The sequence below is a fragment of the Schistocerca gregaria genome, chromosome 8, assembly GCF_023897955.1.
Source record: "Schistocerca gregaria isolate iqSchGreg1 chromosome 8, iqSchGreg1.2, whole genome shotgun sequence".
NCBI lineage: Eukaryota > Metazoa > Arthropoda > Insecta > Orthoptera > Acrididae > Schistocerca > Schistocerca gregaria.
Window position 1 is genome coordinate 227,346,138 of NC_064927.1, and position 144,179 is coordinate 227,490,316.

Genomic DNA, 144,179 nt, shown 5'->3' on the forward strand with positions numbered 1-144,179 from the left:
GTGCGAGTCCTCATTTCTCCCTATGTAGGTGGGTTTCTAGAGAAGACGTGAAGCATCCGCAGGCATCAAGTAATCCGTTTATTTGGTAATAGTAGGAGGGGATGGGGAGGTTCAAATGGCTCTGAGTACCATGGGACGTTAACAGCTGTGGTCATCAGTCCCCTAGAACTTAGAACTACTTAAACGTAACTAACCTAAGGACGTCACACACATCCATGCCCGGGGCAGGATTCGAACCTGCGACCGTAACAGTCGCGCGGTTCCGGACTGCGCGCGTAGAACCGCGAGACCACCGTGGCCGGCAGGATGGAAGGGGGGGGGGGGGGGGGGTGGCAGGAATTGTAGAGGGAACAGAAGGCTCGAATAAGCAGGATCAAAATCATGTAGGTTCCATTAATTATTCAAAGATCAAGGGGCTTGCTTAGAACTCACGATTCCAGTCTCAGGAATGAAGACTGCAACAATGCACAGCAGGCCTTACAGCCTATGATTCAATGCCTGACAGCTTCAGGGGAGCTGCCCCAGGCGATTTCGAAATGGGGCTACCTGCCGGCACCATGACGAGTCTGGAGTTCTCAATCCACCCAGGCGGCCACACCGCTCGAAAATTTGTAACGCATCAAGTAACTGTAGTACGGACCAAAACAGTATCCTCAAACTGTCCATCCACAACTGAAATTATGTACTATTTCTTATTGAGGACACAAGAGTTGCTTACATTTTCTCCTTATTTAAAATTGGTCGGTGAATAAATAAGTGTCTTTTTTCAGTGGGTTGGTATTACTTGATTATGAAGCCCTCACTTCTTGCGTTATGTTATGTTATGTTGTGTTATGTTAACCGCGGACCTAGAAACGACGAAGAGGCCCCGTCCCCGCCGCAGCCGCAGTGGTCCACAACCCCACGACAACTATCGCAGTTCGCTTCACCCCTCCGCCGCCCCCACACCGAAAGCAGGGTTATTGTGCAGTTCGGCCCCCGATGGACTCCCCCAGGAAACGTCTCACACCAGCCGATTGTAGCCCCTACGTTTGCGTGGTAGAGTAATGTTGGTGTACGTGTACGTGGAGAACTTGTTTGCGCAGCAGTCACCGACATAGTGTAGCTGAGGCGGAATAACGGGAACCAGGCCGAATTCGCCGAGGTAGATGGAAAACCGCCTTAAAACCATCCACAGACTGGCCTGCTCACTGGACCGGTGCTCCTTCCCGCCCGGAAAGCACTGCGTTGGACCGCACGGCCAACCGGGCGGGCTTTTTTCCGTTACTTTCGTTTTCCTTCAGTTTGCAGTTTTAATTGTTGGGAACAGGAGTTCGTAAGTTGTTAATAGGCTGCTTTAGCCATTTTCAAGACTAATGGGTATAGACTGTCAAGCAGAGAAACATAACCGCTTCAGAAACATTTTAATCTTCAATTTTTATCGAGGATGTACTGCTGGAGAAGTCACAATAAGAACGTGTTGTGAGTATGGGTGTCAGCATTTGACAAGAGGCCGTTACTGAAATGGTTTTCTCATTCCCGAGTAGGGACATTCGACTTGTGTGATGAACCACGTTCGGGAATACCTTCTCTTTTCCATAACAACCGCCGAGATCAGTGGTTCGCAATAGTCCTCACAAAAAAAAAGTGTCGCGGTGTTTTGTGGAAGCAAATTATGTCTGGTAAATCTGTGGCTGTCATTTCACGACAATGCACGCTCACGTATGACCAGTAGCACCTGAGATGATATTGCTCAGCTTGGTTGCGAACAACTATTGCACCCTGCAGACTCACTTGACTTATGCTCTTCTGAGGGTCATTTCTTCGGTCTCTTTTTGACAACATTTAAGGGGCAAAGTGTTTCACGATAAGGTTCCTCTTAAGCAACTAAGTAACAGGTTGCTTCAACTCAAAACCATGACAGATCTGCAGTGGTTATTGACAATGACGGTGATTACATCACTGATTAAATGCCTATATCGTACTGTAAGGTAATGCAGTGTATTTTATACGAATAAAGTAAAATAATGGCACTGCAAAAGCGGCACAAAGTTATGCACAGACCCAATACCTTTCAGCTCAAGCATAGGCGTTGAAATGTGAGACGACGCCCATTTGTGGAAAGCGTGAGCCCGGTCTGTGATCGGCAGCTTCGCGCCCAATCGCCGGGTTAGTGCCCTTCCGAGGTGATTTGTATGCAAAACGCGCTAATCCTGACGCCAGGTTGGAAGTAATGGAAGATCACGGGCAGGTGAGCGCCGGCAGCCGTTCGCTGTTTAGCCGGCAGTCGGCCGCTTTAATTAACTGGCCAGCCGGGCGGTGTCGCCGCGGCGCGCTGGTGTATTATTCAGCCCCTGCCTGATGAACGGCCGGTAGCTGCCGCCCCTCTGTTCGCTGTATACTGGCCAGCCCGAGCCTGGCTGCAGCCTCGCTGCGTGGCCACAGTAAACACCGCTCACGTCGCCTCAAACAATAGCCCGCCGGTCTCCCTTGCTCCATGTCCGCCACTCGCAGCATAGAAAAAGTCTTTCTCATAATTTTACTGGCTGAAAAAGAACCGCTCAGCTTGGCCTTTACTTTTCAATTTGTTTTCTGAGACATGCAGATCATTCGGGAACGTTAGAGTACATCGTAATATCGAACGTTCAAAGAAATAAGAATGGTAGTATTTGCTCGCGCAACAATAGTGGTGCACTGTCAGATGAAAGTACGTGTTCTCGGTTTCTTGCGTACACAGTTCTGCTGCACTACGGAGAACAGGTGTGACGACAAAATGGCACCGCAAATGGAAACGTTCTCGAGAGTCGCAGAGCGGGGTACAATACGATTCTTGTGAGAAAAAAAATCTAAAGTGCACATAGATTTGGCATGAATTCTGATGGACCAAATGCAGTGTCACGGCCACCGGACTCAAATGCTGCATACTATTTGATCAAGGCAGCACAGACAGAATGATATGATCAGAGAGGAAGACCATCGACCTCATTCGACACGATCTAGGACGTCGATGAAGTGATTCGTAGCAACCTCAGTGTTTCGCAGTGGACGTTGCCCACCAGATGCGTATCTTAATATACAGCGTTCATTCCATCTTCCTAAATCGTCTGCGACGTCGTAAGTTGTGCTCGCCCTAAATTCCGCGATCACTATCACCTCCACACAAAGGCCCGCGGTCTACGACGTCTCTGGACTTCTTTGATCATGACTCCGTGGGAGGGAATTATTCCTTGAGCCACATAGTGACGGGCGATCAGAAATGGGTCCATTATTTCACACCTACAACAAAATGAGAGTCTATGGAATGGAGACACACCTCGTTGCCTCCGCGGAAGACATGTAAAGTTGTAGCATCAGCAGTGCCGGTCATGGCCACCGTATTCCTCAACTATGAAGAATTTCTGTACACGAAATTTACGGTGAAGGGCGCAATCATTAATGACGGTTTGCACTGTGCTATACCGATAACGCTCCACAACGCCACAAAGAAGAAGACGTGAAAAAATTTAAGCAAAGGCGTTGTTCTCCTGCACTCAATGAAACATCCACACGGCCGCCCACAACACAAAATTTGCTTCAACCCTTTCGAAGGAAGTATCTGACATGCAATCCTGATCTTGCACCACGTCATTTCCATCTTTTCAGTAAGCTGAAAGAAGACGTTCGGGGGGAAGGAAAATGTCCAGTGATGAGTATTGTAATTGAATGGTTCCGTGACTAATGAGCAGATTTGTACTGCCGGGTAACAGACAGTTGTTTACACAAGCTTAGTGACCAAGCTGCAAAATAATGTTGTGCACCTTTGTGTGACTTGGCAGTGTAGTGCAGCATGCAACAAAAGTTCCGTGGCTTGGCATAACAATGTGAACATACTTCTTGAAATACCGTCGTATATATTGGACTAAAGGTTTTGACTGAGATTGGTTAGAGAAATATTTTATATATTTCCTCATACAATGATGTTTAAACTAGACAACGAGGTACATAAATATTTTATTTATTTCCTCATACAATGAACTTTATAACAGACAACGAGGTACAGAGGCTTTATGCTTAAAAAGAAAATATACCAAATGTTTCCTTTCCTTGTGGGAAACGGGTATTCGCAACAGCTGCCCTTTATTTAAAAAACTGAGATAAACCTTTAAAATTGAAAGTAGAAATCGTCGCCTACAATCTATATCTGTTGTTTACTCTTTGAAATTTTTATTTTTAATTCAGTCGCTCAACGGGTTCAACGTAGTCGCTATATAATATGAGAACGCAGTTAGATGAACATTTAAGGAACGAAGTAACGCTACTTTGTTTATATGTAAATTCTTTTCGCTGGTGAATTTTAAGAACTCCTTGAAAGAATGTGTGCTAACTGAATGTTACAGACAGTGCCTTCATAGCATTAGTATTTTGGATATTGGCTATAACTGTTCCACTGAGATGTATTCATAGAAATGACAGAACGCGCACCAGTTGCAAACTGGGAGAGACGGACAGGAATGGTAGTGGCGTCAAGAGGAGTACCCTCCGCCACAGACTGTAAGGTAGAAAGTGAAGTATTTATTTCGCTTCATTATTTTATTTCATTACCATTATAGAGTAACCCACCGCCTTGAAATGTAAAGTGGGTCGGATGCTTCCAAATATAACAGCAAAGACTTCTCATTATTACATTCTTATTGGTATACAGTTGTTAATGATTTTTAAACTTTATAAAGAACATAATATATAAAAATTTCGCTAAGATTACAGCGAGTTGAATGCTCAACAACTGTTAAAATACATCTACACTCCTGCAAATGGAAAAAGAACACATTGACACCGGTGTGTCAGACCCACCATACTTGCTCCGGACACTGCGAGAGGGCTGCACAAGCAATGCTCACACGCACGGCACAGCGGACACACCAGGAACCGCGGTGTTGGCCGTCGAATGGCGCTAGCTGCGCACCATTTGTGCACCGCCGCCGTCAGTGTCAGCCAGTTTGCCGTGGCATACGGAGCTCCATCGCAGTCTTTAACACTGGTAGCATGCCGCGACAGCGTGGACGTGAACCGTATGTGCAGTTGACGGACTTTGAGCGAGGGCGTATAGTGGGAATGCGGGAGGCCGGGTGGACATACCGCCGAATTGCTCAACACGTGGGGCGTGATGTCTCCACAGTACATCGATGTTGTCGCCAGTGGTTGGCGGAAGGTGCACGTGCCCGTCGACCTGGGACCGGACCGCAGCGACGCACGGATGCACGCCAAGACCGTAGGATCCTACGCAGTGCCGTAGGGGACCGCACCGCCACTTCCCAGCAAATTAGGGACACTGTTGCTCCTGGGGTATCGGCGAGGACCATTCGCAACCGTCTCCATCAAGCTGGGCTACGGTCCCGCACACCGTTAGGCCGTCTTCCGCTCACGCCCCAACATCGTGCAGCCCGCCTCCAGTGGTGTCGCGACAGGTGTGAATGGAGGGACGAATGGAGACGTGTCGTCTTCAGCGATGAGAGTCGCTTCTGCCTTGGTGCCAATGATGGTCGTATGCGTGTTTGGCGCCGTGCAGGTTAGCGCCACAATCAGGACTGCATACGACCGAGGCACACAGGGCCAACACCCGGCATCATGGTGTGGGAGCGATCTCCTACACTGGCCGTACACCTCTGGTGATCGTCGAGGGGACACTGAATAGTGCACGGTACATCCAAACCGTCATCGAACCCATCGTTCTACCATTCCTAGACCGACAAGGGAACTTGCTGTTCCAACAGGACAATGCACGTCCGCATGTATCCCGTGCCACCCAACGTGCTCTAGAAGGTGTAAGTCAACTACCCTGGCCAGCAAGATCTCCGGATCTGTCCCCCATTGAGCATGTTTGGGACTGGATGAAGCGTCGTCTCACGCGGTCTGCACATCCAGCACGAACGCTCGTCCAACTGAGGCGCCAGGTGGAAATAGCATGGCAAGCCGTTCCACAGGACTACATCCAGCATCTCTACGATCGTCTCCATGGGAGAATAGCAGCCTTCATTGCTGCGAAAGGTGGATATACACTGTACTAGTGCCGACATTGTGCATGCTCTGTTGCCTGTGTCTGTGTGCCTGTGGTTCTGTCAGTGTGATCATGTGATGTATCTGACCCCAGGAATGTGTCAATAAAGTGTCCCCTTCCTGGGACAATGAATTCATGGTGTTCTTATTTCAATTTCCAGGAGTGTATATAATTTTTTTCTGCCTAGTTGATAAGAATGTAATTTATACTACGCAAATGCCAAAGAAGAAAAGTGAAGTCTAGATATAGGGAACTGGGACACATCCTACTCTCACAGAATCGCTTCGCCTCTCTAGGATAAATCATCGATCGTACGGAAGTTTGCCGACAGTTGTACTTTTTACGAAATTTTGTACAGCCACAACAAGAAGAAGGTGTTCCTGCAGGTACAACTTGACTACTGCCTTTCTCAGTAGTTGGCTGAGGACCTATCTTTTGGGTACTGAGGTCACAATGATACGACTCCATCATCTATCGATTGTGAACTTTGTCTTTAATTTGAAGTGGACGGGGTTTGTAACAAATATGGTTTCTAGTAATCATTGTTTCATTCAGTAGTTTGAGGAATTCCCTACCTATATCATCTTCGTGAGTCACAGCACCCAAGTTTCATGTATGTTAAGGCCACTCCTGTTTAATGAACTAGATTATAAATTTATTCTTGTGCGCGACGTGAGCTTTAATTTCAGGCACTCCTGCTGGGAAGACTCTGTTTATCAATAAGGCCATCCCACACAGGTCATTTTGACTTCTATAGGGGTATGTCAATCCCACAGCCATAACCCTACCATAACATTACGGGACGCAGAAGTTTATCTAACAGCTGAAATTATATGTAAGGATTTTTAGAAGTCGCTAAGAGCTACCACTCTTAAATACTGCATGAATATAATCTAGGTAATTTTCTCTCCATAAGTTACATTGCCTTAAGTCACAAACACAGTTTCTAACTTTAATACTAGACGTAACGTAACACGCTAGGAGAGTATAGGGCGATTATAAGAAAATATTTAAGATACTAAATTCGGTCAAAAATGCTATGAAATAATGTAAACAAAAATTTTATTATCCCCGAAAAACATTACAAGGCATCTTGCAACTGGAATTTTGTGTTTTATTAATATAGGTTAACAATACTTATTTCCCTTTAACCGTTCCTCCTTTATTCATAACTGTCTGTAGTGCATTGCTGGCTGCAGCCGTACTTTCATAAAGGTAGTTCACGGCGGGGTGAAAGGTCCTGGACCTAATACACGCCAAAAATCAAGAAGGTAGTATCTCTGCTATATGCCCCATCTGCAAGAAAATTAATTATAATTTCCGGTCTCACTTATGAACGTGTAGGGCAATCGAATATGTCCCCACTTGCAAGTGGTTCTAAACTGATTAATTAAGAGAATGAGGAAATAGATAAAAGTTATACCACACAAATATTCACACAGAGGGTGAGCCAAAAGCCACGAAGGTGTTGTCAGTGGGAAAGAAATTCATTTACTCTTCTCTCCCTTCTTTTGTTCCAGGCTGTGACAGATGAAAGACAGGAGACTGATGATCGAAACTTCACCATGATCCTACGGGTTGAAACGGAAAGTGACCACGAAAAATCTGATCATTCCAGTTGCCTATGTTCATGCTATCTGATTACCTGGTCTCTGACCACTAATACCATGCAGCAGATTTTATCAAGTTGCGTATGTGAGAGGTCGTACGTCTATTTCACATTCTATTAATTATATTTCATTGACATTATCTTCTTGGTATTTCTTCGCTTCTTATCTCCCTGAGGACATCAGATTGATTGGTTGGTTATTTTGGGGTATGGGACCAAACAGTGAGGTCTTCGATCCCATCGGATTAAGGACGGATGGGGAAGTAAGTCAGCCGTGCCCTTTCAAAGGAATCATCCTGGCATTTCCCTGAAGCGATTTAGGGAAACCATGGAAAACCTAAATCAGGAAGGCCGGACGCGGGTTTGAGCCGTTGTCCTCCTGAATGCGAGTCCACGGTGCTAACCGCTGCGTCAACTCACTCGGTCAGACATCAGAAACTATCTCATAGATAAATGAAATGCCAAACAATCTCTAATGTAAATGTCTCCATTTGATATAACTAGAGTATTAAGGCTAGTCTTTCGTCATCTTACTTTTCTCATGAGTAATTCGTGTTCTACTTTTAAATTTCGTCCTCATATGTAATGGGAAGCCAGCTAAAAGTGTCAACTTACGTCTGTTCGGTGCTAAGCTCTAACTTCAATTCAGAGCCGAGTGCACTAGCTGCACACGTTTCACGAACATTCCCTGACACTACCTGTACTATAAAATAACTCATTTTGGAGGGATCTGTATGCAATGTACCGCTAAAACTGCTTGTCTTAATAATAAGCAAGTGTAGATACTACCAAGTGTCGCATGTGACCTTTGTACAAGAACGAAAGCGGTCTGAGTGTCTGTCCCAGAATCCGTTAAAAAACACGAATATGAAGGAGAAATACATTAACATACAACACGTGACCCTGTTTTCTATGGTTCTGTAACAGCGCAGTTTGAGGCGCCGCATGTTCGAATCCTCCCTCGGGCATTGGTGTGTATATTGTCCTTAGCATAAGTTAGTTTAAGTAGGGTGTAATTCTAGAGACCGGCGACCTCAGCTGTTTAGTCCCTTAGGAATTCACACACACACACGCACACACACACACACACACACACACACACACACACACACACACACACGGTTCTGTATCTCGACGTCTTTATCGACTGCACAGTGGATAATCAAATGTTTCTGTTGTAACTGCGACCAGGACGGTCGCGGGGTAGCAATGTCGGAAGCGCGGCGGGACCCTTGTAGAGGCCCGGAAACTACAACACAACGGAAGAGGACGGACACGACCAACGAAGGACAGAACGAATACAACAAGACCGAGCAACAGAGACACAAGGAAATCAACACATCCACTCGTATACGAACAAGGAAGTAGGCTGTCTAGCGCAAAGCGAGGTGTAAACCGACGTAAGCGAAATTAGAGTGACTGGCTGAACTTTTTTTTCTTTATTGAATTTCGATTCCCTCCGAAGGGGGCAGGCTGGCAGCAGCTTAGTATGCCGCTCTTCAGCCTACAGACTTCGTTTTAAAAAGATGAAGAGAATAAATAATAAACACAGGCGATAAAATCGAAGACTTAAATAGTAACATGGGGAAAAAATCGTAGAACTTGAAACATAGAACAAAGGGACGATGATGATAATAAAATACATACCAACCACACAGATAAAATAATAGACAGTCAATTAAAAAACACGGCGACAGTCTGGTTTCTGTTCGCAAAAGACATAAAATTACCACCCAGCGACAGCATGGTTTCTGTTCGCAACACTAGAAAGACAAACAACACTGAACATTCGCTGGAACACTGCACTAAAAAGTTGACTGTGATATACCACAGCCGAGAGCAAAAGGGGGGAAACTGGAGAGATGACGGCAAATTAAAAAGCGTGGAAGGGGAGGAAAAGCGAAGGCGGGGGTGAAAGGAGCTGATGGAGGATGAGGACCCATAAGAGGTGTGGGGGCTGCTGGCCAGACGCAACATGGAGTGGGGAAGGCAGAGGAGGTGAATACAAAAGGATTCAGGTGGGAGGGTGTAGAAGGGGCAGGGAGAGGTTTGGTGGGGAGAAAACATGATGGAAGGGGAGGGAGAGAGCCCAGGGAAAGGACAGAGGAAAGGAGGGGGAATGAGGATCTGAGTTGATAGGAGGGATAGATGGAGGGAGAGAGGGCATCATCCTGGAGGGGGAGTTGATGGAAGCCACCTTGGGAAAGGAGATGAAGGGTGTACAGATGGAGGGTAGGGGGGACACAACAATGAAGGTGCGGCAGGGGGTGGGGACAGGAGAGGAGAGGAGCAACCAGGGGTTGAGGGGGTTCAAGGCGGTGGGAGGTGTAGAGTATGCGGATATGTTTGAGGAATAGGAGCAGAAAGGGGGAAAGGAATGAGGTCATAGAGGATCTGCGTGGGGGACGGGAGGTTTATATGGAAGGCGAGGCGGAGGGCATGACACTCAAGGATCTGGCGGGAGATAGAATTTGGGGGGGGGGGGGGGGGCAGACATCCAGGCAGGACTGGCATAACAGAGGATGGGACGGATTAAGGACTTGTAGGTGACTGGCTGAGCGAGAGGCCGGCGGTTAAGTAAGCTATCGGGGGCGCCGCTATTGGCCGCTGTGACTACATGTTTCACTGTGGCGTCTTCACACTAAAAGCGGACCAGGAGGCGCGCGCCGCCACAGCTTACGGCCAAAGGGTTCAGAGACCTCTATGAGTCTTCGATGTCCAGGATGTCTGGTGCGGATTCAAATTCCGCGGCGCGCTTTTACTGGCAACGTGTCATTACTTGAGACGTGATTACAAGAATTCGTATCAAGGTTGGCGTGTTTGTGATGAATCTTCTGTGCGCCATTCCCTAGAAACAGCATGCAGTAAATTATAATACAAACAAACAAAACCGCAAGACACCCATATGGCGAACGTCGCATCAATGTGACGTCGGTCTGACGTCACTTCATACAGTGGCTGCTAGTGCGCTGGAAGAGTGAAGAAAGCCGTGCAGGCTGTAACTTTGCTCTCTTGGTGGTTGAATTAGGATGGGACAGATCGCTCCGTCTCCTCACGTGAGCCGAGCCCTCTGCCAGGCTGACTGATCCAAGGACCTCGGATGCCCCGGACCCTTCCCTTTGCTACCACCACTCCCTCCTCCGCGCAATCGATTGTGAAGTGGCGGCACCTCTGCCGGAAAGAAGTTGCTTGTGCTGCCTGTTTACGGAAGCGAGGCGAGGTGCGCAGCCGGAATTGCTGGCTGACAGCGGCGCACAGCACGGCGCAGGGTCTCATTTACAGCGGTAGCCACATTTCCAGGAAAGAAGAGCGCCAAAACTTGGACGCCGCGTTGGCGCTGCCAGCGCGGAAACAGCCAGCTCGCGAGAAGTTCTCCCTACCTTCCCGCGCACTGGCCTGTTCCCGGCGGGATGAGTTTTCCCTGGCGCAGCGGTTACCTCGATAACGAAATAGCGGCACTTGCCACCGCATTCCTGGCCTCCAGCGACGGGATTGCAAATCTCTACGGGCGCCGCCAGAATATGAAACCAGATGCGCGCCAGGTGGGGCAAAATATTACGCAGAAAAGTAATAAGGACAGACTCGAAATGAAAGTACACGTCGCGAACGAATATATGCCTGCACCATTCAGTACAAACTCGACAAAAGAGACGCAACTCCCCGCTGTTCATATCTTCTGAAGTCTACACAACAGGAAGACTAGAGAAACGAAACCGGCAACAGACGACTCCGCCGCCGCAGACGTCTATACAGAGTCGAGCGCTGATAGAACTGTCCCTTGAGATGTGATTCGCGCGATGACTATACAGGGTGGTCCATTGATAGTTACCGTGTAAATATCTCACGAAATAAGCATCAAACGAAAAAACTACAAAGAATGAAACTCGTCTAGCTTGATGGGGGAAACTAGATGGCGCTATGGTTGGCCCGCTTAATGTCGCTGCCATAGGACAAACGGATATCAACTGCGTTGTTTTAAATAGGAAGCTCCATTTTTATTACATATTCGTGTAGTACGTAAAGAATATGAATGTTTTAGATGGACCTTTTTTTCGGTTTGTGGTTGATGGAGCTGTAATAGTCACAAACGTATAAGTACGTGGTATCACGTAACATTCCGCCAGTGCGGACGGCATTTGCTTCGTGATACATTACCTTTGTTAAAATGGACCGTTTACAAATTGCGGAAAAGGGTGACAACGTGTTGATGTATGGCTATTCTGATCAAAGTGCCCAAGGGGCGTGTGCTACGTATGCTGCTCGGTATCCTGGACGACATCATCCAAGTGTCCGCACCGGTTGCCGGATAGTTACGTTATTTAAGGAAACAGGAAGTGTTCAGCCACGTGTGAAACGTCAACCACGACCTGCAACAAATGATGATGCCCAAGTAGGTGTCTTAGCTGCTGTCGCGGCTAATCCGCACACCAGTATCAGACAAACTGCGCGAGAATAGGGAATCTAAAAAACGTCGGTGTTTAGAATGCTACATCAACATCGATTGCACCCGTACCATATTTCCATGCACCAGGATTTGCATGGCGATGACTTTGAACGTCGTGTACAGTTCTGCCACTGGGCACAAGATAAATTACGAGACGATGACAGATGTTTTGCACGCGTTCTGTTTAGTGACGAAGCGTCATTCAGCAACAGCGGTAACGTAAAGCAGCATAATATGCACTATTGGACAACGGAAAATCCACGATGGCTGCGACATGTGTAACATCAGCGACCTTGGCTGGTTAATGTACGGTGCGGCATTATGGGAGGAAGTATAATTGGCCCCCATTTTATCGATGGCAATCTAAATGGTGCAATGTATGCTGATTTCCTAAGTAAGGTTCTACTGATGTTACTACAAGATGTTTCACTGCAGGACAGGATGTCTGGCATATAGCTCACGCGTGGTTGAAGATGTATTGAATAGCATATTTCATGACAGGTGGATTGGTCGTCGAAGCAACATACCATGGCCCGCACGTTCACCAGATCTGATGTCCCCGGATATCTTTCTGTGGGGAAAGTTGAACGATATTCGCTATCGTGATCCACCGACAACGCTTGACAAAATGCGTCAGCGCATTGTCAATGCATGTGCGAACATTACGGAAGGCGAACTACTCGCTGTTGAGAGGAATGTCGTTACACGTATTTCCAAATGCATTGAGTTTGACAGACATCATTTTGAGTAATTATCGTATTAATGTGGTATTTACAGGTAATCACGCTGTAGCAGCAAGCGTTCTCAGAAATGATAAGTTCATAAAGATACATGTATCACATTGTAACAACCGAAATAAAATGTTCAAACGTACCTACGTTCTGTATTTTAATTTGAAAAACGTACCTGTTACCAATTGTTCATTTAAAACGGTGAACCATATGTTTGTGCCTATCACAGCGCCATCTGTCACAAATCGAAAAAAGTGGACCAATTAAAACATTCATATTTTTTATGTACTACGCGAATATGTAAAAAAAAGTAGAGCTTCCTATTTAAAACAACGCAGTTGATATCCGTCTGACCTATGGCAGCGCCATCAAGCGCACCAACCATAGCGGCATCTGGTTTCCCCCTTCAAGCTAGACAAGTTTCGTTCTTTGTAGTTTTTTCGTTTGACGATTATTCCGTGAGATGTTTCGCTCGGTCACGATCAATGGACCACCCTGTATAAGTGATACATGATTCACTACCAGCTAACCAAGAGAACGTTCTACAGCTCTTTTTCGATGTTGACCGGCATCGTTGCAAAACAATTAGAAGTGTATCTTCATCATCAGGCTAACAAAGCCAACTAGCTGGACTACTCATCCTGAAGAGGAACGCAGCGAATATGGCCGAAAATTCGGTGCTACATTTCTTTCACAGCTTTATCAATACATCCCAGATTCCTACTGTTAAAATAATCTAACTCCGTTGTACAGCCATCGGCAAAACTTAAGGATTTAAGCTACTTTCGCGTGATATATAATTGCCAAGTAAAACACTTCCTTAAAACATGGACCATACACAGGAAAACTGCTACAGTACAGTGCAGTACAGAAGGTAAATGAAGTGAAACGAACAGAAAGACAGTAATTGCAATGAAATCACCACAATTTATGATGATCCCCTGGATGTTACAAGAGACCAGATATAGTACTGAATAGGGTGTGTGGTCACCACGGATTTGCCAGGTACAGACTGGGAGACTCAAACGTTTACAACAGGTGGCAGGGACAAAGAATAGAATGAAATTTTTCTCTAAGTGCATTATCTGAGAACTACCTTGAGCAGTTAAACAGAGAACCGGCTCGTGGCGATAACATATTAGACCTTATGGTGACAAACAGACCGGAACTACACTCCTGGAAATGGAAAAAAGAACACATTGACACCGGTGTGTCAGACCCACCATACTTGCTCCGGACACTGCGAGAGGGCTGTACAAGCAATGATCACACGCACGGCACAGCGGACACACCAGGAACCGCGGTGTTGGCCGTCGAATGGCGCTAGCTGCGCACCATTTGTGCACCGCCGCCGTCAGTGTCAGCCAGTTTGCCGTGGCATACGGAGCTCCATCGCAGTCTTTAACACTGGTAGCATGCCGCGACAGCGTGGACGTGAACCGTATGTGCAGTTGACGGACTTTGAGCGAGGGCGTATAGTGGGAATGCGGGAGGCCGGGTGGACATACCGCCGAATTGCTCAACACGTGGGGCGTGATGTCTCCACAGTACATCGATGTTGTCGCCAGTGGTTGGCGGAAGGTGCACGTGCCCGTCGACCTGGGACCGGACCGCAGCGACGCACGGATGCACGCCAAGACCGTAGGATCCTACGCAGTGCCGTAGGGGACCGCACCGCCACTTCCCAGCAAATTAGGGACACTGTTGCTCCTGGGGTATCGGCGAGGACCATTCGCAACCGTCTCCATGAAGCTGGGCTACGGTCCTGCACACCGTTAGGCCGTCTTCCGCTCACGCCCCAACATCGTGCAGCCCGCCTCCAGTGGTGTCGCGACAGGCGTGAATGGAGGGACGAATGGAGACGTGTCGTCTTCAGCGATGAGAGTCGCTTCTGCCTTGGTGCCAATGATGGTCGTATGCGTGTTTGGCGCCGTGCAGGTGAGCGCCACAATCAGGACTGCATACGACCGAGGCACACACGGCCAACACCCGGCATCATGGTGTGGGGAGCTATCTCCTACACTGGTCGTACACCTCTGGTGATCGTCGAGGGGACACTGAACAGTGCACGGTACATCCAAACCGTCATCGAACCCATCGTTCTACCATTCCTAGACCGACAAGGGAACTTGCTGTTCCAACAGGACAATGCACGTCCGCATGTATCCCGTGCCACCCAACGTGCCCTAGAAGGTGTAAGTCAACTACCCTGGCCAGCAAGATCTCCGGATCTGTCACCCATTGAGCATGTTTGGGACTGGATGAAGCGTCGTCTCACGCGGTCTGCACGTCCAGCACGAACGCTGGTCCAACTGAGGCGCCACGTGGAAATGGCATGGCAAGCCGTTCCACAGGACTACATCCAGCATCTCTACGATCGTCTCCATGGGAGAATAGCGGCCTGCATTGCTGCCAAAGGTGGATATACACTGTACTAGTGCCGACATTGTGCATGCTCTGTTGCCTGTGTCTATGTGACTGTGGTTCTGTCAGTGTGATCATATGATGTATCTGACCCCAGGAATGTGTCAATAAAGTTTCCGCTTCCTGAGACAATGAATTCACGGTGTTCATATTTCAATTTCCAGGAGTGTATTTGAAACAGTTAACGCGTAACTGGGAATCAGCGATCGAAAAACGTTTACAGCATCGGTGATTTCAGCCGTAAATAGAAATATCAAAAAAAGGTAGGAAGATATTTATTTTAGAAAAAGTGACAAAAAGCAGATTTCAGAGTACTTGACGGTTCAACACAAAAGTTTTATCTCAAGTACAGATAGTGTTGAGGATCAATAGACGAAGTTCAAAACCATCGTACAATTTGCATTAGATGTGTATGTGCGAAGCAAGATCGTAAGAGATGGAAAAGAGCCACTGTGGTACAACACCCGAGTTAGAAAACTGCTGCGGAAGAAAAGGGAACTTCACAGCAAACATAAACATAGCCAAAGCCTTGCAGACAAACAAAAATTACACGAAGCGAAATGTACTGTGAGGAGGGCTATGCGACAGGCGTTCAACGAATTCGAAACTTAAGTTCTATGTACTGACTTGGTAGAAAATCCTAAGAAATTTTGGTCTTATGTCAAAGCGGTAGGTGGCTCAAAACAAATGTCCAGACACTCTGTGACCAAAATGGTAATGAAACAGAGGATGACAGACTGAAGGCCGAAATACTAAATATATTTTTCCAAAGCTGTTTCACAGAGGAAGACTGCACTGTAAATCGCTCAAAAGAGGAAAGGCCGCTGGACCTCATGGGATAGAGTACGCGAAAGAACTTGCAGCAGTGTACCGTAGGTCTCTAGAAGAGCGTAGCGTTCCAAAAGATTGGGTAAGGGCACAGGTCATTCCAGTTTTGAAAAAGGGGCGCCGAAGAGATTTGCAGAACTATGGACCTTACCTCTAACGTCAATCAGTTGTAGTATTTTGGAACATGAATTATGTTCGAGTATAATGACTTTTCTGGAGACTAGAAATCTACTCTGTAGGAATCAGCATACGTTTAGAAAAAGACGATCGTGTTAACCCAGCTCGCGCTACTCGTCCAAGAGACTCAGATCGCCATAAACACGGGTTCCCAGGTAGATGTTGTGTTTCTTGGCTTCCGCAAGGCGTTTGATACAGTTCCCCACTGTCGTTAAATGAACAAAGAGCATATGGACTATCATACCAATTGTGTGATTGGATTGAAGAGTCCCTAGATAACAGAAGGCAGCATGTCATTCTCAATGGAGAGAAGTTTTCCGAAGTAAGATTGATTTCAGGTGTGCCGCAGGGGAGTGTCGTAGGACCGTAACTACTCGTAAAATATATATATATATATATATATATATATATATATATATATATATATATATATATATATATATATATATGACTTTGTGGATAACATCGGAAGTTCAATGAGGCTTTTTGCGGATGATGCTGTAATATATCGAGAGGTTGTAACAATGGAAAATTGTACTGAAATGCAGGAGGATCTGCAGCGAATTGATGCATGGTGCAGGGAATGGCAATTGAATCTCAATGTAGAAAATTGTAATGTGCTGCGCATACATAGAAAGAAAGTTCCTTTATCATTTAGCTACAATATCGTAGGTCAAAAACTGGGAGCAGTTTATTCCATAAATTATCTAGGAGTAGGCATTAGGAATGATTTGAAATGGAATGACCATATAAAATTAATCGTCGGTACAGCATATGCCAGACTGATATTCATTGGAAGGATCCTAAGGAAATACTGTCCGAAAAGTAGGTTACAGTACACTTGTTCGCCCACTGCTTGAATACTGGTCACCGGTGTGGGATCTGTACCAGATAGCATTGACAGAAGAGATAGAGAAGATCTAACCTAGAGCAGCGCTCTTCGTTACAGGATCATTTAGAAATCGCGAAAGCGTTACGGAGATGATAGATAAACTCCAGTCGAAAGCCTTGCAAGAGAAACGCTCAGTAGCTCGGTACGGGCTTTTGTTGAAGTTTCGAGAACAATCCATCACCGAAGAATCAAGCAGTATATTGCACCCTTCTACGTATATCTCGCGACGAGAGCATGAGGATAAAATCAGAGAGATTAGAGCACACACAGAGGCATACCGACAATCTTTCTTTCCACAAACAATACGAAATGGAATGGAAGGGAGAACCGATAGAGGTACTAAAGGTACCCTCCGCTACACACCGTCAGGTGGCTTGCGGAGTATGGATGTAGATGTAGATATAGAGCACATATCTTTTGCCGACATTGTTAGGAAGATTTTCTATTACGATAGTTAACAGCGCAAGTTGTCGGAAATATTTCTTCTTGCTTTCCATAGCCTGTAAAGGTATGTTCACGCTGTTCTATCCAACTCCAGGCACAAACATACACTGACATATCCAATAGCGTGTCAAACTGTCGACCTATACCTCGTAGGGCCGTTTAGGCAATTGCATTACCATGGGAGGCACGGCGGGTGCAGGGATTGCCTGCGCGACAGATAGAAAGCGAGAGCAAAACGAACGAAACAAATTGCATTAAACCTGTATTAGGGGCCGGCTAGAGGTGAAACTCTGAGAGGTGCAGCAACGTACAACACTCTCCCCGGCTGCGTTTTATAAGCTAAATATTTGCCGAGACAGTCGGACTTAAGTGAAGATACTCATATCTACATCTGCATCTACATGCTTACTTTGCAGTTCACAGTTAAATGCCTGGCAGCCGGTTCATGGGATCACCTTCAATTTATTTCTCTACCGTTCCACTCTCGAACAACGCGCGGGAAAAACTAGCACTTAAATCTTTCTGTGCGGACTCTGATTCCTCGTATTTTATCATGATGATGGCTTCTCCCTATGAAGTTGAGCGCTAACAGAACATTTTCGTAATCGGATGAAAAAGTTGGTTGGTTCAAATGGCTCTGAGCACTATGGGACTCAACTGCTGTGGTCATCAGTCCCCTAGAACTTAGAACTATTTAAACCTAACTAACCTAAGGACATCACACACATCTATGCCCGAGGCAGAATTCGAACCTGCGACCGTAGCAGTCGCACGGTTCCGGACTGCGCGCCTAGAACCGCGAGACCACCGCGGCCGGCAAAAAGTTGGTGATTGAAATTTCACGAGAAGATCCTGCCGCAACGAATAACGCCTTTGTTTTAATAATTGCCTCCCCAATTTATAAAACGGTCTTCCATTCTTTGAACGTATTTGCTGTTCTCCGTCAATTACATTTCATGCGGAACCCACCCCGCAGAGCTATACTCCATAAGAGCGAGGACAAGCGTTGTGTAAGCAGTTTATTTTGTAGACCTGTTGCCCTTTCCGAGGGTTCTGACAACAAATCGCTGTAACTACAGTCCCTAAGTATTTTGCTGAATTTACAGCGGCCGGCCGCGGACGCCATGCGGTTCTAGGCGCTCAGTCCGGAACCGCGCGACTGCTACGGTCGCAGGTTCGAATCCTGCCTCGGGCATGGATGTGTGTGATGTCCTTAGGTTAGTTAGGTTTAAGTAGTTCTAAGTTCTAGGGGACTGATGACCACAGATGTTAAGTCCCGTAGGGCTCAGAGCCATTTGAACCATATTTTTTTGAATTTACAGCATTTAGATTTGTGCGATTTGTCCTCTAATAAAAAATAAGAGGGTTTCTATTGGTAATCATGTGAATGCCTTAGCACTTTTAATTATATGGAGTGTATTGCCACGTTCCACATCGTACAGATGTCTTGTCTAAATCCCCTTGAAGTAGGTTTTGAACATCTGATGACTTTACAAGAGAGCAAATGAGAGCATCAACTGCAAACAATCGAAGAGGGCTGCTCAGATTGTCTCCTATGTAGAGAAGGAACAGCAAAAGGCTTATAACAATTTCTTGGAGAGCGCCAGGTATTACCCCTGTTTTGCTCGATGACTTCCCGTCAGTTACTACGAACTGCGATCTTTCTGACAGGAAATCTCTATTCCAGTTACACAACTGATGTGACGCTTCATAGACACGCAATTCGATTAGAAGACGGTTGTGAGGAATGGTGTCGAAAGCGTTCTGGAAATTTAAAAATATTGAATCAATCTGAAATCTCTGACGATAACATTCACTACTTTGTGAGAAAAAAGTGTTTGTTGCATATTTTCTGAATCCGTGTGGGCTATTTGTCAATAGTTCGTTTTTTTCGAGGTAATTAATGTTCCAAAATCCTACCGAATATCTACGTTAGTGATATGCGTCTGTAATTCAGCGGATATCCTTTCTTGCGTATTGGTGTGACTTGTGCAATTTTCCAGTGTTCAGGTGCCATACATTCGAGGAGTTTGCGGTTGTATATGATTGTTAAGCATGGAGTTACTTTATCAGTACATTCTGAAAGATACCGGACGTGTTCACAATCTGGTTCGAAGATCTTGCTTTTATTAAGTGATACAAGCTGCTTCGCTACACTGAGGATACCTACTTCTCAGTTACTCATGTTGGAAATTGTTCTATATTCCAATTCTGGAGTATTTATTCCGTCTTCTTTGGTGAAGTTGTTTCGGAAAACAGTGTTTAATAACCCTGCATTAGCTCTCTTCAATAAAGTCACCATCGCTCACGCAAAGGGAAGGTATTGACTGCATGTTGCCGCTGAGGTACTTTAGATGTGACCAGAATCTCTTTCGTTTCTCTTCCAGATTTCGAGACAGACTTCGTTGCGGAAGCTAGTAAAGGCTTTCCACATTGACGTTCCTTCTCAGTTTCGATCTTCTGTAAAACTTTGCCAATCTTGATGATTTTGTATTCTTTTAAACATGGCTTGTTTTTTGTCGTTTCTGCAACGGTTTTCTCACCCGTTTGGTGTGCCATCTATTATTAATCTGTGTGGTACATACCTCTCAATAGTCGATAATCTTATTTCCTTGAATTCAAACGATGGCTGGTCTACGCTTATATAGTCAGATTGCAAGAAGTGGAGACTGTCTCTTAAAGTTTTTATATGTTCTTTAATGAGGTGTACTTTGCTTTTGCTTTCGGCAGGTTTGGATGTTACGGTATTCATTCTCCCCACAACCACTTTGTAGCCACTAATGCAGCGCGGGATAAGCCGAGCGGTCAAGGGCGCCTCAGTCATTGACTGTGCGGCTGGTACCGGCGGAGGTTGGAGTCCTCCCTCGGGCATGGGTGTGTGTGTTTGTCCTTAGGATAATTTGGGTTAAGTAGTGTGTAAGCTTAGGGACTAACGACCTTAGCAGTTAAGCCCAATAAGATTTCACACACATTTGAACATTTTTGGGCGACTAACACCTCTATCTGTCACGAAGTTACTTATTTGTCCACGATTGTTGCTAAGAGGTAGGTTTTTGCAATCGTTACCCGAGAGGGGTTCTCAACTAATAGGTCGAAATAATTTTCTGAGAAAGCATTCAGTACAATTTCAGACGACGGTTCACACCTCCCGCCGGCTTTAATCATACTGGCCAGCAGTAAACGATATGACAGTGTCGCACGCACTGCGCACCTCCCTCTCATCGTGTTCCTCGCCCTGCTGTTAGCAGAAACAGCGAGGCTGGACGACAGCTCAGCAGTTTCTTACTCACCTTCTTTTAGTTCAGGAGAGACAGTTTCTTAGTCACATTCTTTTAGTTCAGATCAGGCAATTTCTTAGTCACCTTCTTTTAGTTGAGATCGGTGTGACTTTTCCATTTTAGGCCGGTGTTATGGGTGTCGACGGCCTCGTTGACAGAGAAACGAAAGTGCTGTGTCCCTTTAGTGCCTGACGGCCCATCGCCGCCGCGCTCGCTGGCCGCTTTTCACAGCAAGTGCCGCTCGTTGCGGCGCGCCTTACGGTAACTGCGGCAGATAGCGTCACCCCGCCAAAGAACGGTGCGCCCGCGCAGGCGCACAACGGCCGCTCTAAAAAGTACCCGCTGACGCGGCGCTCTGCTCTGCGACTGCGTCCCGCGCCGTTTACAACCGTAGGACCAGCCATGAAACCGGAAGACCACCGCACAGTGACTTACTCCCATACGATGGACAGTAAACGGCTCCTTTTGTCTGCTGGAATGTACATCACAGTGACCTTTTATTCTTTCATTTTTTTTAGTAGAGGGTACTGGGTGGAGGACGCAGCTATTATTCTCAAGAAGTGAACTCGTACTGCAGATCTACTGATGTGTGGGAAGCTCAGCAGGACCACATATTTAAGTCTGTTTCTTTACTTGCGGAGTATCTTCCCCTGCTTCCTTGCAAACAAAATGTTTTTCTACAGAACATTATTCACTTGTGTTGTTGTAGTGATGACGCCGTATGTTATATTCGATAGAGAGTCATCGACAGATATACCTGATGGTTATACACTGGTGCTTTGAAGGAACTGGTGTTGGCATGCGTTTTCAACTACAGCGATATGTAAATAGGCAGAATACGGCGTTGCGGTCAACAGCGCCCATAGAAGAAAACAAGTGTCATGTGCAGTTGTTAGATCGGTTACTGCACCTGCAATGGCAGGTTATCAATATTTAAGTGGGTTTGAACGTGGTGTAATAGTCTGCGCGCGAAGGGACACAGCATCACCGAGTAAGTGATGAAGTGGGCATTTTCCCGCACACCATTTCACGTGTGTACTGTGAATATCAGGAATCCGGTAAAACATCAAAACTTGCGGCCGAAAAAAGATCGTGCGAGAATGGGACCAACGACGATTGAAGAGAATCGTTCCTCGTGATAGACGCGCAACCCCCCCGCAAATCGCTGCAGATAGCAGTGCTGGGCCATCAACAAGTATCAGAGTGCGAACTATTCAGCGAAACATCATCGATATGGGATTTCGGAGGCCGAAGACCCACTCGTGTACCCTTGATGACTGCACGACCAAAACTGAGCAGTCTGCGGCTCTCGTAGGTGCCGTTGGTAGGTTGGCATCGTGTAATAGGGATAGTGGCGTCTTGTTTTCTTCATGTATTTATTGCCCCCACTACGTTTGCTAGCGTTGTCTGTCCGCGAGTGGTAGCGCCAGCGTTTACCGATATATGGTAACGTATTACTATCTTTGGAAGGATGTGAAGTGTTTTCCGGGTCGTGAGTGTCGGGAGTTCAGTTGGGACGGAGCAGCGGTGAGGTCCGGCAGCGCGAACACATGCCGGGACCGCTGGCGGCATGCAGGCACTGCCGGATCGAGGGTCTGCAGTTGCGAGGGCGACAGCCTCGTTGTCCAACATACCCAGGACGTTTAAGCTGAGTGAACATTAACCCAGTGGTGAAACCTCCTCTATTTTGAGGTCACGCCGTTTCTTCTAGCGTTGCTGCTCGCAGGGTCACTGGGACGAAGAGCAACGAGTGGAGTGTTTGGAGTAGGCAAAATTAATTAGCCGTCCTCAGCTTCTTATTATTAATCATTGAATTCCTTGTGTTTATTGGTGAAGTTCAACCAGCGGTATTTTTCTACCTACTGCCCGATAACGCCCCAGTTACCTGCGTTGGAGATTAGCATATTTTCGGGACAGTGTACCTTCCTCGCGTTGCCGCTGCTGTGCGGTAAGGTGTGTACTTAGACCTCCTTGTTTGTGGATCGGATATGTTGTTTCTGTTAGACTGCTTTGGTCGTAGTGGTTCCTTCTGCTTCTGGACGTTCTAAACACCGGATTTTGAAGACGCAGTGCTGTCCGCCGATTCCGCCTTGCCTGGGTTATTCCATCGTTGAGTTGGTTTCCAGGACGCTAAGTAGAGTTTGTAAGAGTGTTGGTCTGCGTTTAAACTGTCACTAGTTTGAGTTGCCATCCGGTCAAGTGCATGCAACACTTGGATGCGTGTCTCATCGGTTGCGAAGTTGAGCGAATTTTCCAGGCCGATCTTTGGTGTACTGTCTGAGGCCTACTTCTCTCTTGGTTTGATCAGATTGTGATGATTGCTTTTTTTATATTTTAATTTTCAGTTATTACTATTGAGGCCTTCAGCCGACAAATAATTTGAATTTCTGGTCAATAAGGCCTTCAACCGTAAGAGCAACTTGCGTAAGAATTTTTTATTTACACATTGTGTCTTCATAGTCAAATGTGATAATTGTTCCTTATTGTCAATCTCATTTGCAATTTGTTCCAAATAAAGTGTACGTGATTTTTAAAAAAAGAAAATATTGAGCAACCAACGGTAACTGAGTAAGGCCCCATCCAAACCGAATTCTGTCGTTCCCCATCCAAACCGAATCCTGTCGCTCCCTAAGTCGCATGTTTCAGAAAGCTTTACGCCCCGCCTGGACACTTCAACACCGACATTGGACTGTTTATGACTAGTAACATGTTACCTGGTCGGACGAGTCTCGTTTAAAATTGTGTCGGACGGATGGAGGTGTATGGGTATTTAGACAGCCTCATGAATCCATGGGGCTTTTCAAGCTGGTGGAGACTCTGTAATGGTGGGCGGCCTGTGCAGCTGGAGTAATATGCGATCCCCGATACGCCTAGATATGACTCTGAGAGATGAAACGTATTTAAGCATTCTGTCTGATCACGTGCATCCATTTATGTCTATTGCGCGTTCCGACAGATTTGGGCAATTCCAGCAGATCAATGCGACGCACCACATGTCCAGCATTACTACAGAGTGGCTCCACGAATCTGGCCACCAGACTCCCAAAACATGAACATTATTGAACATATCTGGCATTCCCCTCGTACTCTTAAGGATTTATGGACACTCCTGCAGGATTCATGGTGTCAGCTCCCTCCAGCATTATATCACACATTAACAGAGTCCACGCCACGTCAAGTTGCGGCAATTCCGCGTGCTTGCGGGATCCTGTGCGATATACCAGTTTCTTTTTCTCTTCAGTGAAGTTAAAATGACTTCTGAGTGCTGCATTCCGGGCTGTATGCAGCGCAAGAAGCTGAAACATAGAAGGTACGTTCATTAATCGGTGTGCTCACGGAGTGTGGTGAAAAAAATAATAGTTCCGTTTTCTGCCACCATGTGGAAACATGGCAGTGAAAGCGCCAGTATGCCGTTTGAAGTGACTTTTGATGAAAATGCGGTTAAGAAGGTTAAAGGTTTCTGGTATAATCGTACCTGCTGTTGAGAAAAAAGGCTGTTCACTGCTGGCAACGTTGTTTTACTAGAACGGCAGCAAATGTAACGTTGCATTGCATTAATAACTCCGAAAGAAACAGCTGCAAAGACGCTCTCCGTCAATAAGTGGCCTAAAGAAGATGATCAAGGAATATGAAGTAACAGTTGAATTATATGGTGCCGGAAGAAGTGAAAGGGAGCCCATTCCTATGGCAGCTGTTGACGAAGTTGCTGTATCTATAGCGGGACGTGCAACACATGCATCAAATTCTGCAACCAGTCGACCTTTGTCACGAGAATTGTCTCTCCCAGAGTCAACAGTTCAAAAGATATAGAGGCACATTTTACACATATATCCCTACAAGATTCAAACTGCGCACCAAATGAAGCCTCAGGACTATAATGTCATGACTTTGCCCTTCCGTTTTTTGGCATGCATGGAAATGGATGACATGTGGCGAAAGAATATTCATTGGATCTAGGATGCATTTTTTTCTCTACACGGTGTCGTGAATTCACAGAACTGCCGCCTATGGGATTTTACTGTGTAGGAAAATTTACTGCTCTTAGCTTGTGCGATTGTACGACATGGTCGCACGAGATCCTTCATTCTCAGTCATCTTTTCTTCGAGCAGATGATTCCTCATGGTCTTTTTAGATGTACAGTGACATATGCAAGTGGTAATGACCTCCTTGTGCAACAGCAAAAGATCACACCTGCGTCAACATCACTATTTTAGTGAAAGATATGACGACATCATACGTCAAATTCCAGGTGAAAAAATTTCTTCGAGAAACCTTTGGTAATGAGCACATCATCTTAGGGAATTTCAAAGTGTGTAGCCTTCCATATCCCCCAACGTAAATCCATATACTTCTGAATATGGGGATATCTTAAGAATCTTAGCTATTAGGGAAGTATCAGGATTCTTCCGGATCTGAAGGTTAGCATACGACGACATATCTTCTGATTACAATGGATATGCTGCGTACGGATTCAACATATTGCTGAGCCGGGAGACCAGATTGCACACATGTAAACTGTGATCATGTCATCACAGGCGGCCAGAACCACCGTTGTCATGTGCCTGATCTTTCCTCCCCTTTTCCAGCACCCATACCATATTCGGATTGCTTGAAGCGCCATATTTTCACCTGGTGGCAGAGAGTGGAACTATTATTTTTTCAGATACTCCTCGAGCACAAAGATTGGTGAACATACCGACGAAGTTTCACTATTCTGTGATGTATGCAGCATTCGGAACATCGTAACTTTAACTACCTGATGGATGTGACTATAGGTAGGCTCAAGGAAACTGTTTGGGACTCTTCCCAATTATTTTGTATCTTAATTACTTCTGAACGAATAGTAACCTCAGATTTATCTCGATTGAAGCTACTACCTATATTTTATATTAGTAAGCGAGTATCGCAGGCCAGAGGGCCCAAACACATTTGCAGTTTGCCTCTCTAACAGCCGAAGGGGCCACGAAAATGGATTTCCAATAAAGGATATAAATAGTGATCCAGTTTAAAAATTTAAATTTCTAGTCTATTCATTAAGAGGTACAGGCAAAATAATGTGTAGTAATGGGATGGTTATGACTAACGGTCAACAAAGCGGGTAAAGGACATGTCGCGCTGGACTATGCATGTTCAGTATGGACTAGGCAATAGAGCACATCGTTTACGAGTAGTGCACACTTCGTATTTTCATTCTGATTCCGAGGTCAATGTGCAATGAGAGACCTAAGAGAGTTCCAACGAGGGCAGATTGTGAGGGCCTGATTAGCTGGACAATAAATAACCAAGACAGCCAAATTACTGAACGTTTCAACAGCAACTATTTCAACAGTCATGACAGCCTACATGGGAAGATATCATCATGTAAACGTAATAGTGGGCGCGAATAAAAACTAAATGATAAAGACCGTCGTACGCTAACACAAATAGTGTCAAAACAACACATAATTACGGCAGCTAAACTGGCTGCAAAGCTCAATAGCCATCTTCGAGACCCCGTATCTATGGACGTTGTACTACCAGAACTCCATAAAGCGTTTGTTCATGGACGAGCTGCTATACCGAAACCATTAAGACGACAACCACCGCAAAGAAGCGTAAAACATGGAGTCTGGAGCATAAATCCTGGACGGCTGATCAGTGAAAAAACGAGTCAATGGTTTCGTTATTTCCAACAACGGGCTGGTTTTACTCCAAAAGAAGCCTGCAATAGTGATTGGTTGATTCCAACGGTTAAACATGGGGGTGGAAGTGTGATGGTGTTGGCAGCCACATCGGTATTCTGCAGGTCCCATCGTTACTCTCGAAGGCCGTATTAGTGCCAACGATTATATGAACATTTTAGGTGATTAGGTGCACCCCATGATTCAAATGTTGTTCCCCAGCATCGATGCCATATTTCAGGACGATAATGCACCGACTGACACAGCCAGGACAGTACAATTGCTGTATGAGGAGCACGCAAATGTACTGCAGCGCCTTCTGTTGCCAGCGCTGTCGCCGTACTTAGGCATTATCGATATAGGAGCGCAGAATCCGGAGTAGATTTCTGCCTCCCTCGTCACTACAGGAGTTAGAAGAGGTTCTGACTGAAGAATGGCATAACACACTAGAGACCATACAATCATTATATGCCAGTATTCCAAGAACACCCGCTGCTGTATTACGGGCGAATGTGGATCCAATCCGCTGTATCATCTTATGTGAAACGTTCAACACAGTAGCAAAACTACGAGGGGGTGTCAATGAGAACCTTTGAAATCTCTTACTTTATTAAACAAAAATTGTACAACAAGATATTATTTTTCGAATTAGCGTCCTTGTCATTCAACACACTTGCTCCAGCGCGTAAGAACTTTCCGGATTCCTCTGGAAAAATAAAAATTTCTTTTGGTTGTGTGCTCTGCCATTCGTGCACCACCTGCCACACCTTATCGGAACAAAATTTCCTTCCTTCCGTCGCTTGTTAGAGTGGCCCAAATACGTGGTAATTACGCGGAACGATGTCTTGTGAATATGGCGGACGTGGCAGACTACCAAAGTGCATATGACCGATGGTTGCAAGTGGTCATGGGTGGTATGAGCCATTGTCATCTTGAAAAATGACACCTTCAGATAGAAGGCCATGTCGCTGTGATTTTATTGGAAGTCGGAGCTGATTATTTTAACATACTGGAATATGATACACTGGTGATTGTGTTTCCCCCAGTCGTGTAGTATTCTAAGACAACGCCTTATTTAGCCCGAAAGAGAGTCATCAAAACTTCTCCTACGGATGGCTGCTTACGGAAGTTCTTGGAAATCAGTAATGAGGTAGGACGCCATTCCCTGCTTCCTCTTGTTTTTTTTTTTTTTGTTTTTTTTGTTTTTTTTAGTAGTGTACACAGGTTGCGATTCGCACGGAGAAGCCATTATCTTCTGCTTCAAGGAGCCACAAACTTCATTAGAAACGAGAAGGCGAGTTCTGGAGTGAAGTTGTGCTTTCTGCTCTTACTTTTTTACAAGCTTATCCCTGCAGACAACAGACACTACGTGAAAGGAAAATAACACTGTTTCATTTGCGAAACTTTGTTTCGCCAGGACGGAGTTTAAGCAGGAACCACAGAGTGAAGAACACGTTAAGATAGTTGGAGAGCCACCTCAAAAGCTGAGGTTTGCGGATAATGTGGCTGCTGGCTGCTGGCCAACAGCCATGCTATTTCACAAGAGATTCTATGGTGATCGACGCAGCACATAGACATAAACCGCCACCGGTGCAAGGACGTAGCAGTGAAACCTCAGGTTGTGAGAGTAAGCGGTTTCTTACGCCCTACAAGTCCAGTTAATGTGTCTGTGCCTGGACGACTAGGCCGTGAGTTCTATTTGTATTATCGATTGGTGAACAATAATAATAAAATATTAATTTTTCTTTGCATTATTATTAAAAGAAACTTTTACTACATTTTTGGTGCCCAAAATATGGCACTATTATCACTGCCTCGAATTCGTTACAGTACTGAACAGGAGTAACGGAGAATACTGAACATGAGAAATGCAGGGCAGCACAATTATTCACAGGTTCATCTGAACTAGATGACTGCGTCAAGGAAAGGGAGAAACTCAACTGGACACTGTTTCACTATGTAGCTAAATATATCATCAACCCCTACTTACGAAGTTTATCGTTCCTATACAACTTGAAGAGACCAAAAATATTATTCAGTCTTCATATATCACTCCCTTAGGGGCTATGAAGACAAGATACAGCAATTAGGGCGTCCAGAGAGGCATATAAATAGACATTCTCCCTTTGCTCCATGTGCAGTTCAAATTGGAAGAGACTCTAATATATAGTACAATCGGAAGTACTGATTGCCTCTCGGTTTTCAATGACACCTAGATTACAGATGTAGATGTAGATATAGAAGATCTGTTATAAAAGAGAACTGATTACTTCGTTGTGCGAGAGCAGATTTCAGTAAACGCGGAATTACAGAGATTCACAGTAGGACACGATAAACAACCGTGGGAACAATATGATATTTTCCTCAATGCGACATTACTGTGACATATCGCCATGCATTCAGTTACACTTATGGGCACTGGAAATATTTCTTGGATAAAAAGCTTCGCAACCTCCTAGAGGGTCATATTGGTCTTGGCTGGCTCTCTGTTCTAGACGGAAAGCGATCTGTGAATCTCCTTAGGTAAAGCTGACCTCCCTGTCCTGCTGAGCAACCTTCTCTGAAGATCTGTGGCCCGCTCTCCTGCCTTTGAGTGAACACAGCAGGCATATATCCACGTGTCGGACAGTGAACGCTGTGCCCCCTTTGTCAGCCGCTTCGGGTAATCTGAAAGTGGTATTTTTGCTTTCCTGTGTTATCTTAGAAGACTAAGACACAGCGGTGCTGCTTGGCTATCAGGGGAGCGTACATTCCAATTTTTCCAAACATTTTGCTTATCAAATGACATTGGGTCGTGTCATCTTCGTATGTAAATAGTGGTCCAAAAATTAGATTTCAAATCTGCGACAAACAGAGTATTAATTAATCAACAGTAACTTTCCTTTTAGGTTGTGATGGAGTCAGAGGACGTTGTAGGCTCTTGACACTTTATTATGCTAGTCAGATAGGGATTCAAAAGGCAAAAGTGCATAAAATCGGCTAGAGTTTATTTCACTAAAATAAATTTCCTTAAACGTTGCCTTCACATGTTACACGGATATAAACTAATAGCTAGTGGCTGAAACCTCCCGTGTCCATCACCATTATCATTTTAAATTGAAATAATATGTTTAAAAAGCAGGTGCATACGCTGAATAGAATCACACACCTCACAGCTGCACTGTGCCCCCTTGTGGCCTTCAGGATCTGCAGCAGAGTGCACAAAAAATATCGTAGCCCTTATCGGTTAGGTGCAGCTTGCATGGACGGGGAGGGGCAATGGTAGCGCGAATCAGGGGGGGGGGGGGGGGGGGGGGGAAGGGTCCGCTGCGAGCCGCCGCAGTGCAGTGCGGTACGAGAGGTACAATTGAAGCTTACTCCTGAACCTATATCTTGTAGAACTGAGTTACAGCTAGCGACTAGCGAGTCTGGAAACGACCCTACTAACACATTGTGAGAGGGCAGCCGGTAATGCGAAAAATACAGACACAGAAGTTCAATAGTTGGTGACTAGTGTACCGCAAAAAAATTCAGTGTATGCACAAAGAAGGTCACGCTTGACAGACCAATTGCATAGTACAGCAGGCGACACCAAACAACGGCGGCCACCCCTTCGGCACAAAGGGATGGAATCACCCAGGAATCAGGACGAGAATGCACAGTGTTGTTATGAGCTCGATGAAACATTCCAAAAAATCGGTAAAGCTAAATGGCCAAGGACAACGTGACAAATGATACGGTACGTGGAAGATAAAATCTCAAACAGTTTTTTACAATGGATATAAATATTCAACGTGTTCACCCTTCGTGTCATAGCATACATTTAGTAGCTATTGCAGTTCTGCTCATATCCGACCCGGAATGTCAGAAGTGACCGTAAGGACAGCTGTCGCAAGTCATGGGCGAGGGTTGCAACTCTTGTTCACTCAAGTACGAGCAGCCCTTAGCGGCTCTCCATCTTATTTACAACTATTCATGTCGTCGCCTTGACGGCTTACACTTTTTTTAAATGTGACTTGTAAGTACTGCATCTCTTTCCGGTCAGTACGAACGTTAATTTTATTAATGTATTACACATCTAATATGTATTAGAACAGTTAGTTTAATTCTGAAGACGACGCTCATAGTAGCGTCGAAACCTGGTCAATTTTGACTTAATATTTGTGACCGAGGGCTTATTTGTTCTAATATAATCCTGGTATCACTTTGAAACTGTTGCACGAGCTACAGCTGCAGCATCTCGTTATACGAGAGGTGTTCAATAACTAACGCAACACATTTTTCCTGAAAGCAGGTTGGTTTTATTTAGGATTCCAATACACTATGCTACCCCTCACGTCTTCGGCTACAAACCCATTTCTTTCAAAATAATTCCGTTCGTTGCGACGGCCTTACACCACCGCACTGACAGGACTTGTATGCCCGCTTAGTACCACTGTACTGGCTGATGTCAGAGCCAACGCCTTGCTACATCAGTGATCTCCCCGTCATCCACGTACTGCTTCCGGCGGAACGTATTCTTCGCTGGGACAAACAGATGGATACAGGAAGATGAGAAATCTTGGCTGTAAAGGGATTGAAGAAGAACGGTCCAATAAACGTTCGTGAGCTCCTCTCGGGAGCGCAGCCGTGTGTGAGGCCTGCCACTGTCGTGAAGAAGGAGAAGTTTGTTTGAATTTTTTCCTGGTGACGAACAAGTTTAATTGTACTCACATGATTGAATTACGTTTTCCTGGAGATATGTTAAATCTCAACTTTATCTGTGATAAGGAATGTGATTAATTGTAGTGAACTGCAACAAATGTACTTGTGATGAGCTTTAATGACTAACGACTTGTGCCAAGGTGGCTTAAATAGTAGCACGGACTACCACAGCCTAGTACCCTCCCTAACACTTCATTCCCATCTCGATTTTCTCATTCTTAAGTCATCAGTTTTGCCGAGGCACTCCGATACTGGAATAGCACCACGGCTTGGAATGGAATAGGAAAATCCCGCCTCTATCTCAGACGTAGTTTATCTATTCATCTGATTGAATTACATTTGCCCGGAGGTATACTGAGTCTCTGTCTTCGATAAGGATGGAAGGTGGAGTTGTTTCTCCAATTTCCTGATGGTAACACAATACATTTCAGTGTGGATCGTTGCACTTTGAGGGAGGACGTCAAACGGGATAACCTCTTCAGAGGCTCAAAAGGCCGTCGCCATGACTTTATCGGCTGAGGGTGTGCCTTCGAACGCTGATGTGGCGCCACCCTATGGAAAACAGTTTTGTTTTTGTTTCAAAATGGTGAACGCATGTTTCATTGCCGGTGATAATCTTCACCAAAACTGACATAGCAAGCCACGTTAGGCGCAGGCATTTCTCTATTTACTTCGTTACTCTTTATGGTGATAGGCGGCCAGGAACTCATCACGCACACACATTGAAGTACCCCAACTGGTGGACGGGTGTGTCAGCACTACCGACTGAGACGTACAGCTCAACATTATCTATTATGATCTGTCGATCATCTCGAATTGGAGTGTCCACACGTTCCTACATTGTAGGAGTCGCAACTGCTTCCAGCCGGTCTGCCCACGGGAGTTCGGACAGGTTTGCGCGACCTTGTTACGCTGAGGTCAGAACCCTCGCCCAACAACTTACCATGCTTTAATTCAGTTCCACATCTCCGAAGACATTCTACAAACGTCTTTCAATATCTGTGATACTCTGGTTTTCCGCGTAAGGAAGTCAATGACAGCCCTCTGCTCGGAACGCACCAGTGTTACATACGCTATTTTGAAGGCAACGTATAACGCCACCACCTATCGGAACTTGCTGAAATTATAGGAGCTAAAGCGGGAATGTTCCACCAGGGTCTCACAACAAATTCCTGTTGAAGTTGGCCGAGAGAAAAAAAGGACTACAGCACTTAACGAACGTCCCTCGTGTGTGATACCATTGATAGCTGTCTCAGTGAAAAATTATTCATAGACGGATATACTGACTTTATCGGGAACAGGAGTAGTTGGACAGCTGTTTGTGTTTTTTGTCCCCCTCATTCGTGTGTTTTGTTGTTTGACCTTATCTGAAATATGAAAAGTGGCCTCGTCACTGAAAATTAATTTGCTTACGAAGCCATCACTTCCAAAATGCTTCTGCGTATCAGTGTATATATGCGGACAGCGCCATGGCTTAAGGCATGCATTAGCTACAGTTCGTTTAGATTCAGTCTTAAGCTCTTACGGAGTATTTTCCACTCTGTTGGCTGAAGCAGGTGCAATTCTGTACTTCGCAGCATCACGTTTGTCACATACAGCAAGGTCTGTTCTGAAACGGTAGGTGAACCCGAACGTTTTGCGTCCCACAAATAAACATGCTCCTCGAATTACTTGCACCACTAGACAATGCTAATGCGAACTGATGGTGTCTTGTGAAAATGGCCACGGAATACTTTTTCCATCTTGTATCGATTGACACGATCAAAATCTTGTAACCACACTTTTTTTCTGTTTTTTTTTTTTTTTTTTTTTTGAACAGATTCGTTATCCGTCTTCAATGCATCAATTTTTTTAGTGACTGGTTTCGATTCAACATGAATCTTCCACAGATCAGTATGTATACAACAGTAAAATAACTAATAAGCAAATAATGTACGAAATGCAAAACGTTAACTACCACGTCAACATCTAACATCAAATGTAGCGGAAGATACCTGTAATCCATCAGACTATCATAAAATATACACGTTACGTCATATAATACAGCAATGGTTTGAAAAGATCCGCGTTATTTATACAGCCTTAAGGGCTATATTAATAAAATGGATTCTACTAAACTGATATTTTATCATGTGATGTAGAACATAAATTTTGCTGTCAGTTCCAAAGATTACTCTTGTGATCAATGTCAGCAGTTCGTGGTCTAGGGGCTTGCGTTGCTGCCTCTGGTTCACGGGATCCTGGGTTCGATAACAGGCTGGACTGGGGATTCCTCTGCCCGGGGACTGGGTGTCTGTGTTGTCCTCATCATTTCATCATCGTCATCATCATTTGTCACAGTGACTAGATTGGGTGTGAAAAGAAAATAGACTGTAAAAATTGGGACTTTGGGCAGACACTACTGACTACACAGTTGAGCGCCCAATTTATTTGTGTTCTGCCGCATTCGATGTTTGGTGTCGACTTACTGAGATAAAATTTTGTATTTACGAAAGTATTCGACTGATGACCTCAGAGGTTAAGTCGCATAGTGCTCAGAGCCATTTGAACCATTTGAGCCAAACTAGAGTATTAGCTAGTTCGTAATTTTACTGTTGCTTACACATATAAGGGCCGTTCATGTAGAACCATAATGGGCCATTTACAAATTTAATGTAATGAAGATGGATAATACTTATCTTTGGAAACCAGAGTGTGCCGATTTCATGTCCAAGGATATTACGCCCAATTTTTCAATGGATTCTGTGTCTTGTTTACCACCATTCTTAGCAAATACGGTCGGTTGTGCCCCTGTCCAAGATTTCCCAAACTGTCTTTATAACGCCACGCCCAAAAATCGTTGATAATTTATCTTTCAGGTACTGTATCAACTGTTATATTATATTTAGCCATTAACCTTTCTCGACTTTTTGAAAAGTTTTATTGTTTCTATTGGGTGTTCGTAAATTCCCGTTACTAACTTCTAGGACTTTTACAGAGGAGTGAGTAAATAATATTTTGAATAGTAACCCATGTTCGGAAACGTCATCCAACAACGTTACGGAATATAAAAGTTATAGGAGCTGGTGACTGTAAATGTATGTTTGTATTCAGAGTGATCCCATGATGATGTTGCAAGCTTTCAACAATGATGGATAATGATAAGTGTATCAATTTGAGGCAAGGTTCGCTTTAACAGAAACGAGCTAATCGAAAGTTATAAGCGAAATCCCTTCTGATATCCTGATAGAGGACAAGTTACTCTCTCTGCTATTTTCCACACACGGAAAATTATTGAAGATTTTATTACAACCTGACGCACCTTGAGCAAGACTCTAGAAAGTCAATGGCCTGAGCAGACACTGATGGAGCCTGGTAGGGCGCTAAAAGAATGAGATATTTTTATGTTTCTTACCTCATACTAAGAGCATATTTGGAGTTGAGCCTATCCTTGAACCAATCTTGTCAGAGAGGTCCACAGCTGTACAGGGCAGACAGGGCAGCCCCTCTTCGAGACACATCTCCAGTAGAACAATGTGGAGCTACCTGCAGTGGCGCCAACGGAAGGCTGTCCTGGAAGCGACAGACTGAAGGAACGCGTCTACACAAAGTGGCCACTGTGTGCAGAGCCATGCGTGATAAAAATTCACAAGTTTTTGTGCTTGCCAATACTGCAAATAGGCCTCTGAACCACTTTCATCAGCTGGCTCGGTTGTATAAGAAACTCTGACGTCTGAGAAATGTATAGAGGTAGAATCTTTATTACACCTCATATCTAGGACTAACAAGCTCCAAGGCACAGGTGATTTAAATAAAGATCTTTAAGATTGTGTCTGTTTGCTTGGTGGTATGGGAAGCAACACAACTTTGGAGAAAATCATTTTCCACCTCCATAAAAATTTAAAAGAGCCAACAATTGGATGTTTCTTTTTTTTGCAGAAACGCAGGTTTCTTAACTCTTGCTCCAGTTTGATATGAGTTTGTGCTGTTAAGTGGGAGGGGAGATTTGGCGCCTCTAAGCCCTGTGATTGGCTCAAGACAGGGTGGAGGCGGTGTCGTTCGTGCATTTTGCGGAAAAGGGGAATTTTCTTCTGCAACTGGTGCTGGACTTTGGTCTGGTAAGAGGACTTCTTTCGTATCGATGCTCTAGGTTGTGTGGCTAGTGCTTGGGACCTGTCCTGAGATTGACTTCACTTGCGAGTAGTTTAGACTGGGGAACCTGTGGTGAAGTTCTTACTGTACTGACAGTGTGACTTCAAACATCTCGGACTACTCGTTTGCCATGGGCACACTTGTTCATTTCTGGTTTACTAGTCGTGACATTTGATATCCTTTACTCTCTGTCGTATAAGTGAGCCAAATTGGTCCTTACTACGACCAGAGAATGGGTGTGTCACAGACTGAAATCTACCATGATTTCAGAGCTCTGGTAGAGAGCAAATTGCGATCCGTCTGCCTAATCACTAGACAGTGAGATTTTTGCATTTCTTCCATGGCCACGATCGATTCACAAGTGCTGCCTTACTTCTCACCTCCACCGCACCCATCTCGCCGGGTGCCAGTTACATGGCTGCTTGAAGCACACATGGTAACGTACGTACTGCCGCTCCAGTATTGTCAGGACGTACAGATCTCATTCGTCTCTTGCTTTCAGCTGCACCTATATAGTGAAACTACAATTGATTTGATCAATCAAAGTCTGCTCAGCGTCAGATGAATTCAGATTGCGTTATCCACGTTTTTAGGGCCAGTGTACTTTGACTCACATGTGCCGACCCAGGATCCTCGCCTATTGTACTCTGACACAAACTGACAGATGTTTATGGTATTCAATCAATAACTTTGTCAGCATAATTTATGTCTGTTTTGTTTAGAAACAATAAATCTTGTTAGAACACCCAACTTTTGCCCACATTCTGAACCATTTGTATGGTCCCCACAAACATTTCAACAACTGACAGCCGAATACATGCACCGCTTCTGTTGTTGCTGACATTGTGGAGGAGGCAAGTTTCAAGAGTGGTAATAGACCAGAAATGGGCTCTAAAATGCATACGTTAAGAGCTATGCTTACTTGTTTAGAAGAGGAAATGTGTTTCACACTAGGCAGGAGGGGAAATTGCTGGTAGCACTTCAGGAATGCCATTTAGATCCCATGTTTGGTTCAAATGTCTCTGAGCACTATGGGACTTAACATCTATGGTCATCAGTCCCCTAGAACTTAGAACTACTTAAACCTAACTAACCTAAGGGCAACACACGACACCCAGCCATCACGAGGCAGAGACAATCCCTGACCCCACCGGGAATCGAACCCTTGAACACGGGCGCCGGAACCGAGAACGCTACCGTGATCCCATGTTTACTAGGCATTTTTCTTGTTTTGGTGGATACTCCTACCTCTGCAGGTTACATACGCTACATTCTCAGCAACAACAGTGCCGGTACATGTATTAAACTGTCAGAGGAGTCATAATATTTTCAGCTTATAACTTTCGACTTGTTCGTTTCTGGTACAAGGTCCATCACCTCAGATAGATACATTTATCCACCTTGAAAGTTTACAACATCATCACGGAATCAAGCTGTATTTGCAGTTATTTACAGGCGTAGCCGCTTATAATTTCGATGCAGTGTGGCGTCATGACTGATGGTTCGAGACAAGAGTTCCTGTTGAAAATATCATAGAATCATTCACCTCTGTGTGTCCTAGAAGTCTGTAACGGGAATCTTCGAGCACCTGATGTAATTACCCTGTATTTCTGCGGATGATTCAACTGCGTGAGCTGCAGCTGTGTATCAGGTTCAGTATCATCGTGGTGTTGAATCTACATGCTACTGGTCACACACAGGCGCGATTTACCGGTAGCGGTGGCGGCGGCTGTGGCGTCTTGAGCATGGAGAGGGCGGCAGCTGCCGGCGGCGGGGGAGGCAGCGGGGGTGGTGGGGCGGCGGGGGCGGCGTGCGAGGGGCGACGTGGGCGGCAGCACGACTCGAGGGCCGCCTGGCGGAGGCCGTGGTGCAGCACGAGGAACAGCGTCGGCTGCACGAAGGCGTGCACGTAGGCCACGTGCAGCGTGATCTGGAACACGCGCGCCGGCTGAACCGACAGTGGCGCCGCACAGCAGCGCCCTCACCCCACTCACACACACACCTCATGTATGCTCATTCTGCGAGGACAACAGTAGTTTGTGGTATTAATGTTACTATAGTTGTATTATATCTGTTCATAAATGTGTATATTTTCTTTCCTTGCTTCTAGTAATGTCGAATATCTTTTAAGTGTGCTTTATGCAGGAAAGTCGCTAGTTATTGCTATCTATATCTCCGACGGCGAGAGGCTTAATAAGAAATAAGATGACACAGATGAACAAAACAAGGGTTTAATACGACCACAGTAGTGAGATCTAATAACGAAGGGGAAAAATACTACTTCTCAGACGATAACAGGCATATGCCGAGAAGACACAGTGAATAAACGCATTGGGACGTGACTGCTATGCCACTGATAAACCTCAGCTTAAGCGTTTGGTGTACTTGGTCGAATGGTACGTCTCGGGATACCGTTCGGAAGTCGTGCACCCCACTGTGAGCGCTTCCTCTCTGGTTCTGACTGATGGGCTGCTGAGAACAGGCGCATGAATTCGTCCAGAGTTCCGGTGGAGCGAACTGCCAATGTTGTATTTATTTATTTTTTCCTTTATTGTGATTTCATTCCCGTGCCCCATATGAGCAGGGGAGGGCTGTTAGCGGCACAATCCGACGCTCCTCAGCCGAGTGACATGACAGCTAAAACAAGAATAAAATGTTACATATAATGCGATAAAGAGGAGATAATGGAGGTAAAAATACACTGACATGGAGACGTTGATGGGGGGACAATTAAAAAAGTCGACATAAAGTTAAGAAACACAATTGGCGATTGTTAAAACACAAAGAAGACACTGAAGGCACACGCACAGATTAAAAGTCGGCCACAGTATTGGAAACACTGCAGAACAACACACTTTAAACCTACTTGGAGCAGACACGATGAAGAATAAACCTGCCAGGTGGGACCTGCCGAGGGAGAGGCCGGAGACGATGGAAAAGGAGGGGAGAGCAAGGGGCAGCAGAACGTTTTGGCTGGTGCCGCCCTATATAGCCGGGACGTGGAGGAATTCGTGCTGGACCAGTTCTGCACGCACGACAGGTCGGAGCAATTAGATTGCTGGCACGGGGACCTCTGGTAACGCTTGCCCTGCCACCTGTCTTGTGATCGAAGCACTCCACGGAGGAAACCCGTTGTACTCATGCAAACGAGTGATGCTTCGGTATCTAAGGGGTTGCCCTTCCCTTTAGACGAACGGCAAGTACATGGCAGTTACCAATAGTCATGCTTAAATAGGTTCTGATAACAAGGAAGTCCACAGAAAAGTATCCAAATCGAGCCAATATTCCACAACTTGGTCACGTAGCTTAATTGGCAAGCTTGTAACATACCATGTCCTAAGAACTACACTGAAGTGAAAAAAGTCATGGAAAACCGCCTAATCTCGTATCGGACCATCCTTTTTTTCGGCATGATGCAGCAAGTCTACTAGTCCTGGACTTAAAAAGTCGTTGGAAATCGGCTGCAGAAATACTGAGCCATACTGCCTCTGTAGCTGTCGATAATTACAAAAACTGTTGCCCATGCAGGATTTTGTGCACGAACTGACCTTTCGATTAAGTCCCACAACCGATCGATGGCACTCATGTCGGGCCAGCTGGATGGCCAAATTATTCGCTCAAATTTTCCAGAATTTTCTTCAAACCAATCGCTAGCAATTGGTGCCCTAGTGGCATGGTGCATTGTCATCCATAAAAATGAATCCCATGAATTGCTGCAGATGGTCTCCAAGTAGCCGAAACTAACCATTTTAAGTCAATAACCGGTTCAGTTGGACCAGAGGACCCACTCCATTCCGTGTAAACACAACCCACACAATTATGCAATCACCACCAGCTTGCACACTGCCTTGTCGACTTGGGTTCATAGCTCCGTGGCGTCTGCACCATGCTCGAGGCCTACCATCAGCTCTAATAACAGAAACCGGGGCTCATCTCACCGTTTTCCAGCCTCGTAGGGTCCAAATGCTATGGTCGAGAGCCTAGGATAGGCGCCTCAGGCAGTGAGGTGCTGTTTGGAAAGACACTCGTGAGGGTTATGGTCTGCCTTAACCTATTAACGCCAAGCGTCACCGCAGTGTCGAAACGGATACCTTCACATTACGTTACACATTGATTTCTGGTGTTATTTCATGCAGTCTTTTTTGTCTGTCAACTCCACACAAACGCCGCTACTCTTGGTCCTCGGCCACTGCGTTGTCCGTGATGAGAGATAATACGCGAATAAATTTTTTATACTTGCGATTCACAGTCATGTATAACTTTATAAAAGATACCATTCTTACGCCAGTGACTATAACACTGCCTTTATTTCACGATTGCAATTTCGGCCTTAGGCTATTATCAAGTGCAGATTTTTGTTGCTGTAAGCCATGTCAACTTAAAATGAGCTGACAAATTTACATGACGTTGTCATTACTATTAAATACATTCGTGACGCTGTTACATATTGCGAGCACACATATCCATGTGTCATAAAATAACATAGTCTGTGGACAGTCATGTTCGTTAGCCCATCACTAGTCACTTATGCAGTAAATTGCAGCGGCAGATTACTGTTTACATGCTACAGGTAGCTCATTTTAAGTTGACATAGCTTAAAGCCACAAAAATCTCCACTTGGTAGTTGCATAAGGCCGAAATTTCAGTAGTGAAATAAAGGAAGTGTGACAGTCACTGGCGTAAATATGGTATCTTTTATGAAATGATACTTCAAATTTGGCTTTCTCGACCCACTCTTTGCTCTGTTCATCTCGAAATAATGAATTCCCTAACTATTTCCGAAATGGAATGTCCCATGCGCCTAGCTCCAACTACAATTCCGCTTTCAAAGTTAGTTAATTCCCGTCGAGCGGCCATAGGAACGTCGAAGTCACCAGAGTAAAATGATCGCTCCGCACGTGCACTCCTCTTTCATACCTGGCGTGCGCTATACTACCGCTACCTGTACATGTGCGTATCGCTTTCCCATGACATGTATGAAAATCAGTGGCTACTATAACTGATTCATAGACAGGGATCGATACCATGCCTGTCCACATGAAAGTATCCAAGACCAAGTAATATTTCAAAATTTTGATGTAGGTAACACGTCAAGTTCGAGAATTACCAGGTCGTTGTATCTACACTCCTGGAAATGGAAAAAAGAACACATTGACACCGGTGTGTCAGACCCACCATACTTGCTCCGGACACTGCGAGAGGGCTGTACAAGCAATGATCACACGCACGGCACAGCGGACACACCAGGAACCGCGGTGTTGGCCGTCGAATGGCGCTAGCCGCGCAGCTTTTGTGCACCGCCGCCGTCAGTGTCAGCCAGTTTGCCGTGGCATACGGAGCTCCATCGCAGTCTTTAACACTGGTAGCATGCCGCGACAGCGTGGACGTGAACCGTATGTGCAGTTGACGGACTTTGAGCGAGGGCGTATAGTGGGCATGCCGGAGGCCGGGTGGACGTACCGCCGAATTGCTCAACACGTGGGGCGTGAGGTCTCCACAGTACATCGATGTTGTCGCCAGTGGTCGGCGGAAGGTGCACGTGCCCGTCGACCTGGGACCGGACTGCAACGACGCACGGATGCACGCCAAGACCGTAGGATCCTACGCAGTGCCGTAGGGAACCGAACCGCCACTTCCCAGCAAATTAGGGACACTGTTGCTCCTGGGGTATCGGCGAGGACCATTCGCAACCGTCTCCATGAAGCTGGGCTACGGTCCCGCACACCGTTAGGCCGTCTTCCGCTCACACCCCAACATCGTGCAGCCCGCCTCCAGTGGTGTCGCGACAGGCGTGAATGGAGGGACGAATGGAGACGTGTCGTCTTCAGCGATGAGAGTCGCTTCTGCCTTGGTGCCAATGATGGTCGTATGCGTGTTTGGCGCCGTGCAGGTGAGCGCCACAATCAGGACTGCATACGACCGAGGCACACAGGGCCAACACCCGGCATCATGGTGTGGGGAGCGATCTCCTACACTGGCCGTACACCTCTGGTGATCGTCGAGGGGACACTGAACAGTGCACGGTACATCCAAACCGTCATCGAACCCATCGTTCTACCATTCCTAGACCGGCAAGGGAACTTGCTGTTCCAACAGGACAATGCACGTCCGCATGTATCCCGTGCCACCCAACGTGCTCTAGAAGGTGTAAGTCAACTACCCTGGTCAGCAAGATCTCCGGATCTGTCCCCCATTGAGCATTTTTGCGACTGGATGAAGCGTCATCTCACGCGGTCTGCACGTCCATCACGAACGCTGGTCCAACTGAGGCACCAGGTAGAAATGGCATGGCAAGCCGTTCCACAGGACTACATCCAGCATCTCTACGATCGTCTCCATGGGAGAATAGCAGCCTGCTTTGCTGCGAAAGGTGGATATACACTGTACTAGTGCCGACATTGTGCATGCTCTGTTGCCTGTGTCTATGTGCCTGTGGTTCTGTCAGTGTGATCATGTGATGTATCTGACCCCAGTAATGTGACAATAAAGTTTCCCCTTCCTGGGACAATGAATTCACGGTGTTCTTATTTCAATTTCCAGGAGTGTATATTTGATAGGAAGTACAATAAAACATCGAAAGGTAACTACTCAATGTTCTCAAGGTTCCTTAGTTTGATAATTAATGATATTTCATTAGTAATCACAAATTAAGTCTTTTTGTACTGTTCTATAGCAAAGTAATATACGGGGAGCGTTGAATAAGTAATGTAACAGACTTTTTTTAAAAAAAATAAAGATTGGCTTTAATCTGGTTTCCAGTACACCGTATTATTGCCCCACCTTTTTGGCTTCTAAACCTTACTTTTCAACATAATTTTCATTCAATGTGACGACGTTAAGCCAGTGTACTGGGATGTTATGGATGGTACTACTCTACTGGGCGATGTCGGAGACGACGTCTTGCTGCATCAGTAATATCCCAATCGATCACGTACTTATTCGAGCAGAGAGCATCCTTCATTGAAAGAGTGAAATCCGGGCTGTAGGATCGATGAGGAAGAATTGTCCAATGAATTTTCGTGATGCTCTCTCGAGTGCGCAGCCGTTTCTTCAATGTCGCGAGGGTAACTCAGCTGTGTGCGCCTGACCGGCACGATGAAGGTGGGATAGGTTTGCGCGATCTTGTTGCACTGATGACAAACGCTTCTTCCAACGACTCGCCGTTCTTTTGTTCACTACAACGTCTCCGTAGACATTCTTCAAGCGATTCTGAATATCTGCGATGTTCTGGTTTTCCTCTAAAAGAAACGCAATGCTTGGAATGCATCCCCGTACCAGACGCCGTTTTGAACGCTGCGTATGGTTCCGCCATCTGTCGGAACTTCATGAAGCTATTGTGGCTCAAGCGAGAATGTTCGACCAAGTTCCACAACAAATTCCGCATTTTCCCACTGAGACTGGTCCAAAAAGCAATGTTGCATTATTTAAGCAACCAACTAAAAATTAAGACGTCCCTGGTGATTCAAGAAGCTAGGGAACGGAGATGTACTCAGCAACGTCCATATCCAGGACATGGATCGATTTGTCGCCGGTGCAGCAAATAGGCCTCAAAGGAAGAGGGGTTCCGTCATTTTCGTGACCATGTGCGATTGAACAAGAACGCATAAGTCGTACGTAAGGTTAGCTATTCAGTACACTGATGCTACAGAATACAACAGCCAGAGTGCGCAAAATGCGAAGTTGCGACATGACAGGACACTTAGGAAAGGTGATCAGACGAGAAAAGAAAGGAACTTAACATAAAAATTGGTGACCATGAAGCAGACGAAATTAAGGAATTCAGCTATTTTGGAAGCTAAATAACACACGTCGGACGATGCAAGCAACATATAAGAAACACACTGGCACAGACAAAGAGGGCATAGCTCGCCAAGGAAAGTCTTCTAGTACGAAAGACAGGCCTTAATATGAGGAAGAAATTTGTAGGAATGTACGTTTGAAGCGCAGCACTGTGTGGCAGAGAATGGTGGACAGTGGGAAAATGCGAACAAAAGAGAATAGAAGCATTTGAGATGTCGTATTATAGAAGAGCGTCAAAAATTATGTGGACTGATGAGGAAAGGAGTGAGGAGATCCTGAGCATACTCCCGCGCGACTGCTATGGTCGCAGGTTCGAATCCTTCCTCGGGCATGGATGTGTGTGATGTCCTTAGGTTGGTTAGGTTTAAGTAGTTCTAAGTTCTAGCGGACTGATGACCACAGATGTTAAGTCCCATAGTGCTCAGAGCCATTTTTTTGAGCATACTCGGCGAAGAAAGAAACACATGTAAAACACCGACAAGAAGAAAGTACTGGATGATAGTACCCGTGTTAAACAACGTCAGAGAGTAAGCTCCATAGTAGCAGAGGCAGATGTAGCAGCGTAGAACTCAGGGCAAGACAGAGAGTACATCCAGCATGTAAAGGAGACTGTAGGATACAAATACTGCCCAAAGACTAGGAAATTCGTGGAGTACCACATCAAACTAGTTAGAAGTGTGGAAAAGAAGAAGCCTAACTGATGTTAAATTGCGGGACATGGTAATATTACTGGAGTACACTCGAAACTCAAACAGAAGTCATATGTTTACAGTAGTCACTGAAAAAAGAAATACAGAATGCACTTTCCGGGCACTTACTGTAACTGATATAATATGATGAGGAAATCTGTAAGTACCAGTGTTTTATATTGTCTAATATCATAGGTCATACACACTTCCGCTGGCTAACTAGTCTCTAACACAGACACTAAATTCGACAAGTATACCTAATTACCTGCACCCATGTATGGAAGTTTGTGGTAAGTTCCTACAGGAGCAAACTGCTAGGGTCATCGGCCCCTAGGCTTGTACACTACTTAACCTAACTTCAACAAATCCCGAGGGAAGACTCGAACCTCCGACCGGGGGAGCCGCGTGAACTGTGGGAAGATACCGTAGACCACGCGGCCACACATTAATACACATAATGTAGAAAAACAACTGCGCAGTCGATTTCGTTTGATTCAACATCATAATATATATAGAGGTCGTCTGCTATGGAAAATCATGCTCAACAGTGTATACTGAACACAGTCCCCTAAACACCAGCACCTTGACCAAGAAGGTACTCTCTCGTCACATCTACAACGGGTCGCTGCCTATCTCACTTTACATCGTGGACAAACGTCTAACTTCCATCTTAAGTTTCGAGGCGTCACCTTCCAACACCTTGCCAGCTGCTGGTGGCGGTGTCAACATCCTTCAAGTAACTTTCGTAGATGTTCCGTATGGCTGCTCGCGAATAGCCGAAAAGCTTTGCCGTCGCTCAAATGATGCAAACGGCTCTGAGCACTATGGGACTTAACATCTGAGGTCATTAGTCACTTAGAACTTAGAACCACTTAAAACTGACTAAGATAAGGACATCACACACATCCATGCCCGAGGCAGGATTCGAACGTGCGACTATAGCGATCGTGCGGTTCCATGCTGAAGCGCCTAGAAACGCTCGGCCACAACGGGCGGCTTTGCCATCGTCATAACGTCTCGGATCATCAGTGCACGGTTTGCAACGTAGTTTTCGTGATTAGTCTGTCATTCTTGCTGGAAGCCACACGAATACTCTATAATTAATTCTGTAGTCAGGAGACACAATACGAAATTAACCTCTATATACGAAAAATGTCTTTTCTAACTTACGCATCTGTAAGTTTCGACCTAGCAGTTCGAGTGGACAGACAGTTCAGAGACTACTATCAAAATATTTACTCAAATATCATTTTTCTCCATGTCATTTAAGTAGACTTCTCCGCAACAGTTAAGGAAGAAATACATGAAGTACCGTAACATACACTCCTGGAAATTGAAATAAGAACACCGTAAATTCATTGTCCCAGGAAGGGGAAACTTTATTGACACATTCCTGGGGTCAGATACATCACATGATCACACTGACAGAACCACAGGCACATAGACACAGGCAACAGAGCATGCACAATGTCGGCACTAGTACAGTGTATATCCACCTTTCGCAGCAATGCAGGCTGCTATTCTCCCATGGAGACGATCGTAGAGATGCTGGATGTAGTCCTGTGGAACGACTTGCCATGCCATTTCCACCTGGCGCCACAGCTGGACCAGCGTTCGTGCTGGACGTGCAGACCGCGTGAGACGACGCTTCATCCAGTCGCAAAAATGCTCAATGGGGGACAGATCCGGAGATCTTGCTGACCAGGGTAGTTGACTTACACCTTCTAGAGCACGTTGGGTGGCACGGGATACATGCGGACGTGCATTGTCCTGTTGGAACAGCAAGTTCCCTTGCCGGTCTAGGAATGGTAGAACGATGGGTTCGATGACGGTTTGGATGTACCGTGCACTGTTCAGTGTCCCCTCGACGATCACCAGAGGTGTACGGCCAGTGTAGGAGATCGCTCCACACACCATGATGCCGGGTGTTGGCCCTGTGTGCCTCGGTCGTATGCAGTCCTGATTGTGGCGCTCACTTGCACGGCGCCAAACACGCATACGACCATCATTGGCACCAAGGCAGAAGCGACTCTCATCGCTGAAGACGACACGTCTCCATTCGTCCCTCCATTCACGCCTGTCGCGACACCACTGGAGGCGGGCTGCACGATGTTGGGGCGTGAGCGGAAGACGGCCTAATGGTGTGCGGGACCGTAGCCCAGCTTCATGGAGACGGTTGCGAATGGTCCTCGCCGATACCCCAGGAGCAACAGTGTCCCTAATTTGCTGGGAAGTGGCGGTACGGTCCCCTACGGCACTGCGTAGGATTCTACGGTCTTGGCGTGCATCCATGCGTCGTTGCGGTCCGGTCCCAGGTCGACGGGCACGTGCACCTTCCGCCGACCACTGGCGACAACATCGATGTACTGTGGAGACCTCACGCCCCACGTGTTGAGCAATTCGGCGGTACGTCCACCCGGTCTCCCGCATGCCCACTATACGCCCTCGCTCAAAGTCCGTCAACTGCACATACGGTTCCCGTCCACGCTGTCGCGGCATGCTACCAGTGTTAAAGACTGAGATGGAGCTCCGTATGCCACGGCAAACTGGCTGACACTGACGGCGGCGGTGCACAAATGCTGCGCAGCTAGCGCCATTCGACGGCCAACACCGCGGTTCCTGGTGTGTCCGCTGTGCCGTGCGTGTGATCATTGCTTGTACAGCCCTCTCGCAGTGTCCGGAGCAAGTATGGTGGGTCTGACACACCGGTGTCAATGTGTTCTTTTTTCCATTTCCAGGAGTGTAGTAACTACATGGTGGAAATGAATTAAAGTGCCGGAGCTTTTTACCAAAGGTTTCCCTACCAAGCGCAGGATGCTGGACGTCACATGGAGTGAGGTCAGTGTGACTACAGCGGCAAATGTGTCTGGCACCGTAACAGGAGCCACCTGAAATAAGTCAGTGAGTGAGTCGTGTCAGTCAGCGAGCATTGCAGTGCACTGGTTTGGTTGTCTGCACTACAACATGGTCGGGAGACAAAACTTGTATGACTCGACACGGCAAACAACCACCAGGAAACTGGAAGAAGCACGAAGTGTGACGAGATAGCCCACAGAGTTTCTTACTGATCACAGTTCAGTTTAGCATGTATTTTGAGCGTTACGATCACCAGACCCTGCTGCCCTACGAAGAGGAGGTGTTCGAGAACGGTCAACTACACAGCAGACGACCGCCATATTGTGCAACGGGCAAGAAAGGATCCACGTATTAGCAAATTTAATGGGACTACAAGTTTCGCAACCTCACGCTTGGCGCTAGCTTAGCGACTACATGGATGGTGGTCTCTGGAGGAACATTACGTTATGTTCCATTGAGTCCCACACATTCGCGGCACCATTTACGATGGTGCTAAGAACGTAGGTAGTGGACAAACGAGGATTGTAGTAACGTACTTTTCACCTATGAGAGTAGATTGAGTCTCAGCAGTGATAATGGACGTGACCTGATAAGACGAGCGGAGGGGAAACCCAATGCACCTAGTGACATTTTCTGACATGATACTTGTAATTGTCCACTTGTTATTATATGGAATAAAGTTGCATAGGAATGCAAACGTCTGAGTCACTAAACACGTTACACTCAACGGTCAATGTTACTGCGGCACTGTACTCCTTCGCCATGTGCGGCTTTTCATGGGTGCATTCGGCTCTGACCCTATTTTTGTGGATGACAGCGCGTGACCGCATCTTCCAGCGCAGGTGGAGGACCTCTTGGAACGATAGGATATTCCGGGAATGTACTGGCCTCCTGCCCCTTCCTCGACTTAAATCCAATCGAGTACGTGTGGGATGCGATGGGAAGATTAATTGCAGTGTTTCAACATGAACTAACTGTCTATCAGTGACAATCACTATGATGAAGGAATGACAGAATCAACCACAAGAACTCGTTACCGACCTTGCTGCCTATTTGGGAGAACGTAGCAGAGCATCCAGTGCCGTCCTTGGTGATCGAACACACCGTTATGACATATTTCCTGCCTTTTATAATGTCCAGGGGACTATCATAAAAATCGGTGTTATCAGTGCAATTACTTATGACTGAATAGAAGAGTAATTTCCGTTCGTGTCACTGCGTATAACTTTTCGTTACCTTCTGTACTGCCATCTAGCAGTTCATTCTATGTATGGTTCATTTATCATCGAGCTGTTCAAAATGGTTCAAATGGCTCTGAGCACTATGGGACTTAACTTCTGAGGTCATCAGTCCAATAGAACTTAGAACTGCTTAAACCTAACTAACCTAAGGACATCACACACATCCATGCCCAAGGCAGGATTCGAACCTGCGACCGTAGCAGTCGCGCGGTTCCAGACTGCAGCGCCTAGAACCGCTAGGCCACCATCGAGCTGTGTTACATGGCAGTGGCACATTAGTAAGGAGCGTTATTATACACCACTGCCCATTAAAATAGTTACACCAAGAAGAAATGCAGATGATAAGTGGGTATTAATTGGACAGCTATATTATACTAGAACTGGCATGTGATTACATTTTCACGCAATTTGGGTACATAGATCCTGAGAAATCAGTACCCAGAACAACCACCTCTGGCCCTAATAATGGCCTTAATACGCCTAGGCATTGAGTCAGACAAGCTTGGATGCCATGTACAGGTACAGCTGCCCATGCAGCTTCAACACGATACCACAGTTCATCAAGAGTAGTGACTGGCGTATTGTGAAGAGCCAGTTGCTCGGCCATCATTGACCAGACGTTTTCAATTGGTGAGAGATATGGAGAATGTGCTGGCCAGGGCAGCAGTCAAACATTTTCTGTATCCAGAAAGGCCCGTACATGACCTGCAACATGCGTCGTGCATTATCCTGCTGAAATATAGGGTTTCGCAGGGATCGAATGAATTGCAGAGCCACGGGTCGTAACACATCTGAAATGTAACGTCCACTGTCCAAATTGCCATCAATGCGACCAAGAGGTGACCGAGACGTGTAACCAATGGCACCTCATACCATGACGCCAGGTGATACGACAGTATGGCGATGACGAATACACGCTTCCAATGTGCGTTCACCACAATGTCGCCAAACACGGATGCCACCATCATGAAGCTGTAAACAGAACCTGGATTCGTCCGACAAAATGACGTTTTCCCATTCGTGAACCCAGGTTCGTCGTTGAGTACACCATGGCAGGCGCTCCTGTCTGTGATGCAGTGTCAAGGGTAACTGCAGCCATCGTCTCTGAGCTGATAGTCTATGCTGCTGCAAACGTCGTCGAACTGTTCGTGCAGATGCTTGTTGTCTTGCAAACGTCACCATCTGTTGACACAGGGATCGAGACGTGGCTGCATGATCCATGCGGATGAGACGCCTGTCCTCTCGACTGCTAGTGATACGAGGCCGTTGGAATCCAGCACGGCGTTCCGTATTACCCTCCTGAACCCACCGATTTCATATTCTGCTGACAGTCATTGGATCTCGACCAACGCGAGCAGCAATGTCGCTTTACGATAAACCGCAATCGCGATAGGCTACATTGCGACCTTCATCAAAGTCGGTAACGTATGCTATGCATTTCTCCTCCTTACACGAGGCAGCACAACGTTTCACCAGGCAACGCTGGTCAACTGCTGTTTGTGTATGAGAAATTTGTTGGATACTTTTCTCATGTTAGTACGCTGTAGGAGTCGCCACCGGCGCCAACCTTGTGTGACTGCTCTGAAAAGCTAATCACTTTCACAACACAACATCTTCTTCCTGTCGATTAAATCTCGCGTCTGTGGCACCTCATCTTCGTGGTGTAGCAATTTTAATGGCCAGTAGTGTACATGGATACTCTGCAAATCACACTTAAGTGCCTGTATAGGGTTCATCTAACCACCTTCACAAATCCTTGTGTTTTCGCCTGATGCATAAGAAATTATAAAAAGAACCATGGGCCGCGATTTAAGATTTTTATTACCTTACGATTACCCGACATTACATATCCCACGCTGCTTGTAATAGGATGCGCATAGTGCTAGCGGCTACGTCGAAGGACAGTCGACGTGCCACAGATGTACCTGTTTATCATCTCTTGCAGATAAATAGTCACAACTATTCAGGATGCTTTCTATTCTTCTGTGACGTTCAAGTCTCTAAACCCGACGCTGAAAGAAAGGGGTGAATGTGCGGTTAGGAGCCTGCGATCGTCCAACGCGTTACTGGGTAGGGCCATAATATGTCCTGTTGCAGCAAACGTACATTAATATTTATGTTCGGATTACAGAGGGTGTTAACTCCGCTAAAATTACAGCGCAGCTCAATCAAGAGCCGATGGCAAACAACGACATGCACTTAATCGCTGCTGCAATATTTCCTCCGTCGACCCACGCACTTTACCGTATTGCGGCCAAAACTACAGCTTTACAGAATGGCGGGAGGCCATTAACAACTGCTAGTTAGTTGTCAGCTGCAAATGAGTCTCGGTTCGAGCCTCGGTCGGGCACACAGTTTTAATCTTCCAGGAAGTTTCATATCAGCGCACACTCCGCTGCAGAGTGAAAATCTCATTCTGGAAACATCCCCCAGGCTGTGGCTAAGCCATGTCTCCACAGTATCCTTTCTTTCAGAAGTGCTAGTTCTGCAAGGTTCGCAGAACAGCTTCTGTAAAGTTAGGAAGTTAGGAGACAGATACTGGCAGAAGTGAAGCTGTGAGTACCGGGCGTAAGTCGTGCTTCGGTAGCTCAGTTGGTAGAGCACTTGCCCGAGAAAGGCAAAGGTCCCGAGTTCGACCCTCGGTCGGGCACACAGTTTTAATCTGCCAGGAAGTTTCATATCAGCGCACACTCCTTTGCAGAGTGAAAATCTCATTCTGCAAATGAGTCTAATTACAACAGCTGTGATGCCCAAGGGAGGAGCAGCTACGTAAGACATCTAGTTAATTTATTTCATGTGGTACTAACCAAAGTTGTTATCCAAGCAAAAGTTAAGTTTACAATCTACCTTAAATTAATAAATTTCGCTTATCCATTATTCAATGAAACCCAAAAATACATGTGAGTCGATGGAATAACACTGCGTCCGTATTAAATGGCGTATACCGAACTGTTGGATACGAATCATGTTGAATTATCCAGCGTCTCTATGCACAAACCGAGTGGTTGTAATTAACGTACAGCTGCTCTCAGAGGTCCAGTCTCGGCTGTAATTATCGTATGACAACAAAACTTCGTGGATAATCTAATTCGTTAATGTGGAACCGATTTACGCTCAAGAAAACGGGTTCCTGTTTTGGCCACCAGGCGATGAACACTGTTTGTACGACGGTATGACATCCACGCTGTCGCTTGTCAAGCCATAACGTAAATGAACACAGTGGCTGTCGAGAAGGGAGACCGTGATTTTCTACTGAAACTGTTTTGTGTGAATTATGGTTCTTCTCTGACAGAATATTGCTGACTGAAAGATCTGAGAAGAGGCACGGATTCATTAAATGGTTAAAAGAAGATGATAATGAAATCATACAACACTGGCGAGCTGGGTGTGGCCCCTGCAACAGGAAGAAGTGCTATCCCGACGGAAAATACTTTCCCCAGGAAGTAATAGTCTCCGAAGAGAATCACGAGAATTGTAGATCTCATGGTAGACAGTGCGGAAAGTTTTGCGGTCTATATCCCACTGTCATCTGTCCAAAGCCATAAGTGGTGCAACTCTTCATGATCCGCAGCCATATTCTGAAGTTTCTCACCGTTTCTGGCAATTATCAAAGTTGATGACATGTGGCCGGGAAATATTCTATGGAGCGACGAGGCACATTTTACAATACAACATGCAATCAGACAGAGAACTGCCGAATTTGGGGTACTGTTAAGCAGTGTGCCGTGCAAGAAGAGCCATTGCACTCGCTGTTTGTGACTCTGTTTAGTGTGATTCACAAGCATCTTTATTCTCGGTTCATTGTTCTTGAACTTTGAAGAGAATATAATCAAGATGGCCTGTCAGACACACCGTGGCGTCTGCACATTATCGAGACCTCCTCGTACAGCTTTGAATGAGCGCAACAGTGTGCAAGCCAGTGTTTTCAAGCAAAACTAGGGCAAAACCTTATATGGCTCGCCCATTAAAAGATCTACTTAATGCAGTGTTATCTCCAGAGCTTTTCCAACTGCCTGTGGCCTACAAGAGTCCATGTGACTTTTGACCCTAGGGGTATCTAAAGGAAAGTGTTCATCTGCGACAGGTTTGATGTCTACTGGTATGAAGACCAGTATATAACACGTTGTCCAGGTTCCACTGGAATTGCTGCAGGCAACTGTTGGTCACTCAGTTTTACAGGTACAGCATCACGTCGACGTCTCCCATGCACATTATGAACAAACTGTGTACACAGCGCTTAATATCATATCAACATTATGCCTATCTCACTTGTTTGACCTTTTCTTCCGATGGCTTTTTCCTAATCCATTACACATGGAATTTCTAACTTACGTCGCTCTTACACTCACAGCGCCAAATTTGAACCTGGAGGCCTAAACTGGAACTTATGCTTCTTTCCTGCGAAAATCGATTACACAGTGGTACATGGGAATATGTGTCACGTTTTGCTGCGATACGATAATTAAAATCCACATTTTAATTATAAGCACCCAGTAAGTACAAAATGGAATTTCCTGCAATTTCCCAAAATTTCACAAGCAAAATTACATAACCACCGAAACCATTACAGCATGTATACTTCAAACGTCACACATGTAAAATTTTGCACTTCACAGGAAACGTAGTGATATACAGCAAATAGCCAGACATAAAAGGCGAAGCACCAAGAAGAGGGAGAGGATACGAAGTGAAACTTCACGGGGTGAGAAGCTATGTGATGCTGCTTCAGTCATTACAAAAACGAATTAATTTCACGAATAACTTGGCGGTACGAGTTCACTTACCAGCAATGAAGGCGAAACCATCTGACATGGATGCATGGCCCTATTTGTGTATGTAGTGTGCCGTAAAGCTATTGTATCTCCTCCAAAGGCAAGCTGTCCAACGACTGTTGTAATTGGTCCTTGACATCTTGCTTACCGCATTGGAAGGAGGCTGACATTCGAGTTGGTTCCACACGTATTCTATTAAAGGCAGATCTATCTTTCTGGCCCCATAAGTGTTCCAGTAACACGCAGGCAGTTCACGGAGACACGTCCCACGCCTGAAAAATGGGACCATGGTAGCGACGCATGAGAGATAACTAACGAGGATGCAGTATGCCTTTCATGTAGCGTTATGCAGTCACTACCATCTGTGACCTGAAGTCATGCCCGGTGGGTTTCCACGGCGTGATGTCATAACTAACTCCACTGTGCATCACCAAAACATCAGAAAAACGCAACCTCTTCCAGGGTCACCACCGTATGCGCCGGTGGTGGCCATCCAGGATAATGCAGAAACACAATTGGTTTCTGAACACAATGGGACTTCATACATCAGCAGTCAACATTTTACAGTCACGTCACCATTCAAAACGTCGCTGTTTGTATTGTGGTATGAACGGCAGCCTCACATGCGAGGAACTGTCTAGTCCGATAGTCAGAAATGATAGAGAACGTTCTAGGGAGTACATTATGTGTTACCGGATGGCAAGCACAGATCTGAAGGGGTTACAATGTACCTGGTGCACATTACGGTCACGCTCCCTTGTGATGGTCACATGCCATCGTCCCTAACCCTGCCCTCACGTTGCGGTGGGGTCAAGCATCTGGCCATGGGCATATACCAACGCCTCAATATCTGACGCAGTTCAAGCTCCTTAAATGGGCCAGCATGCCTGTTAAAAACTCGCCGATGTCTTGTGGGTGCATAAAGTTATATACGACCATGTCTTATGCGTATTTTATTTTTCTGTGCCAAGCAGTGTAGTACTAGCAAGAGTATCGAACGTTTACAATGAAGAGCGACAGGGGTGGCAACAGGTATTTTGGCTCACGAGATTGTGTCACGAGAATGCTCAAAAATCTAAACTGGCAGATAGCAATTATTCTGCGAAAGCCTAATTGCAAAGGTTTAGTACAAGGTACTGTCAAGAATCGATAAATATCTTTCAGTTCCGATACATTTCGCTGCCGCATGAACCACGAAGACCAGATATGTGTAATTTGTGCAACCATTCTACATGCGTGTGTGTTCAGTCTTCCGACATAAGCGGTCCCCAGAGACTTCCTCTCTTGTACAAATCTCTTCATCTCAGAGTAGCACTTGCACCCATGGTCCTACATTTTTTGTTGGATACATTCCAATATCTGTCTTCCACTATGGTTAGTAATGTCTAGGGTTCCTAAGAGTACAATGAAAGTTATTACCTAATGCCTTAACACAAGTCTAATCATCAAAACTGGACATAACGTACTTGTCACAGGGAGTTACCACGCTCTATATTGCTATAAAGTTGACTTATCTCTTGTCTGTCAATCGGTGATTTCATTATTACAAACTGACCAGTATAGAGAAGCGTTGCCCAACCCAACATAATTACTCGTTGTGACAGAAATGTCAGTTTCACTGCCAGGCGCAGCTGAAATAGATTATTCCGTCAGAGTTGGTAAGTACACTGCACAACAGAATTAAAGGATCACTTCTACGGAAATACGTAACTGCCTCCTATTGTGATGCATAAGTGTGAAATTTGTCTCAAAGATGCGAACAACCAATCTCTGCAGTGGTGCAAAAGCGTGGCTCCCTGTTACGTCCCTCTCGGGTTCGGCGACGCTCCAGACCGTAAGATATCGACACATGGGAAAAAGGGCCACATCTAAGTAGTTCATATGAAATGTAAAGTGGGTTAATGATGTTATATTGGCACCAAATTTCACGACACTTGTACGAAACGCCCCCGTGATGGTGTCTCACTATGGAAAGGCTGTCACAGCCCCTCTTACCCACATTTTACCCCTTCTTTTGACCCCTTCGCTAAGGAAGTCAGAACCGTGACACCAAACGATGGAATCAAGAGGTTTTCTTTTCGATGCTGAGGAATACATTTCAGACACATCGACGCTCAGAATCGGCACGAGAATGCCTCAGTGGATGGTATAGAGAGTGTCAATAAAACCACATCCTTCCCTCGGACTTTGATTTCCGCACATTTAGCAGCCGAAAACGACAGTTTTTTAACATCCTTCTACAACACATCTCAAACTCTTCGTTTCTCAGCTTTTCTGGTTTTCCCACAGTTCATGATACACTTCCGCACAATAACGTGATCCAAACATACATTTCCAGAAATGTCTTCAACCTGTATATGACATTGGCAGATCATTTCTTTATTTTTCAGGAAATAGCGAGGAAAGCCTTCTTTTCTTGCGGTAGTCTACTTCTTGTATCATCCTTTCTTCGTACATGTTGCGTCTTATTTCATCAAAGATAGCAGAATCCTTTCATTTCTTCTACTTCGTGATCCCAAACTTTTATGTTCAGACTGTAGCTCCTCTCATTTCGAATCCTACTCCTTGCTTTCGCCTGAACTATATAGGAGAAAGACTGCATCGCTGTCTTACACTCATTTTACTCGGCGTACTTCTTTTGTGGACTTCCGTTCTTACTGTCCCCCCCCCCCCCCCCCCCCCTGGTTCTTGTAATTAATATACACTAGGCTTTTCCAGTGCCTTCACCTGCGTGTGCAGTCAACACATATATTGAACACATCCCCTCCTGCTCTTCTGTGGTCCGCCTCTTCCTCCGTCTCCCTCTGTCCATCTAACCTCCAAGCTCTGGTTATCTGCTTCTCCCTCACTCTGTCTATTTTCTCCTCCCCCTCCATGACTATACCTTCCTGCACCATCGCTCTGACAATATCCTCCCCTCCTCTGTCTTTCCATCTCTGCCTCCTATTATTCGCTTACTCTTGCTCCCACCCATCTAAACATTCCAGCTGCATCATGTAACGTATCTGCCCATTTCATCCTCCCCCTCGCTCAGACCATCCCCTCCTCTATTGATCTCAAACGGTCCGTAACCAATTTGATCAGCTCCAATAGTCCCTGCTGTATAATAGAATAAAACAGGACAATACCACTTGCACAACGTACCTGTCATGTAGGGCACGCTGCTCATCAGGCACTAGCAAAATCTATTATTTGCCCCTTACATACTAGTCACCATACGAGGCAAGTCGATCAGGCAGGCCGGCCGTTGTGGCCGAGCGGTTCTAGGCACTTCAGTCTGGAACCGCGCGACAGCTACGGTCGCAGGTTCGAATCCTGCATCGGGCATGGCTGTGTGTGATGTCGTTAGGTTCATTAGGTTTAAGTAGTTCTAAGTTCTAGGGGACTGATCTCAGATGTTAAGTCCCATAGTGCTCAGAGCTATTTGAACCATTTGCACCAAACCGTTTCTTGTTCCCGACATGTAGGCTGTCTCGCAAAGTAGATCCATTTGTCAGGATGATACTGATCCCACACAACATATCTGTTGTGTAGGGCAGCCTATACACCAGGGGCTGAATAAACGATGTTTTTTACTCTTCTCTCTGCACCTACTGGATCTACCAGTTTATAAATCCCACGGTGCAATACTTGTGAAGCCGGATTTGGTTGAAATAAAGTAGAGCTCGGGAGGAGGATCCGAGTAATATGCACTTACACTGCTTTATATGTACAACAAATTATCCTTATTTTCCTATTGTTTCAACCGTTTTCCACTGTTTTGATATACACTCCTAGAAATTGAAATAAGAACACCGTGAATTCATTGTCCCGAGAAGGGGAAACTTTATTGACACATTCCTGGGGTTAGATACATCACATGATCACACTGACAGAACCACAGGCACATAGACACAGGCAACAGAGCATGCACAATGTCGGCACTAGTACAGTGAATATCCACCTTTCGCAGCAATGCAGGCTGCTATTCTCCCATGGAGACGATCGTAGAGATGCTGGATGTAGACCTGTGGAACGGCTTGCCATGCCATTTCCACCTGGCGCCTCAGTTGGACCAGCGTTCGTGCTGGACCTGCAGACCGCGTGAGACGACGCTTCATACAGTCCCAAACATGCTCAATGGGGGACAGATCCAGAGATCTTGCTGGCCAGGGTAGTTGACTTACACCTTCTAGAGCACGTTGGGTGGCACGGGATACATGCGGACGTGCATTGTCCTGTTGGAACAGCAAGTTCCCTTGCCGGTCTAGGAATGGTAGAACGATGGGTTCGATGACGGTTTGGATGTACCGTGCACTATTCAGTGTCCCCTCGACGATCATCAGAGGTTTACGGCCAGTGTAGGAGATCGCTCCCCACACCATATGCCGGTTGTTGGCCCTGTGTGCCTCGGTCGTATGCAGTCCTGATTGTGGCGCTCACCTGCACGGTGCCAAACACGCATACGACCATCATTGGCAACAAGGCAGAAGCGACTCTCATCGCTGAAGACGACACGTCTCCATTCGTCCCTCCATTCACGCCTGTCGCGACACTACTGGAGGCGGGCTGCACGATGTTGGGGCGAGAGCGGAAGACGGCCTAACGGTGTGCGGGACCGTAGCCCAGCTTCATGGAGACGGTTGCGAATGGTCCTCGCCGATACCCCAGGAGCAACAGTGTCCCTAATTTGCTGGGAAGTGGCGGTGCGGTCCCCTACGGCACTGCGTAGGATCCTACGGTCTTGGCGTGCATCCGTGCGTCGCTGCGGTCCGGTCCCAGGTCGACGGGCACGTGCACCTTCCGCCGACCACTGTCGACATCATCGATGTACTGTGGAGACGCCCCACGTGTTGAGCAATTCGGCGGTACGTCCACCCGGCCTCCCGCATGCCCACTATACGCCCTCGCTCAAAGTCCGTCAACTGCACATACGGTTCACGTCCACGCTGTCGCGGCATGCTACCAGTGTTAAAGACTGCGATGGAGCTCCGTATGCCACGGCAAACTGGCTGATACTGACGGAGGCGATGTACAAATGCTGCGCAGCTAGCGCCATTCGACGGCCAACACCGCGGTTCCTGGTGTGTCCGCTGTGCCGTGCGTGTGATCATTGCTTGTACAGCCCTCTCGCAGTGTCCGGAGAAAGTATGGTGGGTCTGACACACCGGTGTCAATGTGTTCTTTTTTCCATTTCCAGGAGTGTATTCTACGAGAAAGTGGTGCAAGAGCTTTGAAATTCTCAGAAATATTGGTGCAAACACCAAGAAAAGCTGATAATGTACGGCACGTTCAAGAACCTAGAGGGATCACAGTTGGCATGCACAGCCAGTGACTGAATTCAGTGGTTAAAGGAAACAGTGGAACATCAACGTGAGCGCCATACCACTCCAGTGAGATGTGACAGATTAATAGATATGAGAATACAATTGATACATCTATAGATAAGTAGTGCTTTGTGATCAACAAGCTACTGTCTCACGCAAGAGATTACGAATTTTGTAGAAGAAGTGGCATTAAAAAACTCACGCGAGTGAACAGATTGGGGGGAAGCACCCATCTGCGATGCGGTGGCTCTTCTTAACGAAATTCTGACTTATCAAGAAACAATTTCTGCCCTCGTACACATTTACCTCGTCAGACACTGCTGATCAGATTGACTCATAGGCCATCTTAGTTATTCGTGAATTTTTATCCAATTTCTATCTTAAGAACCAACACTGGTTACCCGGATTGATTGTAAGATGTTTAGGAGACCCCTATCCTGGCGCGCCCTTTTTCGCTATGACAGGTATTCGTACCCTCTTCCTAATAAGTCAAAACCAAATGTGATTATAAATAATGCCATTATAATACCAACAAATGTAATTGCAATATATGTACATTCACAGATAATTAAGCGACTGTCTTCAAGATGCTGCAGCTGACAGCAATCACGTATCTGACGTCAAGCAACCTCCCTTTAAGTAAATATGGTGTTTGTCCGTAATGTGAACCTGATCACGGTAATAAATATTGATTAGAACAGATTTTGTTGATACCAAGATTCATTAAATGCGTGGCACTATACTGCGCTTTTCTCACAAAATGTTTCGGTTATGGTACTACGCATGTGGCCAAATGTTGTAGAGCAGAATAAAACAATTTCGTATTCCCAGTCTGTCTAAACCAGTAATCCCCCTCATCTCAGTTTTTTAAAGAATTGTATTCCCATGTAGGAAATAGCGTCAAATGCCTGATTACAAATGGGTTAATTTGTTAAATATTTGACGATACGCAAGTGAAATAGTCATTATTGAAGATGCAAAATTCTAACTGTGCTCTTCTTACTAGCTCCGAAATTTTGACTCATAGACTAATGAAGAAATCGAAAGCAAAAGTTGATGAAGTTTTAGCACATGAACAACGGACTTACAGTTTTCCTTTTCTTATTTGGTGGCGCGGTCAGCGATCGAGTTTTTAGAAAATGATTTAAATAAGGTTTAATTTGTCTTGCAATTCGGTAAGTGCTCTCATTATTAACTCTGGACGAGAATAATGTGATAACTTGCAATCCCTTTTAAGATTAGCTAGTTTTTCTCACATCTTAGTGTTGATGACACCTTATTACCTGAGCTATATATCATACAGACATAATTTTGAAGGTGTCTTCAATGGTAAATGTGAGTACAGTCTGCAAAATGAGTAGGGAATGGAGTTAGTGGTAAATGAGTAATAATTGAAAACACGACTCCACATTGAAGCTTTACTGCATGAACAGAAAAGAATGTAGTAAGCGATAAACATAAGTCATTTATGTACTCGTAGCTTATCTGACTTTTTTATGTCCACTCTGAAGCTATAGTCATCAAACCCGCACGTCGCATCAACAAACGAAATCTGTATTCCCTCATTGATAAACAGCAATCTTCAACTTTCTTTAGAATCATCTGACAGTTTGTTTTAATACTTTTCCTGCTACAATGGCGAGAACTGAGAAAAAAATATTCCATTCAGAGCGCTAATTTCAATTTCGTCTGTCTGACGAGCATCCCTACCTCTGGAGAGAATATTCCCATTTGACAAATATACTGATTTCTGTATTTCATGATGATATTATTATGTCACGAACACATAGTCACAATGCATGTATTTCTATTTCAGCCTATTTAACTTTGTCGTTTGGTCCTGATAATTGATTTATTGTATTACATCATTAAATTTTCAGATTTTATGGGCCACCTTTTATGCCACTTGTGCTTATACCAGTTCCTATGAATTCCTCTACATCACAATTCTCACCACCGTTAACGCTCTACGTAGTCAATGGCCTGTTGTTCTGTCGCACAATTATGACTATCTGACACTAAGTTACGATTATCACAGTCACAGTCACTGATGTCACTATCACAGTCGAGATGTTCTTCTTCTGAATCACATTTCTCCAGTCACTTTATTATAACAGTTGGGTCTGAACTTCTCTCCGCTGTTACAGAAATTATACGTTTTTCTGAAACAATACACGAATACAAATGAAAACGATGAAAACCTGATTAATGTATAAATCAAATAGATCCAATCTACATTACACTGTTTCGCCAGGAATGTGTGAATCCAGACACTAAAATGGATTCTTGAAACTGATAAATATTCTACCAGTAAAATTTAAAAAAAAGTGTATATCCAGAAACTAAAATGGATTCTTGAAACTGATAGATATTCTACCAGTAAAATTTTTTAAAAAGGTGTTAATTACTGGCAGGAGATATAAAAAGTAGCCCCATCGGCAAAGCAGAAAAATAGTGACAAAAGTTTGGTGAATGGTCGCTTTCGCTGCAAAAGAGGTATTTCTCTCAAAATGCAAAATATATGGAGATACAAATAAAAAATATATTATGCGATATAAGTGTGCTGGAAATTTTTAAATAAGTGAAACACTGCGGAATCACATAAATCAAAAATCCTTAAATGAATGGTCGCATGGAGGACATATGTCAACCAGCCGAAAGAAAGGACAAGCACTGTGCCCGAGGGATAGGTTCCGACAACCGTGGCCACCCTGTGTCTCAGTCGCTCTCCCACAGACTATCGGCGCTTTACCCTCATTGTTGCAAAAACAAATAAACAACGGCAATTAAAAGAAGAATGGGTGCCTATTGTTATGCGGACGATCACTCCTGCGTTAAAAAAACATCACCCTTGTTAATGACTGCAGTTGAAATTTTATAAATTCTGTCAGTAATTATAGGGAGTACATCTTCTTAAAGAGTCAATAAAAACCATTTAAATGAAGCGTATCATCGCAGCAAGATCCACTGATGTCCAGCTTGAAGACAGCAGGTTCTCTGGCGTCACAGAATCTCAGGACATGTTGTAGACACTGCTACGAAGGAAACGACTCATAGTCTATTCAGCACTACGCTCACAGATGTTGGTTATTGCAAAGCTCCCCACTTTAACGTGGCAGTTTTATGTCAGCCATTTCCCACCAGAATAGACGATTCACTGATCTGTATCTTTGCCATTACAGGCTGTTTCCTGAGGGGAGGTCGTCTTCTGGTGTATCCAGTCAAGTTTAACTCTTTCCTGCCAGCTTTGAAGCATCTCTTCCACCTTTGAGTTCACTAAGGGGGCAGTACTGGAGATACAGCTTTTTCTGCTCCGAAGACGTTGAACAACAGGTTCATGAGAAGAAAATGGGTGTTTGTCGTCAGTGTCGAGTTTGTTCCTTTCGGGTTTCACCGTTACTATCTGCCTGATGTAAGATTGTGTATTCCGGTCAGATCTTGGATCTTCTCGATTGGAAATGGTGTCAAGCATACTATAAACCGGTGGCAAGGTGGTTAAAGAGCACTGTCAATCTGTTTAGAGTGACTGGTTTGGCACCACACTAGGGAAGCTTTTCTCCCGTCCAGTAGCACAAGAGTAGGGCCCACATCCGAAGCACATGTGAGTTTTCTTAAGACATTGTTCTGTGCTGCGACTTTCATTCCCAGTCTGTCATATTGATCTCTGAATAGGAAGGTGCTATTAGCGAAAAACCTGAACTATACCTCTGATTGAGAGGAGTTCACAAAAATCAGATTTTTAACTTGTATTCAGCAAGTTTGCTTCGGATGCAGAAAGCGTTGACTACTGTTTTTCTAGGCTTTGGCCTCGTAATACCCTTTCAGGACGTCAAGAGCAAACGGAAGTGTCTTTCTAATCCTTCAAATGTCTTATGCTGCACCGAGAGGGCCAGACTGTTGGCGTAAATAAATGACGTGAAAGCCTTGTTACATAGTTGGTCGTAGGCGGACAAGTTAAATAGTGTGCGAACAAGAACGCTTATTTGGGAAGAGAATTTTTTTTTTCTGCCACCGACTTTTGGCGTTGTGAAAACAAATATAGAATTTCTGATGCTAAGCAGCTCTGCAGAGTCTTCACAAGACATTAATCTTTTGTAGTGTTGTGCACCTTTGAGAGAAGTATCCTGATTACCATCGTATGCCACACGCAGGTTAACGAAGGTAACACCAGTGGTGAGACATTTCTCGAAGCCTTCTTCAGATTTTTCAAAGTTGCCCTGTGTATGACTGCCCTGAGAGGAACCTGGCTTCTTCTCAAGTGAGCTTATGTTCGACGAGTAAGGTGGGCCAAGCCGAAATAATTCGTTCGGGTAGCTTTAAAAAATGGCAGGGTAAAGATATTGGCCAAAAATTTCACAGGTGGTCTTGAGCAGAGTGATAACATAAGTTTCATGCAGAACTGTGTTTTACGCACCAACTTCCAGTCACTGCTCCGATCGAGTGTTACAGGACGAAATAGTTGACAGTTATCGTGGAACGTCGGGCAAAAATAAATTCATAAGAGGGTAAGAAGTACTTAAACTGATAGAAGAGTGATGCGGCTTCCATTTAATCTCCATGCAAATTTAGATATAATTGTCGCAGGTATAGGATTATTCATTTTAACTGTAGATCCCGCAAATGTGTTCGTACATTAATTTGAATATTGAATTTAATCAATGTTTCTGTTCGACCTCTTCACTTACTTTAAGTTGAAGGCTTTTAATGTTTGTCCAAGAAGATACTGTCAGCTGAAATTATAACCAACACACTACTGCAGTCAGACAGCGTTAGTCAGAGTTAAATACTGTGCGAATACCCCACTTTAAGAGCTATGACTTGACACATTATTTTCGCAATATCCATATCACTTTTTGTACAAAACTTTAAAGGTTAGTTCTTCAAGAGATGGCCTGCCCTCAGTGGGATTTTGTTACACGTTTAAAAATTGTGATCAAAAGCAGTAATAAATCACGTTTTACTTTATACAAGCAAGAAAATTCGGTGATTTTGGGGGTTAGTTCTTCATAAGGTGGCCTGCCCTCAGCGAGTTTTGGAGAGTAAAGGAAAAGTCTACGACGTGGGATTTTCCTATACGTTTAAAAATTGTGATCAAAAGAAAATTCGGTGATTTATTTCTTATTACTGACGCATTTCGAATTTTATGTATATACATACATTAAAAAAAGTTTTGCATCTCTCCGGTTCTCAGATCTTCTGAAGATACTTGTTGACTGTTGATATCGTATCACAGACACAATCCCTTTGACTGTTAAGAGATGTCACTAAACCCGCCCAAAGATGTAAACAAACATGCATGAGCAGCGCCTATTAGACGGAGGGGGTCCGACAGACGATCATTTCTCGCCATTCCACCATGAAGGAGGTGTACGGCTCGTGTTGTCTGTAGTTCAACCGTGCCTAGACTGTCATTACCGCGATTCGATCGCGTCCGCATTTTTACTTTGTGTCAGGAAGGGCTCTAAGCAAGGGAAGTGTCCAGGCGGCTCCGAGTGAACAAAAGCGATGTTGATCGGACATGGAGGAGACACAGAGACAGGCACTGTCGATGACATGCCTCGCTTAGGCCGCCCAATGAGTACTACTGCAGTGGATGACCGCTACCTACGGATTATGGCTCAGCGGAACCCTTTCAGCAACGGCACTATGTTGAATAATGCTGTTCGGGCAGAAATAGGCCGTCGTGTTACAACTCATGCTGTGCGCAATATGCTCCATGATGCGCAACTTTACTCCTGACGCCCATGGCGAGATCCGTCTTTGCAACCACGACACTATGCAGCGCGGTACAGATGGGCCCAACAATATATCGAATGGACCGCTCAGGACTGGCATCACGTTCTCTCCATCGATCAACGTCGCATATGCCATCAACCAGACAATCGTCGGAAGCAGCCCAGTCAGTCTGTACACCTTACACACACTGCCCAGCGAGTACAGCAAGCTGGAGGTTCCCTGATGTTTTGGGGTTTCATTATGTCCACCGACGTACGCCTCTGGTGGTCATGGAAGGCGCCGCAACAGCTGTGCGATACGTGAATGCCATCCTCCGACCGATAGTGCAACCATATCGGCAGCATGTCTTCATGAACCACAATTCGTGTCTCCATGGTGCACATCTCGCGAATGACTCCCTTCAGGATAACGACATCGCTCGACTAGAGTGGCCAGCATGTTCTCCAATGAACCCTATCAAATATGCCTGGCATAGATTGAAAAGGCCTGTTTATGGACGACGCGACCCACCAACCGCTCTGAGGGATCTACGCCGGATAGCCGTTGAGGAGTGGGACAACTTGGACCCACGGTGCCTTTATGAACTTGTAGATAGTATGCCACGACGAGTACAGGAATGCATCAATGCAAGAGGATGTGCTACTGGGTATTAGGTGTACCGGGGTGTACAGCAATCTGGACCACGACCTCTGAAGGTCTTGCTGTATGGTGGTACTACATGCAACGTGTGGTTTTCATGAGCAATAAAAAGGGAGGAAATGAGGTTTCTGCTGATCTCCATTCCAAATTCCTGTACAGGTTTCGGGAATCTCTGAACCGAGGCGATGCAAAACTTTTTCATGTGTATATTTTAGGGAATACTGAAACCCAAATTCTTTTGGCCCCTGGGTGCCGGGAATTCGAAATCGTGACCTTCTGACCAGGAGACCGTTGCATTTGGTTAGTAATGTAGATTAATGTAAGCCCTATACCTTTCTTAAAAAAGCTATATACATATGCTCTTTTCGGTCATAATGACCACGTAAGGTATTAAAGAGGCAGGATGATTTTAAACTGTTAAATGTAATTATAATTAAAAATGTAGGTTTATTTGTTACAGTATAAACAAATTTAACACAATTACATGCTAGCAATATCAACAATTATGTGAGCTCTTGCCCTCAATGAGCTGTTGCGAAATAGGTTTACTTAGCATATAAACTGTCAATCACAGGAAAAGCATTACTTAGAATTCCACTATTTGGGCAGTGGTATCCAACGTAAGCTTTACGGAAATGTTTGTTACAATTTGAACACTTCATTGGTGTCTTGTTGTCGCAATTTGATGGGCAGAATTTGCATCTGTTATGTTGCAGTTTTAGTGGCCATCTCTGGATTTTGGTGTTCACGGATTTCCTGTTTGTATTCTTCTAACCTTAATCTTTGACTGTTTATTTCGTGGCAGCGTTTTCCTAATTTCTACGTAAGGATAACTAGGAGTCTTACCATTTCATTTTTTTCCACCCTGGATTTATTTCTGTCCATAGCACAAAAGCTTTATAAGCACAGTATCAGTAACATTGTAGTAGATAATCACTGGCCAGCGATTGGTTTTTCTCTTGCATGTGCACTAATACGTCCCAATAAGCTAATCCAATGTGTCACCTGTTCCCTTATCTGTACTGTACTCTAATATCATTTTTGGTTTCTTGTCTTCTATGGCACGCCGATGTGGCCGAGCGGTTCTAGGTGCGTCAGTCTGGAACCGCGAGACCGCCACGGTCGGAGTTTCGAATCCTACCTCGGGCACGGATGTGTGTGGTGTCCTTAGGTTAGTTAGGATTAAGTAGTTCTAAGTTCTAGGGGACTGATGATCTCAGATGTTAAATCCTATAGTGCTCAGAGCCATTTGAACCATTTTTGTCTTCTCTGTTGCTTATTTCCTCAGTGTTTTGCATTATGCTCATCGGGATAACCTGTTTGCTCTTCCCTGGAAAGTAATATACGACAGTGGTATCCTTAGTAGATAAGAAGTTTGTAGTGCGAACATCTTCTTTGCTTGGTATATCATTTGGCAGTTCAAGCTTATTTTATCTCACCGTCCCCAGCATTGTAAGCTATCTTTTGAGAAGTCCTAGCCTGATGCATATGTTGTGAAGAAATTAGCCATGTATCATTTTTAGCTCATGTATCAGATCCGCGACAACTTTCATGCCTTGAATTTTCGCAGGTGACTGTCCAGGTAAATTTCATGTACACATTTGTGTCTTAAAAAAATAAGAAGTAGCACTACCACACAATGTCCCCATTTTTTGCCAATATTCTGAGGTTTGCTTGCTATCCATTGTTTGTATGGACGGCGTCTTCGGAAAGCCACCAGTTGTTCATGCACGGTTACATCTGCGTGTCAATTACATAGTTTTAAAAGTATTTTCATCCACATATCCCGTAATCTTCTATAGGTGCCAACTTGTCATTTACTTTTTTTGGTCTTCTGTCAAAATTGTCATCGAAACGTAGCACAAGTGAGAGGCAACAGAATGGATTCAGTGGTATTATGATAGAAAACATGACTACTTGTTTCTGGAGCCCACAGACTCAGGCGAATATACGCTTTAAGTCGAATTCCATCTAATGTGTCCCAGCTATCCTCACAAACTCTTCGATCCATCCACCACAATATTCTGAATATTATAGTTCATCGAAACTTTGAAAAGATGATTTTTCCTCTGGCGATAGCATATCTTGTCGGACTAGGCCAGTCTTATAATATTCGAACCAGATGCTCTTCCAGTTTGCGAAAAAGGTTCTAGGTTCCACGTGACATTTTGGTCTTTAGACAGAATTAGATGAGCAGCGTTCACACAATCATTTGAGGTATTAATATCATAAATGTCTTCTGAATGCGATGAAAGCTGAATGTTGCATTTACTAATGCTTCATGTTTCCCATCGGAAAGAACTCGTTTTGGCATGATAACCACACAGAAATTACCACGATAGGCACATGAACTGCTTCTACGTACAACAGTTGATAAAATGTAACTGTTAGCGATAATCTGCTATAGTAATTTGAACGCAATCAGCGACTTGAACTATTGCGTAACCTTTACGCATTTCAACCATACGAATCAGAAATTTACTTTGTCATATAAAAACATTGCGTATATACCTCAGGTGTGGAGAAGTAAAACTTGGCTATGTTATTTGTACAGTCTATGTATTCTTAAGCCCTCTGGGTTGTACTGACCAGAGGTACACAAGTGTAACAAAGTAAGTTTCGCAAAAACAGACATAATGTCTGATGGGATACCGCCATCACTGGTTATACAAAGTTACTTATAATCTGTAATTTGCAATCAAGACAGGTTATAAGTAACAAAGTAATTTTCAGCAAGGAAGAGAAAAGTACCTTTGTTTTTAAATTTGAGCTTTAAGGTATTTAGAATGTTTAGAAAAATAAAGTCATCAAGTTTTGATCAATAGCGTCTAAAAATTAAAATGTCATGGAGGAACAAATCCGTTTTCGAGTAATATTGACCCGAAGGTAAGAGCAGGGTTCAACAATGGCACCTTGTTTACGGGAATAGCGATTTTGGTCGGGCCTCCCACTACACGCAGCCGTTACCAGAGAACTTACTGCAGCCGTTACTGAGAAAGACAAAAGGAGGTCTTCTGTCTGCGTCAGGACGGCCTCCGCAATCTGTGCTCGGGAACGGGCAAATAAACCAACCGTGGCGCGGGAGAGGTAAGAGGCGAGAATGCCGCCCGACGGCCAGAGAGACTGCAGCTGCACAGACCCGAGGACGGACGCCCTTCAGCCCGACCACGACGTAATTACGTAATCTGCCTACGTCCGGCACACACTGCCGGCTGAGAAGCACTTACCGCAACAGTCTTACAAACCGGCGACTGAGACAGAAAGCCCTCTTGGGGCAGTAATAAGATTACTTTCTTCTCTCTTCTTTTGCTATTTCTCGCCAGTCGACAGCGAATTTTATGCCCAGTACTGCAGTTCGTTTCTTCTGCATTATCCATACAAATTTCCTTCTCTCTCCCTTTTTCTGATTGCAATTAAAGAACATTTGCAAGTTGAGAACGACATTCTCTATACCTGACTGTCTTTGCACTCTCCCAGGAACAGTGTAGCGCAACCTATACACAGCTTCTCTTTATCATTCTTTCATGGCTTAACGTGCCTCTTATAGAAGAAACTATTTTACTTGTACAATTTCCTGATTTACTTTCTTTGTCTTTGTTTGCTTTATTTATTTACACTCCATGGCTTGCGGTCCCAGGGTTGATTCTCGAACGGGTCAGAGATTTCCTTCACTCCGGGACTGGGTATTTGTGTTGTCCTAAGCGTTTCATCTCACTGTCATAAAAGCCGAAGAGGCGTCAGATAGACAGGACGATCAAAAAACCCAAGACGTGATCTCCTGACCAATAATGGCGTAGCATCACTTCATTTTCTTATTTAACCATCAATGTTGCACATGGACCGACCACCTTCGTACCAACATACACTCCTGGATATGGAAAAAAGAACACATTGACACAGGTGTGTCAGACCCACCATACTTGCTCCGGATACTGCGAGAGGGCTGTACAAGCAATGATCACACGCACGGCACAGCGGACACACCAGGAACCGCGGTGTTGGCCGTCGAATGGCGCTAGCTGCGCAGCATTTGTGCACCGCCGCCGTCAGTGTCAGCCAGTTTGCCGTGGCATACGGAGCTCCATCGCAGTCTTTAACACTGGCAGGATGCCGCGACAGCGCGGACGTGAACCGTATGTGCAGTTTACGAACTTTGAGCGAGGGCATATAGTGGGCATGCGGGAGGCCGGGTGGACGTACCGCCGAATTGCTCAACACGTGGGGCGTGAGGTCTCCACAGTACATCGATGTTGTCGCCAGTGGTCGGCGGAAGGTGCACGTGCCCGTCGACCTGGGACCGGACCGCAGCGACGCACGGATGCACGCCAAGGCCGTAGCATCCTACGCAGTGCCGTAGGGGACCGCACCGCCACTTCCCAGCAAATTAGGGACACTGTTGCTCCTGGGGTATCGGCGAGGACCATTCGCAACCGTCTCCATGAAGCTGGGCTACGGTCCCGCACACCGTTAGGCCGTCTTCCGCTCACGCCCCAACATCGTGCACCCCGCCTCCAGTGGTGTCGCGACCAGGCGTGAATGGACGGACGAATGGAGACGTGTCGTCTTCAGCGATGAGAGTCGCTTCTGCCTTGGTGCCAATGATGGTCGTATGCGTGTTTGGCGCCGTGCAGGTGAGCGCCACAATCAGGACTGCATACGACCGAGGCACACAGGGCCAACACCCGGCATCATGGTGTGGGGAGCGATCTCCTACACTGGCCGTACACCTCTGGTGATCGTCGAGGGGACAATGAATAGTGCACGGTACATCCAAACCGTCATCGAACCCATCGTTCTACCATTCCTAGACGGGCAAAGGAACTTGCTGTTCCAACAGGACAATGCACGTCCGCATGTATCCCGTGCCACCCAACGTGCTCTAGAAGGTGTAAGTCAACTACCCTGGCCAGTAAGATCTCCTGATCTGTCCCCCATTGAGCATGTTTGGGACTGGATGAAGCGTCGTCTCACGCGGTCTGCACGTCCAGCACGAACGCTGGTCCAACTGAGGCGCCAGGTGGAAATGGCATGTCAAGCCGTTCCACAGGACTACATCCAGCATCTCTACGATCGTCTCCATGGGAGAATAGCAGCCTGCATTGCTGCGAAAGGTGGATATACACTGTACTAGTGCCGACATTGTGCATGCTCTGTTGCCTGTGTCTATGTGCCTGTGGTTCTGTCAGTGTGATCATGTGGTGTACCTGACCCCAGGAATGTGTCAATAAACGTTCCCCTTCCTGGGACAATGAATTCACGGTGTTCTTATTTCAATTTCCAGGAGTGTAGTTATCGTCTCTGCTTTTGGTACGGAAGAACTCGAGTTCGATTCCCGGTACCTCCTCAGATATCTGATATCGCGTCCACTTAGTTTCTTGAGGTCAAATGAGGAGGTGCTTGAGTAAAGAAGAGGTGGCCGCATTAGGATTCATCTACTGGCAATAACGGCTGCACGCATTGATGGCATGCTGGTCACTTGTCCCGAGAATATAGATCGCTGTTGCTAGTGCCTTGCAGCCAGCAGTCAGTCGGGACTGGCATAAGGCCTAACCCATGAGTAGTGCTCACCTTCTACATATTGGCCAAGAGACGACTTCGAGTGTCAGTGAGAATCGGTTCTTTGATTCCGATGAGTCCACGACACCGTACTAACCTTTCCCCAAGTAAACGCGTCTTTTCTGTTGTGCCAAGTTCTTACCAAACGTTATTTATGCTATTTCGTCCACGACTGAAGTGACAGAACCATGTCTACGTAGAGACACAGCATGATGCTACATATTCGCTACAGAACATCCATGTGATCAAAGTACTCATATTGGATATATGTGTTTTCATCGCGCTCTACGCTGTCTCTATCTCCAAAGTTCACAAAAGCTTTAAATATCGCTTATTATTGCACGAAACATGAGCTTCTACCAAACTAGTTAACAGCACATAAAATAACGCATGATTTCCGTTAACACCACCACCCCAAGAACATTTCAGCAGAGCTAAAGGCAGCCACCACCTAGTGCTTAGCACATGTTAAGTGAAATTATAAATGTGATGATGAACCTGTCAACCCGAAACGAGCAGTGGGTCTGTCTCCAATCTATCTCAACCTTTCATTTATTTCCACTAGCGGTTATCCCTTCTGGTACGGAGACCGCTATTTCAGGATTGAAAAATTTTATTATTACACTCTAGTCCCAAATAAAATATCGATGCATCACGAAATAATTTTCTGAATGGGATGAAATCTGTAAATGTGATGCACATCAAATGGTTCAAATGGCTCTGAGGACTATGGGACTTAACATCTTAGGTCATCAGTCCCCTAGAACTACTTAAACCTAACTAACCTAAGGACATCACACACATCCATGCCTGAGGCAGGATTCGAACCTGCGACAGTAGCAGTCCCTCGGTTCCGGACTGCAGCGCCTAGAAACGCAAGACCAGCGCAGCCAGCCTGATGCACATCAATACACAAACAAATAATTACAATTTCACAAGAAGTGTGCAATTTTTTAAGAGAAAGAGCTTCACAGATTGAGTAAGTTAGTTACGCATTAGCTAAACACTGTTCCTATACGCAAGCAGTTACTCGGGTAGGCACCGGTTGATAGAGTTGATGTTTGTTCTGCTGAGGGATACAGCGGCAGATTTTGTCCAAATGGCGAGCTATGTCGCCAAAGTCCCGAGTTGGTTCCGTGTCCATGACCATAATGCTCGAAATTCGGAGCGATCCCATTATGTGGTTTGGCAAGCACATAGGCAAGCAGTAGAAACTCTCGTCATGTGTGGGTGGGCATTATCTTGTTGAAATGTAAGCCCAGGATGGCTTGTCGTGAAGGGCAACGAAACAGGGAATAGAGTATTGTCGACATACCGCTGTAAACGTACCATGGATAACTACCAGCCCCGCGGGATTAGCCGAGCGGTCTAGGGTCGCTGCAGTCATGGATTGTACGGCTGGTCCGGGCGGAAGTTCGAGTCCTCCTTCGGGCATGGGTGTGTGTGTTTGTCCTCAGGATAATTTAGGTTAAGTAATGTGGAAGCTTAGGGACTGATGACCTTAGCAGTTAAGTCTCATAAGATTTCACACACATTTGAACATTTTTCTATAACCACACAGTGTGCCCAGCTATGAAACGAAATGGCACAACAGACCATCACTCCAGGTTTTAGGGCCGTATAACGGGCGACAAACAGGCTGGTATTCCACCGCTGACCAGGGTGTCTCCAGATACATCTTCGGACGGGAATCTCATTGACGGAAATAAAACTGTCTTCAGCTATGAGTCCCGCTTCGAACTGAGACCTGATGACCAGCGGAACGCCCCTTCTTGGAAGCATGGTTATGTGCAATGCGAGCAGGTCTCTTCCATTGTCTTCAATAAATAGCATTGTTAAGGTGTCTAGTTGCTGTTTTTAAGTTGTGTTAACAATTCAACTGTCAAAATTATACATTTCCAGAGTTCGAAAAATAAACCAGCATTCTGATCGAGCTATCTTTAGCAAAAAAGATGCTTCACATACCAGAGAAAAGTATGTAAGTGAAACATTTCGTCAGTTTCAGTAATGTATGCTAACAGACTTGAAGAATGGCGCAGTTTAGTGTCAGCTCTGTTGAATCTAATTTAGAGACATTATTCAGTTCCTAATTCGGAACTGTCCTTGCCAGTACCTTTCTTCCACCCAGCGACGATTCTTGTGGGGAAGCTATGCAGATTTTTTTAAGTTTACAGCTTAGACGCTATTTTAACGGACTACCTTTTTCAGCGAGTTACTGTTATAGGTTAAAAAGTTAAACGGTCCAGCTGCATATGTTTTAGCTATTCCCTGGTCAGGTATTTATTTCAGATGTAAGTCAGGAAAAATATTAATTAGAAACTGTAGCTGAGTGACGGGAAAGCGGTGACAACTGCGGAAAAATCTTTTTTATTAAAGAATTGCCGAATTTTTTTAAAAACAAATCTTGTGCGTGTCGTCAGCTATGAACTTCCTAGCCGCTTTCCAATTTCCAGTCTCATGGAATACTGTACCCACACGAGTGATGGCCATGAAGTGGAGGTGGAGAACAATGGGTGCCCCTCTCGCTGTTGCCATGCCGAAACATATCTTATAAATGTTGTTCGGAGCGATCTTGTTTTGTTTGCAGCAAGCTGCAACTATTAGAATTAAGTGATTTTGGTCTAAAGGAAAATTGCAAAAGTTATTCTACTCGGCGCAAAGACTCTGACGTTATTGGCAGAATGTATGCTGTTTCCATCAAGACGTCGTTTCTTTTATAGAGTGCAATAAACTGAAAATATTATATTTATATTTGCAGTAATTCGGCGGGTATGAAGAATTTTCGTTTTAAAAGTGTTACGAGAGTACGATACATGTTGTAGAACAGCGCACAATTATTTCCTTGAGCTTTTTATCGTAGGCATAGTAAGTACCTAGCAGTGGGGGCTAACCCGAGTTGAACTGGAACTTAGACATCGAGTTACAAACTTCATTGACTTTATTACGAGATGAAGCCGCCGCAAAGTCAACAGAAGGAGATGTTACAAGAAATAAGTTGTACGACGCACTCTTAAATCTCGGAGACCATACTTCCCGATATGGTACAAGCAATGTAGCACTCCCAACGAGCAGTATGCATAAGCATCATGCAGGTAAAGTCCGAGATGTGTGGGCTTGAACGGAGGCACAACTGTACTCGAAATTCATGGGCAATACCTGCGAACTGTACAGTAAGGTACGGAAATGACGATGATACGCTATGTGTTCCATATGAGAGGGAATAGCTTCCTCTGTTGGACCAGATCTGATTTGAACCACTACTACAAACTTTGTGTCTCTTGTATTATCCTTCATCTAATAAGATCAGCTGAACTACCTCCGTGATTCTTGGTGCCAATTTGTCAGATATGAGTACTGTGTGTTGAGGAACAGATAGTCTGAACGTCTGTCTTGAGGTGCTCTGGGAACGGGGATGATGGAAAACTTTTTTGACGTGTGTAGTTTCTGAAAGTGTCGACTGTAAGCTTTCGCTGCTTTCCCTTTGATCAGTAGGGAGATGCTTGCAAATAGGACACATGTGTATCTTCTTTTAACTGATGACTGTGGCGTGTTGTTCCACGTCGCCACTTATACATTTCCACTAATTAAAAACTTGCATGCCACTCGTCTATAGGGAAAAGTTTCATTCCTTTTTACGGTATATACATAAATGTTATGTCGCCAGCTGCCCCTCAGTTTCACTACAATTCTGTACTGCCCTGCTCAAAATGTTCCTTTAACACGCATAATGCACTTTTAACGTTTTTCATGTTTTCTATGTAATGTTTCCTTTTCTCATTTTTCATTTTAAATGTTAATGACTTATTAAAATTTTGAACGGCCGGGCTAGTGACCCCCCGTTCTTCTTGCCGTCAACAGATGCCAATACTTTTGACACTCTGGTTTACCATTTTACTTCCTCCTTCGCGTACACTACTCCCTGCTCTGCGCTCGCTGGTAGCACACTGCGTATTGTACTCGTCCACTGCGGCGCTCCGAGTCACAGCACCTCGTATAAGTGCCCTGGTATTTTTTTAATATTTCCTTATGCAACCAGTTGTCTGTAGTACTGTCTGGTGTCACTCTGGCATTGACTTACAGCACCTAGCCCTACCGGTAGTTATTAAATTTTCGATGGAATTTTTCTTTTCTTTTCTTATGTACTGCTGCGTGTAAAAATTACCTCCCGTCTCTTGCTATTTTCAGTACGACAACGGAAGATGGGCGTATAAGAGCCTGAAACCGGTCGTGTTCTAAATAGAAGAACCTTACAACTACAGCGGTATTTTTAACCTCTGGTAGTACAATCTAGGCAATTCCCCACTTCCCTACGACGAATTGTGTGTGCAGCAAACTTAGATGTATCTTCCCACAAGCCGGTTTGTGCTGCTTTCTATTGTTTGGGGCCTTCTCTGAGCCGAAGTTTCTAGTGCATTGTCGGGCCGTGATCGCTCAAGCCCCTCAGTCCATTAACTACGCCGCAGTATTGTCTTCGGTACAAGCCGCTCAATACGCCCATTGGACAAGCAGCCTTTCACCTCAGTCCTATCGTCCACGAATCTTGGTTCGCGAAGTAGTTCCTCTCTGCGAAAGCAAATTACACTTTGCTATCCATAAAGGCCTCGTTTACAAAGTTACTTACTGGTGGACTTCTGTGAGTTCGTAAGGTATATCAGAAATTCATACCTCACATTAACGTCATTATATAAGGTGAACCCAACTCCATCGACAAAATTTCGGAGCTTACTCGGCGACATGTCTCGAGCACCAGTAACACTGTTGCGGGTTGGTATTTGTAAAAAATAGTTATAGATGCTGGGACAATACTGATTATTCATGGCTTCATCTGTTATGCTTATATTCCATGATGTTAGTCCCGTTGTGAGAAACAAATTATAGCTGTATTGGAAACATGGTGTTGTGGTCCGTAGTATTACGGCGCCGAAACCGGGGAGAAATTAAGATTTATTGCATTATTCAAACAATTAACTGCCTATTTCACGCTGCAGCAAACAAGAGACAACGTCGGCTCGCATTACAAGATACGTCTGCTCAATTATAACACGATCACATGAATTGCTTGCTACAAAACGACGTTTGCGTCATGATTCAGAAACTTTGCTTTGCATTCCAAACGTGAAAACTTTTGTCAGACGTCTAAGCTGTTCACAAGTTTTCCAATAGCCGTCTTTAGTAAGATATAATGCCAGAAGAATTGGAAAAACAGCAAACTTCAGTAGAAAGCGAACTAGGAAAGAGACTAATACCACGCGGTTTTGTGTGGCTGATTATGGACTTACTTGACAAAGGCCGTTTAACGATTTTGAACACCACAGCGAACGTCTTCAAGAAATTTTAGAGAAGGTCGTTTCGTTACATCAGCCATTCTCAAAGTGAAGGTCGCGCCCACTGGGGTTGGTGGGATAGTGGGAGGGCAGGCGGGGTGCGCAGAAAGTCGTAGAGAGGGGCGCTAACTTGTAGGTGGAAATCGTTAAACTTCAATTAATTAATTAATTCATGAGCCAGTCTGTAAAAAAGGTATAGTGAAATATACATCTACATCTACATTCATACCCCGCAAGCTACCCAACGGTGTGTGGCGGAGGGCACTTTACGTGCCACTGTCATTACCTCCCTCTTCTGTTCCAGTCGCGTATGGTTCGCGGGAAGAACGACTGTCTGAAAGCCTCCGTGCGCGCTCTAATCTCTCTAATTTTACATTCGTAATCTCCTCGGCAGGTATAAGTAGGGGGAAGCAGTATATTCGATACCTCATCCAGAAACGCACCCTCTCGAAACCTGGCGAGCAAGCTACACCGCGATGCAGAGCGCCTCTCTTGAAGAGTCTACCACTTGAGTTTGCTAAACATTTCCGTAACGCTATCACGCTTACCAAATAACCCTGTGACGAAACGCGCCGCTCTTCTTTGGATCTTCTCTATCTCCACCGTCAACCCGATCTGGTACGGATCCCACACTGATGAGCAATACTCAAGTATAGGTCGAACGAATGTTTTGTAAGCCACCTCCTTTGTTGATGGACTACATTTTCTAAGGACTCTCCCAGTGAATCTCAACCTGGTACCCGCCTTACCAACAATTAATTTTATATGATCATTCCATTTCAAATCGTTCCGCACGCATACACCCAGATATTTTACAGAAGTAACTGCTACCAGTGATTGTTCCGCTATCATATAATCATACAATAAAGGATCCTTCCTTCTATGTATTCGCAATACATTACATTTGTCTATGTTAAGAGCCAGTTGCCACTCCCTACACCAAGTGCCTATCCGCTGCAGATCTTCCTGCATTTCGCTACAATTTTCTAATGCTGCAACTTCTCTGTATACTACAGCATCATCCGCGAAAAGCCGCATGGAACTTCCGACACTATCTACTACGTCATTTATATATATTGTGAAAAGCAATGGTCCAATAACACTACCCTGTGGCACGCCAGAGGTTACTTTAACGTCTGTAGACGTCTCTCCATTGATAACAACATGCTGTGTTCTGTTTGCTAAAAACTCTTCAATCCAGCCACACAGCTGGTCTGATATTCCGTAGGCTCTTACTTTGTTTATATGGCGACAGTGCGGAACTGTATCGAAGGCCTTCCGGAAGTCTAGGAAAATAGAATCTACCTGGGAGCCTGTATCTAATAATTTCTGGGTCTCATGAACAACTAAAGCAAGTTGGGTCTCACACGATCGCTGTTTCCGTAATCCATGTTGATTCCTACAGAGTAGATTCTGGGTTTCCACAAACGACATGATACTCGAGCCAAAAACATGTTCTAAAATTTTACAACAGATCGATGTCAGAGATATAGGTCTATAGTTTTGCGCATCTGCGCGACGACCCTTTTTGAAGACTGGGACTACCTGTGCTCTTTTCCAATCATTTGGAACCTTCCGTTCCTCCAGAGGCTTGCGGTACACGCCTGTTAGAAGGGGGGCAAGTTCTTTCGCGTACTCTGTGTAGAATCGAATTGATATTCCGTCAGGTCCAGTGGACTTTCCTCTGTTGAGTGACTTCAGTTGCTTTTCTATTCCTTGGACACTTATTTCGATGCCAGACATTTTTTCATTTGTGCGAGGATTTAGAGAAGGAACTGCAGTGCGGTCTTCCTCTGTGAAGCAGCTTTGCTCACTTCCACCTCAGTTCGAATAACTGCATACACACCCCTGATTACTTACAAATCATTTCTAATTATTTCACTCCAACACTTCGAAAAGCACAAATTTGTCATAATTTAAAAACTGTTTAACTCGGTGTGCTCGAAGGAAACACTCTAATTATTATTATTGGTCTGGTTGTTGTTGTAACTGATAGTTGCAGTAGTTAGACATATGTAAGTAGGTCTCGCTGACCTCTTTTGTGCCAAGCATGAAAATACTGTTGAAGGCTAGAAAATGGGGCCAGGGGAGGGGGGGGGGGGGGAATTGGTGGGAGAGGAAGACATGGACAGGACGCCAAATAATTTGTGTTTCAGAAAAGGGGCGCAAACGAAAAAGTCTGAGAACACCTGCAGGACGCTTGGTGACGAATAATACGACGCAGACTTGCAGAGAGAGAGAGAGAGAGAGAGAGAGAGAGAGAGAGAAACAAACACACACACAAACACACACACAGAGAGAGAGAGAGAGAGAGAGAGAGAGAGAGAGAGAAGCGCTATACAGAAGGTTACGAAAGCAATTGATTAAAAGCTACACATTGCCCCCAATCCAATGTACGCGTACCGCAACTAATCATTTCCTTTCCCGTTCCACTCTGAAATCTAGCGAGGGAAAATCCATTGTCTATGTACCTCTGTACGCGAAATGTTCGTATGTTAGCGGCAGTAGAAATGTTCTAGAGTCATCTTGAAATACAGATTCTACAATTTTTCTTAATAATGTTCCACGAAAAGAACGTGCCTTCCCTTGAGGGACTCCCATTTTACTTTCCGAATAATCTGTGTTATATTTTAGTGCAGTTGGAACCTACCGGTTACACCAATAGTGTAAACACACCCCACTGTACTCCACTCTGCGAAGCTATCAGCAATTAAGCGTGAACCGTTTCGTGTAGATGGGAACAAGTTCAATCGACCAGTGAAAGAAAACATGTTTTTCTACGAGGATATCTGTCTGTGAACCGAAGTTGACAGTAGATGGAATATCCACAACAGCTAAAATGTATGAGAAAACAGGGAAAATGTTATTGAAATGATACGGAGATAGCAATGACACTACACAGGCACAACTCGCTTGCGCGAATGTTCTATATCCTGTGAAGTCAGCTACACAATCTTGTAACGTAACCATCAGTAGTTGGGCCAATTTAGTTCTGTCAAACTCTGCATTGTAGCCATATTTATTCAAGATGGCGGATCCAAGATGGAGGCGATACATATAGCAATGTCACAATGACGTCATGGCGGGAGATTCAAATTACGGCGGGAAATAGGTCAACTTGGCTACCTCCACTAACCTAACCTCCTCCTCTCCCCTTCCCCACCATAGAAAATAGTGAGAAGTTCCAATTTTGGCAGAAAAATGGTCTCTTGGGTTACCTCCACTACCCTAAGCCATCCGACCACCACCTCTTCCTTGGGATTGGCAGGAAGAGGACTAGGGCTCAGTCAGTGCTGGATAGGATGGATGTAAGTGTTTTATATGCATTTTTTACTTAAACTATTTGAGTTTTCATAGGCAGTAGCTCCATCCAGTGTGTTCACCACGAAGTCCAGAGTCCTACTGACCTAGTGCACAGTACTGCCACCAGAGGGCGCTTTGGTCCCATTATGGTCTGCGGAAAAATGGTGGGTGAAGGACTCTGTGTCCAGCAGCTGGAGAGTGGAAGGAATGTACTTTTTTTTTTTTTAGTGGCAAGTTGGAACAATTTATTTAGGCCTAGATGTCACATAGTATATTTATTATGCTGATACAATACACTCGCCCCTGTGTGTCACAGTAAATAGCCTACAGATTTGCAATCTATTAGCCGACGAGGGTGGCCGAGCGCTTCTAGGCGCTACAGTGTGGAACCGCGCGACCGCTACGGTCGCAGGTTCGAATCCTGCCTCGGGCATGGATGTGTGTGATGTCCTTAGGTTAGTTAGGTTTAGGTAGTTTTAAGTTCTAGGGGACTGATGACCTCAGAAGTTGAGTCCTGTAGTGCTCAGAGCCATTTTTTTGCACTCTATTCCTAAATCACCGAAATAACGCAGTACACCGTGCAGATACGAAAGTAACTCCTAAATTTACAAAACAAGGCATGTGAAACGCTCTGCAAACACGCTCATTAATTGTAAACTGTCGAAATAATTCATTGCACAGCATACAGACCTGTTCACAAAACAGTGCAGTACACTGACCCCCAGACACGTCCACTACGCATTAAATTGTCAAAAATTATGCATGTACAACACTCCGCAAACACGCTCACAGTGCTTAAACAGCCGAAAATAGTGCAGTTTACACTCATTGCACGTAAAAAATCTTTAGAAGCATCGTTCAGAAATTCTACCGTGACATATCAACAAACTATTCTGTACAGAGTCACTCATGTGCTCACGCTCGGGTGGTGCGCTTACACTGACCCAATCCGTCCCACATGCAAGATGCCTCTGGCTGTATGCACATGTTTACCCAGGCGCCGTTGCTGGCATGATGACATGTAGCTGCGAGATGTTTCCCTATCAACTCACTCATACAGGGGCAGTGTTCTACTGTCGTCTCATGCCTTTGGAAATAACAGCCAAGTGCCCCTCTGGATACGCTATAGAAATCTTTTGCAATGCGTCCCAGAATAACGCAGGAACAATGATCCTAACGGGCCAGCATGTAACATATACGAAACGCCTCTGGCCACACACGAGTTTACCTAGCCACCGTGGCTGACATTGCTTTCGTAGCTGCAGATCCAGTGCTGAGCAAAATGTTTGCACACCGGCTCACCCTCGCAGGCGCAGCAACAAGGTTGTCAATGTTATACTGTTCCTTACATCCATTCATTGTTAATTCTCGAACATATACATCATCTAGTATACCAGACCAGACTACACATTTCCAGCACCTCAAGCATAGTGCATAATGTATGATCTTCCCATACGTGGATGGGAGTCACAGGGCATTCTCTCTAGCATTCTTAGGAAAAAGTTAGAGATTGAAAGAGCTCCTCTCACTGTCTTTGACCACCCCACCCTGCAGCACTCTTACCGATTTAATCTGAAACTGACCAGCTACATGCCACCTCTCGTGAATTAATGGAGGTCGTCGAGTCTGCGCCCATCCAAGGGCACAAGATTTCTGCAGACGTGCTCATGTCGAGGAGGTTAGCACCCCTTGTAGGTGGACAGTAGTTGATTTGAAAGTGTTGTGATGTAGTAGCAGGCTGTTGAGAAAAATAAGAAATGGGTGGTTTTTTTACGCATGATGTAGCTCCAGACGGATGGAGTTTGAAGCATTTTTCATAGATCAACTACCTTATCAATTCTATTGTTCTAGTGTCTGGGATGAGTACCAGAAGGGTATTTGTAAGAGAGAATACAAACACATGCACTTCTAAGGCTACATGATTCTGCACTTAAATCAGGCTATAATATTAGCTCACTTCAGTTTCTGACCTATTAGTCGTGTGGAATGCAACGCTGTTAATATTCTATTGCAACAAACATATTTCCAGCGCATGACATACGTCCTTCTTGCAGGTTTTTCTACGATAAACCATGGTAACAATCTGTAAAATGAAAATACTACTTGCTTAAATCATCGATTTTGTGTGATATATGCACAATATATACTATCTGATCAAAAGTATCCGGACACACTAAAAAACATACGTTTTTCGTATTAGGTGCATTGTGCTTCTACCTACTACCAGGTACTCCATATCAGCGACCTCATTGTTATTAGACATCGTGAGGAAGCAGAATGGGGCTCTCTGCGGAACTCACACACTTCGAACGCAGTCAGCTGACTGGGTGTCACTTCTGTCATACATCTGTACGCGACTTTTCCACACTCCTAAACATCCCTAGGTCCACTGTTCCCATAGTGGAGTGGAAACGTGAAGGGACAAGTACAGCACAAAAGCATACAAGCCGACCTCATCTGTTGACCGACTGAGACCGCCGACGAAGAGAGCCGTAATGTGCAATGGTCAGACAGAGAGCGGTTCCAAACTGCATCACGATCCACTGCAAGTACTATGACAGTTAGGTAGGAGGTGACAAGATTCCCATTTCATGGTCGAGCAGCTGCACACAAGCCAGACATTACGCTGGTAAATTCCAAGTGACGCCTCGCTTAGTGGAAGAAGTGTAAACATTGTATGATTGGACAGTGGAGAAGCGTTGTATGGAGTATCGAATCACGGTACAAAACTGTGGCGATCCGATGGCAAGGTGTTTGTATGGTGAACGCCCGGTGAACGTCATCTGCCTGTGTGTGTAGTGCCAACAGTGAAATTCGGAGGAGGTGGTATTAGGCTATGGTCGTGTTTTTCATGGAGAGGGCTTTCACCCCTTGTTGTTTTGCGTGGCACTATCACAGCACAGGCCTACATTAATGTTTTAAGCACCTTCTTCCTTGCCACTGTTGAAGAGAAATTTGGGGATGGCGACTGCATCTTTCAAGATGATCGACCACCTGTTCATAATACACGGCCTATAGCGGAGTAGTTACAGGACAATAACATCCCTGTAATTGTCTGGCCTGCACAGAGTTCTGACCTGAGTCCTATAGAACACCAATGAAATGTTTTGGAACGCCAACTTTGTGCGCAGCCTCACCGACCGACATCGATACCTCTCCTCAGTGCAGCACTCCGTGAAGAATGGGCTGGCACTCTCCAAGCAACCTTCCAGTACCTGATTGAACGTATGCCTGCGAGGGTGGAAGCTGGCATCAAGACTAAGGGTGGGCCAACACCATATTGAATTCCAGCATTACAGATCTATGGCGCCAAGAACTTGTAAGTCATTTCAGCCACTTTTGATCACATAGTGTAGCTTTCCCGCGAAGTATAGCGTTCACTATACTCATCCGATCAAATTTCAGACATTGTACTATGCCCGTATCAGCCATTATAAAATGATCGTTAGTGACGGAGAATACCTCCTAGAAGGAAACATATAAACGCACAGTAGCGGCGTTTGACATGTGAAATTACCCTTGAAGATGATGTCCTTTGGATGTAGAAACATACCGATCGGTCCCAGAGCTCTTGCCCGCGAAAGGCAAAGTTCCGAGTTCGAGTCTCGGTCAGGTACACAGTTTTAATGTGCTAGGAAGTTTCATACCGATCGGTACATGCGGGCGGTGAGCTGTATCAATCCTGCGCAGATCAATGGGGTCGTAAATACTCTTGTACACAGGGGACATGTAATTGCTAGTAAGGACCACTTACAAGAAGAACTTGAAAACCTCAGAAAAGTGTGGTTCCTTTTCTTTTTTTTAAAAAAAAAAGCAAACGGGTGTCCCCAATGGAAGATCAACAATGCTTTGCAGTTCAAGAGTACAATGTCAGTGACCTCCAAGTGTTCGTAAGGAATGTATCTTACAAAACCGTTCACATCGTCTCTAAAGACTGAGTCAACATTATTTCTCTCACAGTGGCAAGGGTAATATCGATTGTTTGCTCTTTAAGGAATGACTTCATATTACAGGGGGTCGGGAGGGGGGGGGGGGCGGTCAGGAGGATATTACATTCTCTGGGTTTCTCTCTCTATGCGGATTCTCAGATATCGGACGAATTTCGCTTACAATTAATCTGGCGTGGTATTATTTTTCTTCCACTGCCAAGGATAAGATAACGTCTATCGTCGGCTCTTTAAGGGATGACATGATATTACAGGGGGCATGTGGGTATTACATTCTTCGGGTTTCTCTAAGTGGATTGTCACATATCGGGCGTATTTTCCGTATATTTAAACTCACAGGGTACTATTTTTCTTCCAGTGCCTAGTATAAGATAACACCGATTGTTGGTTCTTCAAAGGATGCCTTGGTATTACGAGGTGCAGGTGGGTTTCTCTGTCAGGGTGGATTGTCAGAGATTACTCTTTTATGCATACAGTTAGACTCACACGGTACAACCTCACAAATCTGTAGCGAGCGAACATTATATACACGCAATCCACGCAGTGGACGACGAGATTTTAGCATTTGTGTCACGTTTCTGGGATTCGGTGTTCAGGAAAGACAACGAAATACGTTTAAGTGCTTGCTCGAATACTCGTGGCACTTCAACAGCTAGATGCGGCTGGAAATCGGTGAACATTTTATTAACGAATGCCGTTTGTTGCCCCAGTTACCATTGTCTGGGTGGAAATACGTTGACGGCAGTAAAGAAGTCTGTAAAACGTCTGTAAACGTTTTTGCTCGAGTACAGTGGGCAGGTAGAGTGAGAGAGAGAGAGAGAGAGAGAGAGAGAGAGAGAGAAAGGGAGACGTTTGGAAGGAGGAGAGCAGAGCAGAGCGTGTGGGCTCACCTCGTAGCCGAGCTGCGAGCCGAGCGCGGGCCGGTGGACGAGCGTGACGAGGAAGAGCGGCCCCCAGAAGACGACGTAGGCGGCCGTGATGACGAGGAACATCTTGACGCGCTGCACGCCCTCGCGCTCCACGCGCTGCAGGTAGTTGCGCATGCGCCGGCTCTCGGCCAGCGCGCCGCCCCCGAGCTTCTCGCCGGCCGCCGCCCCAGGGGGCAGGCCGCGGGACATGGCACCCGCCCCCACCGCCCCCGGCAGGCCCGTCGCCGCCGCCGTGGCTCCGCCGCCACTGCCCCCGGTCACGCTCACCAGCGTCGTCACCAGGCCCGCCACCCTCACAGCCTGCACACCCATCGTAGGTATAAACTACATCTCGAGAATGCGGAATAATTACAGTAGGTGTACCGCGAATGGTCAGTATTAAATGTGCTCTTGTTCCTGTTATCCAAGGTGGTTTCTAAGAATCTCGACTCAGATAGGCCGGCCGCGGTGGCCGAGCGGTTCTAGGCGCTTCAGTCCTGAACCGCGAGACTGCTACGGTCGGAGATTCGAATCCTGCCTCGGACATGGATGTGTGTGATGTCATTAGGTTAGTTAGGTTTAAGTAGTTCTAAGTTCTAGGGGACTGATGACCATAGATGTTAAGTCCCATAGTGCTCAGAGCCATCTGAAGCATTTGAACCTACATGAACGTCAAGATAATTTTCTCCAAATTTTAAGATGAGGTAATAAATTAATCAGCGAAAACTTTATGACCACTACCCACCGTGACATTGGATGATGATGATGATGATCATGGATTGTGGGCCGCTCAACTGCGTAGTTATCAGAGCCCGTACAAATTCCCAACCTTTGCTCAGTCCAATCTCGCCACTTGCACGAATTATGATGAAATGATGAGGACAACACAGAGTCCGTCATCTCGAGGCAGGTGAAAAAATCACTGACGCTGCCGGGAATCGAACCCGTTCCCCGCACTCGCGAAGCGATAACGCAACCGCGAGACCACGAGCTACTGACACGTAACATCGTATGAAGCCTGCTGGCGCGTGTCGCAGTAACGAAGTATGTAAGCGGAGCAGATTCAGACGGGGGATGACATGAGCGAAGACATTGGCTACAAATTGGGAAATCCATTGAGATTCATGACTTTGACAGAAGACCGATTGTTATTATGCAGAGGCTGTGAACGAGTATCTCAAAAACGGCGAAGCTGGTCGTATGTTCCCATGCTACTGTTGTGCGCATCTTCGGACGGAGGTAGAAATAAAGTGAAACTACCATTAGCCGCTAAATGACTGAACGTCCACGAATCTTCACAGAATGCAGAAGGTTGTCTGCTCTGTACAGTAGAATACATGAAGATTTGTGGTATATCTGCCAAAAGTGCATAGCGCTAGTGCAGGTATAAGTGTTTCGGAGCAGACCATCGTATATTGTTGAATATGGAACTCCACAGTAGACCACCCCTACGAGTTCACATGATGACCCAAGGACATTGTCAGTGGGTAGGGAACCATAAGGATTCGACCGTCGATCAATGGAACGTGTCGGCTCTTCGGGTGAAAGCCTTTTTTGCTGGACTAGGTCCATGGTCGCCTCCACAAACACCGAGATGGACGGCAGCTAGAAACGTGCCTCGCGCCACGGACGCAGGCTGCTAAGAGCAATGCTATGGGATACGTTTTCCTGCGCTTGCGTGGGACCTGTGGTAGTACTCCGACACGCTGACACCTGCGGACTACCTGCATCGCTTCATGTTTGATGTCTCCCTCGACGACGATGACATCTTTGAGCAGTATAAATGTACGTGTCTTGGAGCCATAATCATGCCATAATGATCTGAAGAACAGTACAGTGAATTAACGTTGAAGTCCCGACGGCCTGACGTAAATCCTATGGAATCCATCATTGCGTGCGCAAAACAACGGCCCGTTACTTACGCGAAGTGCAGGATCTGTGGGTAGAATTCCACGTACCTCCAAAAACCTAACAACAATATGTCGAATCCTAATAAGCAGGATCGGTAATGTATTTTGTTCCAAAGAACGACAAACAATCTATTAAGCAGGTGATCATAATATTTTGGCTCATCAGTGTGTATTTTGAACGCGAAAGCGATTGTTGTCTCTTGCGAATGTTATTATACGAAACTAAATCATCAGACTAATGGAATGCTCCAGCTGTACCCAGTTAATCTAAAGCGAAATAGTAGATAGATATTTAATTTCAAACTGGAACGGATCCAGTTAGGCTACATGTGGTTGGATAGAAACCCCAGCTAAAAGGCAAAGGGTTTATCATTCGTCGCTGATTCACGATTTAATAACAGCACCACGTTTGCTTTTGTTTCTGCAAGAATTTTGAAACGAAGGTGCATGTCAAAAATAAAACGGCTTTGTAAAATAGGAAAATAATGTACGAAGGTCTTTAAATACTAACTTTGCGTCATGAGTTTAATGACACGATACATACTTACACTGCAAAATCACATCAGTAGCAGTAACAATAAGGAAAAATTCAAACAGTGCGAAGTCCACGGTGGAATAATTTCTTTAAAATTCCATTTATATCATTAAGTGTTCGAAACGCCCATTGCCTATTGCTATACACGTTTGCAACCAGTAGTGTAAGGACTTCGAACATAGTGAGGAGATTCATTCTTTACCGTTGCACATGTAATTTGCTCTCTATAAATGGACCGTCATTGACTTTAGATAGAACACAGTACAATTAATTCAGTGAAGTAGAAGGCCTGACCATATCGTTATTAATAATGCACGAGAGTAAATCATCAAGCGAAAGTGCATATCCTAAAGCCTTAGAAGTTTAGAATGGTAACAAACCGAAACGGACTTCACATGTATCACATCTTCATTAACATCAAGGAACTTCAACATTTATGTCACATATAATGTTAACGCTTGGAGATGAAAATATAAATTGGACTTAATCTTCCTATTCTCGTTTACTAATACCTTATGAAAATATATTTCAGAGTAACTCACTTTTCTATAAAGTTAGTATATTTTGTTTACTACAGAAGTGGAGTACAGAGGTCTTTAAAACGTTTGTCATAATTACAACACTGTCACGGTACATTTGCACCCGTACGAAGTCTGATATTAGCCTCCAATTACAGTTGTGAAACAACGGTGGTACTCATGTAACGCTAGAAGGAAAAATGAGTAACGCTATCCATCAGTTACTATGGCATAGACTGTTGCCAGGTAGTCAAAAACAAAAATATTTGATCACCTACACAGTAATTTAAAGAAACAAGTGGATAATAAAATTACTTTTAAAGACAAACTGGCTTCGTATCTGCTTGACAACTCAGTAGGAGAATTTCTAAATGTGCACTAGAATTTATTTATTTATTTTATTTATTTATGCATTTATTTTACCTGGCAAGATTAGGGCCTTCAGGCCCTCTCTTACACCTAACCAGGCATACTCAGATTGAACGAGTTACAGTTTCTACAGAACATTAAGGACATATAACGTATTATGCAGTATTGATGTTAAAGAAAAAATAGAAATTAAAACAGTAGTACAATGATAACTATAACAATAAAAATAATTATAGCAGTCAAGAATAATAATGATAATAATAATAATAGTAATGACTATGTACTTGAAAGTAAACATACTTTTCTTTTGTGAATGTCAGTCCTATTGTTAGTTGGGAATTTTCTCGTTATGTTCTTGCAGCTTGTGAATTGTTCTCATCGAGTAGAGACATAAGACCATAGAATGGGGTATAAGAGATATATAAGAGGTAGATAGGTTAGAGGAAGAGAAATAGAATGGTAAAATTGGAAGCTGTGATGGAGAGAAGAAAGAAAGAGATGAGAGGGGCACAACAATGGTGGCTATACCGTCCCTAATATGTAAGTTTTGAGTTCCCTCTTGAATGTTGAGTAGTTCTGGATAAGACGCAGATCACAGGGGAGCGCGTTCCATAGTCGTATGGCTGAGATGGAGAATGAAACGGAGAAAGATTTTGTGTTATGTAAAGGTACAGCCAAGATGCTAGAAGTATCCGATCTGGTACTGCGTTTGTGGAATGATGATAGGTGTTTAATGTGTTTATGAGACATTCAACATAGTGAATCACTATAGGAAAAGAAACCATAATAAGTTATGTAAATGGTTGGCATTTTGCCACTTTTCCTGTTGAAGAGACATAATGTAATTGTAAAACTTAATCGCTCCACGTATTAGAGAGAGGTCGTAATTACGATGCACGTAACACGTCGATAATTAGGTAAGTAAGTAACCACGAATACACACGCCTCCCATTCCGTACAGTGTCTTGACTCGGAATGAGAGACTATTAACGAAACTACACATCCCAACACCATTAAAGGGTCACCGTTTCGAAAGCGGAAATGCCTGTGCCATCTCCATTGGTGGTGGACGACCTTGGCACCCTGCGACATCAACATCAGGCACGGTGACGCTTTAAACAGCAAGGTATTCACACATGCGATGAAAAGGCCCCAGCTGAGAAGTTCCTGTGAGGCGCAAGGTGTGGTAATGATGGCATAATGACACCAAATGTCACCAAAACTCTGTTCGATGTCATTGTGGGCGTGTCACACGGTTAGGAGGTCGTCGAGTGCCATCTTACACACATTTCACCCCTTCCCCCTATACCTCTGCCATGGAGGTCAGAACGGCAACACCCAGCGTGAAAATCACGCAGTTTTATTGTAGGTGGCCGAGGAAAGTACAGTATTTCAGACACGCCTATGCTCTAAATGTACATGAAAATGCCTGTAGGGGAAAGTGGCAAAAGACCGACAGTGAAACTAACTCTTCCATCTCATCCCCCCCCCCCCTCCCCTACCAACTATTCATAGTCTGAAACAGCCGTTTGCTGCGCGATGACCAACAGGAAGACGTTCTTTACAAGTTTGCTGATATCCCCCAGCTGATTAAATCCATCTTCGAGGATACCCTGGGCATAAATCCCCACTGACCATGATCACACTATTTTGGAGTGCAGCACGACCTTAATGACAGCTCTGGTGTAGAGGGCGTAACCATTAGCCACCACTGATAACCATTATACACTCCTGGAAATTGAAATAAGAACACCGTGAATTCATTGTCCCAGGAAGGGGAAATTTTATTGACACATTCCTGGGGTCAAATACATCACACGATCACACTGACAGAACCACAGGCACATAGACACAGGCAACAGAGCATGCACAATGTCGGCACTAGTACAGTGTATATCCACCTTTCGCAGCCAAGCAGGCTGCTATTCTCCCATGGAGACGATCGTAGAGATGCTGGATGTAGTCCTGTGGAACGGCTTGCCATGCCATTTCCACCTGCCGCCTCAGTTGGACCAGCGTTCGTGCTGGACGTGCAGACCGCGTGAGACGACGCTTCATCCAGTCCCACACATGCCCAATGGGGGACAGATCCGGAGATCTTGCTGGCCAGGGTAGTTGACTTACACCTTCTAGAGCACGTTGGGTGGCACGGGATACATGCGGACGTGCATTGTCCTGTTGGAACAGCAAGTTCCCTTGCCGGTCTAGGAATGGTAGAACGATGGGTTCGATGACGGTTTGGATGTGCCGTGCACTATTCATTGTCCCCTCGACGATCACCAGAGGTGTACGGCCAGTGTAGGAGATCGCTCCCCACACCATGATGCCGGGTGTTGGCCCTGTGTGCCTCGGTCGTATGCAGTCCTGATTGTGGCGCTCACCTGCACGGCGCCAAACACGCATACGACCATCATTGGCACCAAGGCAGAAGCGACTCTCATCGCTGAAGACGACACGTCTCCATTCGTCCCTCCATTCACGCCTGTCGCGACACCACTGGAGGTGGGCTGCACGATGTTGGGTCATGAGCGGAAGACGGCCTAACGGTGTGCGGGACCGTAGCCCAGCTTCATGGAGACGGTTGCGAATGGTCCTCGCCGATACCCCAGGAGCAACAGTGTCCTTAATTTGCTGGGAAGTGGCGGTGCGGTCCCCTACGGCACTGCGTAGGATCCTACGGTCTTGGCGTGCATCCGTGCGTCGCTGCGGTTCGGTCCCAAGTCGACGGGCACGTGCACCTTCCGCCGACCACTGGCGACAACATCGATGTACTGTGGAGACCTCACGCCCCACGTGTTGAGCAATTCGGCGGTACGTCCACCCGGCCTCCCGCATGCCCACTATACGCCCTCGCTCAAAGTCCGTCAACTGCACATACGGTTCACGTCCACGCTGTCGCGGCATGCTACCAGTGTTAAAGACTGCGATGGAGCTCCGTATGCCACGGCAAACTGGCTGACACTGACGGCGGCGGTGCACAAATGCTGCGCAGCTAGCGCCATTCGACGGCCAACACCGCGGTTCCTGGTGTGTCCGCTGTGCCGTGCGTGTGATCATTGCTTGTACAGCCCTCTCGCAGTGTCCGGAGCATGGTGGGTCTGACACACCGGTGTCAATGTGTCCTTTTTTCCATTTCCAGGAGTGTACGAAATTTCAAAGTGGTCCGAAATAGCGAAGGGTCCTTACGCTTTTTCAGTTAAGCTGACTTAGGCCCTTCTGGTGTGAATACAGACGTCTGTGATATTAACACATGCGTGACTGAAACGGTGAAGAGTCTTTGTAAGAGTCCCCAGTTTGGCAACAATCTAGGTGCTACCTACCCACCATAGTTGAGCACTTTAAAAATGCACCCATACAGAGACCACTTATGATGGAGTGCTACGCACTTGCAAGGAAGCTATGTCGTTCCTCTTTCACCTGCAAGGAGGCATACGGTATGAGAAGGGTGTTGTAACGCTACGTATATGTAGGCGAGCTAGTTGGCCAGCTGGGATCGACACTAGGCAAGCTGAATTTGGATGCGAAGCTGTGCAATCCCAGAGCCGATAGCAGGGGGGGGGGGGGGGGGGGCGCCAAAGCCGCTACAGGCGAGCCACGCGCGTTAGCAATGGACCGGATGTGGGGAAAACCCTTAAGCTGGGAACCTGGACGGCTTTTACTCGTATGGCCTTTCTGCAGGAGACGCTCCAGTAAATGGCGGAGTACCAGACAACCTTAAAAATTGCTAAGTTGCAGCTCTTTCACACTTGACAATAACTCACATGAAACGACAGAAGTTAGAATTTCACAGCAAATAGACATTTTCAAAATGAACCTCTGAATTAATAGTTTCTAATCGCTTCAAGCGATTTCAACATAACGATATTTCAGATGATAGAATTGCACTATAGCTATCATCCCTGAAAGCTACGCATCTGTATCTTTATTTTATTTCTTGATCTACGGAGCCATTTCTATCGCTTTCATTATGCAAATGTTTGTCAGAACATCCTATTCTTCACATTTGCACAGAAAGTGAATATAGCATCAATATTTTGTCATACTTGTACATTGCAGGCCGGAGCGGTCGAGCGGTTCTAGGAGCTACCATTACGGTAGCAGGTTCGAATACTGCATGGATGTGTGTGATGTCCTTAGGTTAGTTAGGCTTAAGTAGTTTTCAGTTATAGGGGACTGATGACCTCAGAAATTAAGCCCCATTGTGCTCAGAACCATTTGAACCATCTACATCTACATCTACATCCACACTCCGCAAGCCACCTGACGGTGTGTGGCGGAGGGTACCCTGAGTACCTCTATCGTTTCTCCCTTTTATTCCAGTCTCGTATTGTACGTGGAAAGAAGGATTGTCGGTATGCTTCTGTGTGGGCTCTAATCTCTCTGATTTTATCCTCATGGTCTCTTCGCGAGATATACGTAGGAGGGAGCAATATACTGCTTGACTCTTCGGTGAAGGTATGTTCTCGAAACTTTGCTATGTGGCGTTAGGGGACGTTTCACTTTAACAAAAGCCCGTACCGAGCTACTGAGCGTCTCTCCTGCAGAGTCTTCCACTGGAGTTTATCTATCATCTCCGTAACGCTTTCGCGATTACTAAATGATCCTGTAACGAAGCGCGCTGCTCTCCGTTGGATCTTCTCTATCTCTTCTATCAACCCTATCTGGTGCGGATCCCACACTGCTGAGCAGTATTCAAGCAGTGGGCGAACAAGCGTACTGTAACCTACTTCCTTTGTAGTCGGATTGCATTTCCTTAGGATTCTTCCAATGAATCTCATTCTGGCATCTGCTTTACCGACGATCAACTTTATAAGATCATTCCATTTTAAATCACTCCTAATGCGTACTCCCAGATAATTTATGGAATTAACTGCTTCCAGTTGCTGACCAGCTATTTTGTAGCTAAATGATAAGGGACCTATCTTTCTATGTATTCGCATCACATTACACTTGTCTACATTGAGATTCAATTGCCACTCCGTGCACCATGCGTCAATTCGCTGCAGATCCTCCTGCATTTCAGTACAATTTTCCATTGTTGCAACCATTTGAACATGTATATTTATTTGATGATTCGCTTAGTATTTTCCCAGTCACTTTATTTAAATGTTGATCGCAAGTACTATCAAGAAATTTCTAATTTGAAGCTGGTCAGTGCCATGTGTTACCGAACATGACAATCGAATAGAGAACCAGAAGATGCTTCTATTAAAAAAGATAAATAATTGTTTAAATGATATTTAGCAATAATCTGTAGTCACTTAATGTGAGCGCACTTGCACAGGAATAATGACATATTTATTTATTGACGAACCTTTACTTATTGTAAATTATCTGAGTGAGACAAAATGATTGTAACACTTCTTTATTTAAATATTATTGAAACATATTGGTTTTGTCCGGGCAGTAGTCATGCTGAATCAAATCATGTATATGGAGCTTGACAAGGATGTGTTTTGGTGGGGATGGCCTTCAGCCAATGAGAGTTGGACAGTGGCGGGACACTGCTGGAATAAAGTGGAGGTGGAGACATTTAGAGTGACGAGCTCAAGGGAGCGAGCGATTCGACACTTTATTTCGAGTGTCGGAATTAGGCAGACCTGCCTACGGTAGAGTGTCGGAGGATGGCAAGGAGTCCCGATGATCTGACACGAAAGCTACCATGGGCACCATGATGCTGTCAATACTTATGTCTCCATTAGTATGCATTAGTATGTTTATCATCTGTCGACATTCATTTCGGAGCAGGAACGTCCCCTGTAACGGGCGTAGGTCTTTCCTTTGTGGTGCCATACAGTCACCTGCAGACTGTCGCTAGGACCCGTCAGTGACAGCAATAGGCCACATCATTATTGATCCCGGCCACATACGTTACAGCAAGGGAAGCATGCGACGGGTGAGCGATCTCGTCCTGTTGGCAGTTGAGCTATCCTCCTCTGCAGAAATTCAGATCGGATGTGGCCTTCTTTGCCACTTCCTGAGCTGGAATATTGCTTCTGCCGTCCGTCGTAAATGATGACAGCTCTGCATCCTCCAATGAGTCAACAGGATGGGACGTGTCTATTTAAAGTAATGCGAACCTGACGAACGCCATTAAGGACGGGGCATGTGCTGATCTGAGCCCATTTCTGTGCAAAATGTCCCTGTTATTTACTGTAAGGACGAGGGCAGACATCACGTCGTCTATGGCAGTTCGAAAGGGATTTTGAATATCTGGATCGTCCACAATCTCAGCTCAGCATAGTCGCCCTGAACGGCACCCACGTTACGATCTGAGTGGCAGAATTTGAGCTCGTTTATTTGTCTCTAGAAGATACGTTGTCGGAGATCGCATCGTTGAGAAGCTTCACATACTCCACACCGCTGACTATGGAGAAATGTATACCAACTACGTCTACGCTCTTTATTTCCTCTCTAAGATAACGTTCTAATTCTAGAGTGTTTGGTCGAAGAAATTCATTCCTGAAACTGAACATCAGCGTCAGTTAGAGATTCTAATCGATGAAAGCACTAGCGCACGGGAAACGGCCGAACCTAGTAGAGGAACTCCGAGCCCGCGCTCTGCGGCAGGACGTAAACAGAGGAGGGCGATCATTGTTAGTTTGTGAATATCGTGTAGGCCTTTGTTTAGGTATCTCCTGATTCTGTGCCGACCCTGTACGTATATCCCATCATGGGATATGTTGATGGCAATACTGACTCTTTCAGAAGAAACTGCAACATTAAACCAGTGAACATTAGACGGAAATACGATATCCACTTGGATAAACTATCCTTAAACACTGATACACAAAAAATCTGCACTATTCAATAGGTCTAGTTTTAAATAGGAACCCATCAGAATTAAAGTACCGGCATGATAAACCCCAAAAAATTGAATCGAAGTCAAACTACATTTCTACTCTGTGGATGAGTTTCTCGCAGACGTTGAGAACTTTTCTCAGCAATATTTTTAATTCTATTACTATTATTTACATTGTCACATTAATTAGTTAATTTTGTGTTTATATATTTTCTAATCAGAATTGTGTAAACTGTATACTGATTTACATGCGAGCGTTTTAAGTTAGGGTCTACCGTGACTGTTATTGACATTAAATGAATCAGCAAGTTTACTGTTACCAATCACTGTTTATTTATCTCCACAACTCTTTTTACAGGTTTAAACCTCCATCATCAGGTGGATTTACATTTGTTAGTATTAAATTTGTGTGTGAGTTGTGTTAAAACTGTATCTACATCAACTACTGGCACAGATTGTACATCCACCTCCTTATTTTAAAGCATTAAGCAATGTATTACCCCAACCTTTAGGCAATTATTACATGCCACATACAATCATAAGACCCCTTGTCATGTAAAGTTTGTTCTCACACAATCACTCTTTCCACTGTCTCCCTCCCTCTCACTTTCTCTTTCTCCTCCTCTCCCTTTGCCTGCAGCCTTTCATTTATCTATCTATTAGAATGAAAATTGTTATTTATGTATAACTTTACCACTGTAGCCAATATGATTATTGTACTTAAAGTTTGTAACATTTCACCTGAGTGTACGAGGGTCGGTCAAAAAGTAATGCCTCCCATTTTTTTTCTACTTAAAAAAATTAAGTTAAGTGAAAAATTTGAATTTGGCGCCATTCCTCAAACCTTCTTCTGCAATCCACTGCAGTAGTAACTTTCTGTGTCAACAGGTGGCAGCACAGCAGAAGTTTGTAAGATGGCCGACATCGATATTCATTTGAGACAGCGTTGTGTGATTGAATTCTTGAATGCAGAAGGTGAAACGCCCATACGCATTCATGAAAGACTGAAGAAGGTGTATGGTGTTGTGACAGTGGATGTCAGCACTGTTAGACGATGGGTTCGTCGTTGTAAGGAAGCTGAAGGGCAAACACCGTTGACTGACGAAAAGCGGAGCGGCAGGCCGGTGAGTGCAGTGACTCCACACAACATTCAGCAAGTTGATGACATCATTCGTGGTGACCGTCGGGTGACTGCAGATGAAGTGTGTCGCATTATTTCTCTTAGTAAAGGCAGTGTGATCACGATTATTAAACAATTGGGGTACTCAAAAGTTTGTGCACGGTGGGTTCCAAGAATGTTAACCGATCAGAATAAAGAGGCAAGGAAAACAATAGCCTCCCAACACTTGCAGCGCTTCCGTTTGGAGGGAGATGAGTTTCTGAAAAAAATTGTGACCGGGGACAAAACATGGGTGCATTTTTTTGAACCCGAATCAAAGAGGCAGACAATGGAGTGGCGTCACACAAGCTCGCCGAGGAAGAAAAAATTCAAAACTGTGCGATCGGCAGGGAAAGTTATGGCAACAGTTTTCTGGGATACAGAGGGTGTGATTCTGGTTGATTTTTTGGAGCAGGGATGCACAATAAATTCTGTTCAATACGTCACAACCCTCAAAAAACTTAAAGCACGTCTTCAGCGAGTTCGCCCAACAAAATCAATGGCAGATGTTCTTCTTTTGCATGACAATGCAAGACCACACACCAGTCGTCACACCTCTGACGAGATTGTCAAAATTGGATGGGAAGTTTTGCCTCATCCCCCATACAGCCCTGACCTGGCACCATCAGACTTCCATCTGTTCGGGCCACTAAAAGAAGCTCATCGTGGGACTCATTTTGAAGATGAGGAGGCCGTCAAAACATCCGTGCGTCAATGGCTTAGGAAGCAGAGCTGTGATTTTTACCGTGCTGGGATACATGCCCTTGTTCAAAGATGGACCAAAACTGTAGAGATGGGCGGAGATTACATTGAAAAATGACAAAATGATCCTCAATGTTGTGGTTTTCAACCTATGTAATTGCATTTAAATTTCCTGACAATTAAACGTAGAAAAAAAAATAGGAGGCATTACTTTTTGACTGACCCTCGTATAAGCAAGTATGAAGCTTAAGCTATTTGAACATTTCACCTGATTGTTTAAACGAGTATGAAGTTTAAGCTATTTTAACTCGTCACAATCGAATTTAGATGCCATCTGAAGTATTTATTCCAGAGCCGTGCGCGACTCGCGGTCATGCCGTTTATTGCTCGTCACCTTATTTTTATGGTTCAGCCACCTTAAATTAAAACTTTCAACATTCTTGCTTAAACTGTTTTTTTTTTTTTTTAAATAAGGGGATTTGCCTATTGGAAATCATTACTAATCAGGCCTTAAGCCTTGAGTTGTTCTATGTTCAGTATATAGCCTTCAGCCGAACCTTACGTGAAATTTTTTAAGATAAGGCCATCAGCCGTCTTAAATTAAAATTTGAAAAGTCACTAGTTTAAAACCTTTTAAAATTTTCTTTTCTATCAGAAATTCTTGTTATTCAGGCCTTAAACCCCCAGCTCTTCTATCTCCAGTGTGTGGCCTTCAGCCGATTTTTTATGTAAAATTTTGTAACTAAGGCGTTCAGCCGTGTGTATTACTTAAGGCAATTTTAATAACTTGCGTTCGGTCCTTCAGCCTTATTGTTTTTGAATGTCTTTAAGGGCTTGTGTGATTACGAGTTTTAGGACAATAAAGTTTGTATGTTTTGTGCAACTGACATTAACTGATTTGGGCCCATTTACACAACTCTAACCTGATCCGCTCTGTCCTGTGAAACCAGATTCCAATTCCAACGCATATATTCGAGACCTCAAAACAAACACCTCCAAATCCTTAAAAAATTATTCTGTAATAATGTTGTTACTGTTGTTACGATGTATATTCCTTGTACTTTCCGATAATGTTTCTTTTCTGCTGAACGATCCTTGCACCAAATATTTTCCAGAAGTCATATTTGTTTACAAAGTATGACAGTATACATGTGATGTGTTACGACAGCGAAAGGAACCTGTGACCACTGTAGGTACTCCATTTTACTTATTTTTATGTTCACCGTTAGGTATACATTTATTTTTTTTGTAAAAAGAAACCCAAAACCATGTTCTGAAACAGTGTTTTGTTTTCTCCACTAGACAGTGACACAAGTTCCTCCAAAAACTCGTAGCACAACTCACACACAAATGTCATATTCCTCCCACACAGTCCATGAAGGCCCCCAAGGTACCGACCGGCCGCCTTGTCGTCCTCAGCCCGCAGGCGTCACTGGATGCGGATATGGAGTGGCATGTGGTCAGCACACCGCTCTTCCAGGCCGAATGTCAGTTTACGAGACCGGAGTCGTTATTCCTCAAGTAGCTAGCTCCTCAGTTTGCCTCACAAGGACTGAGTGCATCCCGCTTGCCAACAGCGCTCGGCAGACCGTATGGTCACCTATTATAACACCCCAACGACCCCCTTAAAGTCAATTAAGACAGAAGAATATCATAATATGAAGTAGGGAAGAGTTATCTTGGAAAATACGACATCTTTGCCGATAAGCTGACACCAAGAAGTTTTGATAACAACAGCATTATACATCACTGAGAGTTTTTGTTATGAAAAGAGGAGGAAGAAACCTCAGATTTAATTAATGGACAAATATCCAAGTGATAATTGCAATTAACATATTGAAAGCTAAGTCCAAGGTGATGTTGGTCAGAGATAACTTTTATGTGAAAGAGAGCTGTAAGCGCAACGCAGAAATTCAATGCGCCTACAATACTCTTTCACAGAAGAAGTCGCTTGCTGGTTCTCGTCCTGTAAAGACGTGCGAGAACAATTCTTGTCTTAGTTATTGAGAGTACGGGACGCGACGAGATTGTTTTGCGTTCAGAAGTGTTTCTTGGGTAACGTGATTCACGAACTTCGGAAACTGATTTTCTAAGCAGAGACAGGAACTGATAGACGCGTTTAACCGTGCATAACGGGTTAATTGAAATTGACAAAATTAGTGAATATTGGACTTGACTTTCAAGTAGTTGGAACTAAAAGAAGAGTGGATAATATATCAAAGGACTACACTCAATTAGTCTCGAGTAGGACACAATTACACGACTTCACGAAGATAATACAATTACGCTGAACAGTCAAGTTGTCGTAATTGTCATGAAACTTAATTTTAATAGAACTAACTTTACCAACCAACTGCGTGTGCATGTAGTGCGAAAGTTATAAAGCATTTAGTGGCCAACGAACAATAAACTGTTCGTTCCAAGTGAAATACCAAGCGTGTACTACATTATTAAGTGATTTAATCAATGATGGTTAACCAACGACTGTTCATCAAGGACAATTTAAACTGAATATCAAAATACCTACTTCATTAATTGAAAAGATAACTTTTGAACATTTTTTTAACATTACAGCTAAGGTTCACTCAGACGTGATCAAGGAGTATCTGTGGATCTCGCTTCATACAGGTTCAACAACTCCGTAGCAACGAGCCAACAACGTACGAGAAGAAATTACAATGTTTCCTCTCAATTTGTTGTGTGAACGATGGGGATGAGATAAAATTTAACAACTACTGCATATCCGGGCAATGAATCATTCAATCTTAAATCAGAAGAAGCATGCATCGTACGAGTTCGCATTTCTGTCTCCCGTTCACCAACGGGGACCTACCTCAACGCGCATCGTGTCTCAACTCCACTGCGAGAGCTGTGGCGGTAGCAGCTCTATCGCGGCGACAATATCAGCACGAGGTTGGAGTGCGGGGACGCCACACACCATCCGAGCGCTGGCCCAGCCCGACATCGCTTAACTTCCGTGATCTGACGGGAAACGGTGTTACCACTGCGGCTAGGTCGTAGGTTACAAATGTCATAGTAACAAATGTAAATCCACCTGATGATGGAGGTTTACACCCTTGAAACGCGTCGTGGAGATAAATAAACAATGACTGGTAACAGTAAACTTGTTTCATTTAATAGTATACTGATTTGTTTCACGACCAAGGAACTTTAGTCCTACAGAACTGGATACATGAATACGTAGAACTGGGTGTCTTTCCAGTCATAGGCTCCTGTGTGAGTGCGTGTACTGACCTGCACGTTGGCCTTGGTGAGGTCGCGGTGCAGCTTGTGCAGGTGGAAGAGCGTCAGCAGGACGCAGACGACGTTGACGGCGATCCAGAGTACGTTGAGCACGTAGTGGCGGAAGGGCCCGTGGACCAGGGGGCAGCTGGGCGCGTTGTGGCTCACCTCGGCGCTGGCGGCCAGCGCGCCGCTCAGGAACGTGGGGCCCAGGTTGATCGTGATCGATGCGAACCAGATCATGAACGTGCCGAAGAGCACGCACTGCGGCGAGTCCATCAGCAGCGGGCTCTGCTCCTCTGTCTCGTCATCCTGCGGGCAAGCGGCAGTGCAGCGCGGGGAACACGTGAAGCTGGCTACTAGAGTTAGGACGGTGCACACAGATACCATCCTAAACGTTCGCAGAAGTACCCAATACAGCGACTGCACCATCGGTGTACTACGCCGCATCGTCACACATTTGGCAGGTATATCAGTCAGTAGGAATTCTAAAGAAGACGTAGTTAACCTGACAAGGTGATCATCAGACTAGAGATGGGTCGTTCGCAAACTAACGGGTCCAAAGGAACGGTTTACCTAGATGAACGGAACGAGCGAGGAACGAACGGTCTTTCACAGTTCTTCCATTGTTCACTTCGGTCGCGTCTTTCTGCTTATAGGTCCCGGGAACGGGAAACGGTCGGTCTCGTTACCGTTACGGCATGTCGGCCGGTCTCGTTCCAGCCTCGGTCCCGTTCCAGTATTTCTCGGTCTCTTTCTCGGTCTCGCTCGGCCGCACTCGTCCTTCTCCCCCTGGCCATTCGTCGCAGTTGCACTGATAACTGCTCATAGTTCACTATCAAGTTGTTCTTGTTCGTTTCGTTCGCTTCGCACGCTCATTCTTTACCTGTTTCAAACCTTTTTTGATCTCTGAACTTCTGGTTCTTTTCGTACTCTAATCAGCGTCCACGACCGGTAATTAAAATGCATTTTATTATTACCTAAATCACATACAAATCACGTGGTATGTAATACATATGTCTTTTCAGGTAACAAAACGGCTAATCAGGTTACTTCACTCTTTCAACAAACATCAGAAGAAATACTTGTAAAAAGGCTATATTTCTTGTTATTAAAGATGCAAAAATAGTCGGCACGGCACACACGAGTGGCAGATTTCCGTCTCTTTTTGATCCAAGGTAAAACAGCATGTTCATTGTTATGGATTTCAGACTAACTTACAACCGAATGAAGCCCGAGATTCGTAATCGAGTGTATGGTGTCACATTTTGTAAAGAGAATATGATAACTCCTACAGTATTCCTTCAGTGGTACAGGGTGGCGCACGAAAAATCGGCCCCGAGTACTAGACTGCTCATTGTCGCTTACCATTCGCCATCTGTTGTTTCGAAGTTGTCTGCATTGGCTTATTTGTTATTTTTTCACTGATTATACATGTTTATCTATTCTGCTTGTAGCGGTCAACAAATAGTGTGTAATTCGCGAGTAGTCAGTACTCTGGGCCGGGCTTTCGTGCGCCACCTTATATTATTTCCCTGCGACCAGCCACATAAGGCTACAGTAGGCTAAACGAGATGTTTTGCAGAATCACGAAAATTACACATGTGTGAGAATTCTGTCATGAATAAAAACTGTGTACTCCAGGGGGGAGGGAGGTGCCCCCTCTTGGCGCCGTCCATCTTCAGTCACCTATGCTACTAATTTTTAATTTCTCATAAGAACCTTACACCAAGCATAATGAATGATGAACAGGTAGAAACGAAAGGTTCTCAAAAAAGAACGATCACCACTGGACTACTTCCCTAGGATGAACGACTTTGCCCATCTCTACATCAGACCCATTTATCACGGATTTTGGTGTGTTTTCAAGTACGCTGTACACGTACATGTACTGAGTATCTGGCTAGTGTCTTTTCATGCGACGGCACTTAGTGTCGAAGAAAGTTTTGTGCATACCTCATACATCTGTATCATTAAAAATGTTTCTGCTGAGTGAGCCTAGCGCAGCTTCTTAGCTCTACAGTACCATGCTGGCAATACTGGTTTCAATTCTGTTCGTAATTTTTTTTTTTTTAGTTTCACCATAAAGAATGTCATAAAGTAGTATACGTCACGAAAACTCTACCAAAAATATTCATTTTCGCCACAGTAATTTCTAAACATTTTTAAGGCGACTGTCAACAGCATTAATATTCTTGGTGAAATGCATGGCAAACACTGTTCTGTCTGACAATATATTTATTCACAACCGGTTTTGATCACTGGTCATCTTCAGAGTGGAAAAATACAACTTTACATGTCATAAATGCTATGGCATTTTATTGCACGTATTATATGTGAAGTTGTCACAGTATTTTTCCACTGTGAAAATGATCAATGATCGAAGTCGGTTGAGAATAAATATATTCTCAGACAGCACAGTGTTTACGATGCATTTCTCCAAGCACAATAATTTCATTAATAAATCAATTAAAGCTCAAATGTAAGATTCGTTGTTAAAATTCTAAATATTGGCATAGCTTTAAAGAATTCTCAAAGATGGGTGAATTATTAGGAGCTACAGACACATACGTAAGTACCCATGACTAACTTTGACCTCAATTTGGTAATTAATTCCGCTCAAAACAGCAGCGAGTGCGAATTGACGTACAATAAATACTTTCAGGAACGAGAAGATAAAACCGGTTTCTTATCAGATCAGTACGCTATAACTGCGTCAGGAAAGATATTCACTTACGTTTTCATATATGTGCCAGAACAATTGTGAAAATTTTATGGTATAGTTCAACAGGTAGTTGACGTCTTGGCTCAAGAATTGTAAAAACATATAATTCTGACCTGAAAGAAATCAGGGAAGTTCACGAAGGTCGTTTACATCACTGATCAGAGTCAAAAAAGCTCCTATCATAGCACAGAAAAAAAGGCGATATGTCCAGGGGACTTTCAAAGTCATTTAAATCAAAACAACTTGACATTTTCGTGGTTTTCTATTTTTCATGTAGTATATAGCATCGTTTCAAGTAAAGTAACATGATGTACGATATCATATCGTACAAAGTGAAACTCGCCATCATGTCATCCAAGGTGGCAGTTGTCATGTCATTGCAATATGACACAATGTGTAACTTAAGTTTAGGATATATTCATTCCCAACCTGGGACAATTCCTGTTGTAAATGCACCCCCCTCTCGGATTTTCCTATTGTAGAAGCACCCCACTTTCAAAAAGCACAAACTTCTATGTCTATTTGTTCATGCACACCGCACCATACATATAACAGGACAAATGGGAGAAATGGTCCCCACGGGGGAACCTTAACGCCCCATCCCACCCCCAGTCTGACCAATAATCAAAAAACTGTTTCAGCGTCCCCCTGGGAACAAATCTACCACCAGAAATTTTATCCTCCCAGAAAAACTCTTTTAGCCATTACATGCCTCCTCTTCAGGCGCTCTGCTTATTATAGTTGTCGAACCTTCGGTATTTTGGGCACAGGATCACGGTCTTGAGCTGCTAAGAGAGAGCTCTGGGGAATTTGGGTTAAGTCATAAAAAAGTGGATTATCTCAAGATGTTTTGATTTAAAAGCTGCCATGTAAGTCGAAAAGCTAGTTCCCTTCTTTTACATCACCAGTTCTGCCCATGACACATTTTCCTTTTCTTTGTGCTGCGTTAAGAGCATTTATCATTCTGGTTCCGGCATTAATTCTACCACAATTTTGACATTAGATCGCGAAAGCTTGGCAACCGATGTAGATTTTTGTTGACTAGGGTGACATCTGATGAAGTATAGGTTTCTGTATTGTCTTTCGAACATACTGCTTGAGATGGACATCGTTGGTCTGGCTCCTCTACGGTTACCTGCCTGGTATGGTTCAACCTGTCCAGTAATGTCTGCTGTGTCCGCAGAGCACACATGCCTCAGCACAAAGTCAAGGTCACATGTCCGCAGCATGGTTTTTCTTTCTTTTTTCATATTTTCATTCTCTGTTATTTTATTATTTTGTTTCATAGATTTCAAGTTTTTTTAAATTCTGTTTAAATCGAAATTGTTTTATTAACTTATTTTTATAATTAAATACATTTTATTCATATACCTATAAGACTATACGCAAACATATGAAAATTAAACACAAATACTTGACGCAGCTCAAAGAATAACTGCTAGCATAAATACGATACGGAAAGAAATACTTGATACTGTGCGAAGTTTGTGAAACAATGATTGTAAATAGTTTCTGTTCTGTAGATAAACTTTGGACACGAGCGTACAAAATAGGTAAACTTACTCAAAAGCTTAGTATATCGCAAGCTGAACGATTTTTACAACAAACAATAGACTATTGGAAAACGTACATATTGTCATTATTACAATTCTTGTCGTTGTTTTTTTTAAGTATGCAATAATAAAACCCTAAAGTTGAGAAACTGCAGCCTGAAACTGTCACGTGACTAATTTTGATGCGAAACGTTGCACCAACGGATCCGAAATAAGTATGAATATTATTGACTGAAATAAGCAGAACTCAGAACATTGTATTCACGACGAAATACTATTAAGTTTTCAGTTTCGCACGGAAACTGACAAGCTTAAGCTTCTTTTGCCCTAAAATCGTTTTTCTACAAAATTGCACTGTAATTTTTGAAGAAACCGCAGTAAATATATTAGTTAGAAATATCGTAACTTTCTTCTGACAATAATTTTTGTTGCAATTATGAGATTAGTTTATTTTATTTATTTATTTATTTATTTTGCGTGATCATACTTTAAATGCTCGAACAATCGGCATATCACTTTGTACAAGGCTGGACATTATTCTGGTTTGGTACATGCATTACACTGTACGTCCAAAGACTTTTCAATGATTATAAGCCAGTAGAATGTAAAAGCTTTAATGTACAAACAACGAAACAATAATCGACACTAATAGCCAGTATTTTAAAATAATAAACATATACAGCGCATAAAATGCAACGCATTTCCATGAAACACATTCCATGAGGGAACGCGTGATTTTTTGCTCGTAAAATCTGAACGATGAAAGCTTTTGGAAACGCTCCATATAATTACATTAACAATATATATATTTCATCTGTATCACTTAAACCACCTACGTATGTGCGCATAAAACGGGATTTGAAGTACGTTTGATGCGCAGCTTTTGACCGCTATCTCCTGACAACGGATAAAGCTTGCAGAGAACAATAGAACGATCATGAATCACATGTTTTTGTCCATATTCTTACAAAGTGTGAAGTGATTTGCAAAAATCTGAAACACAGAGAGAGGGACGCGTAAAAATAGACTCACAGACATCGTGATTCTTGCACATAAAATCCGAATCAAGTTAAACTCTTAAACGGTATCGCAAGAATGCATAACTGATTCTAAGCATTGAATTCACGTAGGAATGAATTTTACGCGTTACATTTAGCTCGGCTTTTATCTGTCGTATCTCGATAACGGATAAAGAGTAGAGGATAAAAAAATTGTTTTGACTAGGTTTATTTATTTATCTTCGTTCGTAGTTTTAACAGATTCGTACAACTGTAAAGAACTTCAATTGATTAAAACTCACCTTAGGCCGTTCTGGATCATCGTTTTCATCCCAGTTATTTTAGGGCTACTGCTTTTCAACGTAAAATGCGAACGAGGGTGATTCTTTTTGTACATAAAATTCTAACGGTACACGTACAAATGCTGACATTTTGTGAGCATTAACTTAAGCCTATTTGAATTATTTTGCAAAAGGAACAGTTCGGTTCGCACAATTTGTCTGGGCGCCAGGTTTGGTTCGTCTTTCAAACCTTGCGTACTATCCTCTAATGTAGACAGATGTTTGCATGTCTACACAAATAGCTGCTGGTCTGGGCTAAACCAAAAGCTTTCCTCCAATGTTCCTACCTTAAGGGGGAACAGTGCACCGTGACCCGCGACTTTGTGCTTAGCTTTTTTGTATTATAGACTCTAAAACAGACGAAAAAATAAACGATGCACCACTAAGGAATTATACTAATGGGATGGAAAGTGATAGATGTGATTTACATGTACAGACAAAGTGATCGGAACAATTTAGAAAAAACTGGATGATTTATTTAAGAGAAGAAGCTTTACAAATTGAGGAAGTCAGTAACTCACTGGTTCACTTCCTGTTTTTTTTCTATTGTTCATTAATTGACTCTGTTCACTCCTTCCTCCACCCCCAACCTCCTTCTCAGTACATTCACAGTTTTCACTCCATCCCTCTAACATATTTTTTGTATCCTTCACCATGTGCACGTGCCAAAAGCCTCCAGGCTACCTCTTTTTACCTTCCTCGTTGTCTACGTTTTAGCACCATGTAGATGAACACTCCGTTTGCCCAGTGTAATGTACAAAAATTTCGTTAGTATTTACCTCTAATCTTCTACCACATTGTTGCAGAAAACTTTGCCCTCCTTACACAATGTCTCTTTCTTCATTGCGAGCCTGGCCCTTATTTGTGTTCTGCGCTTTCACTCACCTGATACTCAGCTTCCTCAGTATATAAAGCCTTGCACATGTTCCAGTGTTTCTCCATTCAGCATCGTCTCCCCGTCTCATTTCCTTCTAATATCATTTCTGTTATAATCTTTGTCTTTTTTTTTCATTCTGCACCTCTTTCCTTTACCTTCAATGACCTCCTTTATGTTTATTATAGCTGTAAGCTTATTCCGAGTAACATCGTGAAATATCTTCTTAAGATTTATGAAATATATGTGTCTTCTCTTCTCAGTATATGTCTATCCCAAAATTTTTAACAGTTCTGTTGCGATTCTGGGGACTATATTTCTTTTTAAGCATATCTAATGCTCATAAAATGTTTCCTTCAATTCATTTTCATTCTTATATTTGTAATTCTTCACATTAATTTAGCTACATGTGAAATGAGACTAAATAGCCTGTGGTCAATTCATTTCTTGCTTTCCTATTACTTTGATATTAGAATGATTTCCTTTAAAAAAACTTCCTCGGCCCCTTCATCACTGTCATACATTTTGTTACATAGCCTCAATATTTATCTTAGTTCTTCTTCATTTAAACACTGAACTATTTAACATCTATATTTACTGCTTTTAATGTTTCATTGTAGCTATTGTACTCTTTATTTCTTCCATGAAGAGCCATGGTCCTCTCCATCATCGTCACTGATAAATTCAAGTTCCAGAGTTGTTCGTTTGTTATCTACGTAATTACTGAAATATCGTCCCTTTTCTGGAGTACTTCTTCTCTATTTTGGTCCATTACACTGGGAAAATTTATGAGGAACGTTTCCTGAAATAAATAGTTATATGCACTTCATAGTGAAGTAGTAATTATTTTTCACTCGCCAACGGACTACATTAATCACCAAAAATTTCCGTACATTCCGCTTCTATCGCGCTGTTGACGCAACTCACAGAAAAGATAAACTTCTTAAGCAATACAGGACAATATTAGAGAAAAGCCGGAGGTGCATGTGTAACGGAACAAAAGTGGTGTACATGAATAAAAAATACAGGCCTCATTTTGAAGATTATGAGATTATTAAAAGAGGAAATAGTATGAGCGGCGGCAGCGACCTCTTTTCATATATGACAATGAGATGATAATAGGACATACTTCCAGCTTCTGACGCCTTTGTCAGTTGAAGTGGCGGAATTATTCAGATCCGCTGAAGTTTCTGTAAACTACGAATTAACATGTTGCGTTGTCGTTTTCTAATAGAAAATTCCTGTTTTTGTTTCTGCAAAGTGTTGTTTTGCTTACATAAATAAATAGTTACACAAATAATTAGGCAATTTGAGCAGAGATATGTTTCTGTTGTTGATGCCTCACTAAACTGCAATATCGTAATTATCATATTTTTCTAATGGTTCACTTTTTACACGGCTACAGCATTAGTGCTGGGGACTAAAAGAAGTAGAATGTCCTGTAAATAAATAATGTTGTACTTTATGATGTACTTCGATGTTAGTTGTACTGTTTCACAAATGTTTAGTGTCATTTCGCCATCAAAAATTGCAGTCATGAAAGATACGCAGATTTCAGGGGAAGGACACCGAAATCACATGATAAGATAAGCGCTTCTCAAATATGATAATCAGGTACCAATTTGGCTGTTGTCCTGTTAATAGCGCAGAAGTGGATTGAAACTGTGGTATCATTGTGGTGGACGCTAAAAACGCTGCTTTTCTGGATCTTGGTCCTCCCTTTTATGTCTCTGAAGTTACTTTGGATTTTTCTCTTCCATGTCTGGCATGAAGTTATCTTGGGCTTTTCTCTAATGCTCATCTCTACTCCAACCTACGTTGTTTTGAATTTGAGATTCCTTACTGTACTGTATACTCTGTCTGTGTACTACCGTATTTTCTTACAGTTTAAACTTCTACCTCTAAAAGTGTTGTAAAGTCAGAGGACGGCAAAACTAACCTCAAAATTCGATATCTCATCAGATTTCTTGACATAGAGTTGACATTAATTTTCTGTAATGACGGACGCAAATTGTCATTGACTTTATAGTGTGCGACCAAAGTACAGAAATTCAGTATTGTAGTTGGTCTTAACAGATTTCCTACGATTTTCAATTCATTCCTGTGAGACACAATTACAGAATCCGTATTTAACCAGAAAAAATAGTATTTGCTGTCGACAGTTGCTACATATTTATTTTGTCGGATAACTACCTGTTTCGGACCTAAGTACGATCATCAGGTCAGCCTCCTATCAAAAACATCATGGTGTACAGTTGAAATACTCGCTGGGAAATAAGGTATCTGTCTATGTAATAGATAAACGACAAAGTTCAAGTAAAGGGAACTTCTTACCACTAGTGCGTAGTCGCTATAACAGCTTACCCCAATCAGAGTGTCGTTATACTACTAATTAAATACCAACACTATGTGTTAAGTATATGCAAACTATCACCCGATTACATGAACGAACCTGCAATGTAAAAAGGATCAAAGGATTACAATGTAAACGATATACCATATAAGAAAAACAACGTATACACCATGAACAAGAAGGTAATAAATGAAGTAAGTCCGTCTGTAATAAAACATTAAGTGCAAAACGATTGCACACCATGTTAAAAAAGCTTCCTCTAAGTTAGCATTGCAATTTGTACAATAATTTAGTTTTTATACAGAAATATTCTACATATATGACCAATGGTGTATTTCACTAATGCACAGTGATGCCTTTGATATTGGAATGGTTAGATGATAAACCATGGAATCGAAAATGGTATTCATTTGACAAAATGAAACTGTGACAGTAGACTAGAGACAATATCTTTTTCCAATTTTTTGTTCGCTGATCTAATTGATAATATGAAAGAAACATGTTATGTATTTACTTGTTACGGGGATTAATTATCCACCTTCAGAATTCGTTAAGTTTAACGCTGCATATGTCGAACACAGCTCCCTCGACTTGCGCTCTCGTAGTCTACATTGCGCCTTTCATGTTAGTCCGAGAACAGATCAAACATACACTGACGGGAAAAAAAAAATCATAAGAAAAAAAAGTACTGTACGACAAAACGAAAGTTGGTAGACGCGTTCCTTTACTACTGGCCATTAAAATTGCTACACGAAGGAAAAAACGTAGATCATAAACGGGTATTTATTGGACAAACATATTATACTAGAACTGACATGTGATTACATTTTCACGCAATTAGAGTGCATAGATCCTGAGAAATCGGTACCAAAAACAATCATCTGTGGCCTAATAACGGCCTTGATACGCCTGGGCATTGAGTCAAACAGAGCTTAGATGGCTTGTACAGGTACAGCTGCCCATGCACCTTCAACATGATACCTAAGTTCATCAAGAGTAGTGACTGGCGTATTGTGACGAGCCAGTTGCTCGACCACCATTGACCAGACGTTTTCAATTGTTCAGAGGGCAGCAGTCGAACATTTTCTGTATCCAGAAAGGCCCGTACAGGACGTGCAGTATGCCGTTGTGCATTATCCTGCTGAAATGTAGGGTTTCACAGGGATCGAATGAAGGGTAGAGCCACCGGTCGTAGCACATCTGAAACGTAACGTGCACTGTTCAAAGTGCCGTCAGTGAGAACAAGAAGTGATCGAGGCGTGTAACCAATGACACCCGCGCGATCACGCCGGGTGATAACGCCTGTATGGCGATGACGAATACACGCTTCCAATGTGCGTTCACCGCGATGTCGCCAAACACGGATGCAACCATCATGATGCTGTAAACAGAACCTGGAATCATCGGAAAAAATGACTTTTTGCCATTCGTGCACTCAGGTTCGTCGTTGAGTACACCATTGCAGGCGCTCCTGTCTGTGATGCAGCGCGAAGGCTGATACGGTGGCCGTGAGGTTCTGGGCACTTCAGTCCAGAACCGCGTGACTGCTACGGTCGCTGGTTCGAATCCTGCCTCGGGCATGGATGTGTGATGTCCTAAGGTTAGTTACGTTTAAGTAGTTCTAAGTTCCACGGGACTGATGACCTTAGATGTTGAGTCCCATAGTGCTCAGAGCCGTTTGAACCATTTCGCAGCGTCAAGGGTAACCGCAGCCATGGTCTCCGAGCTGGTAGTCCATGCTGCTACAAACGTCGTCGAACTATTCGTGCAGATGGTTGTTGTCTTGCAGACGTCCCCATCTGTTGACTCAAGGATAGAGACGCGGCTGCACGATCCGTTACAGCTACGTGGATAAGATTCCCGTCATTTCGACTGTTAGTGATACGAGGCCGTTGGGATCCAGCGAGGCGTTCCGTATTACCCTCCTGAAGCCACCGATTCCATATTCTGCTGTCATTGGATCTCGACAAACGCGAGCAGCAATGTCGCGATACGATAAACCGCAATCGCGATAGGCAACAATCCGACCTTTATCAAAGTCGGAAACGTGTTGGTACGCATTGCTTCTCCTTACACGAGGCATCACAACAACGTTTCACTAGGCAACGCCGGTCAACTGCTGTTTGTGTATGAGAAATCGGTTGGAAACTTTCCTCATGTCAGCACTTCGTAGGTGTCGCCACCTGCGCCAACCTTGTGTGAACGCTCTGAAAAGCTAATCATTTGCATATCACAACATCTTCTTCCTGTCGGTTAAATTTCGTTTATGTAGGACGTCATCTTCGTACTGTAGCAATTTTAATGGCCAGTAGTGTACATCTGAAAGATGAAGTCTACTCATATTTCGCGCCAGTCGCATAAGTGTGGTGCTAGTAGCGCCACTATGATGATGGAAATCAGGTTTGCTTTAAATATGTGCTGCAACGGTCATGACCGTTAGTTACCATTGAGATTGGACTTGGTGAGTTTATGATGCCTTTACGACGACAACCTAGCCATTGTCAACATCTGATTTAGTTTAAACGAGGTCCTGTAATAGGGCTATGAATAGCTGATTTTTCCTCTGCAATAAGTTATTGCAAGAAGTCATGGTAGATACGTTGGCACTGTACATGATTGCTGGTAGTGGTGATCAAGAGAATGTATAGTCCGGACTGCCACGTGGCGCCACCGTGAGGGAAGACCATTGGCGCATCGATCAGCAGCAGAAATCTGAACACCAGTCGGCGCCACAATGACTCCACGAACTGACACAAATCGGTTACTGTAAGAACGGCTCAAGCTAGACTTCCTGTAGCGTGCATTCCACTGACCCCAAACCACCGCTCGCGCCGCTTCAATGGTGTCAAGCGAGAGCCCATTGGAGGGCAGGGTGCAGGGCAGTTGTGTTTTCTGCAGAAAACTGGTTCTGCTCGGCGCCAGTGATGGCCATTTGCTGGTTAGAAGGCCAGTTGAGGGCCTGCAACCAACCTGTATGTTAGGTACACTGCATCTACACCTGTAGTTTTGATTTAGGTAAAGATTTCGTATGACAGCTGGAGCACTCTCGTGGCAAATTTGTACGTTAGTCTGGTGATCGGTCCGGCTGCGCTTCATGAATAGCATTCCAGGGGGTGTTTTCCAACAGGATAACGTTGGACCACATGGAGCTGTTCTGACCCAACGATCTCTACGAAGGGACGACTTGTTGCATTGGCCTGCTCGATCACCATATCTGTCACCAATTGAGCACATACAAGAGATCATTGGACGACAACCGCAGCGTCACTCACAGTCAGCTTTAATCGTCTCTATACCGACTCACTTAGTGCAACAGGCATGGAACTTCATCCCACAAAGTGGCGTCCGGTACCTATATAACACAATACGTGCACATTTGCGAGCTTGCATTCAACATTCCTCGAGGTTACACCAGTTACTAATGTACCGACTTTTCACGTTTGGAATAGCTTATCTCTTGCTTACATTAACCTGTGATCTTCCATTATTTTGTCCTTAAATATGTTACCTAGACAAATGTTTACCCGAAATTTCATTACCTTACATTAACAAATTTTTGTATTGCGATTTTATTTTCCTGGCGGTGTACATTTTGTTTCACAGGTTCATAGTTAGGAAATACTCAAGGATGTAGAATATACCACAAATTAATACATATAACGTCTGTAAACAAAAAATACATGTTTACAAAAATAATGCAAACTACTTGGTGATAAGTATGAGATATGTTCTTTTATTTTATACTTCTATTTTGATGATATCGCATATCATGAATGCATCGATCACCACGGATTAGAAGATCCAAAGATGGACATTAAATGGCCTACAAAAGAAAGGGCTAAATGTGTGTTGTGTTGTTCTGTACAAAACAAATAAAAGGCGCGTGACAGAAGTCTATCAGTTTTACTCATAAATTTTCTCCTGATTAAACACAGTTATGAATACAGGAGAGTAACCTCCCCATTACAAAGCACAAATATTATCTAAACTTGCTTTCAGCAATTTGTTTACAATTTATTTTCTATTTCTAATAACTTTTTATAAATTGACGTTTTTGATTGAGCGGGCCGTAATATTTGAATCGGAGACTGTTAGTCGACAGTGTTCATGAGACCTAGACACGTTGACGTGTTTACTTTGATCTATAGTAAACAAAACTGCTGTCTTATTTCAGTTTCACAGTGCAGCAGGAATTTCAATGTGTACTAAATTACTGGGTGATCTGACATACAGGATATAGCTGAATCAAAGTGTTGTTTGATTTCCTTGCTAACTGGCAAGTGATCTGAAAAATAATCAGTTCATTTTGATGTGCAATTACTTGTCGTGATTCGTAATATTCATTGCCCACGTCAGAACATGTTCATTTAATAACTCGCAAATCAACACTGTACTAAATCAATTAATTCGTATACCCCATATATCTGGTTTTCCTGTTTAGCTGACTGCTAACTGTCATTCGAAGGATACAAGTTCTTTTCTGGGCACTGTTAAGAACTATTCCTTGGCGGGAAGAGGAGCTACTCGAGTGAGATGTAGCGGGTCCAAGGTCCGGAAAGCTGAATAATGCTGAGAGAAAGCTGTGTGCTGAAGTTAAGACCCCCCCCCCCCCCCTACCTTAAGCAAATTGGGAAGATCCAGTAACCAGTTATCATAGTATGATCTTCGTCGCCAGAAAGTGAATTGTTAATCACTGTAACGTAGATTAAAGAGAAATAGAGTAGAGCTTTTGCACGATCGCTAAGGTTGAGCGCTCCAGTAAGAAATCCATGACGTTTGTAATTACCAATAAGTATAAGAAAGATTCTATCCACCAGAAGGTTAGGTAATCGCCGAGAGACTGAGTGAATGAAATAAAAACTTTGTCATTGTAGCAGAAATATATACGTTGGTGTTTAAAAGTGTACTGAAACTGAAAGGACTTCAAAAAATTATGAAGATAATCAAAAGTTTGCCCACTGACTAGCAGTCAGAAGGTCATAAAACTAACGAAACTCTACGTAAAATGATCATATTATAAAGATTTCAACCAAACAAAGCACGTCTGTCACAAAATGTACAAACCGTTTGAGCAGTGAACCAAGTGAAATAGGCTTAAGTTGGGTATTCTAAGGATGGACTGGGTTGTATTTCCTTGGATTGTGTTGTTTTTGTTGGATTGGTCTGCGATAGCTTGACTTGGGTTAGATTGGGATGGATTAGGTTTGGTTATGTCAGGCTGGGTTAGCTTGGGTTACGCTGGTTTAGTTTAGGTTAATTTATGTTATGTTACACCAACCTTCCTCCAGGGTGGACCAGAAGGTGATTTTAGAGTAAAGCGTGGGTCTCTACATCAAAAGTCTTTGCCTAGTCATCTGTAGTGTGGAAGAGTGTGTGGTACTGATAAATGGTTGTGTAGAGAAGGAGTAACACTACCCACTAGATACACAGTGGCAACTTGATTTTATCAAGCTGATAATTAAATTTCACTATATGTCCGATGTATGAACAAAAAGGTTTGACATTTATTACTGACTAAATTGTTCACTATCAGACGTGTTCCTAGCTTCACAGAGTTACCGACTTATACCACGTCATCATTACACGATATTTAGCTCTCTATCTACCGACTGGTCCACCACTTCGCAACATCTGAGATGTCATATGCAGCTCTTGACGATACGTCAGGTACGAAATGGTTTCATGGACCACGACCACAGAGCGGGGATGATTCACGACTACTGACACGATCGAGCATGACAGTCTTCATCGGATAATCGAAGACGAATCTTGGTCTATAAATTATCTGCATATTCTGCACACTCCTGTACGAACCGAAAAGTACCCCTTCATATTTTCCAAATCATTTTCCAGCTCTCGTTTTATGTGGTATAAAAGGCTAGGTACTCACCTGCGGAAATACAGGGGAGTCGTTGAGCACGGTGGTGAGCATGTTGACGGTGGAGACGGTGACGAGCAGCAGGAAGGCCGTCTCGACGAGGGAGCACTTGTGCACCGGCTGGCAGCGCAGGATGCTGACGGCCAGTGGCAGTAGGATGGCGGCGCGAGCGCAGTCCACCAACGCCTGGTGGAACACCAGGCCCTGCGACCACCTGTCGGCAGGGGTACCACAACACGAAACCTGAGATCCCAGATCGCTAGGCAGCTCCACTGCTCCCTTAAGCTCTTCTTCAGTCGTCATTAAACGAGTAATCATGTTGCTGGCTGTAAAAGCTGGGACACAAGGAAGTACGGTAAATATGGAAATTTATATTCTACGCGTGATTAAACTATAGTACCTCATCGAAAGTTGAAACACCCAACAGACGTGGTCGGACGTCAGTATAACACATCCACACACTGCCATCGGTGGGCAGGTAAACTATTAGAGTTGCAATTCACTGTGACAAGTAGAGTGAGCACCAGAGTCCGTTAGTACCGTTAGCAAGACTGGTAGGGCATATAAAAGGCGTGAACTGCGTCAGATGCTGAGTGATCACAGCAAAGATACCGAGATGCCGCGTACTTGTTTGAGACTCGTTTATCTGCAGAGTTCTAGAGGGGCCTCATTGTGGGTCTCCGTTTGGCTGGTTGGTCGAATCTTCTAATGTTCAGATTATGCGAGGCATTCGTTTGTGATAGTGGCCCCATGTTGGGTCGTACGGAAACAAGCGAGCAGACACTTGTTGTAAATGTTCTGGTCATACCACTATAACGGAGGATCACCGTATTGTGCACCAAGGACATTGGCCCCATTTAACATCTGCGTCTTCGGTCCGTGAAAGGTAATGCGTTATGTGCAACATTCTTCGCTTCCCCACAACACTGGTCGGAGATTGGCATCTGTCGCACTAGGAAGTTATCGTCCCGTGTGTAGACTATCGATACCACAGCAAGTGGTTCTGCTTGGAGTGCCGCCATAATCAGGAAGCCTGGACTGCGTATGCGCTACTCCAAATGACCTTTATCTACGTACAACTATCGTGCCATCATGGGGAGATATCCCAGTATTTAAATATTTTGAAGAGGTAAATTTGTCTTGCTACTGGACATCATGGTCTGTGGAGTCATCGGGTATGACTTTAGGTCGCGAGTGGTAATGATTAAGGGTATTATGACGTCAAAACAATGCGTCACAGACTCCCTGTGTTAGTTCTGTGTTACCTCTCATGCGACAGTATCATTTGCTATTTGTCAACACAACCATGCTCGTCTACATATATCACGTCTCTATGAAATATCTACATGAGGTTGAGGTACTTCCATGGACAGCAAGATGTGACTCCTGTAGTATATGTTTGGGACCAGCTCTGACGTCAACTACGTAACAGTGCTTTAACCCAGGATATCAATGTCGAGTTACAACAGGTAAGGCCAGGTTGCCCCGAACCAAATGAAAGCTTGCATTCACAACCTATGGGGTGTAACGCCTTACTTACAAGTAGAGTCATGTTCCCTATTTTTTTGTATGTGTCACTCTGTTTTGTAATCAAAAAAATAACCTCACATACTCCCTCAAGCTGTGAAGTTTCATTTCGTTCCCTCCTCCTCGTCTTTGTTCGTCATGTTATTTGGCATTCAATGCATAGTACGAACAATTCATGTTTAAAAGTGTAGATGATTAGAAGATTTTCACAGTGTGAAACTAAGTAAACATGACTGACACCTTAGGAAGCAAATATGGTTCCAACCTGACATCATCGAATCTAAGTGTGGATAAGAAATACAGCTTCATCATCCCATGTGGTTACAACTCTGTCTGAGTACATCAATCGCAGTAGTTTGCGAATGGTAGGGTGCCTTAGTCTCGACTATCTGTTTTCAGTGGGTGAGAGATCTGGGGAACGTCCTGGCCAGGGAAACGTTCAGCACCTTCTTTATTAAGGTAAGTGAGGACAGCATAATATACAAGGGGTCCGGCGTTATCTTGTTGAAGGACAACGTCCATGAGAACTCGAAGATAGGGAATTGTCACCATTCACTCTAATGGCTTCGTGTAGCTCTAATGTCTTTCACTACCAGTCTAATGGCTTTCATTGCCAAATTTATTCTGAGTGAAAAACTTTAATGTGTTTCCGTTGATCCACAGGACAGTGGTCGGTCGAATATTTACCAAGAAAAACGACACTGGAAATCAAGAAGAAAACTGATAGAAGACTGGACGAGACTGTCTAGGTGGAATGGCAGGGATAGGCTAGTAAAGGTAACGATTTAAGGGCGCCGTGACGATACTACCATACGCAAACAATGGAAAGAGAACGAAGTTGTCATATTAACATCAGGAATGAGATTTCAGTATCTTTTGCTATAAATCCTGGACTAGAGGCGTCTCTGTTTTGAGGCTGAGGGAGACGCTTCAGAAGCGACCAGCGAAAGCAGCGACCGCCGTATATGCAGTCACCGCACGCTCACCAGAGGCCTGCGACGGTACTTAGGTGAAACGTCTGTTTACTAGGTGTCCCACTGACGCACTGGACCTGAGAAACGACCCGTTCAGGTAGCAGCCGTGACAGAAGTATTTCTCACGCATGACGAGCTGTATATTGCAGTCCGTTACGTTCGACCTAGATCAAGAAACCCTGAGAGCACTGGGGGTTCTTAAACATTTGTGTAGTCAGCTGTTTATGAATATACAATAAAAAAGAATAAGTGTTCTCTCCTTTACGTCTCGGGTGAAATCTTCTGCTTAACCCATTCTAAGCGCGTGGCAGAAATGTTGATCTCACGTTAACTAGGTCTGGCGCGTGCGGCAGGAAGTGATACAAGAAGACGGAGAGATATGATAAGCGTAGGGCAGTCTCACGGTCAATGTTATTCCCTTTAGGTAACAGCTACCATTACAGTGCACAGAGTGCATAGAGGAATCTCTCGTTATATTGCGTTCCAAAGCAAGCTTTTCAACAGTCAAACGGGAACCTCCTGGCCGCAACTGCACAATTTGATCCTGGTGAGGGTGGGGAGGGAACAGGGCAGGCTAAACAATATAAAAATTGCAGGTTTTTGTTTTTATTGTGTTGGGTGTCCTACGTTATTGTGCGTTCAATTTCTCACTTTTCTAAGGTGGATGCATGGTCTGTGAACGAAGAACGTTTAGTGTGTTGACTCCGATACAAACTGACAGTTTTTCAATAGGGAAGTCATGTTCGCAAACACATGGCCTGTGTACTGTTGGTTTCAGAGCGCTTCAGATATGGTAACAAACGTGTGTGAATATGTTTTCCGTTTAATTTTAGATACCAGACTTCAGCATCGTACTGCACATTAAATGATGTTAAGTATTTAAATAACGATTCGCAATAACTATCGAAAATATACCTATAGCTACGTAAAGCCTGTATTTTTTTATATCTCCTGTGTCCTAATAACACACATAAAATTAACACACTGAAACTTACATTAATAAATTTAAACAGCTGTTGCTGGCCTATGCTTTAATTACCCAAAGCGACCAGTTGATCGGATGGCACAGCGTGTGGAATGGTCCAGCGGGAAACAACACAAAAGCACACCTCCTTCTTGTCCGACTGTCAGATAGTGGTACATTAGATTCAAGGCATCCAGAAATGTGAGTGAACAAATTCTGAGCGTCCGAGCACGAATGATATAGATGTGAAAAGGATGTAACAGAAATTTATCCAGAACTCAGTCAAATCAATTCGTCAAGCGCATTGACAGTTCTATCTACCAGTAACACGGCGCTCTGGGTGTTACACATGAGACTGAACCCTCAAGCCTGTTAGGTGCAACTGCTGCAAGCGCTTACTTCAACCTCATTTCAGGGCAAAGCGCAAGGAATCTGGCACTGAGGTTCTAAAACATATCGACGATGGCTCAGACTATCTTAAAAAAGGTGATCGTCGCGTCCGAAGGTTGCTTTTATGTGCCCCTAAATGTAAGCGGGCCCCATGTGGAGATACAGAGCTCTAGAACTCCCACTTTAGCATGGAAATTGTGCGTGACAGTCCAGAAGTAAACATGTGGTGAGATCTGCTTCTTGACCATGTGAATAGTTCTGTTTTCTTTGAGGAGAAGTCAGTGGCCTCTAGAGTTTATCTGGATATGCTTTACTAGCGTGTATAGCCACAGCCAGAGGAACAGGGCCCTGACAACATGCTGCAGTAGAATGGTGCCCATCATCATTGGCCATCGACCGTTAGGATGCTTTTAGACGACACATCTTCATATCGTTGTACCGTCAAAGGGGGATTCGTTTCTTTGTCGTCAAGGTCTACACATGTAGTTCCACTGCATTTTTGTCATTGGGGTTTTGTGAAGGATGGTGTCCATCAAACTCTGGTATGAGACCTGCAGCAAACGTGAGCTCGCATCATATCATCAATTGTACACTTTAATGGGGAAATTCTAGGTCAGATATGGGAGAAACTCGAATATCGCTTAGGTATCCTGTGATAACTGTGGCTATTAAATCTTCATGTGTGTGTGTGTGTGTGTGTGTGTGTGTGTGTGTGTGTGTGTGTGTGTGTGTGTGTGAATGGATGGGTGCGTTGGAATGTGTGTGGAATAAGGTGTGCGGATGTTGATTGGACATTATGCTGCAAAACACACCTTTGTACCTATCCCAGTTTCTGAAATGTACGTCGTCAAAATTGTATAGATCATTTCGGAACTTGCTCGGTTTATCAAATCCCTCGACCCCTCTGTGAGTGTAGCGTCACACACTTCATATTATCAGTTGTTATCGTTCAGTTGTACCTACCTTAAAACGTCGGTGTATGCATTGCGCGTGTGTAGTGCAGCTGCTTACAGAGTTCCAGCATGGGCTGTGACTATCGTAGGCAGGGAAACTTGGTATATATGCTCGTGCACTACTGCAGAATCGATTTACGCTGGACAAACATTTGTTTTAAAATTGTAGCTGTAGGAGGAAATCTAGTGCTGAGGCTGTGACATCACACTGTCATTTGACAAGTCATAATGTGAGTGAGCAATATGGCTATGGAGAAGAGAAACTGTTTCATGCGATGGCAGAAATTACAGTGTTGCATTCAGAGAGTATCAGCGACTGAATGGTCCGAGGAGAGATGGTTTAAACAAGATGATAAAAAATTCAGAAACACTGATAAGCTTGGTGTGGCACCAGGAAGGGGAAGGTGCTCCACCCCGGTGGAGAGTTCGATGACGTAGCTGTTGCTGCAGCTGACAATGGAGCACGTGCCTCTGATAGTGGTAGTGCTCGTGCAGTGTCACGAGAGTTGTCCATCCCGTGTTCAACACTATGGAAATTTTTGCGCTACATTTTACACTGGCAACCGCACGAGATCCAGACGGTGCGGCAACTGAATCCACATGGTCCACAGCAACTCTGAATCCGCTCTCTGGTTACTGGCACGGATCGAAGTTTGTGCTATTCTGTGGAGGGACGAAACACATTTCACACTACAGGGTGCAATGAATACACACAATTGAGGAATTTGGGGTGCTGTTAAATGATGAGTTGTGCACGAAGAGTCACTGCACTCGTAGTATAGGACTCTGTGCTGTGGACTGACAAGCACCTTTATTCTCGGTCCGTTTTTCTTTGAAGAGAATAGACGCTAAGGGACTTCTGATGTACTGCGACGTCAACAGGTTATCGAGACCTCATCGTACAGCAGGTAATTCCTAAAATTTTTGAAAACATTATCAGCGATATTTATAGATAAAATTTAAAGATTAAAAACAAAAAATGGTTCAAATGGCTCTGAGCACTATGGGACTTAACTTCTGTGGTCATCAGTCCCCTAAAACTTAGAACTACTTAAACCTAACTAACATGACATCACACACATCCATACCCGAGGCAGGATTCGAACCTGCGACCGTAGCAGTCGTGCGGTTCCAGACTGCAGCGCCTAGAACCGCTCGGCCACGCCGGCCGGCGATTAAAAACAGCCTTGATCGCTACTTTTTATTTTTATTGGCGTGACCGGGTTCGATTATATTTAAGAATCATCTTCGGACTCCAGAACGGTGCTCAAAGCAGTTATTCCAGCGTCGAAGGTCGGCGCAACCAGCACCACGGAGCCCACCCACCGTTCTGGAGTCTGAAGATGGTTCTTAAATATAATCGAAGCGGGTCACTCCAATAAAAATAAAAAGTTGCGATCAAGACTGCTTTTCATCTTTGGAAGAGCGGAACTGTGTGCAATCCACTTTTCATGCACGATGGGGAATACCTCACGTCGATCACCGAACGAAAGATGCGTTGAATGCCACAGTCCAAGACCATATTATCTCCAAAGGTTTGCCAAATTCATGGCGTGTAAGACCGCGAGATACAGCGATTTACGGATACTGCATCTCGTCATCGTTTCCGGTCCTCATATTGAACAAACTGCGTAAGCTGCAGTTAATGATAAAATCAACAGTATGTCTCTGTCACTTGTTTGACCTTGTCTGTCAACGTACCATGGCTACCCCATTTATATATGGCAAACATTTGTCTGCGACTTACCTGTATTCGCAAAGCCAGTTTTTCATCTGGTGGCCAAAATTGGAATATTTTTCCCACCTTACACCGGTTCCGCATTAACGCATTAGAGTATCTACCAAGTCTCGCTGGCGTAAGATAATTGAAGCCTACAGTGGACCTCTGTGAGCAGCTGCACTCTAATTACGGCCGACCGGTACGTTGCTCAACAATTCGCAATCAGTGTAGTTGTGGCGTGACGCAATTAGACATCAGCTTTCAATTACAAGTTAGAGAGGAGGACCAGTGGTGAGGTAATTAACACAAGGGCGATTAGGGCTGCGGCAGTGCAGCGCACGTGCCCAGCTGAGAACGTGACCACGGTCGCCACACACCCAGAACGCGTCAAAGGGAAGCCAGCAGACATCGGCCGCGCTGTTGCTGCTGCTGGTGCAGCGACAACGGATCAGTAACTGGCACGGCTCTCAGGTAGCGACACACAAGCTACTGCTAGGAGCTACCTACCTGAGAGTTCCATCCTAAGTTCAGACTTCTAGCCAGCATAACAGCGCTTTTCGCGAATGTTGCCTTTTCATTCGGTAATTTCATTTTTATCCTCCATATTTGCTTTACGTAGATCGTCACAGCTACATTTACAATACTTTATGTGGTTCTGCTGTACTCAGAGCAATCGATTTAAGCTCTTTACAAGGTTACCGAGGTGTTTTCGCATCTTCGGGTGCCAGTTTGTCTCTTAGTCCACGCGAACGTTCGCGAGTTACGAGCCACGTGTACGGCGTTGTTGAAACAGTATTCGCCATTCTAATTGCGGATGCCGTATTTGGAGATGTTCTGTTCAGTGTTCTCACGTGTGAAGAACACTGGCTTTGTCTGCTGGCGATCTGTGCTGGTGTCGATGTTCTAAAGTGATGAAATACACTCCTGGAAATGGAAAAAAGAACACATTGACACCGGTGTGTCAGACCCACCATACTTGCTCCGGACACTGCGAGAGGGCTGTACAAGCAATGATCACACGCACGGCACAGCGGACACACCAGGAACCGCGGTGTTGGCCGTCGAATGGCGCTAGCTGCGCAGCATTTGTGCACCACCGCCGCCAGTGTCAGCCAGTTTGCCGTAGCATACGGAGCTCCATCGCAGTCTTTAACACTGGTAGCATGCCGCGACAGCGTGGACGTGAACCGTATGTGCAGTTGACGGACTTTGAGCGAGGGCGTATAGTGGGCATGCGGGAGGCCGGGTGGACGTACCGCCGAATTGCTCAGCACTTGGGGCGTGAGGTCTCCACAGTACATCGATGTTGTCGCCAGTGGTCGGCGGAAGGTGCACGTGCCCGTCGACCTGGGACCGGACCGCAGCGACGCACGGATGCACGCCAAGAGCGTAGGATCCTACGCAGTGCCGTAGGGGACCGCACCGCCGCTTTCCCAGCAAATTAGGGACACTGTTGCTCCTGGGGGATCGGCGAGGACCATTCGCAACCGTCTCCATGAAGCTGGGCTACGGTCCCGCACACCGTTAGGCCGTCTTCCGCTCACGCCCCAACATCGTGCAGCCCGCCTCCAGTGGTGTCGCGACAGGCGTGAATGGAGGGACGAACGGAGACGTGTCGTCTTCAGCGATGAGAGTCGCTTCTGCCTTGGTGCCAATGATGGTCGTATGCGTGTTTGGCGCCGTGCATGTGAGCGCCACCGTCAGGACTGCATACGACCGAGGCACACAGGGCCAACACCCGGCATCATGGTGTGGGGAGTGATCTCCTACACTGGCCGTACACCTCTGGTGATCGTCGAGGGGACACTGAATAGTGCACGGTACATCCAAACCGTCATCGAACCCATCGTTCTACCATTCCTAGACCGGCAAGGGAACTTGCTGTTCCAACAGGACAATGCACGTCGGCATGTATTCCGTGCCACCCAACGTGCTCTAGAAGGTGTAAGTCAACTACCCTGGCCAGCAAGATCTCCGGATCTGTCCCCCATTGAGCATGTTTGGAACTGGATGAAGCGTCGTCTCACGCGGTCTGCGCGTCCAGCACGAACGCTGGTCCAACTGAGGCGCCAGGTGGAAATGGCATGGCAAGCCGTTCCACAAGACTACATCCAGCATCTCTACGATCGTCTCCATGGGAGAATAGCAGCCTGCATTGCTGCGAAAGGTGGATATACACTGTACTAGTGAAGACATTGTGCATGGTCTGTTGCCTGAGTCTATGTGCCTGTGGTTCTGTCAGTGTGATCATGTAATGTATCTGACCCCAGGAATGTGTCAATAAAGTTTCCCCTTCCTGGGACAATGAATTCACGGTGTTCTTATTTCAATTTCCAGGAGTGTAATTCAGTGGACTAATTTCAGTTATTCTGCAGTCTATTAATCTTTATTGTTACTCAACGCGTCATACCATCAGCTTGTTGGTAATATGATACAGATTTGAAAATATAGATTTGCCGTAGTTGTTGCACAGAACTGGCATAGGAGTTTGACTGGCGCATATCTTCACTTTTTAACTTCCGGGCATCTACTCGACAGTCTTCGAGCTATCCATAAAGGTGATTACTACGGGAATAGAAAAAGCGTAAATACAAGACCATTACGTCTTAGATACCAGCACAAAAGACAAAAAAATTAAAAGTCACAAAGGCAGTGAAGTAAATTTGTTAAAACTAAGTTCTTATAGTTAGAAAATGACAAAAATTAGCTACTACTTTATGAAAGATAAATGTTCATTAGCAAGGGGATTCACAAAGTGAGCCTAGGACGTTCTAGAAAGGGCAATTGGACTAATTAACAACCTAGCACGTTATTTTGGAAATAGAACATATCTTGAAACTAAAAAAATTCGGGCCTACAAATCTATGGCACTGAGTTTTGGGAAGAATATCGCAGGAACATTGTGGAACACGAAAATTTGGATTACGAACAAGTTCTAAAATATTTGCTTGAAATTGGAGTAGAGGGACAGGTTTATTTGCTTAAATGAAATGTTTTTAAATAAACTATTAAATTATTATCATCAGCAGGCTGGACATTATAGCACTAATGATAAAATTTAGTGAAATACTGTATGCAAAAGCGTTTGACAATTTCGTGTACACAAAATTACACTGAGCAGCCAGAACGTTATGGCCATCTATCTAATAGCCGGTAAATCCATCTTTGGCACGGATAACATCGGCGACGCGTCTGGCATGGAGGCAATGAGATCTTGATAGGTCACTGGAGGGAGTTGGCACCACGTCTGCGCATACAAACCGCCTACTTCTGGAATGGAGACCATGTGCTCTGGCGCCACGGTGAACCACATCCGAGATGTGTTCAATCGGGTTCAGATACTGCGAGTTGGAGGGCCATCACATCCATTGGAACTAGCTATAGTGTTCCTCGAACCACTCCTTCACACTTCTGGCCTTGTGACGTGGCACATTATGTTGTTGAAAAGCATAAGAAGACAAGATCGTCATGTAGGGATACAGGTAGTCTGCAACCAGTATACGATGCTCTTTGGCAGTCGTTGTCCATTGCACGAGGCCACAGAACCCATCTGAATGTTCCCCGAAGCATAATGGATCCGCCGCTCGCTTATCTTCGTTCCGCAGTACATGCGTCAAGGATCTGTTCCCTAGGAAGACAGATACGCCCCACATGATGAAGAATATATCGGGATTCATCAAAACATGCAACGGTCTGATAATGCGCCAACGTCCATTGCCGATGGTCACGTGCCCATTTGAGTCGTATTTGGCGATGTCATGGAGTCAAGCTTCGCCGCTTGTCCTATTTTACCAGCCTTCCCAGCCTATGACGTTCCACATATGTAATGATAGTTGGCCGCCTAACCACACAACGTCTGGACGTGGTTTCATCTTGATTTCGTCCATTGTTGAAAACACTCACCACAGCACTCCTCGAACACCCGACAAGTCGTGCAATTTAAGAAATGCTCGTGCCGATCCCCTGGGCCGTCTCAATCTACCTGCCGTGAAACTGGGATACATAATGTCTCCTCCCCACTTTGTACACACGAACAGAACGCTCAGTGATACTACATGTCCTTGTGCGTGCGTCTGACTTGCTGTCATCCCTCGTCGGGTGACGCTGCTATCGCCTGGGCGGGTTTATATCGGTAGTATGTCGGCGGTCATAATGTTCTGGCTCATCAATGTATGCATTACCTAATGAAAAGAAATCGTTGAAAGGAAAATAAGATTTTAAATTAGCATAATTGTGGTATACGAGCGAGTAGCATTATCCAACTTTTCTCCGTTGCAGTTACTGAACGACTTTTCCCCGTGCAAACAGTCGCAAAATGTAGGCTTGTGCCTGTACCTTAACCCATGGCCTCCCCCCTCCCCCCACATGCTGCACAACCGTTGATGAAACTTCATTTCGCCACCGTGTTTCGAATAGCTCAGGCCGCACCTCCGGACACAACGTCAATGCAATATCGTGCTTTAGCGACCTCAGCTAATATTTTACAACTTCAGCATAGGAACTACGAACCCATTCTGCGCACAAACCTATGAGTTTCTACATTAATACAGTTGAATTAACACCGCCTCAAAATATAGCTTGGATCTAGGAAGAATTGATAGTGAACCACCAGAAGCACCTTCTTTGGAGAATATGATAAATTTAATGATGCGTTCTGGCTAGATAGGTGCCACATTGACAAGAAATTTGATAGCGAGCATCGAAATTACACATTTTTATCTGAAAATTAGGAAAATGTGTACTTGCTCACGCAAGTAAGTTACGCTCAGCTATGACGGTAAACGCATTCCACTTAGTCAACTTACTGTTAGTAGCAGCCAATTAAATTTCTCTTCAAAGGTATTAGTTAATTGTAAAGACTGTGAGTGCCGTAAGGAATCATATTACATGAATACTATTCTCTCATCCAATACATGATGACGCGTTACGGGTTGTGTCTTCACACAGAAAACAAGTTACATAACGGTGCCACTTCTTTATGTAACACTAGTCTTCCTCGCTGTTGTAACCTCATTTTCTCTCACCTCTCGTCTTCATCCCTCTCTCCGAACAGAGTAAAACAATAACACTGCACAGCAAATGACGTCACTTTAACTTCTTCACCCCACAGTCCCACTTCCCTTCTACACCTGACACCACATCAGCACAACATCGGACATCGTTTACAAGCCGTACTTCTACTGTTTATTTTAGAGAGTCCAAACTACTGGTTCTTTTTGCACAACTTGTGTTCCGCATGCAGGGCTGCCTGATAATCAGCAGAGATGCTCGAAACGGATTTTTATGTATTGAATTCGAAATTGACGCGAGTGTAGCGTGACTGGTTGCAGAATAAAAGAAATAAATAGACACTAGAAAAAAACTGTTCATCGGCGACGTACAAGAAAGGTGGAACCAACTACACTACACACAATGAAGGTGCCCAACAAATGAATGCCAGCTTAATAATTTATTATAACAAAAAAGAAAATGTTGCTGCTAGATTTAAGAAAACACAGTGTTAGTAGTAAAAATAATATGTAAACCTTACAAGGTGAAAATCTATTCCGCTGCACTTCTCAATATGCAGTTTATTACAAATTTATTGTATTACTTTTAAACGTGGTGGATTCAGTACCACACCTTCCACACGTTTGTCATATATCGATTATTACTTGTAACAATCTACATTTTTCATGTAATCGAAATGCTTCATATTAAGTTTCTGCGAATACATTTAATTTTAAATGGTCCAATGGCTCTGAGCACTATGGGACTTAACTTTTGATGTCATCAGTATCTAGAACGTAGAATTACTTAAACCTAACTAACCTAAGGACATCACACACATCCATGCGCGAGGCAGGATTCGAACCTGGGACAGTAGCGGTCGGGCGGTTCCCGACTGTAGCACCTAAATTTGAATTATCGTCTTTGAGCTCAAAAATATCTGTTGCGTATCGCATACAGTCCCGTGTTGACAGAAGAGCTGATCATACATGGTAAAGGTTTAGCAGTTAGATAGGAAGGGAATATTTATGCCGGTGAGACATTCTTTGCAGATCAAAAGTTGCGTTCCAGTGGATTCTGCTGTATGGCCTACTTTGTTTGTTGAAACCGGTTTCACTCATATGATAATCTTCAGTCGGCCTACTGGATGTAATAATAAGGTATGGCCAAAATTTCGGAAAACATTCCTCACATGTAGAGGGAGAAAATATGTCATATGGACTTGGGTCCGAAAACACTTTGTAACCATGTTGTTTGTTTCCCATTTCTCGTCATAAACACATTCATCAATGGAAATACAGAGGAAAATTATGTACCAGAGCTGTATAAAACCCTTTCCTAAATTAAATGTTCAAAATTCCATCCGCTTTCGCACAGAGTGCGTTATGCCTTAATGTACTCTATCGTTTCATAGTCTTCCATAATAAGAGCAGGAAGACTTTGCACATTTAGCACCGGTGCTTCATACACAGGAGCTTCCAAATGTCTCCACAAATAAAGGTACAGTGGGTTTAGTTTCGGAAAGCGTGGATGCCAAGGAATTAGTCCTCCTCCATCTCTCTGTCACGAAACCTCTTACTTAGAAGCCTATTAACACTTACACTGAAATGAGAAAGAGCTCCATCGTGTATGAAGTACACGTTTTGTCTCACTCGTAATGGCACAGCCTCAAGCAGAACAGGTAGAGTGTTCGCTAAGACAGGACAATAAGTTTAAATATCTTCAACATTTCGCTGCCCTGTCAGCCACTATGTTAATTTTAATAATGAACAGCCTCAGATGCACCGTTTACCTAGAAACTTACCTAGGATTCAGTCCGGATAACCCAACGAGAGTTGCATCCACGGTGGATTACAGTCATGGAAGTTATCGATTGGAAGCGACGAAAGGCATCCTTATTGGAGTTAACTTACTGAAGTTTCTTGTACTCTGGACACTATTCAGCACGAAATACAAGATATCTCATGTAGGGGGTAATTTCAGAAAGGAAACGGTGGAACGCGTTGCACTATTCCGCAATAACTTCATTCCATTTCGTGTGCCAACGCTGCCTGTGGCTGGTATTCCATTAAGCTTGTTTTGACAATATTGGCCGTAAATTGTGTGCGGTTACAGTAACAACGACGCTACGGTTTTTGTCGCGTTAATGCAATATACACGATTTTGACGCATTTCGGTTTCTGTTTTAAATGTGAAATCTGTTTGCATAAATAAACACTGCGCTGGTAATTCCGATATGTAAAAGTTTGATGTAACAACTCTACAGGTCGAGATGCAATGAGCGCACACAAAAATACGTAATTTGCAGTTATTCACATCTGTATTCCAGTTGCCAGCTGACGCTACGTGGCGGTGGGTGCTTGTGTCACACTATCAACCTCCACCGCTCCCCCCCTCCCCTCCACCCCTCTCCTGAGCCACAGACGAATGATAAACAGAAAGGACTCTGATTGACCACTTGGGGGTCGTGGGATAAAGGCGAAAGACAGCCTTTTAGAGATTGTTTGGACAAGGAATTCTGGTGTTATTATTATTATTTACAATGGTGATGGAAGAGATTGTGAATGAGACAGAAGAAGCTCATAGTGGAAAAGAGACGAAGATATTGCTATGTACATTTGGCCTGAGAAACCAACGGTAAGGACGTACAGAGCAAACAGACATTTTAAATGAAAAACAATCGAGAAATACGGAATAAAATTCAGTGTGGAAGAAACGAAGATTATGGTGGCAACCAGAGGAGAAAGAGAACGTCAAGAATAAGTTAACAGTAAAACACATGATATTGACATTTTGAATAAGTCAAATATCTAGAAAGTGTGACGATGAAAAATGCAAGCGTAGGAGCAAAAGTTAGCAAAAGGGTACAACAGAGCAATGTATTATGTTAGTATGGGAGGTGCTTAATCTGGGGAAGGAAGGTGCCTATGAAGTGTAAGGAAGTACTGTACAACACGAACTTTACATCCATACTGACATGTGCATCGGAGACCTTGACAATGACATGAAGAGAACAATCCAAGCTAGTGAAATAAAATTCGTAAGAAGTGTGTTAGGAAACACAGTGAGCGATGAAGATGTTAGGAACAAAACTGGAGATTAAAAGTTGAGAAGAACTGGTTAAAATTTTAGTAAAGGCGGTAAAGACCGAGCAGTTGTGCTCCCAAACCCATTACCACCACCATCGAAAATATCTGGACAATCCTACACCAGTCTTAATTAAAGCGAATGCATAGAATGGTGTTTCGATGTGCAATGTTGAGAATGGCCGTTCTCACATAACACGTTTTGGTAGTTTGTGATGGCGTTTGTGACACGTATAGGTGTATAAAATGCATCACGTTCGCAGTAAAGACTACGTCAGAGAAAACTGATGTGTCTGCTAACGCGAATGAGGGCTATTTGACTTGTTAACTTCCGACGGGCTGCGAAATCAAAACCACGGTCAATATCCGATGAACCTTTGGGCAGATATGTTGCACACTGTCTCTAGTATGTTGTCGATCGCATCACGTCCAGTTCTCAGTTCTGAGTGCACAGTGGTCACGTAAACATGCACAGAGTAATAGGATCTCCCACGAAGTGATGTCATTGGTTTTCTTCATGGCGGAGGGTTCACCTGATTTCAAGCAACCCATATAACATAACTGCCACGTGGTTTCTTCTTGCTGACAATGCACGGTCGCACACTGAAACTGCAATGAAGACAATCCTGCATCGTTTTCTCTGTGAAGTGTTTGCTCGGCATACAGCCGGGACTAGGCTCCCTCCAGTTTTCATCTCTTCGGTCACATGGACTGATGTCTATGAGGACAGAATTGTGGCACACAAAGCGAGATGCACGACAGTGACGTGAATTGACGTTCGCACGGGCAGTCTTTTTTTTTAATGTCTGGAAAGTCGGTTCCATGTTACGACAAATGTCCAAGACCGAGTGGCGACTGTCTGTGTAGAGAGGTAACTGGAAGTAGCACGTAAATGTTGCAAAGGAGAGTAGCCTACTTAGTTTTCTCATCACATTTACCAACTCATCCAGTTCGTTGCAGAAGCTCTAAGGAGAACTATGTGGCTCAGGCCAGTGACCGGACAATAGGCCAAACAGCAGATGGGGTGCTGCCATTTGGTCGTGGCACTAGGAGGTCTCTCCCTCCAGACGCCTTTTGTTCCTGGGGACGATCCCCAGAACTCATTATGACAGCAGATTGAGTGGACCTGCTACAATCGTGGAGGGATTGGAACGAGGATTGAAGACGGCATCTTCTGGACCTAAATCTAGCATTCTACCCACTAGATCACCATGATTACAAAAGCAATAAATGGAATCAAAGAAAATTTATGAATAGAAATAAATAATGCAAAATGGTCAGCTACTGTTACCAAGGTTTGCAAACGTCGTAGCCCTTTTGGTGACATGTTGGAATGAATATGGTTTATTGGTGGAAACAAAAGATTTCGCCTGCCAAGGAAGCAAGAGTAAGTGGCTGAGGACTGTATATAACAAAAGAAGTGGTAGGTTAGCGTGACATCTGCAACGACTGGCGATAATGTTTTCCACATGCGTGGCGTTCTGTCGGCCTTATGTGCCTGCTGGATTGAACCAAATCCCGAACTGCTGAGAGAACAGACTGTTTGTGATCGTGTTTCCAAGTTACTGCTATATTAGTGACAATTTGTGAACGGTGACAAAGAGGGCCACTGAATAGTATACACCGCAACACATCACAACGAGACTGCCTCGCTAGAAGAACAAAGATGACCACAGCATTTATGAAAACACTATTTTAATATCAGTAGGATCTTACTATAAAGTTGTTTTTGTGATGCCATTTAACCTAAAGATGAGGTTTAACCCTCAAAACATGTCGCTAAATAAATAAGTAGTACAATAGTTAACAAAGTTTGTGACTGGTAGCGGTAATTTAAAAAAACCTTTACGAAATTTCCTGCCGATGGCTGTCCTTGGCGCTGTAAGGATGATCTCTTGGTGGATTTAATACCAAAACATACCACTGTCATGGCATGACCAATGTCAGATACTACGCGCCTATCATTCTAGCGGGATTAAAATGAAACCAAAAGTATTCAAGAAGACTGGTCAACATGAAATTTGATGGCGACGGTTGTCTTTGGCGTCGTAAGGACGGTCTCTTGCTGTATTTCACACCGAAGCACGACACTGTTAATGTAGATCGATAACGTGACAATGTAAAGAAGCTACAACGAGCGACCCGAAATCGTAGGAGTGAGTTGTTACGCTTCTGGTACTGTGCTTCCTCAGTACAATGCTCGCTGTCACACTGCTGCTGCCACCAGAGGCTTGCTGGAGCAAACTGAATGAGAAACTTTCTATTACAGTACCAATCATACACCTATGCATTTCCATCATCTTTTCCAAGGCGGGCAATTTTCTGGAAGAAATGCCGAAGAGAGGCTTCCAGTGAGTAACTACTTAATGGACGCTAATGGATTGGTAAACTCACGTTACAAAATATCAGTTGCCCTCTTTAAAGTGCTCACTCGGTGCTTCAGAGCTGTCAGAAGGTAACTTGACCCTCCACAACTGGCATGAGTCATGATAGTGAACGCATGTGTATATGTCAGGAAGTTGCATGGAAAACAGCACAGTAAGATGCGCCGTTGCTCAGAAGTGACAGAATAACATCAAGAAGCTATTGTGTTTGCACGACGAAGTTTCATGATCTGATGGTGCAGCGCTCGAACCAATTGGCGTGTCTGCAAGAAATTGTCTACCTCTCACAGCCATATAACATGACGGGAGGACGTTAATCATAAAAAGATCCTAACCCACAGGGGCGCGAGACAAGTTTCACGCTTTTTTAAAGCCATTCGCTTTGCATTGCAAGAGGAAATGCTGCTCCAAGTGACTACAGGTACGCGCTAGCTGGTTTCCATCTGAGCACTGCTAAGGGAATAGCATGAAATGGACATTTGAAATAGAGAACCACGCAAAAAGCCATTGCTTACAGCAAAACATGAAGAAACACCTCTTCTATGGTGATGGGCCGACCAATATAGAAAATGGACATAAGTAAACAGAGGAGTGCAATGTGGTCTGAAGAACATTGATTATGTCCGTACTGCACTGATCGTCCAACGAGTCTCTTAACGCCCAATACATGGTAGGTGCAGCTTCGGTTGGGGGGTGGTCCTCTGATTCATTTCTTACTGTGACATGGGCTCGATAATTCAGGTTACTGGGACTTTTATATTAACCTTTTCGGTATCCAGTTGATCCTCATTCTATCACATCTCCATGATGAGTATGCTGTGGACACTCCAGATCCCCTTTCCTCCACGTCATCTCGATGAAAATGCTGTGGACACTCTAGTTCCCCGTCCTCTGAGATCTTCATAATGAGTATGCTGTGGACACTCCAGATCTCCTTTCTTCCATGTCTTCATAATCAGTATGCTGTGGACACTCCAGTTTACATTTCTTCCTCATCTTCATGATGAGAGTGCTGTGGACCCCCAAGATCTCCTTTCACCCACTTTATCATAATGTGTATGCTGTAGACACTCCAGTTCTATTCTTGAGTTTCTCCCGGCGTGTTTGATAATCAAAATATCCACGGGTGTACTGCCAGACGCCGTCGCAATCTGTTCCACCGCGCGACCGTGACGCGGGGGCGCGGACAGCGGAGGGAGCGCGCCGCGGGCGGAGGGTATTTAAATCGGCCCCCGCCGCGGCCGAACCCAGTTCCCCCTGAGCAACCATAGCGTACGGATCTCCGTGCCGCAACGTTCACAGGAGCTCAGTCCGTCAGTTCACCTGATGATGGCGACGTGTATGATCGCCGAAATATTGTGCCCGTTGGACACTGTAGACCGGCAGTACACCCGTGTATATTTTGACTCCAGTTCCACTTTCTTGAATGTCTTCATGATTAGTGTCTCCAGACATATTTCCTCAAGCAATGTATACAGCCACCCGAGTGTCTGCAAATTTACAAATATTGCCCTTCCAGTGGGAAAGCTGTGCGAAGCCCAACAAACGTTTCCAAAGTTTGCGGCAAACAAGTCTGTATATGGAAACGTGGCAACCCTCGTTTCTCGTTTCCATACACTCGTACCTGATTGGCGAATACATCGTTAACTTTCTGATGGTAGCCAGTGAACGGACTTCCAGATCGTTCATTGGAAGAGCTCTTAGGCCTGTGTGGGATTGGCCGGAAAAGACTGTGGTACCTAGTGTCTTTCCGAGATATCAAGGAACGCTGTCAAACTTTAGAAAGGCATTCGATTCTGATTCGAGGTTGTAGTTGGTGATTCTGTTCTGGACTCCGAGGTGGTACGTGTTTTTCATGGACATAAAGCTTTCTAGCTACTCTTTGTAATTTCACTTGGAAGTTACGCTCGTCCGCAGCGAGTATTTAGTATGATGAATACGCGATTCGCAAATCACATCGCATCGGCTAAGCCCAGCAACAGTTAGCAGCAGCAGTTTGGCGAACAGCAGTTTGTCGGCAGCCACCTCAGCTGCAGTCACGGTAAGACCGCATTTGCAACGTGCGCTCCTGGCTTGGGAAATCACGATGTAGTGAGGGCAGGGGAGTTCGTTCCCAGTTTCTATCCATAGTCTTCCTACGTTAAGCACGCGCTTCATATACTGGTACGCAAACATTTATGCAATCTAATTCCCGTAACCACTCACGTTATGTTTCATTATCGAATTAAGTCATTAGAGCTCACACACCTGGCGATGCTTCTGTTTGATTCTTGTTCTGTTCTGTTGTGTACTCTGTTAGAGTTCATCCACCTTTTTTGTGTAATTACATAGTTCTATATTTTCACGGCTGAAAACGTAATTTCCTTTGCGTGTATGGGCACCATCTCAGTCGTAACTGCCCAGCATAATGCTGATGGCGCCGGCCGCGGTGGCCGAGTGGTTCTACGAGCTTTAGTCCGGAACCGCGCGACTGTTACCGTCGCAGTTTCGAATCCTACCTGGGGCGTGGATGTGTGTGATGTCCTTAGGTTAGTTAGTTTTAAGTAGTTCTGAGTTCTAGGGGACTGATGACCTCAGATGTTGAGTCCTATAGTGCTCAGATCCATTTGAACGAATGCTGATGGCGACCCTAAGAGCGACTCGTTTTTTTTTTGGTCATCGTTCTTTTTAATTGCGAAAATTCGTTCTCAGATCGTTTTATAGCCTCGACTTCTTTCTTTCCTCAATAAACATTACTTTACCAGATCAAATTCTGTTATTCAGCAACCATTAAGGCAAATTATCCAAATGCTATGCCTAGGTCCTCCAACCACAAGCAATATGGGTGGCCCTGACGAGGGCTTGATCACATAACGTTTTCCGATGTTCGCGGCAGCTCGTGTTTCCAGTGACCTGTTAGCTCAACAGGGGTAATCCATCATTTTATACGATCCGTGGTAATTCAGTATCAGTGTAATTTGGATACGCAGAGAACACCTGATGAGCAGGGGGTTGTCTCCATAGCACACCCAGCTTCTGGCAGTCTCAACGGAGGAAAATCGTGTGCAACAAAATGGGCATAGTCCGACGTAACGGTAAATGCGTTTGCGTCCACCTCTGAAAGTATATGCAGTATTAGCTACCGTTAAAGATGACTTGGGGCTCCGTAAACCGGGAGTCTACATTGTTATATGCGACTGTTTCAAGACTCTTCGTGCGTTCGAATAAAGTTTTCAAGTGCATAGAAGACACACAGACTAAACCAACTCACGCAAACAGTGGTTGTGGCACAGAGCGTTGCTACTGGGAACTCCATGAAATATTACTAAACCATAGTGCTAAGAGATACTTGGTTACTGTGTTATAAAGGAAACTGTTGTAATAAGCTTTGCGAACTTCCTGATCAGTAGGGACAGCTTCACTATCAGGAAAGGGTGAGACGCAACTATCACTCAGACGAAATCACGTCTGCCGAGAGCGACTTCCGCCCCGGGCGGAGACCGCAGACACACTACGAGAGGAACAAGCCAAGTGCCAGGACCGACTTCTCAGAAACTTCGCTCACTGAATGAGGGGTCAAAATAAGTTATCATGTGTAACTGCCTATGAGTAGATAGTCTAACGTTTTCAGTGAAAACGACCGTCAAAGTTTTCGAGATACTTCAAATGCCTTTTCTGGCTCGTAATAAGGTTAACCGAAACGCAGTGCGCTGACGGAAGAGGCTCTAAACGGTTGTCTGCGTGCTGCAACTGACCTCGGTCGCGGCTTGGTGAGTTAGTTCGATTTGTAGCTTACAGCTAACGGTATTTGGAACCGTTTGGACAGCAGAAAAACATGGATAGATAAAAGAAAAGGCATTAAATAAAGTAAAAAGAGTAATCGGAGTCTGAATACGAGGTTCCAAATTATGAAGCCAGGAAGCCTCTCAATGTGGTACCATTCCGGCTGACGTCATCGCGTACTAAAAGACGTACAAATCACGGCGGAAACGTTGACCGTCGTCTTATGAGGAACGCCTGAATACCTACGGGTAAGCGAAAATACGTGTTCGCTTGTTTTGACTCCTCTTTCACTGAACAAATATTCTGGAAAAGCCAGTGATGACACTGGTCGTGTTCTCGAGTACGAACGGAGCTCAAGGCAAGCAGTCTGCGATATTGCGAGTTGCACCACTCCACCCGACGCGTCGTGCGACCGCGTATTTAACGAAAATAGACGTCCATTCCACACCTATCACCTTCCGGCTGCACACCTGAGAACAGTACAAACAGAAGGAAACCAGTTTATGACATTCAACAACGTATGTTCGCAGCGGACGGAAACTCCACGTTAATTTTAAAATTGGAAGTTTGCGTTACTTCTGTCCCTCCGGGTGAGGTGAAACTGGAAGCGAACTCCGTCTCCCCCGGCAGTACTCCGGCAGGATGCGTCCTCCCGGCGCCGCCACACTTTAATAACGAGCACGTCTGCGGCGCCAAAGTTTCGGCGGCGCGTCTCGCCATTCCCAACGGATCTCGACCTGTTAAACCACTGTGCGTTTAGAGCAAACACCGATACCTGGTTTCCTTTTTTCGGCATATTTGCACAAATTTACTTTTGCACGTCCTTCCATGAGGCATATTGTCATTTGAGTGTTCTGATAATCAGGTACAGATATTGTATTGTATTGTAGTGTATGTTAACCGGGGACCTAGAAACGTTCACAACCCTACGACGACAACCGCAGTCTACTTCAACCCTCCGCTGCCCCACACCGAACCCAGGGTTATTGTGCGATTCGGCCTCCGGTGGACCCCCCAGGGAACGTCTAACACCAGACGAGTGTAACCCCTATGTTTGCGTGGTAGAGTAAAGGTGGTGTATGCGTACGTGGAGAACTTGTTTGCGCAGCAATCGGCGACATAGTGTAACTGAGGCGGAATAAGGGGAACGAGCCCGCATTCGCCGAGGCAGATGGAAAACCGCCTAAAAACCATCCACAGACTGGCCGGTTCACCGGACCTCGACACAAATCATCCGGGCGGATTCATGCCTGGGACCAGGCGCTCCTTCTCGTCCGGAAAGCCGTGCGTTAGACCACACGGCCAACCGGACGGTGGCTCGTTGCAGAGCAATTTTTTCCCGTTTGATTTCTTTCAACCTTTTATATATGTATTTCAATTATACGAAAAATATCTACAAACCAGTGCAGATATCGAGGTTTCGCGTTAAGTGTCTTTGCGAAAACATCTTCCATTCTTTAGCGGTACGTGCTATGGAGCACAGTGACTCTGCAGACTGTACATCATGGCTTGGCCGCAGCGGGCGAGATGGCGCAGTGGGTAGCACACTGGACTCGCATTCGGCAGGACGACGGTTCAAAACCGCGTTCAACCATCCTGATTCATATTTTCCGCAATTTTCCTGAATCTCTTCCGGCAATTGTCGGCATAGTTTCTTTGAAATGGAAGGACCGAATTCCTTCCCCATTCTTCCCTAATTTTATGGGACCCATGAGATTGCTGTTTCGTTCCGTACCCCAGATCAAACAACCAAGCAACGAACGAAAGCTTGGCCGCATGAAAACCTCCGCTGGATTTTCGAATTGTCGAGAAAGCTACCTGAACTCACGAGTCACCGTAAAGGTTTTCACACGCTTGTCGTTATGGAACGTGTACACTGAATATCGCTTTACGTGACGGGTAACGAACCACCATTGGGACAGCCGGTGGTTGTGATCTCGTGTAATTGAAATTTTGTCCCAAAATGCCGCATCTCCGGCGAAAGTTATATCAACGTATAGTTTGTCAGTCCATGAAATTCTAGAATACAGTGCTGACTACAATTTAACTTTGTTCCAACATCAAACACGTTTACATTTATCATCTCAATGGGTTGTATATAGCACAGAGGTTGGAACACCTGACGTATGGTGTTGTGGTGGTGTTTACGTATGTTTTGCAACTACAGGAGGCTGTTCATCTCTCTGTGGCCCCTCTCATCAATTGTTTATCGGACCGCCGACTCCCGTCCTGCTTCCCAACCGGATTGTCAGACAAGGATCTATGTGCATCCGTCTCAAAACACTACCCCTCTCCCTTACAAACAATTACGCACGCACACGTACACACACACACACACACAAAAGGGTATAATCTCATCACAGTCGCTATTTGGATACTTATCGCTGCTTTTTTATATACACTGATTTTTCTTTAATTTGAGTGTAATTCTCCTCCAACTGGTGATAACATTCAACTTTCCTCTGTCCAGTTCTACACCGTTTCAACCTAATGTTCTGAAGAGCTCCAGAGGATTTCGACAGATTTACATTAGAGGTTTATCCTAAGTTCCTTGTACTGCGGGTATGATGATTGTCTTGTTGGTTATCAGCAACTGTAGTTCAGATAACTGATTAGGTCCCAAGTCATTAATTCGAAGCACAAGACATTACGAGAACTTTCAATAAGAAGATTTGTGTACAGGGTACAATTTAAATATCTTAAGAAGTAAGAAAAAGGACATGTAATACACGGTGAATGAATTACCATACAACATTTCTAGTAACCAGATAATGAAAAAGATGATCACACATTTATACCTTCGTTGGAGGCATCATCAGACGTTCCAAAATCGTTACTGACTGTTTAGCATATGCAAATGGATCTTTGGAAACAGCAAACACAAGAATAAGATTATATATAAATATTGTAATCCAAAGACAATGTTAATATGTCTTTGTGAGTATGACGATCGAGCGCTAACAAAAACATACGTCGTAAGGAAAGAGTGCCAACAGATGACGTTCTTTAAAAGAGTGTGTAAAAAAGGAGCAGTGAGTATCCAAATAGAGACCGTGATAAGATGATAAACTGTTTTGAGTGTGTGTGTGTGTGTGTGTGTGTGTGTGTGTGTGTGTGTGTGTGTGTGTGTGTGTGTGTGCGTGTGTGTGTGTGTTTTAAGGGCTCATGTGCACGTGAAAGCGACAATGTAATTTTTTCGCGCTGTCAAAAACATGATGTGAAGGGCTATCGATAAACAATACGTAGTTGCAGTGAAAAACCAGCAAATGTTTTAATATTGTACCTCAGTTCTAGCTCCTCTCGAGCTGCTTAGTATAGTGAGTTAATCTGTTTCTGTACGGACGCATTTTGTCATTGCTTCATAACTCCAGACATTTCTTTACATACTGAACATAGGCAGATTTAAAGAGGCGCATCGACGTACACATTTATATTAATATATTACCAAACAACAATTATAATTTATGTGTCTATTCATAATATATGTGCAGAGGTGATTTCTTGAATATATGTTTTATTAATTTCTATGTCTATTTTTCATTTTAGTAGTTTTAACAATGCTGTAAGCAGTTACGACATGGCAGAGGTTTGCGTGCAGTCAGAAAGAAACTTATAAAGTCCCAGCATGAAAGAACCATAAGTCAATCTTCACGGCAATTTTACTGCAAGAAGTCCGGTATTTGGTTTAGGGAACTTGCAAGGCACACAGTAATGCGAAATTGTTTAGGGAACGCACGACCTCAATCACCAATGTCATTGTTCGTACGCCAGACGACGTGTGAGGAAATGATATTCTTTAAGATATAATTATCTGATCTGTATTCTCATCCCCACACGGAGAAACAAAATTATTATTATTATTTACATTATTTATAGTGTGTGTGTGTGTGTGTGTGTGTGTGTGTGTGTGTGTGTGTGTGTGTGTGTGTGTGCGAGAGCGTGCGTGCGTGTTTGTGAGTGCGTAGGTGTTCGTGAGGTGAAGGGGGAGTGTTTTGAGACGGATGCACACAGTTTGGCAAATCTGTTGCGAAGTAGGACAGGGGTGTTCACTGAGTTACAGGAAGAATGAGAGAGTTTAGAATTCATTTACGTATTTTTTTTCTGCTAATTGTATTCATACTTTGAGATTTATTTATATTTGAGTTTTCTTCGCTTGGTCATTTGTGATGTAATTAGTGTAGTTTTGATACCTTTATTGGTACGTAAGGTTTTAGGCTATATCAAAATTCGGAAGTGTCGACATAAGATAGGATTTGATGGTATTCCTCAACCTTTTAGTGATGTTATTAAGTAAATTTATAAGGGGCAGCCTATCACTATTTAATTATTTGCTTTATTATTTTCCCCAGTTTTTAATTTAATAATTTCTTTAGCTGTTTGGGTAACTTTTTCTTATTTAACTTACAGTGTTCCTTCTCTTACGGGTTTTTATTTTATTATGTTGTACTAGTTTAGGTTTTATACTGTGATAGCTGCTGGTTGGAGTTCAAATTCAAATTATTCTTTGTTAGGTTCTTTACACTCTGTTGCTTAGACATTTTCATTGACGTTAGGTAAGCCTTGATTTTATTGTATTTCATTACTGTAACTGGTAGTTTTAATACATTTTATTTCATGAATTATCAGTTTTGTGGCAGATTTTTTGTTATTTCGTTTCCTTTAGCCTTGGACTGATGCAACAAAGACACTAGAAAACGTATGAATATCGACCATTTTGGTAAATTTAAAACGTGGTGGGAACAAATATGCAAGACATAATGTTTCTGCAGCATAAAAAAGAAACATGTCCCCAAATTTAATTTTTCCTTCACCTCATTCCCTACATATATTGGCACGACAGGCCGTTTCAGGGTATTCTCTCATGGAACTTACTTTTAGTGAAATGTTTCAAGGACCTCGTATGACATGATTAAGATATGACAAAATGATGGTGAAATTTGGTTTGTGGGGCGCTCAACTGCGCGGTTATGAGCGCCGGTAAAAAGTCCCTAGTTTTACACTGTTCAGTCTCGCCACTTTCCCTAATGATTATGAAATGGTGAGGACGACACAAACATCCATTAAAGGCGCGACCTGGACCTGGTTGTCCAGATGCACCAACGATAACCACTAGACCACGAGCCCGGGACGGATATGACAAAGCGTATCTCCAAAAATTTTGGCGGTGTTCGATGGCTATTGTACTACACTCCCGTAGATGTCACTTCTTGTTTTATTTTTTAAACGTTTATCCGTCGCCCACGGCTGGATGTTTGTAAACCCTGCCCACTGCAGAGTGCAGGTCGTTACAGGCAGGTCTCAGCAACCTGGAATTCGGGGATTGTGCATTCCAATTGCGAATTGTTGGAGGCAATTTCCAGTCATCGTAATTGCGTTACAATCAAGGGAACCTTGCAGAGATCTGACCTGAAACCCACTGGAGAGTAACTTTGGTTTAATTTTGTGTCCTCGGAGTCTTTTGCAGCGGCTTGTCTCAATAACATCTTCAAGGTTTTACAGCCGCGTCAATTCGAATAAAATACACGAGTTTTCGATGGATATCTCCGCCATGGTCATCGGGAGTAAACCCACTGACAGCAGGGGCTGGCACGGTTGTCCGTTTTATAGCTACGGCTGCTACCTCTGGCACCAATCAGACAGGGTGGAAACGACGCGTACGAGGAAGGTGGTTTGGGCGGGCCACAGCAGCTCCGGTCCGCCGTGGGACTAAGGGATGTAAAGCGGCGCGAGAGGTCGCCGCCACGTTTGGAACTGCCCCTGCCGCCTCCCTAGGAGCGTCAACCATTCCTAGTTGCCTCCTTTCGACATCCAAAGCCTGCCTGCACGCTCCGATAAGTGTATACCCTGGTCTATGTTAAAATCGTTGCTGTTCATTCTAATCTCAGCGCCTCTTTTACAACCGTATCCCAGTATAATATTCGTCGCAGCGCAAAAGGTACGTCGTCGTTAGAACATGACAGAACAACTTGGCGGCTCCAGCCGGAAAATGGTGTGCCAAAAGATCCAGCTTGTCTTGTACCGCCACCTTCATAAAATGTGACACATCGTCCAGAGTAACCATAACGTCGTTTCGGCGCATTTTCGTTTTCTTCAGTGTTTCAACAAATGCCTGCGACTGTGCAACGCGATGCTCAACATGTCGCAGGTTTGGTGCTTTCATGTAGGACTGATGAAGGAAGCCTTTAAAGCCGCCAGTAGAGGCCACCCGGCTGCTTTCCTGCCATACTGCGGGGCATCAAGCTGCACGTGGTTAAGCCGTGTAGTGTTTCGGTCCGACCCCCAAGATACCAGATAACAGCGCCCTGTTAACGTAACATAGCCCTTCGTGTACTCAGTGTGAATGGTGTTCTTTGCAAATGCGGCTGCATCTATACAGAATAGACAATTCGCAGAGCTGCAGAGGGTTATACCGAGCACAAAAGACGTGTTAGAGAGACAGAGCTTAACAATTCGGCCATAGCTCAGAATTGCCTCAAACAGGGACACAAAACATAGTTTGAAAACATGAGAGCGTTGGCGCAGAACACTGGGACTTCATTATACACTACTGGCCTTTAAAATTGCTACACCATGAAGATGACATGCTACTGTAGCCAAATTTAACCGACAGGAAGAAGATGCTGTGATATGCAAATGATTAGCTTTTCAGAGAATTCACAGAAGGTTGGCGGCGGTGGCGACACCTACAACGAGCTGACATGAGGAATGTTTCCTACCGATTCCTCATACATAAACAGCAGTTGACCGGCGTTGCGTGGTGAAATGTTTTTGTGATGTCTCGTGTAAGGAGCAGAAATGCGTACCATCAGGTTTCTTTGATAAAGGTCGGATTTTAGCCTATCGCGATTGCTATTTATCGTATCGCGACATTGCTGCTCGCGTTGGTCGAGATCCAATGACAGTTAGCTGAATATGGAATCGGTGGGTTCAGGAGGGTTACACGGAACGCCGTGGTGGATCCTAACGGCCTCGTATCACTAGCAGTAGAGATGATCGTCATCTTATCTACATGGCGGTAACGGATCGTGCAGGCACGTCTCGATCCCTGAGTCAACAGATGGGGACGTTTGCAAGAAAATAACCATCTGCACGAACAGTTCGACGACGTCTGCAGCAGCAGGGATTATCAGCTCAGAGATCATTGCTGCGGTTACGCTTGACGCTGCATCACAGACAGGACCGCCTGCGATGGTGTACTCAACGACGAACCTATGTGCACGAATGGCAAAACGTCATGGCTCAAATGGTTCAAATGGCTCTGAGCACTATGGGACTCAACTGCTGTGGTCATCAGTCCCCTAGAACTCAGAACTACTTAAACCTAACTAACCTAAGGACATCACACACATCCATGCTCGAGGCAGGATTCGAACCTGCGACCGGCAAAACGTCATTTTTTCGGATAAATCCAGGTTCTGTTTACAGCATAATGATGGTCGCATCCGTCTTTGACGACATAGCGGTGAACGTACATTGGAAGCGTGTATTCGTCATCGCCATATTGGAGTATCACCCGTTGTGGGAAACTGAAATAACATTTAAAAAAGCCCCGGCAATTAGTGCTTTTACCCCTGATAACGATGGTGGAGACAGCCATCGAAAGCTCGAGAATTTTATTCCAATGTCGCCGTTTGAAAACGGAGTAAATTGTATTTGGTTTAATTAGTTTGCAAGAGAAACACTCTGCTGTTCAAAATTATACAAACTTAGGCCTTATGAGTGTTTGCAACAGGTTTTATGTATCAACATGTAATATCTAGGATTTGCTTGACATGTTCTAACACGGATAACCCTCGGTGTCGACAAGTGGATCTGTGATAGCTCCACTTCATTTGTAGTGGGAAAAGGATTTATCGTTGCCCAGACGGTGTTAGAAGAACTTCCCGGTTCCAAATTACGAAACCACTTAATCACACACTCAGAGTATCTAGTACTGTGAACAATGACATCAATGTCGCCAGTAAACGATAACAGAGGCAAATTTTCACACAGTCCATTGGAAACTAATACTACATCAATGGTGTGCAATTCGTACTGCAAATATTGATAATAGCTTTCGGCACGCGCACCACCGCTCGATAACGTTCGATGTTACAGTCTAATCACATCACATGATTGACAAGGTGGAGGCGAGCCGGAACACAAGAAATTTTCGAAAGTTATTCAGTGATATTATCTGAGTATACTGGAACAAGGTACGCTCCTGGAAATGGAAAAAAGAACACATTGACACCGGTGTGTCAGACCCACCATACTTGCTCCGGACACTGCGAGAGGGCTGTACAAGCAATGATCACACGCACGGCACAGCGGACACACCAGGAACCGCGGTGTTGGCCGTCGAATGGCTCTAGCTGCGCAGCATTTGTGCACCGCCGCCGTCAGTGTCAGCCAGTTTGCCGTGGCATACGGAGCTCCATCGCAGTCTTTAACACTGGTAGCATGCCGCGACAGCGTGGACGTGAACCGTATGTGCAGTTGACGGACTTTGAGCGAGGGCGTATAGTGGGCATGCGGGAGGCCGGGTGGACGTACCGCCGAATTGCTCAACACGTGGGGCGTGAGGTCTCCACAGTACATCGATGTTGTCGCCAGTGGTCGGCGGAAGGTGCACGTGCCCGTAGACCTGGGACCGGACCGCAGCGACGCACGGATGCACGCCAAGACCGTAGGATCCTACGCAGTGCCGTAGGGGGCGCACCGCCACTTCCCAGCAAATTAGGGACACTGTTACTCCTGGGGTATCGGCGAGGACCATTCGCAACCGTCTCCATGAAGCTGGGCTACGGTCCCGCACACCGTTAGGCCGTCTTCCGCTCACGCCCCAACATCGTGCAGCCCGCCTCCAGTGGTGTCGCGACAGGCGTGAATGGAGGGACGAATGGAGACGTGTCGTCTTCAGCGATGAGAGTCGCTTCTGCCTTGGTGCCAATGATGGTCGTATGCGTGTTTCGCGCCGTGCAGGTGAGCGCCACAGCCAGGACTGCATACGACCGAGGCACACAGGGCCAACACCCGGCATCATGGTGTGGGAGCGATCTCCTACACTGGCCGTACACCTCTGGTGATCGTCGAGTGGACACTGAATAGTGCACGGTACATCCAAACCGTCATCGAACCCATCGTTCTACCATTCCTAGACCGGCAAGGGAACTTGCTGTTCCAACAGGACAATGCACGTCCGCATGTATCCCGTGCCACCCAACGTGCTCTAGAAGGTGTAAGTCAACTACCTGGCCAGCAAGATCTCCGGATCTGTTCCCCATTGAGCATGTTTGGGACTGGTTGAAGCGTCGTCTCACGCGGTCTGCACGTCCAGCACGAACGCTGGTCCAACTGAGGCGCCAGGTGGAAATGGCATGGCAAGCCGTTCCACAGGACTACATCCATGGGAGAATAGCAGCCTGCGTTGCTGCGAAAGGTGGATATACACTGTACTAGTGCCGACATTGTGCATGCTCTGTTGCCTGTGCCTATGTGCCTGTGGTTGTGTCAGTGTGATCATGGGATGTATCTGACCCCAGGAATGTGTCAATAAAGTTTCCCCTTCCTGGGACAATGAATTCACGGTGTTCTTATTTCAATTTCCAGGAGTGTATTTGTGGCCTCAGGAATTTCTGTTGCAAAGTAATTGATTTAATATGATTTCTTATTAAATCCGTCTTTGTATGTGTACTGCATTGGACATACCCACGCCGAACCGCGTATGTCGACATAACATATTGTGTTTCTTGCTTAGTGGTGATATCTGTTCACCACATTAATGTACACTTTATTTTTTGCCCTCAATACTGCAGTTATTACTACTGGCTTTCGTCTCGGTTTGCTTTCCCGGTAGTGTTAGTTGTATATCAGCAGTTTTTAATGCCCTTCTCGGCATTGCCAGAACACAATTTATGAGCACTAACACTGACAGCGAAGCAGAGACTGGTGGAACAAATGGGCGGTTCATGTCGTGGACGCCGGGGGAGTTCACATTGTGAACGACTAGTTAGAGACTAAGTCCAGAGCGGAGCCACTGTCGTCGTAACATTGCGCAGGCTGTCCAGGGGCGTCCGGAAATGCAAAACGTATCCAC

General features: G+C 44.6%; 1 protein-coding gene across 1 annotated transcript; it reads right to left on the reverse strand.

Moving 5' to 3' along the window:
- Positions 1 to 2,279: 2,279 nt before the first annotated feature.
- On the reverse strand, positions 2,280 to 113,670 carry LOC126285121 (uncharacterized). The gene is made up of 5 exons (XM_049984443.1): positions 113,365 to 113,670; positions 98,643 to 98,942; positions 83,375 to 83,713; positions 37,140 to 37,245; positions 2,280 to 2,410 (listed from the first exon to the last, which is right to left on the reverse strand). The coding sequence occupies exons 1-5, from the start codon at positions 113,668 to 113,670 to the stop codon at positions 2,280 to 2,282; spliced, it is 1,182 nt and encodes a 393-aa protein (XP_049840400.1).
- Between the last annotated feature and the right edge of the window lie 30,509 nt (positions 113,671 to 144,179).

Excerpts from the sequence above, each read along its gene's own strand:
- LOC126285121 (XM_049984443.1), bottom strand. The coding sequence starts at position 113,670 with ATGATTACTCGTTTAATGACGACTGAAGAAGAGCTTAAGGGAGCAGTG. Across the intron at positions 83,714-98,642 it reads TCACCAAGGCCAACGTGCAG|GCTGTGAGGGTGGCGGGCCT; the intron begins GTCAGTACACGC and ends ATGGGTGTGCAG. Across the intron at positions 37,246-83,374 it reads GCTCGCAGCTCGGCTACGAG|ATCACGCTGCACGTGGCCTA; the intron begins GTGAGCCCACAC and ends CGCGTGTTCCAG.